The sequence below is a fragment of the Globicephala melas genome, chromosome 3, assembly GCF_963455315.2.
Source record: "Globicephala melas chromosome 3, mGloMel1.2, whole genome shotgun sequence".
In the NCBI taxonomy this organism is placed as follows: domain Eukaryota; kingdom Metazoa; phylum Chordata; class Mammalia; order Artiodactyla; family Delphinidae; genus Globicephala; species Globicephala melas.
In genome coordinates this window covers 125,899,752-126,021,330 of record NC_083316.1, presented here as the reverse complement: position 1 = coordinate 126,021,330, position 121,579 = coordinate 125,899,752, and the positions used below count along the sequence as shown (strand labels likewise).

The 121,579-nt window shown below is 54.8% G+C and overlaps 3 protein-coding genes and 1 non-coding gene across 6 annotated transcripts; 1 reads left to right on the top strand and 3 right to left on the bottom strand.

Moving 5' to 3' along the window:
- Window positions 1–6,717: 6,717 nt before the first annotated feature.
- Window positions 6,718–72,356, top strand: CAMK2A (calcium/calmodulin dependent protein kinase II alpha). 3 transcript variants are annotated; one of them, XM_030834079.2, is made up of 19 exons: window positions 6,718–7,056; window positions 23,126–23,220; window positions 31,150–31,209; window positions 37,953–38,007; window positions 38,893–38,958; window positions 39,071–39,143; window positions 42,128–42,230; window positions 43,569–43,652; window positions 43,797–43,891; window positions 44,955–45,077; window positions 45,666–45,749; window positions 47,273–47,315; window positions 49,949–49,989; window positions 54,685–54,717; window positions 55,682–55,730; window positions 62,217–62,292; window positions 64,901–64,995; window positions 68,736–68,964; window positions 69,227–72,356. In XM_030834079.2, exons 1-19 carry the CDS (start codon window positions 6,995–6,997, stop codon window positions 69,228–69,230), a joined length of 1,470 nt encoding a protein of 489 aa, XP_030689939.1. In that variant the 5' UTR covers window positions 6,718–6,994; the 3' UTR covers window positions 69,231–72,356. The 3 variants fall into 3 exon arrangements, with proteins under 3 accessions (XP_030689939.1, XP_060152424.1, XP_030689940.1); XM_030834080.2 differs by lacking the exon at window positions 54,685–54,717 and having other exon boundaries at window positions 6,723–7,056; XM_060296441.1 differs by lacking the exons at window positions 54,685–54,717; window positions 69,227–72,356 and having other exon boundaries at window positions 6,721–7,056; window positions 68,736–68,968.
- Window positions 72,357–79,124: 6,768 nt separating this feature from the next.
- On the bottom strand, window positions 79,125–100,036 carry SLC6A7 (solute carrier family 6 member 7). Its single transcript, XM_030834072.2, has 14 exons — window positions 99,801–100,036; window positions 94,946–95,129; window positions 93,123–93,254; window positions 92,753–92,987; window positions 90,941–91,079; window positions 89,259–89,393; window positions 88,248–88,351; window positions 88,001–88,125; window positions 87,198–87,310; window positions 86,743–86,874; window positions 86,153–86,252; window positions 85,861–85,961; window positions 85,146–85,313; window positions 79,125–81,402 (listed from the first exon to the last, which is right to left on the bottom strand). Exons 1-14 carry the CDS (start codon window positions 99,831–99,833, stop codon window positions 81,193–81,195), a joined length of 1,911 nt encoding a protein of 636 aa, XP_030689932.1. The 5' UTR covers window positions 99,834–100,036; the 3' UTR covers window positions 79,125–81,192.
- On the bottom strand, window positions 83,236–83,398 carry LOC115840835 (U1 spliceosomal RNA). The gene has a single exon (XR_004034594.1). It is a non-coding gene; the product is annotated as a U1 spliceosomal RNA (small nuclear RNA).
- Window positions 100,037–106,065: 6,029 nt separating the features above from the next.
- On the bottom strand, window positions 106,066–121,084 carry CDX1 (caudal type homeobox 1). The gene is made up of 3 exons (XM_030834033.2): window positions 120,652–121,084; window positions 106,821–106,966; window positions 106,066–106,272 (listed from the first exon to the last, which is right to left on the bottom strand). Exons 1-3 carry the CDS (start codon window positions 121,082–121,084, stop codon window positions 106,066–106,068), a joined length of 786 nt encoding a protein of 261 aa, XP_030689893.1.
- Window positions 121,085–121,579: the final 495 nt, after the last annotated feature.

Sequence of the window (121,579 nt, the reverse complement as noted above, 5' to 3'; positions counted from 1 at the left end):
CAACTTTGTCACCTCCTAGCGCACTTAAGGCCTTGCTCTTGAACCCTGGACCTCTGTGGTACTTCTTGGGTGAGGGACCACCTGGAGGCAGCTCCAGGCCTGGACCCCAGCCGAGGCGTGGTGATGTGGCTGCTCTCTGAAGGGACCCGGGGGTGACCTTCGTGGATCTTCATGTGGCCTGGGCTAGTCCTGGGAACAGACTCGTGGTGGGAGCAGTGGTGGTGAGCTCGTCTTCCTGGGAGGGAAGGGAAGGACTGGGCATGGCTATTAGCTCCTGCAGGATCAAGCTATGAAAAGAGCCGTGCACCCATACTCAGGACATCTGGGTTCTACTCTGACCTTCGGCCCAGTCTTTTTCCCCTGGGCCTCGATTTCCCCACCTGCAATGGGAGTGCTAGCCCTGGCTCTGCCTACCTCACAGGCCTGTAGAGGACTGGCCGAGGTAATGGTTGTGGAGGAACCCGTGAACTTGATTAAAGCGCAGTAACACGGAAGCGAGGGCTGCAGTGCGGTTGCGAGCTCATGTGGGTGTGTGCACGTGCGTCCTGGGCCAGGCGTGAGCTCACTGTTGGTCCAGGGAATGGGAGAGGAGGTGGGCGCCTTGGGCAGGGGCAGAACGTATGGGACTTGGTCCCAGAGCCACTGTGGGGCCTCGGCAAATCTCAGGCCCGCTCCGGGCCTCACTGTCCCTGTGTACAGTGGACAAGCTGAGAGCCCTCCCCCTAGGTGTTCTGGGCGCCCCTAGGTGTGTGAGTGTTGGGGGACACGGGCTGGGCGGTGGGAAGAAGAGGCATGGGGGTCTCGGGGCTCGCTGGCTGTGTAGCGGGCCTCTATCCGCACACTGCGTTCTGCATATCTCCCTTCAGCTTCCAGTCGGTGCAGCGTGTGTAGGCGAAAGCCCTGCTGTGAATTTTGAAAATAGTTATTTTTGTCTCTGGCAAAGGAGGCCTGTTAGGACTCGTCAGCATGTGGATGAGCGGGACGGGTGGGGTGGGTGCGGTGCAGTGAGGGGGCTTCGAGAATTGGTTACAGAGCTGCATCCCTCCTGCAGAGGTTGCTGAGCCCAGGAGGGAGGGGCTGGCCTGGGGCTGCGGGGTGGAGGTGACCGTCCATGTCCTGGGGCCCTTCCTCCCGGCCCTGCTCTCTTTACCTCTTATGGCCTCCCCCCAACTGGAACCCTTCTCTGTCTCCAGGATGTTGATGCCTGGGTCATGATGGGGCAGGGGCAGGACCAGCTGGGGCCTCCGGGTTCCGGCCACCCTCAGTTCTTCTGGCTGCTCTGGAGGGAAACTCTGAAGTCCCAGGTCTGGCATACCCCAGGGATGGGTTATCCATGGTCTGCGCATGACCCAGGATATTCCAGCTCTGCCGGGTCCTTGTCCCAGCTGCGTGGGCTGGCCCTTCCAGAGCGGCTTGGATTCAGGGCTCCCCTGCCGCTCCAGGCTTACACCAGTTGAGTGGAGGCCTCTCCCGTGTGTGCTGAGTTGGCCCTGCCCAAGGTGGCCCAGCCTCCAGCTCCAGCCCTGCTTCTCTTCCTGGGTCTCTGCCTTTTGGGGCCACAAGTGCAGGACCATAAAAGGCCAATTTCCGCTCTTCCCTAGGCACCAAGGCCTACCCCCTGGGGCCAATCTGGCCCCCAACATGGAGAGTCCAGCTGGGGCTGGGGGCTAGGGGCTGGTGCCTGCTCCCCATGCCCTGAGAAGGAGGCTTGATCTTGTCTTAAACCCAGCCTAGAGCTCATCTGCCTGAGTCCTGCCTAACCCAGAACCCAGCTAACAGCCCAGGAGCCCCACTCAAGCTTCAGTCTGTAACCCCGTCCACAGCCCAGCAGTCCCCAAGCCTGCCTAACTGGGGCACCGGCAGCTGTCCGGGGCCTGGGATTCGTTGCCCAGGATGAGGGGCAACTCAGGGCTCAGGGCGTGGTGACGAGAGGCTCAGCCTGCTTGCTGTGGCGTCTGCTCTGCCCAGCAATCAGCATGGCCCCCGCCCCCCTTCTTCCCACCCCCTCTGGCTCCTGCCTTCCCCCCAGCCAGGGCACCTGGGTCTGGACTCTGTGTCAGGCCCTTGAATGGCATCTCCAGGCAGATGCTTGCACCGCCTATGGTGAGGAGGGATGGAAGGAAGGGCAGGCCAGAGGCAGCTCTGGCCCCTTAGGGGAGTGGAGCCTGGAGATGCCAGACAGGCCCCCTCTTTCCCCCTTGGCTGATCTGCCAGCCAGATAGGTTAGAGCCAGGGGCGGCCCTGTCGGAGTTGGGCCCTGTCTGTGGGGCCCTGGGCAGGGATGACCAGTCCCCTAGGAGCCAGGAGAGAGCCCTAACCTGGCTGGAGGAGCAGGACTCTGGGCCCCACCCTGGGCCTTGGCACTATTTCCTCTTCTTGGTTGGTGCCTTTGGGTACCTTGGGACCTAGGCAAGTAGCCCCAAGTGCAGGAAAGAGCGGGGCAGGGAGGGGAAGGGAAGGAGCGCTGCTCGGGGAGTCAGGCATTCCGGCTTGTCATCCTGACTGCCCCGGACTTGTGCGACTGCAGGAGGGCAGCTTCCTCTCTCTGGGCCTCAGTCCCCTGTCTGTAAGGGGCCTGGGCCAAGTGGAGTCCAAGGAACACAGGGTAGGGTGCTGCAGTCAAACAAACCTTATATTGGTTAAGCCCCGCCACATCTCTGCAAAACGGGAGATGATTGTACCTCTCTCACGGACATTTGTTATGAGGTATAAATAGTGCAATATGTAAAGTGCTTAGCACAGGGCTTGGCTCTGAAGTGGAAAGAACTATTTTTCACGTCCTTGGAGTCAGTGAAGGAACATCTTGTCTTTACATTTCTCAGGAAGGAATGGAGGCCCCGCTGGGAAAAAGACCTGCCGTCTTTTTACACACTGACAGCCAATGGCAGGACTTGAACTTGGGTCCTTGAGCTGAAGATTGTGCTGTGCAGACATGGGCCCAGTAGCTGTGGTTCTCTGTCCCTTGGCTCCCTGTGTCCCTCTCCCCTGCAAGGAGTGCCACGTATGTGGGCCACCTCAGGGGACTGAGCTGCTCCCTGACCCCTGGCTCCTCTCCCTTCTGAGTGCGAGGCTGGCATGACTTACTGCAAGTAATGAACCAAATCACTCTCCACCTAGACCCTCTGCAGAATCATTTCTCTCTTGGCCCACTTTCCACCGATTCTGCCCCCATGCTCACTGCCCTTAATGGGACAGGCCTCGTGGGGACCGCGCAGATGGCACGTGTTCTGTGGTGCCTACCCAGACCCTGCAGGACCCTGAGGCACTCGGGCGTGTGTGTGTGAGCACACGTAGAGGCTGTGCAAGGTGGGATTTGAGTCGGGTGTCACCCCCTGCTGTGGCCCAGGAGCTTGGCCCTGGTCCCCGTTTGTCCCTCTCCAGCTCCATGGGGTACAGCCTGTGTTCCGGTTCCCTGTCCTAGCGTGTCAGAGCCAAGCTCAGTGCCCTCCAGGGCTCCCGCCCCTGGCCACCAGCAAGTGGCAGGCAGGCCTGCTCTTGAGTACGGCACGCAAGTTGCAGCTGGGGGCACACGTGCTGGCTCTCCTGCTGCCACATCCCTGGGAAGTGGGGAGTCTGGCAGAAACAGTCCCCCTGCTGCAATCAGCAGCTCGTGCTCTCGGCGCCACCGAGGCAGGGCTGGCTCCTTGCTGCCCGCTACCACCGGGCACAGCTGCCAGCTTCTCGGGCTCAGGGGAGGCAGTGAATTAGCGGTTGTGCCTCCTTGGCAGGGCAACAGTTACAGTCAGGTTGGGGGTGCCTGTCTGAGGCAGTGCCCACACCCCTGTGCTAGGCTCTCGAAGGTTCGGAGGGGTGTGTGTGTGTGTGTGTGTGTGTGTATAAGAGAGTTGCCAAGGAGACCTTTTCCTCTTCTCCCTTCTCTTCCTCCCTCTCCATCCTCTCCGGGCATCTCGACACCATCAGGATCCTACAGCCTGGGTCCTGCCCATCCCCCCAGGACCGTGTGCACAGGATCCAGGCCAGCACCGGAAGGGAGAGAAGGATGACTGAGATTGAGAGAAGGAGAGGAGGGGAGATAGAAACAAGAAAGGGGATGAAAAAGAATAGGAAGGATAGGGACACCTGAGAAGGAAGAGCTCAAGGGAAGGAAAGGAGGGGTGAGGAGAGGGGAGAGGATCAGGCCAGCTCCAGGCCAAGCAGAACTATCACCTCCTTTATTCAGAACATTAGATTCCCATTAATACAGCCTCAGGGCACAGTTGCCTTTTGTCTTATTTGTTAATTTCTAAAGCACCATTAGGTTGACACCTGACAAGCTGAGGCCTTGTGACCCCTGCCTTGTAGCCCCAATCCCTTGTTCTGTGGGAATTCTGCAAACCAGGCCAGGGCAAGGTGATGTTCAAACCATGAGCTCAACTCCAGTGGGGACTCAGAGAACGGTACCCGAAGTGCTGGGACTTGAAGATAGTGATGTGTACTTGCATGCTTCAGAGAGAGCAGTGTGAAGACGGAGGGACTTTTCAGTCCCTTAATAAGAATAATTTCCCATCTATTGAGCATTTACAGTGTGTCAGACACGGTGCTCATCTCATTTAATCCTGAGAACAGCCCTGGAGCTAGGGAATGTTTTACTCTATTTTGCTGATTAAGAAATTGAGACACAGGGAAGCTAGGATACCCATCCCAAATCACACAGCCTATAGGTCATGGAGTCACTCTAACCACTGCAGAACGCTGCCTCTTCTCTCCTCTGGGCAATGATGCAAGTGGTGACTGAGGACTGTTCCAGTGCTTTCGTGTGTGGTAGCCATCCCCTCCTGGCGACAGGCTAGAGGGTCTGGGACACGGAGGTGGCGGTGCAGCCCTTCCTCCAGTTGTGTGCATTCGCCTCTGGCCTCTAGCGGTATTCTGTGCCCTGCCCGCTGCCCACCGGCTGTGCGGCCCCCCGAGCAAAGGCCTCTCTTCTCTGCCTCTGAATTGCAACGTTGGCGGCAGAAGCAGGAAGCATATTGTGCGCAGAAACAAAACTGAGTGGTTTTTCCTTTTTGTGAAGGTGGTAATGGTGCAATTAGTGGCTAAGCCATTACTCCCTCCTCCCTGGCTCTCCTCCCCTCCTTCCCCTCTGCCTCCCTCCTATTTCTCTCCTGGGAAGAAATGGCTGCATCAGAGTCAACTCCATCATTCTCTCCCACTCCCAGCTCTCAGGAAGAGGGGCAGAACTGTGGGGGGGGGTGTACCCAGATTTCTCCAGGGGCTCCTGGACCTAGGGTAGTGAGTCAAGGATCTGCTGGGGTTGGGGATGACCAACAAGCAGACAATGTGTCCAGCAAGTGAGGTGACCGGTAAGGCAATTTGGAGGTTCAGAATGGGTGGGTTAGAAACCCAGAGGGTTTGGATCCTGGATCCTTTTATCCTGTGCTCATTGTGGGCAAGTGCTGGCATGAGACCTCAGCCTGGTGGGCTGTGAAGTGAGCTTGAATGGAGGAGGTGGGTGTGAGGGTCTGAGATTCTGAGTTCAAGCTAGAGCGATGGGGGTGGTCATGGTCTCACTTTAGACCTTCCTTCTCCTCTTCTAGAAACTAAAAAGAGGCCTCACAGTTACATACTCCCCAAAGGCCTCTACAGCCCTCAGCCTGTTCTATCTTCACAGCCTTCCTCTGCAGTGGCAACTTTGTTCTGTTTTGTAGCAAAGGAGCTAGAGGCTCAGAGAGGGGCTGTGACTTTCTCAGCGTCACACAGTTAATATATGTTAGGACTGGAATTGAATTCAGATCTTTAAACGCCAGTCCTTTTCCTTCTTAACCCCCCGGGCCTTGGGGTGAGATCTTGGGGCCATAGATATGGTTATTGCCCTGAAGAGCTGAAGTTGGCCAGGAAAGTGCCCACAAAATTTGGGAATGAGGATTTTAGGGCAGGTCCACGGCCACTCCCCTCCAAGCCAGGCCATGCTCCCCTCCCCACTGCCGCCTCCACCTCTTTCACCTTGACTTGAAGCACAAGCAGAAACTGGGACATGAGCCCCAGGAGATCAGATCTCCATGGCCCCTCTGGCGGCCTGGGGTAACGGAGTGGTTATGGAAGAGACCTCAGGAGGGGACCAGTTGTCATGGCTGAGAGGGGTTGGGGTGAGCAGGCAGCCAGGGATATTCCCTCCAGAATCCTGGTAGCTTCTGTGCACTTCCCCCTAGCTAGGGTCCCAGTGTGATGGACAAGGTGGCAAAGAACAGAGAGAGAAAGAGAGAGAGAGAGAGAGCAAAATAAAGACAGAGGAAGAGGCAAAAAAAAAAAAAAAATTAGAGGGGAGCAGAGAGATAGTTACAGAGGTTACGGTGATCCACTGAGAGAGAGAGATCCCAATGAATTAGCCATCGTTTCCCTGTAAACCTTAGAACCTGGCTGTTGCCAGGGCAACGTGGCAATACCTGTCTCTCCAGAGGAGATGAAGTTGCCAGGGTAACTGCATCCTGTCTTTCCGGGGGACCATCCCAGAATGTGGCACCCACCAGCCGTTACCATGGCAACTGCCTTTTTGCCCCATTTAATCCCATCTTGTCTGTTACAAGGGCCCCACAGTTGGAAGTGGGGGAGGTGGGAAGATTGAAGATTACTTGTGGACTAAGTTTGTTCTCCTTCCCCTCCTCCAACCCCTCCCTTGGTCCATCACCTCGGGGGTGCTGGGTCCGCCCACCCCCGGGTCCACACAGGCCTGCAGTACTGTGTGCAGTAGGGCCAGGGCGCCAGGGAGCAGGTTTTGAAGTGGAAGGCAGGCAGGTGTTGGGGAGGCAGTTACCGGGGCAACGGGAACAGGGCGTTTCGGAGGTGGTTGCCATGGGGACCTGAATGCTGACGAAGACTCGCGAGGCTGTGAGCAGCCACAGTGCTCTGCTCAGAAGCCCCGGGCTCGTCAGTCAAGCCGGTTCTCAGTTTGCACTTGGCAGCACGGGCAGGCGAGTGGCCCCTAGTTCCGGGAACAGAGCAGCGGCATCCCAGTCCTGGTCCTCCAGCCCCAAGCCTCGCCTGCCCACCCAGCGCCAGGATGGCCACCATCACCTGCACCCGCTTCACGGAAGAGTACCAGCTCTTCGAGGAACTGGGAAAGTGAGTTGCACCTCAGAGAGTCCTGGAGGGCTCAGGGAGTCAGTGTCACGGGTGGGGGTGTGCACCTGCAGTGCTTCCAGTGCACACACAGGGAGGAAGGCTGCATGTGTTTGGGGGCACTTGTACGTGCAGAGTGCCTAGAGCCAGGTGCGGGCATGTTTGCCAAGATGAGCCAAGGCCAGCCCGGTGAGTGTGTGCGTAGAGGTGAAGGGTTGACAGTGCATGGCAGTGTCTGTGCGTGTACACACACACACACATACACACACAAATGCACATGACCTGGGCACACACAGATTCTTAGAAACAGGATTAAAAAGGGATCTTCCCAGTCAGCTGAGTCTAAGGCTGGAATCCCCTGTTGAGTTTCTCTTGAGGTGGCCATCTCCCTCAACTTGGTTACTTCTGGTGACAGAGAGCTCACCACCTCCCAGGTAGTTCCTCCTGCCTTTAGGCACCTACAGCAGCTGTGCAGAGTGGCCAACTTCTCCCTGTAAGCACATCCCCTCCCCACCTCCCCCCTGCCAGCTCCTGCCAGGGGTGAGGGCAACGATACAGCAGGGGTTAATAACGGAGCCACTGGTGAGGCTTCCTAGGTGTTGGGAGGAGGGGAGGGGATGAGGGGAGGGACAATCAGGCGAGCAGTGGGGGGACACTGCTGTTGCAGGGGCTAGTGATGTGAGGGTGCACCAGCTCTGGTCTCTTGGCAAAGTTGTCCAGCCCCAGAGCTCGCTTCCTGCCTCTGATGACTGGTGTAGAGAGAAGGGTGGGAGGATGTGGGGGGTGGAGAGCCCTTTGGGGTAGACCGATAGATTGTGGAGTGTCAGGGAAGCGTTCCCGGATGCCGCCAGCTAAGTCTGGATCCATGGTAGGGGTACGGTGTAGAGGCAGAGTTTTCCCCGTGGGCAGAGCAGCTCCAGTGCCCTGGGTGGTCCCCACTGTAGCAGCAGGAGTGCAGGGGAGAGGGGCCTTGTGAGCAGGTATGTGCTGCTGTGAGGTCTGGATGTGCACACACAGGGGTGTGCTTTGTTGTGTGTTGCTGCGTGAGGACTGACTCTGGGGTACACTTGCATGCACTGAAAAGGTGTGCATGTGTTCACATGTGTGTGTACCGGAAGGGAGGTGCTGGTGTGTGCTTCATGTGTAAGGCCTAGAAATGCAAGTGTGCCCTGCAGGGGTGGGTGGATGCAAGTGGCACAAGCAGGTCCATTGGCTGGTTTGCAGGGGAAGGAAGGTGTGTACATGCGTCACTGTGTGTACACATGTATGGCCAGTCAGAGCTGTATGCACATCAGCTGTGCGTAAATATATGTCTGTGTAAGGATGCACACGTGGGACTGGGGCTCACTGGTGTTCCTGTGAGGTCTGGACCTGCACGTCTGTGAGGAACAGGGAGGCATGTCCACGGGAAGGTTTATGTGTGTGCGTGTGAGGCCTGGGCCCATGGGCTCGGGTGGGAGTGTGGGTGTTGAAGGCGTGTGTGAGCTCAGGCTGGTGTCTGCATATATGTGGGAGGTGGGCCTGTGGCTGTGTACAAGTAGGCTGCCCGCACACACACACACACACATGCACTCACACACACACACACTCACACAGTTGCACACCAGGCTATCCTGATACCTACAGGCACACACCAGCTCCCTCATACAGACACACACCCATGTGCTCACTCCTGTCTGCAGACTTCCTGTCTTTCTGAGTGTGTTTTTGTGCTGGGGATGTGGGGGGCTGGACAGCAGGAACGAAACGTTTGGGGCTGCTCTGGAGGACCGAGGCTGTCTGCTGCACTTGTGCAGGGACCCCTTCTCAGCTGGGTTCTGGCACCCACGGAACCAAGGATTCCCTGATCAGCTGGGAGCTGCCTTTCAGGGTGCGAGCAAGCCTCGGTTTCGGGAGGACTGCGTCACAGAGTGCAGTGAGATGGAGTTGAGACATGACTCAGGCGCTCAAAGTGAAAATAAAAGTGATGTTTTGCCCCAAGAGGAGATGGATATCATGCAGACTGGGTGCTGTGGGGGTGACTTGTCAGGGAGAGCCTGCGTGAGCCTTCTCAGCCCCGCTGTCTGCTGCGGCGCTTGGAGGGATTGGGGCAAGGGCAGAATTTCAGGGGACAGGGAGCCCTTTCGTGGCCATGGCAGGAAAACTGAGGGTGGCAGGCATGGCCAGGCCTAATCTGATCAATTTCAGACCTTTTCCTTCCACAATCATCAGCGCTCTTAACCTTTTTAAGGTCACATATTCCTCCAGGTATATGATGAAAGTCTAAGTCTACCTTCCCTAGAAAAACACACAAACTTACGAAATGGTCCAGGCAATGTCAGGACTTGCAGGACATCGGAAAGGCTAAGGATGGGCCTGAGGTTCAGGATGCTTGTATCGGAAAAAAAAAGGAGATGAGGCTCTACACCTCTAATGCCTGGATCTAAAAGGCCTGGGCGCATCACCGAGGAGACAGGGCTTTCATGCTCTGTATGCAGCTTCAGTCCAAGTGCCTAGTGGGACAGGAAGTGGCAGTGCCCACAAGGTCTGGACCTCACCACCCATAGCGCTGTGACCCTGGGCGGGCTATAGCACCTCTTTTCCCCCACCTGTAACCTGGAGATAAAAAAGCGCTGGGAGAATGAAATGAGATGGTTCTCAGAAAGACATAGTGACAAGCCTGGCACACTGGGATCATTGTTGCCCTCAGACGAACAGGCTGAAGCTGACCTGCCACGTCTTTACCTTTTGTCTGGGGTTTGCCCAGCTTGGCAGAGGGAGCTGGCCAAGCCCTGCCCCCCACCCCCACCCCCAGGCTGGCAGGGATATGCAACAGCTCCTGTTCTGGGGGGATAAGCAGCGAAGGTGCCTGCAGGGCCCATCCTTCAATTGGTGACCCAAGGTCCCTGTCAGCCGGGACACTGCTGTTACCACCCAGAAACCGAGCCCCCATTCTGGGAGCCCACGTCAGATCACTGGCACGGTGACTGCCTGAGGCAGCTGGGCTGGCCCTCCAAGGGGACGTGGGGGTCTTTGGACCTCCTTCTGAAGGGCCCTGGCTGCCCAGCTGGAGAGGAGGACACGTGCCTCTCGAGGGCTTCCTGGCACCCTGCCCAGTGAGGCCTGGCTCCTGCCTGCAGGCCTTTGAACAGCTCGTGGGAGGGCTGGCAGTCCCTCCCCCGCCTGGTGGGCAGCCAGTCGAGGGGGCGTTGGCTAGAATCAGGGCCCTGGGGCCTCTTGATGCCACTAGACGAAGGTCGCACTGCAGCATATGATTCACGTAAGCCAGGAGCTTGATTCCAGTTTCCCTAGAGGGTTGAGGTGGGGCTGTCTCTTGGGACCCGGAGACTAGCTCACTCCCTCCTCCCTTGACCCCAATCCTCCTTCCTCCCATGGGAGAGAGAAATGGAAGCCCAGACCTTAGGAGCACAGATGCCTGTTTGGAGGCAAAAGGCAGGCTGCAACGACGCCAGCTGCAGGGTCAGCGTGGGCCCGGGCAGTGGGACCAGAGCTCCCCCGCAGACCCAGCCTTCGCCAAGACCAAGATCAGGGGAAGGGGTTGGATTCCAAGAGGTGGAGAAGGAGGATGCCTCCACCAGCCTTTGACACACTCTGGGCTTTGGATCCCACTCCCAGGAGAGGTTAGTTAGAGAGGCAGAACTACCCTGCAGCCCGTGCAATCACTGGGGACCAGAGGCAGCTCCCTGCGCTGGGCGGGGGTCGGTGGGGGGAAGCCCAGGGTCCTGGGTACTTAGATTCTCTCTTGGGACACAAGCTCTAACATCTGCAAAATGTGTTTAGCAATCCCGCCCTTCCCTGGCAGAACTGTTAGGAGGATCGATGGTGTAATATTGGAGAGGGAGAAAATACATGGGCATCGATGTACTCCCCCCACCAAAGACCGGTATTGTGCTTTTATTTTGCTTCTAATAACCTCTCACCTTCACAGCATTTTGGGGCCGGTGTGACACTTCTCCACCCATTAGCTCTGAGGGAGGCAGAGAACTTACTCGCCTATCTTACAGATGAGGAGACTGAGGCTTGAGAAGGTGGAATGACCAGTTCAGCAGACTGGTGGCAGCTCTCAGGCTTGGGTTTGGGTCTCCAGCACCCTGCGTGTGGGGGGAGGGTTGATGAGAGGGGCCGCTTCTGGTGCCCTGTCTGGGGAACACTTCCAGGGAATAGGGGTGTGGCCTTGTGGGTGAGGGAACTCTGAACTGTCACTTATATATGTCCAATCATGATTCTCCTTCTAATTTGAGGCACCACCCTGGGTGGATACCTTGTCCTTGGTGTACCTCAGCTTTACCATCTGTGAAATGGGGATCAGAACACTTCTGCAGATGCTGAAATGTGCCGTTAGAGCTGCTACCCTCTTTAGCCTCCGTCTGTGGAAGGCACCCTTGAGGAATTTCGGGCTTCCAGAACACCAGAGCTGGGAGGACCATAGACACTGTCTCTCACAAGCATCAACGGTGGAGCCAACGCCCAGGGAGAGGTGGTTTGCCCAAGGCCACAGGGAGAGGCAGAAGCAGGGTCTGGTAGGGGACCAGATGGTGTGCAGGGGCCAGAGGCCAAGGATGGGAAGTTGGGGGGCAGGTGGGAAGGGGACAGCCTTTCCTCCCTCCTCCTCCGAGCCAGCAGAGCGGAAGGCACGCACATGTTCTGGTGCATGCCGCAGGCCTCCGCCTCCACACAGCCTGAGACACACTGACACTGCCGAGCTTCCCTCCCGCCTGCCTGCCTCCCTGCACAAGCGCGCGGTGACTGCTGCCAGCACCCCTGCAGTCTTGGGCCCCGGTCCTCTCAGTGGGGTGATGGCAGAGCCTTGGAATGCAGCGCCTGCATCCTGTTGCTAGTGCACGAACACACACACACACACACACACACACACACATGGGTGCATGTGGACGTGCAAGTACACAAACACACTGGCTCCAACAGGGCATCGAGCAAGAGTCTTACCTCCCAGTGCAGGGAGAGCAAGATGATGCTGGCTAGGCTTCTGGGCTGTCTGTCTGTCTCTCTCTCTCTCTCTCTCTCTCTCTCTCTCTCTCTCTCTCTTTCTCTCTCTCTCTGCCCTTGCCTCTCGTCCTTCCCTGTGTCTCTCTGGTCTCTGTTTCTTTCTCTCCCCTTCCCTCTTTTTTGTGCTGGTCCCTTGGCCACAGTCCACCCCTCCTGCATGCATGTTGCCCGTATCACGGTCTCTTCCGAGCCTCTCTCTGGCACAGTAGGAAGCCTCCCTCCCCAGGCCAGCCTGATGCAGCCCCCCGAGCATGTCACAGCCTGCTGACATCCAGCCCAGGCACTAGATCTAGGTCCTCGTGGGGCTTAGCTGCCCACCAAGGCGTCAGGTGGGCCTGTAAGGCCGGTGGGACTTTCTGTGCTGGAAAACGCTGACAGCCCTGGTGTCTTGGCATCACATAAAAGGAGGAACACTTCTGTGACTCTTGCATCCACTCAACAAGTATTTCCTGACCACAGACTCTGTTCCCAGCCCCAGGCTGAGCCCAGCAGATACCACATGCCAGACTTATGTCGTCTCTGCCCCTTTGGGGCTTATGGATTAGTGAGAATCTGACATTAATTAAATCACTTCAGATATTATTATTTAAATGCAGCTGGTTAAGGGCTCTGAGCACAAACATGGGGCTATGAGCTGCAAAGAGACCTCAACTAGTTGGAATGAGGGAGGTATCAGGGAAGGCTCCCCTGAGGAGGTGACACTGGGGAGCTGGAAGCTGAATAAGAGTCAGTCAGAGGGAAGAGGGTGGAATAGTGTTCCTCAGAGTGGGAACAGCACAGGCAAAGGCTTTGAGGTGTATATTTTGATGGAGCATGTCAGCCCCAGGGAGGTTGGTGGACCTACTCTTCTTAGGCCTGCTCAACTTGCCTCCAACTTTTGGATGCCTGGGTACTAAAAGGAATATTAAAAACCTATAGAATGTCTAGAAGAGGGGGCCTAGGCAGGGTGGCCAAGGTCTGGAAGCCAAATTAAGTGAGAGAGGACTGAGAAGCTGGGGGAATTTAGCAGGGAGAAAAGACCCCTCGGGGGTGTGTCCTCTCCCCTCATCTCTGCAGGGACATCATGTGGCCCCAGAGATGAGACAAGGCTGCTCTGTGTGGCCCTGGAGGGCAGAGCAGGACCAAATGTGTAACATTTAGAGTAACAAGGAGGTGGGTTTCAGCTCAACGTAAGGAAGAACTTTCCAATGGGCAGAACTGCCCTTCTACCGCCCAGACGGACATGGCCTTGGGAGATAGTGAGCACCCTGCTAGCAGAGATATGCATGCACTTCCACAGCCCTCTTCTCACCCCGTGCCTCCAGTTCCCTCCTGCCCTGCATCCCTGTCCTCGCCTGGTGAGATGCCGTGCTGCAAGCACGAAGTGGGCGACGGTTTCGGGGCCAGAATAGCCTCAGTTCTGCACAGAATACCAAAATGAAGAGTGCTCCCTTGTCTTAGGGACGGGGAAATAAGGCCCAGAGAGGGTCAGGGCCTTGCCTGAGGTCACACCAGCCAGTGACACATGAGGTTTGGGCACTCCAGCCTCCTTCCAGTCCAGTGCTTGGCTTTTTACCCCTTGGAACCTCTCTCTCTGAAGCTCTGAAAGTCTTTGCTGTGTACGTGTCGATGGAGCCAGGCCAGGAGGCCCTTGGAGCCTGGGGAGAAAGCAGACCCTCAGCCTTTTTCCTGCTTTGCCTGCTCTGATCCTGTCACCAAGCTCTGTGGAGATATATATATATATATATATATATATATATATATATATATATATATTTACACAGCAGGTTCTTATTAGTTATCCATTTTATACATATTAGTGTATATATGTCAATCCCAATCTCCCAATTCATCACACCACCACCTGTGGATTTTTTTTTTTCCTTTTTGTAACCCATTCAAGAAAACCCAGGCATAGCCCAAACAAGGAATATGTTGGAATTTTTGTTGGTTCAATGTTCCCTGCAGCAAAGAGACTCTTCTGGTTCCCAGGCCTTCTGTGTCCCCCACAAGACTTCTTCTGGGTTGGCACACGGCAGGCCTGGGGGGGTGTGCAGGATAGCTTGAAGACACTGTGTCCCTGCAGGATCTTTTGGAGTCTGGAAGTGGGCGGCTGCAGCGGCTTGGGGAGGGATGTGTGGTTTCAGAAAAAGGTCCTAGGATTTTCTGGCTCTCAAATGCTAGTTTGTGGAGTTTGGGGCAGAGCTGCCATGCTGAGCTGGGGAGAAGAGAGAGAAAACGAAGTGGAAGGGGTCCTGAGCTGCCAGCCCCTACCATCTCAGCTTTATTTGCCGTCTGGTGACCTGCATAGCTGTGTTTTGTTTGTTTGTTATTAAGAAATGATACTATTGGGCTTCCCTTGTGGCGCAGTGGTTGAGAGTCCGCCTGCCGATGCAGGGGACACGGGTTCGTGCCCCGGTCCGGGAGGATCTCACATGCCGCGGAGCGGCTGGGCCCGTGAGCCATGGCCGCTGAGCCTACGCATCCGGAGCCTGTGCTCCGCAATGGGAGAGGCCACACCAGTGAGAGGCTCGTGAACCCAAAAAAAAAAAAAAAAAAAAAGAAATGATACTATTGCTTCAAACGAAAAAACTAAAGAGGGCTTAAAAATGATCAACAGTTGATTTCACAGATGGGTAAACTGAGGTCCCCCCAAAAGTGAAGGGAATTGCTTAAAGTATGTAGAGGTGGGTGTTTTGGAAACCAAGATGTTCATTTCATTTCTGAACAAATCTGATCCCAGATTTTTAACTGTCTGAGGAATCTAGGAGCCCTCAGAGAATCTCATATGAGCCACAGTCACCCCTGAAAACACACACTCACTCCAACTCACAGAATGTTGTATAATATTTCCCACAGATCCCCCCACCCTAACGCCCATCTGTGGACCCCAAGTTAGGGCCCTCTGATCCGAGAGTATGGGGTATTGGAAAGAGCAAAAGGCAATGAGTCAGGAGTCCTGGGTTCAAGGTCTTGGCCTCAGTTTTTTTATCTGTAGAATGGGGAGAGAACGGACCTCAATGGCAAGATACTATTGCAGCTTCCGATGTAGCCATATGTGGCCCACGCTCTGACCCCTGCGGTGGAGCTGCTCTGGTGGCCAACCCCAGCTCTGTCCCTTCCCCCAGCCATTCAAACTCCATCTGCTCTGGGTTCCATGCCCCCAGGGCTTGCTCTTTGCCAAGTGATCAGATCAGCTAACCTGGGCTGTAAGTTACTGACCACCAAGAGGTATTGGAAGCTAATCCTCTCAGAGATAACAGGTCTGTATACATTTGAGCAGGAACGTTCCTTTTTTTTTTTTTTTGGCCACGTGATGCACCATGTGGCATTTGGGATCTTAGTTCCACAGCTAGGGATTGAACCTGTGCCCCCTGCATTAGGAGCACAGAATCTTACTACCGGACCACCAGGGAAGTCCCGAGCAGGAACTTTCTGAAATCACCCCAGCTTGTCTCAGAGAGGTAGAATGCTTAGGTATATTAACCCAGAGTGGGGAGATTTGGGGGGAGGAGAGTGGACTTTGATTAAGAGGTGCCTATCACATAGCATCCAGGCAAGATGGTGAGTAGCTAGAAATTTGGGACTAGCATTCCGAAGAGAGGAGGGGCGGTATAGAAGCAGATTTCAACCTTGGGTGATAGTCAGTGGCTTTCATCATTTTTGGGGGGGCGGGTGTCAGAGAATCCTCTGTCAAGCTAATGAAAAATATACATCCTCTGCCCAGAACAATGCACAGACATAGAATAAATTTGTTAACGTTTTAGGTGTGTTCGTGAATGCCCAGAGCCTCCCCAGAAATCCCAGCTAATGGTCCTGGGTAGAAGGGATGGAGGGGGAAGAGGTAAGAATGGGTGGAGAGCGAGCAGGGAGCAGCAATGCTGTGGGGAGGAGGAATGAAGAAGTGAAAGCACTGTCAGCAAGTGGCGGGGGCGGTCCGGGGACAGTGTGGCAGAAAGAAGAGGGAAGCTAGGTCTCAAAGCTGGGTGGTCAGTGGGGCAATCAAGGCAGATCAATCAGACCTAGTGGGGGATGCCGGGGCTGGCAGGGGGCTGGGGGGACGGGCCTGGCACAACTTTTCTTCCAGGGAGCCCGGAGGTGGGAACCAGATTGTGGTGGGTTCATGGAGTGTGGGAGGTGGGAAGAGGAGGCGGTGGATGTCGGACACTTGTTCTGGAAGTTTGGCAGCAACAAAGGGAGGAAGGAAGTGGCCCAGGTTGCTGGGTCGAGAGAAACACTCTTACTTTTTCTTCAATTTTTTAAGTTTGGGAGAAGGAAGGTTGTTTATTGTTGCAGAATGTGGGAGACCTGGGTGTGTTTGAGGAAGCAGCCAATGAAGGGAAGACCCTAGAGATTGTCAGGACTCCTGCTCATCAGACCCCCAAGGAGGGCAGAGTGGAGAGGGGGTTCGGTGACTGAAGCCCCGTAAGCAGTGTACCCGTCTGCTGACACCCGCAGGCAAATGCCGTGGGCTCTGGGAGGCTCCGGCATAAAGGAGGGGAGGGTTCCTTTAGGGGAAGTTGGCAGTAACCAGTCTTGGGTATCAGGAACCTCTTCTTATCACTACGTAGCAGACACTTCTCACAGCTGGCCCAGGAGGAAATGGGGCTGGGGCTCCTCATCTCCATTTTTCAAATGGAAGGATAAGCAAGTTGGCAGCCAAGGACCCAGGCCTCCTGAGTCCCCGTCTAATGTTCCTGGTGCCGCCTCTGCAGCCATGTAAGCATTTTGGGGTGTTTTAGGCCAGAGAGGGTGATGAGCCTGCTGTGGGTGGCAGCCAGCAGCTCCCAGGACACTCTGCTTACCAGGCAGCTGAGAAGCAATCTCCCAGGGTGAATCCTGCTTCTCACGGCCCATTAGCACGTCCACACATTCTCAGCCACACTGGACCCACTATCACGGCAACCTCCCCATCCGTCAGTCGGAGAACCAGGTGCGGCCTCCTTGCCTGCTCATACCCAGGGACAGGCTGCTGGGCCCTGGGGAGCACCCCACCCCCTCACCATGGCCTCCCCACACCTCCTGTCCTGGCTTGCTCCTTCCCTGAGCTTGGCAGACAAGGTCCAATTTGCCTCTGATGATGCTGGCTGTTCTCATCACTTCGGAGATCATGATGCCTATAAAAGGTGTTGTTTCTTGAGCATTTACTATACTCCAGGGACTGGGCTAAACCCACTGCATACCTTACTCTCTCACTGGATCCTTGAAACAGCTGCTCAGGGTGGGTACTATTCTCACTTACATTTTACAGGGGAGGAAATAGTCTTACCAAGGTTAAATAACTTGCTGGTAAGAGGCTGAACCACGATTTGAACTCTGGTTCACCTGGTTCAGGAGCGCCTGTTCTTATCCACAGAAAACCTCACTATCCAATATGGTGCTCACTAGTCACTTATAATGATTTAAATGAAATAAAATTAAAAATTCAGTCCTTCAGTCCCACTAGCCACACTTCAAATGCTCTATAGCCATATGAGGCTAGTGCCTGTCACAATGGACAACACAGAGTATTTCCATCATCACAGAAAGTTCTGTTGGACAGCTCGCTACAGAATATTGAAGGTGGAAAGGCCTGTGTACCTTTTAGCCCCACGCCCACCCCACCCCCCAAGTTGCAGATGAAGAATTTGATGCCCACGCTGGGCCGGACCCCTGCCCAAGACCTCCCAGCAGGGCTGAGAGCTGAGGTCTCGTGCCTCCAGTGTCTATCTTACACACACACCCCTCCCTGCCCACATTCTGTGACCCTCTCCTAACACGGGTACTTACCCAGGGTGACGCACGTGTGCTTTGTCACACCCAGAGCCTCTTGACATCACATACACAAGGGCACTGATGGGCTGCTGACACACACCTGTGGGCAGACACCCCCCCCCCCCCGAACACTTTGCACCCAGGAACGCTGTCACAGGCACTCCCAGTACCCCCCCATGGACATCCCCCACTCACGTAGGGCCCTCGCTTGCAGGCCTCATCCCTTCCTCTTGGGACCCCTGGTCGCTCCCTCCCACCCTGCCCTCCCCACCTTGGCCTCCTCCCCTTTTCCACCCTGTCCTGTTTCCAGGCTCCTACCCACCCACCCACTGGCCACCTGCTCAGCTCAGGGCCGTGGGAGGAGTGGGTTGGCTCTTCCTTTTGCCAAGGCTGCTGGGCTGTGGCCACTGGCTCAGGCGGGACGAGAATGCAGAAACATGCCTTTTTTAAACAAAAGATAAAAAAGAGAGGAAGTTAGGGCTGCGAGCTTGCTGCCTACACTCTCATTTTGCTGCAGATTCTCCTCTGCCCCTCCTCTCCCTGATCCCCAGCACCGGGACAGGCAGGGAGGAGCCTTTCCACTTGTGGATGGAGACCTGAGGCTGTGTGGGTAGAAAGAGGGGCTCCTTGGCCCAGACCCTTTCCTCGCCCCATTCAGGCATTTGTGTACCTGGTACTGTGCCCAGTGTTTTGCATGTGTTACCTCCCTTAACCTCCCCAACAAACCCAGGAAGGAGATATTATTATAGACCACATTTTATAGGAGGAAACAGACAGTTGAAGGGCCAAGTTCAATATCACACAGTCGGGGCTCAGTCACGATCAGATCACAGGGCTTTGTGAGCCCAGAGCCCCTGCTTTTTAGGGTCACACTCTCTTGCCTTTGGTGGAGTCAGAAGAACAAGGGCAGGTGACCTGGATTCTCTTCACAGCCTCGACAAGATTGTGCCTGCTCCCTTAAGGCTTCAGTTTCCTGATATGTGAAATAGGGGATCATAATTCCAACTTCACAGGGTTGCTGTGAGGGCCAAGGAGCTCAGTGGTGAATGTGCATTTGAAGGGAGGACATCTTCTGGGTATGTGAGAGGCTGGTGTTCTCTGGATCAGTAGCCCTGAACTGGATTTGATAAACTCCTCGCTCTGAGAATCTGCTAAAAGCTATGCATTCTTGCCCCAGAAAAAAATGCATATGCCTACGTTCAGAGACACAGTGTTCCTGCAGCTGCTCCGCCCTTGGCCTGGACCCCTAGTTAGAGCCTGGGATTTACACAAATCTTGGTGCTGTGTTTTGAGGAGGAAGTTCAGCAAGCGTGCCTTCTCTTGTTTTATAGACATGGCTCTTAGTCCTCAGCTCCTGGGGCAGAGCCCAGGGTCATAGAGCCTCTTGAGCCTCTCTGCACAGAGCCCCATGTGATGGCCCCTCAATGCTGATTTCTAGGGGGACCAGGCATTTAGCAGGACTTCCTCAGAAGGCGGGCAGGGCAGTGCCAAGCTGGCTGGGAAGCAATCACTTGGGCAGCCTGTTAACTGAAAATACTGATTTCTGGGCCTGCATCTGAAGGTTCTGATTTGGTAGGTCTGGGAGATGCCTTGGAATATGTTTTTTTGTTTGTTTTTTTGAAATTTATTTTTGGCTGCATTGGGTCTTCGTGGCTGCGTGCGGGCTTTCTCTAGTTGCCGCGAGCGGGGACTACTCTTCGTTGCGGTGCGTGGACTTCTCACTGCGGTGGCTTCTCTTGCTGCAGAGCACGGGCTCTAGGCGTGTGGGCTTCAGTAGTTGTGGCATGCGGGCTCAGTAGCTGTGGCTCGCGGCTGTAGAGCGCAGGCTCGGTAGTTGTGGCGCACGGGCTTAGTTGCTCCACGGCATGTGGGATCTTCCCGGACCAGGGCTCGAACTCGTGTCCCCTGCATTGGCAGGCGGATTCTTAACCACTGCACCACCAGGGAAGTCCGGGAATCTTTTAAAAAGAGATGGCGCATTGCTTAAGAATCCGCCTGCCAATGCAGGGGACACGAGTTCGAGCCCTGGTCCGGGAAGATCCCACATGCCGTGGAGCAACTAAGCCCGTGCGCCACAACTACCGAGCCTGCGCTCTACAGCCGCGAGCCACAGCTACTGAGCCCACGCGCAGCAACTGCTGAAGCCCGTACGCCTAGAGCCCATGCTCTGCAGCAAGAGAAGCCACCGCAATGAGAAGCCCACGCACCGCAACGAAGAGTAGCCCCCGCTCGCCGCAACTAGAGAAAGCCCGCACGCAGCCACGAAGACCCAATGTAGCAAAAAAAAAAAAGATTCCCAAGGCATTCTGAAACAGCCTGTTTGATAACCATCGATCTAATGTCTTTATCTAGAATGGAGTTTTGTTTCTCTAGTGGAGAAATTATATTTCTCCCTCCCTGCCTCACATCCTCCCTTTCTCCCTCACTCTATCCATCCATCCCTCCATCCAAGTTAATTAAACTCCAACTCTGGCCCAAGCATGAGCTAGATGCTGGTGAGTGAGACAAGCCCTCCTTCTCTGCTCCTCCTCTCCCTGGAGTTCACACAACCTTTCCCAGAAGTGACCCCTTGAAACATTCTCTCTCCTGGGGCTTCTGAGAATCATGGCCTCCCACTGGGCAGAAACCTCCCTGTTTGGGTAGGGTGGGCACCTTTGAGAGACCAGTGTGCTCACCTTCCTCAGATGCCTGTTCCTATTCCTAAAACCCCAGACTGAAATCTTCTCCCCGTCTCATTTGAGAACCTCTCACCTAAATCTGCCTCCTGTTCCTAGAGTAACATTTATGGAGGCCCTGTTGGTAGGTAGCATTGGGTACCTGTGCATGGGTGTGGAGAACATTCCAGTCCTGGCCCTCAGGAACCCTCCGTCTGGTGGACAGACAAGCTGAACGAGCAAGCACAGTCCTAGGCTAGATGGGGAGGTGTGGGGTGCTCTGGGAGCACAAACAGCGGGACATGTCGCCAGGAGGCTTCTCAGGGAGGGGCACCCGGTCTGCTGCTCTCTCCAGGTGGAGGACAGGCAGGGCTGCACACCCCACGGACGGTCTGTTGCTGTGCCCATGAATTCTGGCCTTCCTCAGCTTTCCTACGAGGTCATATTTCCTGGTCTCTAGCCCTCCTCCCAGATCTTTCTTACTTATCCTTCGCCACAGTTTCCCACCCATTCCCTTCATGCTGCATGGACACGAAGAAGCCGGTGACACAACGCCCAGGGGTGTGTGTAGGGCAAGCATCTCCGCCAGCCTGCGGGCTTTGCCGGTGCCTGCCAGCGTCCGCCCCAGCTCCCATCAGCCTCATTTTTGTGGCTTGGACCTGCCTGTGTGCTTAGGAGAGGGGATCAAAGTTTGGAGGATATGGTGGGGTGAGGCCATTTCAGGAACCTGGGCATTCAGGCCAGCAAGCGGCAGGCTCCCTGGGTGGAAGAGAAGCCAAAAACCTGGGGGAGGAAATACCTGAGTTCTAGACATGACATGGCCTGTGTGACCTTGAGCAATCAATCTACCCTGAGCTACACTGAAGCTCAAAATCTTGGGCTCCGCCTCAGACTTAAGGAATCAGAATCTGCCTTTTAAACAAGATGCCTGGGTAATTCATACGCACATTAAAACTGGGGAAGGCTGCCCAGGAGACTTGCTTCTTGACATTAGCCTGTGGTTAAGGTGGTAATGGTGGTGACCACAGGTAGTGTCTGGCCCCTAGGGGGCCTCCTCTGTGATGTGAAGGGGTTGGACCAGCTGACCTTTGTGGTGGAGAGTATAACATGGCACCTAGATGACGGATCTAGCCCTCAAACTAGTTTTGTTTGGCAAAATACTGTGTTTAAATTTTTTGGAATAAGGTACCAGTATTTAAAAATTGGGAAATGTCACGAAAATACCCAGACTTCCAGTTTTTCTCGAAAAATCAAACAATCTGGGAAATGGGCCACATTCCACATGGCAACAATGTCTTCTATGAGCAGTGAAACCAACAGCCCTTGCTCCAAGTTCTCCCAGCCACGAATACGTTGAAGATAAAAACCCAGGAGTCTCTTAAAACATGAAAAACTGCTCAGCTTCGCTCTTGATATGAAAATTCCAAATCAAATCTGCACTGAGTCACCACGTTCCACATCTCACTAGCAAAGATATGAAAGTTTGATAACACGTTGTGTTGACAAGGGTGGAGGAAAATGGTCCCCTCACATCCTAGTACGAAAGTAAGTTGGTACACCTCTAAGATGGATCATCTCTCATTATCTATCAGAATTACCACACAACACCTACCCTTTGACCAAATAATACCAGTTCTAGAATTTTAGTCGAAGACACTTGTACACATGGGAAATGTAATTGTAATGCACGCATACAAGGTTAGTCATTGCAGCACTGTTTGTAATAGCTATAGATCGGAAGTAACCTAACTGCCCATCGACAGGGGACTGGCTAGGTAAGTTATAGGACAGCCACATGATTAAATGAGGAACTCTTTTTTTAAAAAACATTTATTTATTTTTAAATTTTTATTGGAGTAGAGTTGATTTACAATAGGAACTCTTTATGTTATAATACAGAAGGAGGATCTCTAAAAAATTTCTGGGGCTTCCCTGATGGCGCAGTCGTTGAGAGTCTGCCTGCCGATGCAGGGGACACGAGTTTGTGCCCTGGTCCGGGAAGATCCCACATGCCGCGTTGCGGCTGGGCCCGTGAACAATGGCTGCTGAGCCTGCGCATCCTGCGCGTCCGGAGCCTGTGCTCCGCGGCGGGAGAGGTCACGGCAGTGAGAGGCCCGTGTACCGCCAAAAAAAAAAAAATATTTCTGAAAAAGAGGAGAATATAGAACAGCATGCAAGGTCCAGTATCCAGTATTGCGGAGAGTGTCTGTGGAAAGATGCTCTGGTAACACTGGCCATCTCTTGGGAGGGGACTTTGGAGACTAGTGTACAGGGATGGGGAGGACTCTTTTAACTATCTACACTTTTGTACCTTTTGAACTTTGAACCATGTCAATGTGTTACCTACTCAAAGAATAAAAAACTGAAAATTTCCAGGGACCTAGATTCTGTGATTCTAACACTGCATGATTCTAATGTTTTAGAATTTGGTGAACCTAACTTATTAGGACTCTACAAGTCTCATGTCTCATGAGGCCAAGCTCCTAAAGATTTACTACCAGTGGTTCGCCTGGGTCTCCGGGCCTGCTCCGTCCCTGAATCGGGCCCCAGCAGCCCCTACGAGCCCAAGCAGCACTGAGCGAGGGCTCCCTCCCAGCACGGTGCAGCTGCACGAACTGTGGTGTCTCTTGGGAACGCAGCCCTTGGGCCCTCCCTCACCCTCTTTGCCTTCTCTGTCCTAGGGGAGCCTTCTCAGTGGTGCGCAGGTGTGTGAAGGTGCTGGCTGGCCAGGAATATGCTGCCAAGATCATCAACACTAAGAAGCTCTCGGCCAGAGGTAGGCGGTGGATCCGTGCCTGGCCTGCCCTCCGGGGCTCTCCTCCCTTCAGCCCTCCCTCTACCCCTTGGGTTAGAACCAGGATCTGGGTCTGTCCGCCTGGATGTTGCTGCTGTCAGAGGTGGGGGCTCTTCTTCCTGTGGGTATGATGAGAATAGACACCTCCATATTCCTTCCTTAGAGGGTCTGGGCTGGAGGCCACAGCCTCTCCCACAAGCCAGGCTCTCTGCCCCTCATCCACCCGTGCAGGTAAAGACTAAGGTGCTCGGTAGGCCTTCCTTTCCCTGCTTTTCTGCCGCTTGCCTCCATTCTCACCGCCAGACCTCTGTACCTACCTTTCTACCTGGATGCTCTTACCTGGCTCCTTACAAGGATAGCTCTTTCTCAACCTTCAGGTCTCAGTTCAATGTCACATCCTTGGAGAGACTTCCCTGACCCCCAGACCTGAGGGGGACTTCCCCATTTTATATCTCTCATTACTGTTTCCTCTCTTTGTGGCTTTCTATCAACCTGGAGCTATCCCATTGACTGGCTTGGTGCCTTGTTTAATATCTATGTTCCCTCATGACCATGAGCACCAAGAAGGTGGAAGTGGGTCTCATTCCCTACATACGCCCAGCACCTAGGACGGCGCCCGACGCGTCTGGGGGCTCAACCAGTGTCCCGTGAACTCCAAGTGCACTCAGCTTCAACCAATCCAGTCCACCCTCTGGTCCCTATATACTCCCTTGGACGGTGGCTTCCAAGCCTGGAATCCCCTGGAGAGCTTCAAACACTCCTGATGCCTGGATCCCGCAGGTTGCGATTTAATTAGTCTGGGCTGCGACTTGGGTTTTGGAAATGATCCCCAGGTAATTCTAATTAGGAAGTGGTCCTAAACCAGTAACATCAGCAACACCAGGAGACTGTTAGGAATGCAAATTCATGATTCCAGATATAAGGAATCAGAACCGCATTTTTTTTTGTTTTGTTTTGGTTTTTGTTTGGTTTTTTTGCGGTATGCGGGCCTCTCACTGCCGCGGACCCCACCCCGCTGTGGAGCACAGGCTCCGGACGTGCAGGCCCAGCGGCCATGGCTCACGGGCACAGCCGCTCCGCGGCATGTGGGATCCTCCCGGACCGGGGCACGAACCCGTGTCCCCTGCATCGGCAGGTGGACTCCCAACCACTGCGCCACCAGGGAAGCCCCAGAATCGCATTTTAACAAGACACTGGTGATTTGTATGGATGTTAAAACTTGGAACGCCTGCACAGAAGCTTTGCTTCTTGCCCTTAGCATGTGGTTAGGGCGGTAATGGTGGTGACCATAGTCAGCACGTTGGGGAGGATTATCTACAAAGATCTCCGCGCTAGGGCTTCCCTGGTGGCGCAGTGGTTGAGGGTCCGCCTGCCGATGCAGGGGACATGGGTTCGTGCCCCGGTCCGGGAAGATCCCACATGCCGCGGAGCGGCTGGGCCCGTGAGCCATGGCCGCTGAGCCTGCGCGTCCCGAGCCTGTGCTCTGCAACGGGAGAGGCCACAACGGTGAGAGGCCCACGTACCGGAAAAAAAAGATCTCCGCTCTGAATGGTGGGTCTTTGCTGCCTTGGGGACCCCCAGTGGGTGGAGGACGTTCTGTTGGGTGAGGCGGGTACACGTGCGGTCTGTGCAGCCCATGGCTTGTGCAGTGTGGAAGACATCGTGTGAGGGATTGGTGAAGTGTCCAGGTGTTTGCCTGGCATAGTGGCAGCTGTGTCTGGGCCAGGGCCCAGCAGGTGTGGATTTCACAGAGGCTGGCACAGGATGCACACTGTCCCCCGCAGGCCTCCCAGCATGTTCCGTGTTGGACTGTGTGCTGCTGCCTTTCATCTCTCTGGCTCAGTGTTGCTGGGAGCCCAGTGCTTTCTCCTAGTTACTGAACCCCGCCCATAGGCAGACCAGTGTCCTTCAGGGAGGAGAGGCTGGGCTGGGGGTGGGGGGGGTGCTCTGAAGACCAGGGCCCGCCGTGCCACACAGTCCACATGAACGCTGGCGTGGAAGGGCGAGACCTGTGGAAGGTCGAGGGCCAGAGCCGGGGGCAGGGAGCCAGGGCTGGCAGGAAGGCCAGTAGGAGGGCTGCCTCACCCAATTGCTGGGACTTGCCTTGCCGTTGCTGTGTGACTAGTGGCTGTCTGGTGCCCTCTCTGTGCTTTACATCACTATTGATCAAGGGAGATGTCCCAATCCCTGAGATACAGAGGGGGCGGGACTAGAGCCACGGCTTGGGGTGATTGGTTGGGTTGCCCCCAAAATGAGGGAGGGTCAGAAACCAAGGTCTTGGGACTTCCCTGGTGGTCCAGTGGTTAAGGCACTCCTGCCTTCCAATGTGGGGGGTGCAGGTTCAATCCCTGGTAGGGGAGCTAAGATCCCACATGACTTGTGGCCAAAAAACCAAAATATAAAACAGAAGCAATATTGTAACAAATTCAATACAGACTTTAAAAATGGTCCACATCAAAAACACCTCAAAAAAAAAAAAGAAAGAAAGAAAGAAACCAAGGTCCTCCCTGGATTCTGGGGAATCTTGGGCCAGTTCACCACATTCTCAGAGCCACATCCACACAAGCACACGACAGAAAGAGACAGATGCATATGGGGGGCATGGAGGGAGCATTGCCTATTTTCTGGAAGGTGACTAAGCGTTCCAGGGACAGTGTAGACTCTGGGTTGTGCAGTAACTGCCCCCTCTCTGGATCTCAGGGGCCTTTGAGCTCCTGGGAGGAAGGCGCTCAGGCCTAGGTGAATGTGAAGGGTGGGAGTGGGGAGCTTCTGAGAGAACCTTCCCGAAGAAGTCTGCCAACTGCCAACGCGTTTCTCCCCAGCAGGAGATGAGGGGCAGAGCTTCTTTTAGCAGGTTTCTTTGTTTGCCGCTCACAGTGCCTGGGGTGGGGACTGGTTTGATGCTGAATATTTGCCAACACGTTCCAAGCTTCTCCTGCTGGCACTCCCCCCACCCACCCCCCCCCGTGACTTTGGCAGTTCCCAGAGGGGGGGCACGCCCCCGTGGGGTGTCGCTTCACTCCCCAGGGAGCTGTGTCTTCCCCTTCTCCACGGGGTCAGCCTCTTCTATCAAGCGTTTCCCAAACCCCGCAGAGAATTTTTGTGTCTATTTTTAAACTACTCTTTTATATAAAATGCTCATAGTATAAACAATTCGAGGAAGCCATAAAGACATGAAATGAAGGTAAAAATATTTTCCTGTCCCAGTCCCTGCCAAATCCCCCTGGGGGCCTTTTGAAAAATACAGCTGCCCCAGTTCCACCCCTGAGGGTGTGGGATTCAGGAGGGGAGGCCCAAGCTCTTGCATTTAAAAAGTCCTGTCAGCAGTGACAACAGCCAGTACAGGCTCAGCGCCAGCTCACTGCCAGGGGCTCTGGAAGCTTCCTAGCTATAGCCTCGCCAGGCAGGCACACACAGAATTCATCAACGTTTTAGGGCACGCTGGGCAAGCGGATGTGGCTGGTGCCGCCAGAGGTGAGTGGCCCTCATACAGCGACCTCCGTTAGCCCCACTGTCCACCTGAGCGCTGAGGGGTCACTTCCTCGGCTCCCCGGCCATCAGTCCCAGGACGCTGGGTGGGAAGCACGGGGTGAGATCATTCAGGCTGCCCCTGAGCTTCAGGTCCATGCAAGGGAGCCTTCGAAGAGGCAGTAAGACACGTCTTTCCGGTCTCTCTCATCTCCTTCCCCACCCCTGCCCGGCACTCCTGGCCCTCGGGATTATTTCTCCAACTTCCTAGGATCGGGAGGCTTGTTGAAGACCTGTGTGGGGAGGGGACATTTTCTGTTCCGAGACTCAGAGGTCTATTTTCTGCCCTGGTTCCTGTGCCTCTAGCCAGAATCCCGCTGCCCACCTGCCTGCTAGAACCCACCCCCTCTGCAGGCAGAGCCCTCAGGCTGCCTGACTGCACTTCCCGGGGCTCTGCTTTGCCCCGCTCTGCCCTGCTGGTACTGTTTGGCCACAGGAACCTCTCCCCAGAGTTTCCACCCACCTGCTGCCTGCCGAGCTCTGGGCAGGGCTGGCCCCCTTAACCCCAATATCTTGCCCCCAGGCCTGCCCCAAGGGACAGAGGGAGAATCTTCACAAAGCATTTATCATAATGGGCATTGGGAGCAAGTCTTCCTGGTACCCAGGCAGGAGGCTGCAGACTAGCTTCTCTCAGACCCCTCACCGTCATGGGCCTCTACTGAGCTGGATGGATTAATTTATCAATTATGAGAACGGGAGGCAATATAGTACAGTAATTATGAACATGAGTTGAAATCCCAGCTCTGCCACTTCTTGGCTATGGGAACTTGGACAAGCTGCTGTGTGGCTCTAGGCCCTGGGAACAAGGCAGAGACCCACAGACAAGGTCTTGCTCTCATTGCACCTGTTTTCTACAGGAGGGAGACTGAAAAGAACATTAAACACACAAGTAAGCTGGGTAATTTCAGGTAGCAATGAGTGTTACAAAGAAAATAAGACAGGGTAATGGGGAAGTGATGGGGCTGGAGGGACATTCAGAAAAGGCAGCCGGGGAAGCTCTCTGAGGAGGTGACATTGTGCTGGGACCTGCCTGAAAAGGAGGCAGCCATGAGAAGACCCAGGAGAAGAGTGTTCCAGGCAGAGGGCGCATCAGGTGCAAAGGCCCTGAGGTGGGAAGGGGCTTGCAGTGCCTGAGGCCGCAAAGGAGGCCAGTGTGGCTGGAGCTTCAAGGCCAAGATGAGGTCGGACCCAGCACCCAGCAGTCTTCCTGGATGTGGTGAGGAGTTTGGATTGTATTATAAGTACATTAGGAAGCTGTCGGCAAGTTTGAAGTCAGTATCTAATTTATATTTTAATAAGAGGTCTGTGGCTGCCCAGGACTGTTGGCTGGGGGTTGGGGGGAGTGTTCAGGAGTAGTTTCTCAGAGCTCTGAGTTGTAATAAGCCTTGATCACCTTGATGACCACCTTGATTTTGATAAAGAGACTGCTCCTTTAGCACTGGGCCTCAGTTTCTCCATCTGCCTAATGGAGCAAGGCCTCAGAGGTCAAGAGGAACTCAGTCCCTACGTTTCTTGAGGTTCCCTACATATTAGAAAATGAAAACATTTCAGAGTTACAAAAGTTATTGTATAAAGTACATGTTTACATTCAACAAATTAATGATTTTAGCGCTGAAATTTGCAATGCAGTGTAATTGTACTATGCACAAGATGATTACAAGATTTATAAAAAGAATTAGTTCCTAGCTTTTCCAGCAGTGAGGTCTGGTAACCAGGCACATTTTCTTTTTTTAAAAACTAAATTTATTTATTTATTTATTTTTGGCTGCGTTGGGTCTTCGTTGCTGTGCGCGGACTTTCTCTAGTTGCGGTGAGCGGGGGCCACTCTTCGATGCGGTGCGCGGGCTTCTCATTGCAGTGGCTCCTCTTGCTGCAGAGCACGGACTCTAGGCTCGTGGGCTTCAGTAGCTGTGGCTCGCGGGCTCCAGAGCACAGGCTCAGTAGTTGTGGCGCACGGACTTAGCTGCTCCACAGCATGTGGGATCTTCCCAGGCCAGGGCTCGAACCCGTGTCCCCTGTTTTGGCAGGTGGATCCTTAACCACTGAGCCACCAGGGAAGCCCCCAGGCACACATTTGAACTGTGTGACGAACGTTTTCTTCTTTCAATCCTGTCAGTGTACCTCTGCTCCCGGGTGACCTCGCGTGGAGGAAAACATCAGAATTCTGGATTTAGATCCTTTATCCCTTGAATGTGTAGCCTGGGTCAGGAGGCCCCCAGCCCCCACTGATAGGCCCCACTTTGAGCTGCCTGGTTTCTGGTTCTGCTGGGGATGGGTGGGTGGGGGGCAGGGTTTGGAGCTGGGGAGGGTCCAGCCTTCCTCAGCTCAGGGATGGACCTTGACCAGCCCTGGGTGGGGATCCCCCTCCTTTGCCTGGGAATCAGCTTTCCTTCCCCCGCCCTGGAGGATATGGAAGGATGCAGAGAGGGAAGAGGAACCGGGGGATACCCCTAAGCCTGGACCAGCCTCCCCTCCCCTAGCCTGTAGCCGCCTTTAGCTGGGGAGTGGAGCTTCCACTCTATGGAAGAAGGATTGGTCTTAATTGCTTTGCTGATGGAAAAGCCACATGTTAGTATTGATCTTGGTTTCTGCAGCCCTTGGAGGATGGCTGGTGATTCCTCTAATGGAGGGGGAAGGGGAGAGGGAAGCTGGCTGCCTGGAGACAGGGCTGGGACTTTCTCCATCCTCATCATCCTCCCTGGTGCCCACCTGCTTTGGAGGGGCCATTCAGAGACAGGGGTTCTAGTCCTGGCTCCGCTTCTGAGTGTCTGTGTGAGTTCCCTCCTCTGGGCCTCAATTTTCCCATTCGGGAATAGGGGGCAGGTGGAGGAGGTGGTGATGAGTCAGGGTGTGGAAAATGGGACAGCACCGGGTTGTTTTTTGTTGTTGTTTTGTTTTGTTTTTTGCCGTGACACACGGCTTGCGGGATCTCAGTTCTCTGACCAGGGACTGAACCTGGGCCACAGCAGTGAAGGCCCGGAATCCTAACCACCAGGCCGCCAGGGAACTCCCTGACTTAAGGTTTTAAAGCTTACGCCTGGAGCCTGACTGCCTGAGTACAAAGCGTGCGGCCACTGCTCACCACAGTGTGACCTTGGGCCAGATACTTAATCTCTCTGAACCTCTGTTCCCTCCTCTGTAAAGCCAGCACAGTGGTAGCGCCATCCTCAGAGGACTGTCATGAGGGCTTACATAGTCTACATTTGCGACTGGCTCCTTTTATATACTGTTTTGTTTTTTAAAATTAAGGCATTAAATACCAAATTGGAGAAAAGCACCAAAAAGGAAATTGCAAAATGCTTAAAATGGGGACAGTGATGCCCATAGCCCAGGGCTGTTGGGAGGACTGAGTGGGGTCATGGGTGTGCTTGCTCTCAGCAGCCTCAGTATCAGGGACCACAGGTGCAGACCCCAAGCAAGGCCTCTCTCCCAGGTGGGCAGGGAAATCCAGGGGATTTGGACAAACGTCCTGAGAAGCAGGTGGGAGATCTCTGAGTAAGCCCTGAGGCTGCCATGGCCAAGTTCTACCTGCAGATTCTTTGGGTCTCTCTGTGTCCCTGGTCCCAGCTCCTCTCACGGGAGGCGGCTTCTGTGAATTAATATGGCCCTTCTCCTGCAGAGAATTCCCACTCCCTTAGAAAGTTTCGTTCATTCAGTCGTTTGTTCTTTCATTCAGTTATTCCTTGAGCACCTACTATGGGCCAGGCATTTGGGTAGATGCCACAGGCACAACAGAGACCAAGTCCTCGTCCTCAAGGACAGCTATCTCCCTGAGACAGAATGGGACGTGCTGTCCAGGGGCCCCGAGAGCACAGAGGAGGAGCCCCTACCAGCTGGTAGTCAGGGCAGGCTGCCAGGAAAGGGCGACATCGAAGGATGGGTAGGAGTGAATGACAGCCGGTGAGGAACAGGTGGGAGGCCGAGAGGGAGCTTTCCAAGCTGAGAGAACCGCGTGTGCGAAGGCTCCAGAGTGGGAGGGCTGAGCAGCGCGTGCCTGGAGAGGTGAAGTTCAGCAGTTCAGTCCGTCTGGGGTGTAGTGTGAGGGGCAGGGCTGGAGGAGGGGCAGCTGGAGCCTGTTGTGGGAGTGGGGATGTTCCAGGCTGCCTGGAGCTTGGCTCTGATACAGGAAAGAGATGCCCCTCGTTTGAGAGCCCTGAAAGCCAAGGGAGGGGAAGGGACTTCTGCGTCACTGCAAACCCAGCCTCCCTCCCTTTCGCTGCAGCCCACTGCCTTCCTGGAGGACCCAGAAGCTCTGCCCAAAAGGCGGACGAGCTTGCCCGGGGCCCAGGTGCTGCCCTGGGAGGTGGAGGCTGTGAGGAGGGAGAGATGGGATGGGTGGAGGCTCCTCCCTCACCTGGACTCACCTGGGCATCTGTGTTTCAGACCACCAGAAGCTGGAGCGTGAAGCCCGCATCTGCCGCCTGCTGAAGCACCCCAACATTGGTGAGCATGGGGGATGGGTGAGGGGTAGAGGTGGGGCCTGGCCCAGCTCCCCTGCCTGCCCTGGTAGGTGTTTGTTGAGGGGAGCGGGTAGCTGCTCTCTTCTCGGGGACTGAGGCGATAGAGGTGGGAAAGGGTGTGTCTTGGTTTCCGCACTCCTCGGAGAGCAGCTTGGTTGGGGGGGGGGAAGGTGAAGAAGGGGCCCTTCCTTCCAGCCCACGCTGCCAGCAGCCTCCTTCAGAAAAGCTGTTTCAGGAAAACTCCCCAAGCTCTGAGAGAGACGAAAATAGGCCAAGCTTGGCCTTGACCGGTGCAGCCCACTCCCCAAACCTACCCCCACGCTGAGTCAGCCTGGCTCCGTGGCCCTGCCCACCTGCATAGACCTGCAGCGCCGGCCTCTCCGAGGCCAGCCCCAACGCAGCCCCTGCCCAGGGTGGACTGAACGCAGGCTGCATGGAGCGGCTGAGCCCAGGGCGGGCAGGATGGCGCTGAAAGAGCACATCGCTACCTGACTTCCCCTCCCCCACCCCTGCACAACTTGGGGGCTGCGTCCCAGCCTGGCAGCGTTCTGAGTCATGGAGGGGAGGGAGTGCAGAGTCTAGATATAGTTCTGTCAGGGAACAGCTGTGTGACTTTGGGTAGGAGCACTACCCTCTCTGAGCCACTTCTCCCATCTTCACAAGGAGGGGACTGTCTGGACCAGCTGGGCATCTTGTTAAAAGGTAGATTCTGGTTGAGTGGGTCTGGATGGGGCCTGAGGTTTTGCATTCCTAACACACTGCAAGGTGATGCCACGGCTGCTGGCTTACCAACCACACTTGAGGAACAAGGTCTAGGTGCTCTGTAAGGAACATTCCAGCTCTGACAGCTACCAAGCCTTCTCCCTCAGGAGGCAAGCATCTCTCTATGTCCAGGGCCCCAAGGGTTAACTTCCCTGATGAAGAGAAGCATCTCCATCTGCTATTTATACCCAGAAGGCACCTCCCCTTTCCCAGTGCCTGGGAAAAGGAGCAGAGCTATACACACAGCAGCTAGAGGTTCCAGGGCTAGAATCGGAGAAGGCGTGGCAAAGTGGCTGGCGGGGAGCAACCTTGGTTCGATCCTGGCCCCTGATCTGTTTATGACTGTGGGCAGCTCCTACCCTCTCTGGGCCTCCAGCTCCCCAACTGTACAATGGAGGGGGTCATGAGTGGTCTCTGACTATATAATCCCATGGTGCTTAGAAAGGCCATCAGTCCTGGAGGAAGGAGGTGGGGAGTGTGTGTGCGTGTGTGTGTGTGTGCGTGTGCGTGTGTGCGCGCGCGCACGCGTGCGCCACTACACAGTTGCAGCTGTCTCAGGTCAACGCTGCCTCCTCCTTCGCCCGCTCATTCCCAGCTCTAAAGGGGAGGAGTAAGTTATGGGCTCTGGGGCTGACAGACTGCAGCTCAAATCCTGGGTTTGCTGCTTAATTGCTGTGTGATCCATGACATGTTGTTTAACTGCTCTGAAGCTCAATTTTCTCATCTGGAAAATGGAAATGATACATAGCTTGTAGGATTATGATGATCACATAGAGCATAGTACAATAACAACCCCCCGTAAGTGCTTTATTATCATTAAGCTGCTCCACCTTTTCTCAGTCTATACCCTCCCACAGAGCAACCTTACCTGGAGTCTTGCCTCTTGCCTAAATCTTCATATGATTCTCATTCCTTTGAGCCATGAAGATTTTGAGTCGTCAGTTTGGGGCATTATATATAACACAGTGGTTTAGAGAATGGAGTTTGTAGTCAGGCACACCTGGATTCAAATCCCAGCTCTGCCTTTTTAAAAATTTATTTATTTATTTATTTATTTTTGGCTGCGTTGGGTCTTCGTTGCTGTGTGCGGGCTTTCTCTAGTTGTGGTGCTCTTTGTTGTGGTGCACGGGCTTCTTATTGCAGTGGCTTCTCTTGTTGCAGTGCACGGGCTCTAGGCGCACGGGCTTCAGTAGTTGCAGCACGTGGGCTCAGTAGTTGTGGCTCACGGGCTCTAGAGCACAGGCTCAGTAGTTGTGGCGCACGGACTTCGTTGCTCCGTGGCATGTGGGATCTTCCCGGACCAGGGCTCGAACCCGTGTCCCCTGCATTGGCAGGCGGATTCTTAACCACTGCACCACCAGGGAAGTCCCTCAGCTCTACCTTTTATATGGTGTTTGAATTTGGGCAGGCTATGAAGCTCTCAGACTCAGTACCCTTCTCTGTGAAATGAGGATAATCATGCTACTCACTTTCTAGAAGTGTTGTGAGGGTTAAGTGAGATATTGTAAGTCAAGCACTTAGCACAAGCCTGGCAGGTGGTAAAATCTCAGAAATGGCAGCTATCATCTTCATCATCGTCACTGAGTCATTTACTCCATTTGTTCACCTGATGTCAAGGGCATCCGAGGCCCCACCATGTGCCAAGGCCTCTGCTAGTCTCTGCGGAAGAAATGAGGATGGGGGCGATTGCCCTGGCGGTCCAGTGGTTAGGACTCCTTGCATCCACTGCAGGGGTTCCGGGTTCAATCCCTGGTCAGGGAACTAAGATCCTGCAAGCCGTGTGGTGCAGCCAAAGGGAAAAAAAAAAAAGAAATGGTGGGGAGGGGGTGGGGGTGGCTGATGGACAGGGACGTGGAGAGCAGAGCTGAGATCCAGAACAGGAAGACACTCAGAGGAACTTGAAGCTATTGTTAGGGCTGGAAGTGTCCTTGGAGGGTACCGCTTCCTGAGCCTCCAAGCAACTCAGTTCAAAGTAGATTGGAATCTGCCCAAAGAAGTGCAAAGAGGTCCAGATGTGGATGCAGAACCTGAGAAGTGGGTCCGTGCCCAGAGAAACTAGGCTGAGTCCTATTCAGGCTGCTTGGTGAGTCCAGCCAAGGTCACTGGCTGCTGCCTGTGTATGGCCACTGCCCAGCCACACACAGGGCACTAGGTCAGGGAGGTCCCTGGCTCAGCACAGGTGGGTCCAGCTGTGCTACGCATAAAGCGTTTACCTCCTAGATCCTGCTTCGGGGAGGACAATACTCTATTCTCTGTACCATTAGCACCTGCTGTTGAGGCAGACCCGCCCCTGAACCCCAAAGGCCGCCCCAGGGAGCAGGAGACAACATGAGAGTTTAGCAGGTGATTTGGGGTGGCCAAGGGAAGTGAGGTTAGTCAGTGATGAAGATGATGATGTCTTCATTTATTAAGTTCTTCCTAGTGCCAGGCACTGTGTTGAGTGCTGTACGAACATCACTGCATTAACTCCCCACACCAGTCCAGTGCAGTGGTATTAGCACTGCTGCTAGAAGAGGAGGCTCAGAGAGGTTATGTAATTTGCCCAAAGTTACACAACTTCTAAGAGGTGGAGCCGGAAGGCTAACCCAGAGAGTCTGACTGCAGAGCCCATGTTCTCAGTCCTTCTGTGACTATCAGGTGCTATCAGGAGTGTGCTGTTGGGGGGCGGGGCAGTGGCCAGGGGGTCAAATAGACCCTTCAGTTTCAAAGAAAACAATGGTAACTTGGAAATAGGACAGGAGTGTCAGAAGTTCATGAATCCAGCTACACAAATGAAAACTAGATTACAGATTTGTTCGCTCTTTGACAAGCAGTGACAGCATAAATCAATGAGCACACACATGCCAGTCTCCCCACCAGGAGATGAGACTGTCACATAGGCCATGGCCCTTGAATCCTTGCCTCTCTTGGGCTCTGGGTTGAGTTTTCCCTGAGGACAGCTTCCATCCACGGGAGGCGAGGTTTTGTGTGTGAAAACAGCACTGAAATGAGGAGTCCTGTCTCCTGAGCTCTGAGCCGTGATGCAGCCATCTCTCGGGGATTGAAGCCAACTCCAGTATCATCCCGCAGGTGGAGGCCGGAATCCAGCCCATATCCCCCTCGCCTGGCTGAGCAGAGGGCCAGCCTTTTACAATCAGCACAAAGGCACCATCTGAGCTACAGGCAGCTCTGGATACGCCCCTCGGCCCCGCATTCTGTCCATTTCCCTGAGCCCTGAGGACCTTCTCTAAAATGGGCTGAGGCTCCTGGCCAGAGGGTAGATCTGGAACCCCAGTTTTCTTGGAACTCCTCTGAAATGGCTGTTGACCCAGTTCTAAAAGCTCTTTTTGAGACGGTTCTGGATGTAGCTTGGCTTCTCAGAGCTTCTCACACTCAGGAAAGAGGAGTTAAAACACCTGAGCAGAGTAGACAGGAAGGAGTCTGCTGCCCAAGAATCCTCTTGGAGGAAAGGGTGTTTTTCAAAACTTTGCCCCAATACACTGTTAATGCAAGTTTATGGTAGATGAATGAGAAGACTAATAATTTTAGAGGTATCTCCTATAACCTCAGCATCTAGAGTTAACATTGATGATGTAGGCTTCCATGTAATATCTGATATCTGTACCTTCTCAAGTACATCTAAACATATTACCTCAGGTCAGGTTTCTTAGAAGCAGAGTCTGAGGCAGGGATTCAGGTGCATGTGGTTTACTGAGGGTGTGCTCCCAGGGGAAGCCTGTAAGGGATGGGGTGAAGCAGGATGGAGGGAGGGGAGGGAACTGAGTAGAAACGTGGCCTCAGGTCAAGTCTAACTCTGACCTGGTCCCAGGTGGAGGGTGCAGTGGGGAGGCCTCTGGAACATAAACATCTGGAGTTGTCCCTCCTTGAGGAAAGGAGACTGGCCCTTTGCACAGACTCTGCCTCCCCACATTAGTCCATCATTGGCTGAAGGCTATAGGTAACCACGTGGGCAAGGTGGCTCCGTCAGCAGTGCGCTATTCTCCAGAGAAGGAGGGCAACTGTGAGTGGTAAGCCAACCCACTGCAGCTGCAGGATGGCTGCACCATCTTACTAAAGGGGGTCTGGGCAGGGCACCAATGTACAGTTGTCAGATTCTGCACTCAGAAAATACAGGATGCTCAGTTCAAAACACATACATTTCAAAAGTCAAGCCTATCTTTGCTTTGAAATGCATTAACAAATTGAAATAGGTTAAAGGATGAAGGGATAGATAGAAATATAATAAAGTAAGTATAATAAGACATTAATGATAGAACCCAGGTGGTGGGTACTTGGGTATTCACTTGACTCTGTTTGAAATTTTTTTTTTTTTTTTCTGTACGCGGGCCTCTCACTGTTGTGACCTCTCCCGTTGCGGAGCACAGGCTCCGGACGCGCAGGCTCAGCGGCCATGGCTCACGGGCCCAGCCGCTCCGCGGCATGTGAGATCCTCCCGGACCGGGGCACGAACCCGTGTCCCCTGCATCGGCAGGCGGACTCTGAACCACTGGGCCACCAGGGAAGCCCTGTTTGAAATTTTTTATAATAAAATGTTGATAAATAATGAAAGCAGGGTTATATTATATGTCCTCTCAGGCTACCTACTTTTTAGTTTTGCTTTAAGATAGTTTAAAAACATTTTTCAGGGGCTCACTTCGGCAGCACATATACTAAAAACATCTTTCAGTCATTATTTATAAATATATATCATTTAAGATTTTTAAAAGACATTTTATTTAAATTTGTATCCCCTTCATCCTCCATCTCTGATCCTCCTCTCTGTAGACACACTCTGGGGTATTTAATGCCTGCTTCTCCAAACTTTATATGCCAATGTGAGGGCCACAAGCTCTTTAGAGGGTTCAGTATTGAGTCAGAAATACATGTACGTGGCAGGAATTCAGATGGCACTAGGGCTTACAGAGAAAAGTCACAACGACCCACAACCCCAGCTGTCCCAATTCCCCTCCTCAAGGCACCCTCAGCGCCCACATCTCTGTATCCTTCCAGAGAGACTTATGCCGTACGCAAGCTGAAATACATCCTTTCAGAAAAGGACTATGCATACTGCTTTGCTCTTTGCTTTTTCACCAAACAGCATAATTTAGAGACGATTCCACACCAGCGGATACGTAACTGCCGCATTATTTTAACAGCTGTGTAATTTTCCATTGTGCAATGTACCGTAATTCTTTGAGCCCACACCCCCCTCCACAGCCATTTTTAAGTTGTGGTGCAGGGAAGGACATGAACTTGTCCTGGGAGAGCTTGTCCTTGGCTGACAGGGTGTGGGACCCCACCACAGAGTCAGCCCCAGGTCTTGGGCCCCCCTTTTTTTTCCCAGAAGCTCAGGGGGTAATTTGGAAGCTCTGGGCTCCTGGGAGCTCTGCCTTTGTTCTTGGTAAATGAGGTATGAAGAGATGTCAGTTTCTCAGCAGCCAGAACTGAGGGACCAATGTCATTCCCCCCTCCACCAGCTCTGCTGTCACCTCAGACCCGGAAGCAGAGCAGGGCCATTAGCACAGGGCCAGCACTGAGTAAACATCGATTGTGTGCCTCGTGGAATTCTCACAAGAAGGCTGCGAGTCCAGGGGTTTCATTCTCATTGTCCAGGCAAGGAAAGAGAGGCTCAGAAAGGGATAGCAATTTGGCCAAACTCACACAGCTAGCATAGTGGCAGAGATTTGAGCCACAGGTCTTTCCATGACACTGGCCTTCCCAGCAGGGAAACTGAAGGTTGCAGTGGGAAGGGGACCAAACTTTGACCAAAGCAGGAGTCTTTAGTCTTTAAGCCCAGGCATCTTTTGGGGATGCCTGATGTCAGTGACCCTTTGTTCATATGTATTTGTCAAGGCACCTGGCAACTGGCTTGTGCTCCGTGACTTTCGGAGAAACTGAAATGTTGGCTATTTGAGGGGTGAGAGGGAGGCTGGGGGTGGGAAGCCCCGTGTCCTGCGTAACCAGCTGCCTTGGCCCCTCCTACAGTCCGGCTCCACGACAGCATCTCCGAGGAGGGACACCATTACCTGATCTTTGACCTGTGAGTCTGGCCCCATCCTGGGATGTAGAGTGGGGATGGGGACAGCCTTGGCAGGGATGACCTCACTGGGTCTCTTGGCCTGAAGAGTCCACATGCCTCCTAGGTTGGGCTGAATTACCTCTTCTGATACAGAGTTTCCCAAAACACAGGCCTGCCACCTGAGCAGTGCAGGCTGGTTTTCCTGACACACCAACAAACACTTTTAACTTCCATCATCATATATTTAGTTTCGTTTCTATTTGTGGCCAGTGATGCTGGTCTTCCATTTCTAGTGGTGATATAAAGTTTCCTTTTGGAATAAATTTAAAGTTTTTAAAGCCAGTCAATTGAATGAAAAGCAAACATGAACTGAGAGGTCTCAGTGGCTCCCGGTCTCATGGGTAAAGGACAATACTTGAGACAATGGGGGAGTCTGTGCATGTCAGGGTGGGGGGATGTGCAGCGGGGCTATAGGAAATCTCTGTACCTACTGCTCAATTTTGATGTGAACCAAAAAATTCGTTCACAAAAAATTTCACCACGTTCACCAAAAATTTAGCTACCCCCTCCCCCAAAAACTAGTCTATTAAAAAACAAAAAAGCTCCAGTCATTGGGTTTCCAAGAGCCTAATGAGTCATAATGACGTGTTCTGAGTGTCTCACCCCCAGTTCTAACCTCAGCCTGGCTCTCCCCGAGGGTGGATGGGAGAGAGGTCAGTGGAAGGGTGGGCTGGAAGTCAGGAAGGGGGTTGTAGTGGGGAGCACCCCTGTGGCTTCTGGGGCCCCTCCCTTTGGGCCAGAGGTTCTGAGGTCCCTGGGCCCCACTCTTAGCTTCCTGGAGACTTTTCCAAAAGACGTGGCACCTGGGGCCTCTGTGGGTGAGTGACTCTGTGCCTGTCTCTGCAGCGTCACTGGCGGGGAGCTGTTTGAAGACATCGTGGCCCGGGAGTATTACAGTGAGGCAGATGCCAGGTGAGTGCCAGGTGCAGCCTGGCAATGGTGCCTGGGGGCAGGGCACTCCCTCCTGCTGGCTCCCCAGGGGAGGCCCGCCCTCACGCCCTGCCCCCTTCCTCTCTCTCTTCAGTCACTGTATCCAGCAGATCCTGGAGGCCGTGCTGCACTGCCACCAGATGGGGGTGGTACACCGGGACTTGAAGGTGAGCGACCCACCTGAGGGTGCGGCTCACCGGGAGCCTGCCCCTCCATCCCCTGCCCTTCCCTCCACCTGCAGAGCCAGGGGTACTATCAGAACCCCGTTAGCTTCCCTGAATTGGGCTGGGTGGGGAATATCTCCCCCACTCTTCAGATGAGGAAAGCGGGCTCAGGGAGGTGGAGCATCTGGGCTGGGGACCCAGGTTTCCCGATTCCCAGCCTCAGGTGCTTTGTGCCAGGTGAGAGGCAGCTAGGCCACCAAGGCTGGCTCTGGTGGAGTCCAAATCCCAGCTGGGCCACTTTCTAGCTGCACTGCCTCAGCTTCCTTATGGTGGGGGTTGTCATAGCAACCTCGTTACAGGGTTGCTGAGGATGTCAAAGGAGACAGCACAGTGCCTGGTACACAGACACGTTATCAGTCTTGCCTCTGGGCCTCTGAGGGGAGTGGTGAGGTAGGAAAACAGGCTTTGGGGCCCTCCACGTCCTCCCTCTTCCCACTTGAAGGAGACGGACTGGACTAAGCAGATGTGGAGTCTAAGCTTGGCCCCAGCTTCACAGCCTTGCCCCGTCAGCACATGCTTCACGGTGCTCCTCTGCTGGGCTTCAGGGCATCAGTGTGTGGTAGCTGCATAACACCACCCTCATTTTGCAGAGCAGGAAACTAAGGCCTAAAGAATCCAGGGGATTTGCCCGAGAACAGGCAGTTCAGTTGTGCCTGAGCTAGGGCTGGAGCCCTGGGCTTCTGACCCCAGATCCCATGCTCCCGGTGGGCTGGGACCAAAACGCCACTCACTGCACCTCCTGCTTCTGCAGGTTGCCTAACCCTTCTAGGTGACTCTGCCAGGTGACCATCAAACCTCTGCTTTTTGACTTTCAGTGACTATGAACTCACTTCTTATGGGGTAGCCCCTTGAACTACTAGGAAATGCTCCTTCAATCTTTCCCACTGTGGGGCTTCACCTGTGAACCCCAGGTCTACACTTTGGGGCCACACAGAGGTCAGGCCTCCAGCTCAGAGCACCCTGGAGGCACGTGAGTGGCTTTGTAGCAGCTCCTCAGGCTTCTGTGGGCTGTTCTCCTCCATTCCCCCCTAGGATGGGATTTCCAGGCCTTCCTCATCCCGGGTACCCTCTCTGGGCATCCTGCAGTCAGTCCAGGTCCCTCTTTGGGTGCAGTGCTCTGACCAGAACCCCTGCTCACCTCTGACTGTCACGAGCCATCTGTGGCTCTGCACCTGAGCCCAGGTGAGCTCCCAGTGTCTCAGTCTAGACCCGCAGGCAAGTGTGCACGCAGAGAGTCTCTGGTCAGACTGCAGGGCAGGTTTCCCCGAGGGCCTGTTCCCATTATAACCATAGCCCCTGCACGAGAGGAGGGACAGGGAGAGGCAGCACAAATTTAGGCCATTCCGGATAGATTAATTAGTGGCGCATTCATCAAATCAGGGCAGGACAGCTACTGAGACCCAGGACGTGTTGGGAACACTGTCCCCAGAGGACCAAAGAGGCCTTAACGAGGGGCAGAAGGAGCTATACTTGTTTGCCTCCTGCCTAGTTTGGGGCAGTGAAAGGTCAGGTGTGGGACTCCTCGGAAGTCCCAGTAGGGAAGGGGGTCTGAAGAAACTAGCTGTCTCCAGGGACTCGGAGCCCCCGCTCTTCCTCCCCAAACAAAAAATATGAGTACCGATACTTATCAAGCATTTGTAGTCCACTGCGAAGTGCTTTACAGGGACTATCGTAGTTAATCCATATGCCACCCCACGAGGTAAGCATTATCCCCACTTTTTGGAGAGGAGACTCAAGCTCAGAGAGGTGAAAGAATTTGCCTAAGTTCCACAGCATAGAAGTGGCAGCACTGGGAACAGAAGCTAGGGCTTTCTAACCGAAAAGTTCCTACTTTTAATACTTCTCTGCCCTGAGGAGGGGGATTTCCTGTCTTCCAGACCCAGCAGAAGATGACAGCCTTCATGCCCCACAGGCCAGGTGGCACATAGGAGGCCCCACATCTCTCAGCCTAGAGTGGTTCAGAGCACGGCTCTGGAGCCAGACTATGCCTCGATCTGGTTCTATCGGTTACTAGCTGTGTGATCTCAGTCAAGTCACTTAACCTCTCTGAACCTCAGTTTCCTCATCTTTATACATGTGATAAATACTTAAGTGCCTGCTATGTGCCGCCCACTGTTTTAGGTGCTGGTGATACATTGGTGGACAGAACACATAAGAAACTCATATTGTACAGAGGTGACGGATAATGAACAAGCACATAGACAGATGGGAAAACACATTAGAAATTGTGATGAGATCTATGAAGGTAACAACAAGGAGCTAAGACAGAAGATACCTGGGGACTCCTCCTTTAGATAGAGTAGTCATGGAGGGCTTCTTGGAGGGGGTGACGTGAAGGTGAGAGCTGGATGATGAGAAGGAGCCAAACCTGTGACGCACGGAGGGAGAGCAAATCAGGCAGGGGGAGCAGGAAGTGCAAAGGCCCTGAGGTGGGAACAAGCGTGGCTGTTTCAGGGGATGTAAGAAGGCCACTGTGGATAATGGAGATAATAATGCTTACCCCAAAGGGTTGTTGAGATAATAAATGGAATGATGTATGCAAAACCCTGAGCCCAGGGGCTGGCACATAGTGGAAGCACAATAAATTTTGCTTCTTTTTCCTTATTGTGGTGATGGCTGTTTCCCCGCTGCCCCACCCCCACCTCAGCCCCAGAACCAAACTCTGAGGGAAGGGGAAGGAGGGGTTGGCAGGTTGAAGAAGGGTCTTCCTATTGCAGAAGGTGGAGGGCTACAGTGGGGTAGTCCCCTCTCTGGGAAGCTCAGGGTTCTGTGTTTGGGGCTGGGGGTGGGGGGTGGGCGGTGTGCCTCTGGGTCGCTCAGCTGCTCCTCCTGTAAGCCCAGAGCTGCAGAGGTGAGGTTCTGAATCTGTTCACTGTCCTCTGGCTTTTTCCTCTCCCCCTTTCCCTGTTTTCTCTGGTCCTGGGAAGCCGGAGAATCTGTTGCTTGCCTCCAAGCTCAAGGGCGCTGCAGTGAAGCTGGCGGACTTTGGCCTGGCCATAGAGGTGGAGGGGGAACAGCAGGCATGGTTTGGTGAGTAGGGGCAGGGGATGTCAGGGGTATTGGGGGCCAGCCTTGAGTTGACACGTCAGCCGCTAGGAAGCCTCTGCCCCAGCAGAGGAGGTGGCTATTGCCCCATCTGGGGCTCAGGGAGCAGAGCCCCCCTCCCTGCAGCTTCTGAGTCAGTGGGGGTCACCCACCCTAGCTCCCTGGGGGCCTGATGCAGGGACATGGTTGTCATTAAAACAGTATGTGAAAAAAAAAAACAAAAAAACAGTATGTGACTTCTTCACACGCACATCCGGCACTGTTGGCTAGGGGCTTCCGTGAGTTCCCCTAACAGCCTGGGGGCTAGATTATTATCCTGATTTTACAGATGAGGAACAGAGGCTAAGAAACTAAGAAAAGTTGTCAAGGGAGATGAAAAGGGGTAGAGCCAGGATTTAAGCTCAGACGATCCAGTGTGCTCTGAGATTTTGGCATAATTGAGTCCTTTCAGCTATCTGGGGTTACTTTTTAGTGGGCAATGTTGATCAGTGGTTAAGAGCCAGAGCTCTGGGTTCAAATCCTGACTCTGTTACTTACAAGGTATATGATTTTGGGTGAGTCATTTCACCTCCCTGAGCCTTTGTTTCTTTATCTATAAAATGGGGATAATAATAGTATGTTCCTTGGGGTGGTGTGAGGATTAAATGAGATCAGGCGTAGAAAGTTCTCAGCCCTGCTGAGCACACACACTCATTAAATAGGAATTATTCTCACAATGACTCGTTAAAGCATTTTGGGTGTCCATGATTTCAACGAATCCTCCCAACAGTGCTGGGAGGTGTTTAAGATAGGAATCCCTAATCCGTTATTCATGGATGAGGAAACTGAGGCTCAAAAGAAAAAGAGACCTACTTAAGTGACTTAGGGCAAAGCCAATGTTGGGGACAGGCCTTCTGCTATCCCAGGACCAGCTCCTGGAAGGGGTGGGGAGTGCATGAGGGTTCAGCTCAGCCTGGACCTGACAGGCAAGGACATTTCACCTCTAGAGCCACCAGCAATTGATTGGTAGTGGTTGCCAGGAGCGTTGTGCTAGACGTTTGTGACTCTGAGGCAGGACCCTGGGATGGATCAATGACTCTGCCGTGAGGCTCTCGGTGCTGGGGGTGCGTGGTGACAGGTATACTCCGTCCTCGTCCACCTTGGTCTAGAGTCGTTGGTATCTTACCAGGCCAGGGCTCCCAGCCTTTGGCCGGCTCTGGGGGCAGGGGCCATTTTCCCCATCTCCAGGGCAACCTCATCCCTCTTCCAGCAGGATCTTGTTCCGGGTTACTTACTTGCCAACCTCTCTGTGTATGTCTGCCTGTCTGTGTGTCTGGGGAGCAGGGTTCGCAGGAACACCCGGATACCTCTCCCCAGAAGTGCTGCGGAAGGACCCGTACGGGAAGCCTGTGGATCTGTGGGCCTGTGGTGAGTCCATCCAAAGGCCCCTTAGTCCTCCTGGCTGCCTGACCCTCTGGTGCCCTGTCTCTCCTTTCCCATCGTTCTCCTCCCCACCGCCCGCCCCCATCACTACTCCTCATGAGGCTGAAGGTCTACTGGTTCTCTCCTCAGGGGTCATCCTGTACATCCTGCTGGTTGGGTATCCCCCGTTCTGGGATGAGGACCAGCACCGCCTGTACCAGCAGATCAAAGCTGGCGCCTATGATGTGAGTGTTGCTCCTGTCTCCAGCCTCCCTGTCATCCCCTGGGCCCCATCCAGTGAGAGCCAATGTCCAGTGAGGCCAGAGACCCGAGGATGACCCTGTCCCAACCTCCCAGCCCATTTAGGCCTCCTGCCACTCTCTAGCTACGGGGTGGGGATGGGGTGAACAGCAGGTGGACCTGAGGGCTGACTGGGGCCAGGCCATGAGCTGGCAGTGCCTAATGACTTGGGCATCTAAGGGATGGGATTTAGTCCATGGGGCCCCAGAGAGCAGAAGCAGCACCAACGTGGTGTGAGAGGTCAGGGGGCAGGCCCCAGGAGCCAGGTTCTCTCTCTATGTATAGATAGATACATACATACATACATATATAGATATATGTACACACACATACACACATATTATATATTGTATATACAAATAGTAATAATAACTAACACATATAGCAGTCTTCTAAATGCTTTCTATATATTACTCCAGTTAATCCTCACACCAGTCATGACACAGGTACTATTGTTACCCCCATTTTACGGATAGGGAAACTGAGGCACAAAGAGGTTAAATAAATGCCCAGACCACTTAGCTAAGAAACGGTAGAGCTGGGATTTAAACCCGGGCAGTCTGGCTCTAGTGTCCATGCTTCTAACAACCCAGCTGTACTGCTTTTCTGCATGGCTGATGTCTATTGAGCTATATGCTACGTGTTCTATATCGTATTCAATCCTCACAACATCTCTCGGGGTCACATGACTTGCCCAAGCTCACACAGCCCAGGAGGCAGAGCCAGGACTTGAACCCAAACTTCTGATTTTGAAGTCTGGGCTCTAACCACTGTCTGGCTGCTTTGCACAGAAGGCACAGCTCCAGAAGGGCAGAGGGAGGCCTCCTTTCCCCGGCCGTTGTTCTGATCTGTCCTGGGGTCAGGGGACCCTGCGCCATTTCCTGGTTGTGGACGCCCGAGTAGAAGGACACTAGGACCCCTGCCTGCTCCCCTGCCAGTCAGGGGCTGGGGGATCGCAGGGGTGGCCTGGGGTAGGCTGGGCAAACCTGGCCCCTCTGCCCCTTCCAGTTCCCGTCACCAGAATGGGACACCGTCACCCCGGAAGCCAAGGATCTGATCAACAAGATGCTGACCATCAACCCATCCAAACGCATCACGGCCGCCGAGGCCCTCAAGCACCCCTGGATCTCGGTGAGCTTCCTCAGCAAGGCCCCTCCTGGGAGCCCCTCCAGACCTCAGGAATAAGGCCCCTGTGAAGGCCTGGCCCCTGCCTCTGTGCCTGAGGGCCCAGCACGGGGCCGACGGAGCTTAATCCAAGAGACACCGGCCCCACTGTTGTTCTCAGGGGCAGAATGGCAAGTGGGAGGTCTTTTGGGTTGGCACAATGACTGGGGGTGTTACTGGCTTTGAATGTCCATTGCCAGGATTTTTTTTTTTTTTTTTTTTTTTTTTTTGCGGTACGCGGGCCTCTTACTGCTGTGGCCTCTCCCGTGGCGGAGCAAAGGCTCCGGACGCGCAGGCTCAGCGGCCATGGCTCACGGGCCCAGCCGCTCCGCGGCACGTGGGACCCTCCGGGACCGGGGCACAAACCCGCGTCCCCTGCATCGGCAGGCGGACTCTCAACCACTGCGCCACCAGGGAAGCCCCGCCAGGATGTTTATACCATCCCCTAGAACAAAAAAATCATCCCCCCAAGATGGCAACCACATCCATAGGATACTCTGGAGGGGGAGGGAGGGCTTGCCTTCCGCTCACAGACCTCTCCCCCACTCCCTTCAGCACCGGTCCACCGTGGCCTCCTGCATGCACAGACAGGAGACCGTGGACTGCCTGAAGAAGTTCAACGCCAGGAGAAAACTGAAGGTAACAGCAGGTCCTCACCCTCCATGCCCCCCGGCTGTGGGAGTAGCTTGGCCTGGGTCTCTGCAGTGGCCAAGAGACCCGCTCACTAGTTCTTTCCTTTGTTGAGTCAACAAGTGTTATTGAACGCCGGCTGCCTGGGCTGGGCAGTGAGCAGCGGTGAGGACAGACGAGTGATGGAGACGTTATGGGGCAGTGGTGAGTGCTGTGACCACATGCCCTGAGGCTGTGGGAGTGCATAGCAGGGCCATGGAGCAGGCCATGGGAAGGATCCCAGAAGCCTTCCTGGGCAAGTGTCATTTCAGCTGAGATCCCGAAGGATAAGCAGGTATTAACAGTATAGAGACAGATTGGGCAGATGTTCCAGACACAGAGAAAGGCCTGTGCAGAAGTCTGGAGGCGTGAGCATGACCCCTTAGGGGGACTGCAAGTGCTTCGGCGTGGCTGGGAGAGGTTTCCGGGGGTGACATGGGACTGGGCAGGAGACCGTGGTGGGGGTGAGAGACCCAGCTGCCAGGCACTGGAGAGGAGTGGCCGAGGGACTAGACAGGGGCTGTGGCTCCAAGGAGGCCACATTGTGGCCCAGGTGGGCCCTAAGCTGCCAGCCTCTCAGCAGGTCTGTGTGTTCTCAGGGCCGTGACACCTCCTGGCCTAGACCTTGCCAGGGACCCCGTGAGCAGGTAGGAAGGGCAACCAAGAGGTCCCCAGCTGGTCGGGACAGAAAAGCCATCCACATGCTGAGTGACAGATGCTGAGGCCCTGGCTGCTTCGGAACTTCCTCACCAACTGCTCCCAGGCCTGGCGTGGTGGCTCAGGACGGGGACAGGGGCCAACGGGGTGCTGGCCAGCATGATGCCAGGAGAATTGCGTCTCACCCCCAACCCCGCAGTGAGAGCTGTCGCAGAAGAAGTCTCAAAATGTCAGAGTCAGGGAGTCTTAAAATCATGGACTGTCAGACCCAGAGAGTGTTCAAATCAGACAGCAACTAGAACCAGGAGGGCCACTGGTCCCCAGCCCCTCCATTGACAGAGTAGGGTTTTTCCTCATTAACCCAGGAGCCACAGAGGGGCGAGCTAGTACTGGAGTGAGGAGCTGAGTGCCCTAGGCAGAGGGTGGAGAGAGGGGGGGGACCAAGGGGTGCAGAGTCTACTGTCCTTGCCCTGTCAGGAAACTTCCTTGGCCTTTAGGAGCCCCACGGACAGGTGTCCCGGACACAGCCACCAGCTCTGGCCAGGCCGGTGGAATCTATTAATATCTACTCCTAGGATGGCCGTGTACCCAGAGCAGTGCCAGCTAAGGCCTAGCTCACCCCTGCCTCACCCTTCTCCAGGGAGTTGGGGGTGGTCTCGGGGCTGTGGGGTGAGAGAAACGGAGGAATGGACGGCAAGGGGCAGAAGGCTTTGGCTTTGTGTCTGAATGGAGCACCTGCCTCTCCTTCCCCACTCCCCTCCCATCTCTCTGTCTCTCCTCTCTGCCCTCACCTCCGGCCTCCTCTCCCCCAAACCCCCTCCTCTTATCTGTTGCAGGGAGCTATCCTCACCACTATGCTGGCCACCAGGAACTTCTCCGGTAGGTGCTAGGACCTCAGATTTCCAAATACATCCTGCAGGAGGTAGGGGCATTGCCGTATGGGGTATCTGGTGCCCTCAGGCCAGAGGGCCTGGGGAGAGGGGGGCTGTAGGGGACCCCGTGACTGGGGACTTAGCTCACCTGATGCAAACCTGCAGAAGTAAAGGTCAAAGGTCATCAAGCCAAGGGCCCACCAGGAAGGGTTAGAGGTTAAGTCTGGCTCCCCCACCTCACGGCAGTGCTGGGGTTCTCAGGCTGGGCCGGCCAGAGGGGAGGGCCTCACAGATGTCAGGGTCCAGGTCCAGGAGGGACTGGCCCAGGCCCAGGGAGTAGCAGTATTCCTGTTCCCCACAGTTATGAAGCAGCGCCCTGCTTTCACTCACGTGGTCTTTGTGACAAGGTGATCGCCATCCCTGTTTTCTGAGTGAGGAAACAGAGGATCAGGAAGGTACACTCTGACTTGCCCCAGGTCACACTGTTAGAGGGAGGCCTTCAGTGCAGTTGTGACCAGACCCAGAGCAAGTGCCTTACCAGGCTGGGTCACCAAGGAGTCCAGGGTAGGAGGCTTTGGCCTCGGCCTGGGCTGGTTCAGGCGGGAAATGCCCAGTGACCTGTGGCATGTGGCCCCGAAGACAGGAGGGGAGGGGATTAGCATCAGGGCTTAGCAAGAAGCTCCCCTGGGCATGTTAGAGAGTGCCACGGCCAGCGTCCGCCAGAGGCTGCTCTCTGGGGAGCCCGGGGCGGCGGATGGGGCAGTTGAGCAGATACAGCAAGGCTCACCCGAGGGACCCTCTGGTTGGGGCAGCTAGAGCTGCTGCGGCACGTGGCTGGCTCCACCGCAAGGGGTCGGCTCTGGGAAGCTACAGCCCTGGCATTGCTGAGAGGGTCCACCTGCACATTTAACCAGCTGGGAGAATGAGACCCAGGGCTGGGAAGACCCTGCAACTTCAGATTCGGGCTTTCCCTACCACACCGGACTGCCTTCCCACGCTCTCCCCAGACAAGGATCCTGCAGTTCCTTAAACTGAAAGCTGAGCCACCCAGGCAGTCAGAGTCTTTTTTTAACAACTGAAGTGCCCCTAGGGCACTCTAGAGCTCACAAAACGGAGCCCATGGCTTAGTCTCTCTCTCTCCCTCTCTCTCTCTCTCTCTCTCTCTCTCTCTGTCTCTCTCTCTGTCTCTCTCTCTGTCTCTCTCTGTCTCTCTCTGTCTCTCTGTCTGTCTGTCTCTCTCTCTCTCTCTCTCTCTCTCTCTCTCTCTCTCTCGATGTGCTTGGGGGCACCAGTGGTGTTTAACAAATTTTTTCTGGCAAGAGTTTCCAGCACTTAAAAACCAGGAGATTTCATAGCAAATCCCAGATTACTGACTTCTCTTGAAAATCAGAATATGTGGCTTCACGGGACCCACAGTCCCGTAATAGTGGGCTGGAGCTGAGAGGGGCCTCCTTGGAGGCTTGGGGGGCAAGTCCTCTCCCTGCTGCTGTGCATCCTGGTCTAGCTCACAAAGCCCACGATGATGGCTGGCCGTTCGTCTCGGCTTTGGGATCCAGAGGTACTCCCCCAACCCCACCCCTGCCTGGCTTTGCAAGAGGGAAATTTTGCAAGAGGGAAAAGTTGCATGAGAGCCTGAGAGGGGTCATGGGTGGAAATGTGAGGATGACTGGGGAGCTGGAGCAGCCGTAAGCCCCAACCCTCCAAGCCTCTGGGGCATCAATGTCCAGTACCACCCCTCCTCCCCAGCTCGCTCTCTCCAGGCCACCAGGAAAAGGACTTACAGTGGCTACCGTTTACTGAGCATCTACTGCATACCCGTCAAGTGCTGTGCTAAGCACTTTATAGATACTGTCTGCTTTAACTTAAGGCCATTTGCTTGAGGTTTGAAGCAGCCAGGTGTCAGGCTGCGCAGGGCTGGTCATCGATCCCACTTCCTGACTGATGCCCTCTCCAGGGGCTCTGACCAAGAGGTGAGAAGGAAGGGAATGGGAAATGACAGGTGGGGCCTCTCTGAGAGCTGTTGCTCTGCTTTTCCCAGCCACCAGGGACACAGCCAGCCCCAGTGTGGGGCTCTGGTGTTTGAGGGTAGGGAGGCCTCTGCAGGGGATGGGTGCTCTGGTAGGGGTGGGCCCCAGAGCGGGGGCATCTGCTTCTTATCACCAGCAAAATGCAGCTTCGCAGCTGTCCAGAGTGAGTAGGCAGGGCTGACACATGACCTCCGCGGCAGCATGGGGCTAAAATTAGAGCCGGCCGGGGCGGGGAGGGAGCGTCCAGCCCCGGGCTGGGCAGCCGGGCCTCCAGGTTGGCCACTACTAGCACGGGTGGTGACCAGGATCTGGAGGGAATCCCCAGACTGAAACAGCAATCCCACGGTCCTGGGACACATCGGGCACCTCCCTCAACCCATGGAGCCAGAGGGTCACACTTGAGACTGCTGAGAACCCAGGCCCACTCCCACCCAGCGGGCCACCGGCAGACCCAGGGCCGCCCAGGAAGGAAGAGGAGGGAGGGGAGGAGGTCTCCCCACGTCGCTGCTCCGGCTCTGTGCCCTCCGCTGCCCGTGGATGTTGCTCTTCCTCGCCCTGTGGGCCCTGGTGCCCTGCCTGGTGTTGGTAACCCTCTACTTTTTCTCCTCTGCAGGCGGGAAGAGTGGAGGAAACAAGAAGAACGATGGTGTGAAGGTAAGTCCCGGCCAGCACGGCAGGGTCTGCCTCTGACAGCGTTTCCGCCCACAGGGCCCGGCTTGCAGGGCTGGGACAAGAGGCCAGGCCTTGCCGATGGTGTTCTGGGCAGATGTGCTCACCCGTGCAGCCTGGCATCCCCAGACCCGGACCTGGGCTACGGTGCCCACCCTCCCACCAGGATTGGCGGGGGGCAGGCGGGGGAGGGGAGGGTTGAAAGAGGGTGGGAGAGGCAGGTGGCCTGGAGTTGGGGTGGGCATGAGGGCCGGTCAAAGGAGATTTCTGCGGTTCTGGAGGACTGGTGAGTGAGTGGGTGCAAAGAAGGGACAGAGATGTCATGAGGGGTGACCTCCTCCTTCCCGAGTGTAGGCTGGCTGGAATGGGCCCCTGACCCAGTGCACGCCCCAGTCCAGCCTACAAAGCCTGCAGGGGATGGACAGCCAATCCTCTCGGCTTTGACACCCAGAGGTACCCAGCCCCATCAAGGCCTGAGGTTCAGTGCTAAGAATCCCCTCCTCTGCCCGGCCCAGGCCTGCCCTGTCCCCACCCCTGACGCCCGAGCTGCTTTCCTCCACACCCCACCGACCCCTCCCTCCCTCCTCTCTCTTCTCCCTCTGCTCTCTGGGGCCTCGTCCCCTACTTTCTGCCTGGTCCCCTACTCTCTGCAGCTCCCTCCTCCCCTGCCACTGGCTCGCCTTGCGGACTCTCCTCTCTCGAGACCCTGCCTTTTTCTGGGCTCAGAGCCCTGCCTGGCCAGGGCCCCAGGGCTGGGCTCTGCCCAGGACGCTGGAAGGTGTGGGATGCTTTCCAAACACAGCCACCCAGGTGGGCTGGTGGCTTCACGGCTTGGTTTGTAGTGGCATTTAGGGTCTCAGGCCCCTGGCTTTGGTCTGCCGGTGGGGGGGTGGTATGGGAGGGGATCTGGGCTGTCTGCCTGAGGCCAGGATATGGCCCTCCTCTCTGCCCTTGGCCCTCTGGGGGCTTGAGTTTCCCCATAGGTACAGTGGGAGGGGGGAGGGCTGTGAACTCCATGATTTCCACTTTAAAAACAAACAAACAAGAAAAAATCATTTTCCCTTCTCATCTTGGGTGCTTGAGGAATATGTAATTATTTGGTTATCAGTCAAAGCCAGTGGTTTACAAATGGAACTCCTTGGAGCCCAAAGGTTCTGGGGAGGTACCTCTGGCAGCAGATGGGGAGGGATTGGAAGGGGGAGGCCAAGCAGAGAGGATTGGGGGCTTCTCACACCCACTTCAGCCTGAACAGCTCCATGGACCAGCCATCGCAGTGGTTGAGAGAGCCTGGGTGAGCTTTCAGCCCATTATTTGAATCTCCTGAGCCTGTGTTTCCTCATTCAAGCAACGGGTGAGCCGGGTTTCCCCAGGGCTGTCTGTGAGGATGAACTAAGATACTGTGCATTGAGGACTTAGCATGGTGCTGGCGTGCGATACATGCTTATGAGATGCTAGTCAGTAGTAGTATCTTTTCTGCTTTATGTGTTGGACTTTCGGGTAAGATTTCTCTTGAAGTTTGCTCGAGAAAATACTTGGAAAACACAGATCTAAAGCCAGCCCAGTTTATGCAGTTGACACACATCCATCCCCAGTGCTGTAATGGAATCCAGAATTGAGTTTTGGCTTACCTGCTGTTTTGGGTTACCCATGAGTCACCCCCCTCCCCTCCCAATTTGTAAGGGTGATGGAGGGATGTGCAACTTGCGGGGGAGGGGGGTAGGCTTGGAGCAGCTGGGGCTCAATCTGGCCCTAGTGTGTAGACACTGGGGGTACTGGGTCCCCTGGGGAGAATCATATTTGGGGGATATGGGGCAGAGGTCACAGGCGCTAGTGGGCTGGGGCCCAGGTAGGTGGAGGAGGAGGGGCTGCGGGAGGGCTGCCGCCGTCTGCTTGGCGCTCGGGTGTAGCCCTGGCAAAGCCCTGGTCAGGGCCTCCCTCAGGCTGGGTCGTGGGACGAAGCTCTTGTCTGGCTCCTCTCTGGGCAAGGCCAGGAGGCGGAGGCTGTCTGAGGGCAAGGGCATCTCGTAGCGTGGCGGGGCTCTGGCTGGTCACTGCAGGGCCTTCCAGTGGGCACAGCTGAAGAAACTGCTGCTGCTTCCTGTAGGACAGGACAGACCCTGAGTGACTTCTCAGAGTGGCCTGGGTGTGGAGGAAGAGACACTCAAAGGCTATTCCTGGCCCGACCCTTTCTCTGCAGCTCAACCTCCTCCCCTTCCTTGGGATGGAGGAGCGGGGACATCCAGCCGGAAGACGGGAGTAACCCAGGGGGATTTGCCCAGGATTTGGGGAGCCCGGCCTGCAAGAGGAGGGAGGTCCATTCATGTTTTTACTATGACTGAAACTAGACCTCAAGTCAAGAAGCCAGGGGTTTGAGCCTGGGCCCCACTGTTCCCTCCCTTGGGGACCTGGGCCATCAGTTCCGTCATCTGTGCAAGAGGAGAAGCGCTGTGTTCAGGGAGGCTGGTGAGAGGCTCCCGCCTGGGTGGGCCTGGTGGAGTCGCACCGTGATGCTCCCGTAGCCAACATGTGCTCGGCCAAAGCAGGAACTACAACTTGGTCCCTAGAGACAGACCACTGATTCCACCTGGGGCTTGACTGAAGAAGCAGTGATCGGTTCCAACGCTGGAGGAAAAACTGGCGGGTTGGAGTTCAAGATATGACACAATACTGTACCGTATGGGCTTTTAAGGGCTTTTCAAGGCTAACTTTGACCATCCTCTGTTTCTACCGTCCCTGCCCACCTTAGAACCATGCTCTTCACGTGGTTCTAAGAGATGTGACTCTCCTTTTGGTGACAGTTCACTTTCTAAATGAAACTAACACGCTGGTCGGTGTAGGGTTCTTATTAGTATCATCATCATTTTGTGATTCAGGAAAATCGAGTCTTTCTATTACCAAGAAGCGATGCCCCCGGTCCCAGCCACTCCTAGGCCTCTACTTTCATGAAGAGGGGCTGACCGCTCCCACCCCTCAACCCCACTCACTGCCCCCTGTTGGTGTCCCATCCGTGCGTCCTGACCCCTCTCCCCCATGTCCCATCCTGTCACTGTGCGTCCGAATTTGATGCAGTCTCTGCTCTGTGTTGCCTCCTCGTGTCCCGCCTGGAAACTCCTGGCCCTCACGCTGCTCCTCAGGTTTCCGCTGACAGCCGAGCTGTGTGGGCCTGTCCCCTCCAACACACACTGTGCCTGGCCCGGCTCCAGCCAGGAGTGAGGCCAACGCTAGGAGGACAGGGCAGGGAAGGAGGGGCTGGCTGCAGGCTGCTGCCTTGCCGGAGTCACACTGCCCGGGCCAGCTGGGGCAGAGGCAGGGGCTGTGAGCACTTACACTGGAAATGCCCAGTGAGCCACCTCCATGCAGAGGCCCTGGATGGAGAGGACAGGATAGGATCTAAGGCTCCTGGCGCTCAGAGGCTCCTGGATCTTGGAGTCAGAAAGCCCAGACTTAGACCTGAGGACACTTGGAGAATATCCAGTGCCTCCTACTGGCAAAGGCCTGCCCGGAGGCATCTCAGGTCTCCCCTCTGCTCCCCACACAGAGCAGCAAGGGGAGAGCCTCCTGGCCTCTCAGATGTAAGTGCTTCCAGGATAAGCCTTTGAAGAGCCGTCAGGCTGTGGGTACCTGGACAGAGGAGAGGGCCTGCACTGGGGGTTCCAGCCTCTTCTTTGCTAGTAGCTAGCTGAGCGACCTTGGGTGGATCGCTGCCCGTCTCTGGACCCCAGGTTCTTGTCTGCTCAATGCAGGTGTCGGTCTTGGCCTGTAACCTTCTATGAGTGTGAGTCTTTAAGACTCCAGGCTTAGAGCTGAAAGAAGGAGAAGACAGTCTACATGTTCCTCTCTCCTTCCCTTGGTTCCACAGTTGATTATACAGGGGAAATGACAAATCCCCCCAAAGCTAGAATAGGCTGAATGGCAAGGCCCAAAGACTCGAATTCTGGGCTCAGCTGTGCGTCTGCCTTTGCCGCAGTCTCTCTATCAGCATAAAGGAGCCGAATAGGCCAGTCACTGGGAAGCTGTGGGCACAACCAGGACTTCTGAGGCCACTTAGAGGAGTGGTTCCCACACCTGTCTCTGCTTTGGAATCACCTGGGGATAGTGTTTAAAATAAAGACGCCCAGGCCCCAGCCCAGACCTAGTTATCAGACTCCTTACAGGGGGTCTGGTTATGTATATTTTGGACAAGTTTCCTGAGTGACTGTGACACTCAACCAAACTAGGAGTGGGGTCTTTCCAGCAGAGACACAGGAGGAGTCTAGGAGGAGACATTGGGCCTCATCTCCAGACCCGAGCACCTTGTTGTCCTTCAAGAGCTTAGGATTCTGGAGGCCTTAGGCGCCGGGTATCTGAGACCCAGGATTTGCCTCCTCCATCTGAACTTGGCATAGGGCGAGCCCTGATCCAAGAGAGGCTTAGCCCGCAGCTCGATGGTTGGATTGTTGAGACCCAGGCAGCTGTGCACGAGGCCCCAGAACGCTAGGCTGAGAGAGGCCTGGCCCTGCCAGGTCAGCTGCTGCTGGTGGCCCTGACTCCTTGTCCCAATGCCATTGCCGGCAAGGGACCACAGAGGATGACCCCGAGGCCCATCCTCCTTCCACCCCTCCCCTGTCGTTCGTTCCTCTGCTCCCTGCCGTTTTCACGCTGTGTCTTTTCCTGTCCCATCTCTTCTCCTTGTTTTTCCAGAAAAGAAAGTCCAGTTCCAGCGTTCAGTTAATGGTGAGTGTCTGCCGTCTCCCAAACGCCGGTAAATCCTGGGCCTCGAACCCTCGCTCCTGCCTCGCTCCTGCAGGCTACACTGGGAACCCGGGCGGGGAGAGGGTGCTCAGGGTGTGCTTGGTACGTGTGCCTCGTGTGACAATATGTGTGTTGTGTGTGCGTGTTGTTGGCGTGTTTCTGTTGACACCTCCAACTCCATGACCCAGGCCAGCAGCCTGCTGGTAGACCTGAGAACTCCCTCAGCTGTGAAGGTTGACTTGAAGCCCATCCCACATCCAGCCCGTGGCTTCTCGCTTCGCCTTGCCCTCTGCTCTGGAGCTCAGCTCAGGACTTGGTTTGTGTCAGTTGTGGCCACTGGGGGGCTTGGTTTGGCCGAAGTAGCGGGCGCCGTAGAGGCCCTTCTTGAGCTTCTGTGAGGCTACCCAGGGCCTGCCGGTGGCAGAGGAGCCACCAGCCCTTGCCACCGTCTAGGGGTTCCTGCGGTGGCATGGTGGCCCACGTCCCTCTTCTTCTGATTCCATTGCTGTCTCCCTCAGTTGTGTGGTTTTTCTCCCCCTGGAAAGCCCAGCCTCTGTCACACTGGGCCTCCTCCCGTCTCTCTCTTCCTCTCCTGCCAGTGTGTGTACTCCTTCCCCGTCCTGTGGCCACCATGTGCCTCTCTGCCCTCCACACCCCCTCTCTGCTCCCTCAAGCAGACAGGGCTCAGGACCCCCTTCCAGAAAGGCCAGGGCTCTCCACACATCCACCCCTTCATTTACAGCCCCGTCCCCGCCACCAGCCACCAGCCACCTGATTAGTTGGGCCCGTCCCCTCCTTAGGCTTGGAAGTCTGACAGGGTTTTCAGTGCAGCATCTGGATGGCAGAGCCCATGAGGCTTACGGCAACGGGGCCGCAGCATCAGGCAGACCACACCTCTTCCCGCTTGGCAAGCGGGCCTCACCACCTCCCGTGTTCTCTTTGGCAGGAATCTTCAGAGAGCACCAACACCACCATTGAGGATGAAGACACCAAAGGTAGGAGGGGTCTTGCCTTCAGCATCTGGGCCCCCGGGCCTCCTGGCAGGCCCCCTTCACCGACAGCCTCCGGCCTGAAGGGACCGCAAGGCCAGCTTTGTGTCCTGTTCATCTACAGAGAGCCTCGCTTTGGCTCCTTATAGGCTGGGTACACAGCGGGGTGCCATTTCCCTGTGTGAGGTGCCTGGATGGACTTTCCTCATGGTAGCAGTTATGTGTTGACTTTAACACGTATTAGAAAAAATTAACATAGTCAAGTCATAAATGTATCGTAGTGGTATACGTTTTCCTTTGGCAGTGTCTTTGGATTTAAAAAAACACACAAGCTGATTTTAAAAACTTGAAGTAATTATAGTAAGGGAAGGGAAAGCAAAAATGTATCAATAGGAAATTCAACAAACTGGAATATGGGAAACACTGCCTAAGACCGACCCAAACTGCAGGGGCTACTGTAGCCAGTGGCTAATAGTCTTCACAAGCCCTCGGATGAAAGGGGGAGCAAGATCCCAGATAACGGTGATCTGATAGTAAGAGAGGAAATAATAGGACGGGAATAGGAATAATGGCTGCCTTTTATGGGGTACTTGCTGAATGCTAGACCTGTTCCAAGTGCTTGGTACTCACCTGAGCTTTACAACAAGCTAAGAAGTAGGTACTGTGATTAACCCCATCCGACAGCCCAGAAACTCAGGGGTTGAGTCAATTGGCCTAAGCTCCCAGACCTCGTAAAGGGGACAGTTAGGATATGAACCCAGGCAGTGTGGCTCCAGGGCCTGGCTCAGCTGAGGAGGCCTTGGCATGTGGAAAGATGCTTGGAGCTTGGAGGAGGGAGGATGGAGCGCTGGCTTCCGCCCAGGGGACACCAGATCCTTGGACGATTAGTGACATCCTGCTGTTCTGCCTGTACCCAGCCCTTCTTCTTTCCCCAGGACAGGGAGATCGGCAAGGGAGGGGGTTCTCACACTCCAGTGTGTGTCAGAGATGCCTGGGGAGTCTCTGAAATCTAGAAAAGCAGCATTGACCTGGAGAGATCACAGCTGTGCCAGTTGAGATATTTTCAGGAGTTTAGATGATTTGCTTCTAAAAGAATATACAATGATGGGGACAAGAGCATTTTGTTATGTAATAAATATTTTTGCACAGTTGCCGTGCAGGCTTATTTAAGGCAGATTTGACACACTAAACGCTGTTGACTGCCTCCTGACTCTGCCACGATGTTTGGAAGACCAGCCCCACCCTATGTGTGTCCCTCTCCGGTCATTCCCAGCTGGGGCAAAGCAGGGGCAGGAGATGGTCACTCCATCACCATAGCCTGGTGCTAGAGCAAATCAAGCGTCTATGAAAGCACCAGGGACAACCTTCAAAATGCATTATCTCGAAGAATTCCCTTGGGATCAGGTCAGCATTCTAAGTCCCTCAAGTATGATTTTTAACCATATTCCTGGCCCTGCTCCAGTGGAATCTGATTCCATAGGTTTATGGTGGGCCGAGATAGGTTGTTTCTGAGACATTCACCATATCTGAGGCTCATTGTAAGGTGCTGGGAGTTTTGAGGAGACTTGTTGTGGCCTCATAATCCTGGTCTCAGAGCAGACAGGGTCTGTGGAGGCAAACTGGCTCTGTGATTCTTCATTGGAGTCCATCTGCTGGGTGACCTTAGACAACTTACTGAACCTCTCTGAGCCTCAGTTTCCTTAACAGTAAAGAGATGATAATACTATCAAGCTCAGAGGATTGCTGTGCAGATGAGATGACAGGCTGTGTCTAAAGTGCCTACACAGTGTTTGGCATATGGCCACTGTTTAATAAGTCTTAATTTCTCTTCTTTCAAACTGGAGCTTATGGTTGAATGACAGGAAGCCATGTGACGTTTTCTTGGAGCGTCAGTTTTACTCAAAGATTATTTTAAGACAAATATTTATACGTTCAACAGACAGAGAAATGTTTGGAATAGAATGTAAAATTTGTGTGCGCTGTTAATGTAAAATGTGACCCGTTAAAGACATTTTCCACCTGGGGTAACGGCTCTGGGTTACATCCCTGAGGCCTGACATTTACAATCATTATCCTCTGCTTTAGAGATATCAGGATGAGAACATTTGCGAAGTCTTGAATTTTAGTTCACTTATGCCCCTTTTAAAGAGGGGAGGATGGGACTTCCATGGCGGTCCAGTGGTTAAGACTCTGCGCTTCCACTGTAGGGGGCACGGGTTTGATCCCTGGTCGGGGAACTAAGATCCCACATGCTGTGCAGCATAGCCAAAAAAAATAAAATTTAATTTAAAAATAAAATAAAGAGGGGAGGCTGAGGCCTAGTGAAGAGAAAGGGCATGTCAATGTTACTAATGGTAAAACTGGGACCCCGTTCCCTGCCTCAGTTTCCACACATGTAAAAGGCCATGTCTGATGGAAGAGTTGCTGGCTCAGCCAGGAGCTCCTCCCCCTGTTTGGCAGGAGAGAGGAACTCTGTGCCTCCCCCAGCTTCTCCAGGCCTCAGAGAAAGTTTCCAGAGAACCATTTTCTGGTGTTAATTTGTTAAGTCTTCTTACTAAGTGAGAATAGCAGCTGGTGGGGTGGATTCTGACCTAACATTAAAGTTAATTAGAAATGTCATCCTCCAGGGAACATTCTCCCCTCAGCAAAGAAAGGGACATTAATATTTCAGAGCCCCTCAGGCTTCATACACAGGCCTCTCACCCTCTGAGCTGCACGGGGTTCTGCCAGACATCCTCCCCACCGCCCTATCTCCTCCTGGTCAGCTCCTTGAAAATTCAATTTCCTCTCCAACCCAAAGAGCTGCCTTAGAATCTGGGCAGAGACATTCTAGGAACTATCAGTCAGGAATGCTGATCCCGTCTCAGCCTCCTCATCCTGTGTGGCCTTGAGAGAGTGCCTTAACCTCTCTGGAGCTTCCGCTTTCCCATCTAGAGCGGAGCCCTCCTGGTTGTCTGGGTGAACACCTGGCAGATGAGAAATGCCAGAGGGTGCCACTGAGCAGCTGCTGGATGAATCTTTCGTAGAGCAATAGGTCTGCCAAGGGCATGGGAGGGGCTCAGAACCAGAGTGAATTCCTCCAGATTTAAGGAGCACCAGACCCCCAGATCTTTGGTCCCAGAGAATGAAGCTAGGGAGAGTCCTGCCTGCTAGGCTTCAATTGTCGGCAAACTTGGTGTCCTGAGTGGCTGGAGGCCAAGTTAGGCACTGTCTCAGGCTGCATTCATAGAGGTGTAGTGTCCAGAATTGGGGAGGGGGTAGAGAGTGCTACCCTAGACCTGATATTCTGCAACATTCAAGCCACATCAGGGATAGTGTGCTCACACTCAGAGAGGCAACTAAGCAGCTTAAGTACCCTCGAAAATAGATGGCCAGCTGGAGCCAGATCCTGCGAACCACATGCGGGAGGCCTTCAGCCCTGAGAAGAAAAGACTGGTGGGGGAAGGCACCTGGAGAAGCAGGTACACACTGAAGGATCCCAGAAGGCAGACCAGAACTATAACTGGGGGCTTTTAGGGGGAGACTGCAACTTGAAAGAAGGAGGTGGATGCAAATGGCAAAAGCCGTTCAGCAGTGCGGTGGCCTGCCCGGCAGGCTGCAAGCCCCAAAGTTCCAACCGAAACTGAACCATCATATATCAGGCTGCTGGGAAGTGTCCCTGCCCGGGTTAGAGGCTAGAGACTGTCCTCAGGGAGAACTTCCAAGTCAGAGCTTTCCAGTGATGGTGATCACAGCGCTTGCTTATGGAGGGCCAGGCAGTTCTCTCAGTGCTTTACATAATGCATCATATTTACATAAGTGAGTCGATATAAAGGGCTTGGAACAGTAGCTGGTTCTGAGTGAGGACCATATGTGTGTTAGTTATTTTTATTGATATATTCTTAACTCAATCCTCAGAACCACCCTATGAGGTAAGTACTATTAGTAGCTCCATTATACATATGGGAAACTGAGGTAGGAGGAAGTATCTTGCCCAAGGGAACACAGTTACTAAGTAGCAGAGCCAGGATCCAAACTCAGGGGGTCTGGCTCCAGAATCCATGCCCTTGACCGCTTGAGTAGCCTGTCTGAGATGGTGGTGAGAAGCGGCCCACGGGAGACAGGGCATTAAGCACGGGCTCGTGGAATGTCAAGTGGGAAGGGTTCTTAAAGCATGTGGAGTCGCTCTGCATCATCACCCTGATTTCATGTGGGAGCAGCTGGAACGAGGTGTCTCCTGGTGGAGGTGGGTTTCTCCCCATCCTCAATCCCCCAGGTTCCACGAAGGAGGTCAGAGTTGACCAGGAGGCCGGGCTGTTGGGCTCCTAGGGACAGAGGCCACAAGGCAACTTGGGCAATTCCAGGGAACAGGGCAAGGCCAGCAGCCCCAGACCCTGATTTGGTCCATCTGCTCGTTCATTCATTCAAGCTGCCTCCGCCTGAGCCCGAGGCAAGACCCCAGAGTCACCCGGCTGACCTCATGGTCTAAGACAGACCCGTTCCCAGCCCTGGCGATTCTTTACAGAGCCAGGAGATAAAGAATTAGCGGCTCACTGTGGTGACTGACATTGGAGATAGTAACTTCAGTGATGTTACGTCTACTGAGCGCCCACCACGTGCTAAGAGCTGCGCTGGGCACCGGGCCCTGCCCTGAGGGGGCAGGTGCGGGGGGAGAGGGAGATGGGCTTTGGAGCTGCACAGTCTGCTCGGGGCGGTTGGTCCACTGGAGCAGACTATTTCACCTTTTGCCTCCACGGTGACGGGAGCTTGTCTCTGACCGGGAGGAGAGAACCGCATGAAATTGTGCTGGGAGGCTTCAAAGATTCGCGGCTTAAGCACTGGCGCAGTCACTCACTCCATAAGGAATGCCTGGCCAGGCCTGCTCCAGGCTCCAGGGATCAGCGAGCCTCCATGGAGCTCATATTTGAGCTGGGGAAGAGACAAGCATGTGGGCCCAACACATCACGGAACGCATTGGAGCTCCTGGGTCCTGTGGAAAAGGCCCTGGGCTGGGAGCCAAACTCTGCACCCAAAATGTTCTATGTCCTTGGGCAAGTCCCACCCCTTACCAAGCTTCTGTTTCCCCAATGTTGGATGAGCAGGCTGAGTCCCTGGTCCCCAAGCGTTCTTGCGGCCTGGGTGTCCTGCGATTCTTTATCCTCTGGGCCTGAGGTGAGCTCCTCAGTGTGAGGAGGGATGGGATGGCACCAGCAATTGGTGAGGAAAGGGGCAGGGGCAAGGCCTCCTCCAGGAGCCGTCTCCCTCCCATGCTCCCAGCCTCACCTGAGACTGCTCTAGCAGGCCAGCTCACTGACCGGCTTGGAGGTTAAGCTTGAGCCTGTGGGAGGAAGGGAAGCAGGCCTGGCCCTGGGAAACACGCCTGAGGCTTCTGGGTGCATAGCCCTGCTGGGAGCCAGAACACTTGGCTTCAAATTCCTTCATTGCTGAGGCTCGGTCTCCTCATGTGTCAGACGGGGGGAAACTGGCCTCGCCTCCCCCTACCCCCCAGGCTGTGAGGAGCAGATGCAGTAATGAGCAGATGCAGGAGGCAGCACTTGCAGTGTATACCTACTGTGTGCCAGGCTCTGGTCCAAGTGCCTCAGGCACATCATCTCATCCCATGCTCATAACAACTCCGGGACGAGGGCATTGTCATCTCCATACGAGGGACCAGAAAACAACTTCGTGCCCCACGGCTGCACAGCTTGTAAAGACCTGGGGTGGGATTTAGAAGAAGCCTGTCTGGTGCTGAAGCCTGGGTTCTTTACACAACTTGTTCAGCACTGAACGTATGAGAGGTGATGGTGTCCCCATTTTACAGATGGGAAAACTGGGGCTCAGAACATCACACACCTGATAAGAAAACTGATGTCTAATCCTCTACCAGGAAGACAGCAGCTGTTCGTGGTGTTTCAGTGGTGGACAGGGGAGGCCAGGTGTCAGCAACTGGGATTCATTCTGCCTAGAAAGTTCTGGAAGGCTCAGTGCCTGATTCCTATAGGCACCCAAATGGAACAAAAACTGACTCAGACCTAAGGGATGAGTAAGCCCTAAGCCCGCCCTTAGTGGCCCCAGTTTGGACCATGGGGGAGCCCCTGGTTTATGGTTGCTGGTGACAACCTCCACAGGTGACCTTGCTTGGATTCAGGTGGCAAAACAAGGTAATGGAGAAGCATATTTTGGACTCGAGACCTGGGTTCAAATCAGGCCTAGAGCCAGAATCATGCATGCTGTTTCGAGGCAGAGGCTGCCAACTAAGACACTGGCTCTGCCCATTGTATTTGAGGGAAATTTCACACTTTTTTCTTCACCTTTCTGGGCCTCAGTTTCTTCTTCCATGAAATGGGAGTAATGATACCCAGGGACAGTGTGAGGATAAACGAGACAATCTCTCTGAGGCCCTCAGTTGCCAGGACAGGGTCTGGCGCATGTTAGGGGCTCAGGAAGCTGTGGTTGGCGCTGCATCCCAATCACTATCGCTATTATTTCTCTGTGTTCCCTCCTGCCTTACAGTGCGGAAACAAGAAATTATAAAAGTGACAGAACAGCTGATTGAAGCCATAAGCAATGGAGATTTTGAGTCCTACACGTGAGTCGGCTGGGTCCATTCTGCATGTCCCGCCTGGATTGTTGATCAGGGGGTGCTGATGGCTACCTTTGGGGGTCCTTGTCTCTGACCCTCATTTACTCACTCTGCATGTGCTGTGAATCAGGCTGAACTCATATTTCTGGTTTGCCTTCAGACTTCACGCTTTCATTAAGCTTTCTGTTCACAATACTTGTCTATATCTCAGTCCTGCTCCTATCTTGTTCCCCAGGAGGAACTCCAACAAAACTCTTTTGCTTCCCCAAGGACAGAGTGGGTGGGTCTCCACCACAACATGGACCTCCTCAGGAGATGAGCTGGGTCCTGCCACATGGGCCTGGGGCCTCACCCTGGACCTCCTATGACCTCAGATGAGAAGAAGCAGGCAGGAACCCATAGCGTTTGTACATCCAGTGAGTAGGGGTGAGCAAAAGAACCTCCAGAAGGAATCTTACATCCTCTGGGGATAAGGCAGAGTGCACAAAAATAGCATGATATGAAACAGGTGGTATGAGACATCCTCTACACACCTGATCAGCTGTTGGAGGCGCAGCTCTGTGCAAAGGCTGGGCTGGAGCGCCCCCTGGTGGCCACCCTCAGCCTTGCTGGTCTGGCCTGGAAGCAGGCCTTCCGCTGGCCCCCAGGAGAGCCAGGATTCTGGGCTGAGGCCTCAACATCTTGGCCAGAGCTAACGAGGCCTGGGCCTGAAGACCCCACATATGCTTTTTGGTGGACGAAAGCTGCCAACTAAGGGCAGAATGACCTTTGCTTATTGGGTTCAGGTGAGATGGGAATAACTGGGCTGGGCTTTGCTCCTCGGGCAGCCTGATCTTGGTTACCACTATGTCCAGGAGCTGAAGTTTGTCTCTCAAAGGCTTGGCAGTCCAGGCACATCCTAACAGTGGGAGGGTTTCAGCAGCAGCGGGTGGCAAAGCCCCAGCCATCTACTGATTGTCTCTGGAGGAACAAGGATCTTGGAAGGTGCAGGTGTGAGACGGAGGCCGCTTGTACATGTGAGTGTGATGCAGTTGCCCACACATGCACGTTTGTGACTGCGTGCACAAGGGGTGTGCACGGGTGTGTGTGCACATGTGCCCCTGCGGGTTGCATAAAAGCATGGAAATGCGCTGTTGAACGGGTTTTGCATCCGGTCCTAGAAAGAATTAAGTCAGCGATGGGAGAGCCCGAGAGTGGCTCTGGAAGGGCACAGCCAGGGAGAAAGGGAAAGAGAGGTGGCCCCTATGGACCCCAAGCCTCCCACCTCTGTGATGTCACTTCCTCTGGCATCTGCAGCCCAGTCTAGGTTCTGACCACTTGCCATGACCTCTGGGGCCTATGGTGCCGAGTCTGGCCCTGTGTCACCCTGGATAAGCTCCTTTGTCTCACTGAGCCTCAGTTTCCCTACACATACAATGGAATTGGAGCAGAGGGTCCTTCAGAGGCAGGGACACCCAGAGACCCTCTGGAGAAGGGCTCCTCTTGGCCAGGGGCTGCTTAGTCTTCCAGACGGTCAGGGCTCAGACCCCCAGCCTTAGAGGATTCTGGATCTGGAAGGGTCCTGAGCGTCCCATATGGTCTGAGCACAACCTCCAGCTCCATCTGGAGAATGTGAGGTCCTGAGTGGAGAAGCGAGTTGTCTGGAGTCACAGAGACAGGGCAGTCAGGGCAGAGCAAGGGCAGAGTGCCCTGCTCTCCCCACGGCGTCCAGCTCAGACGATGCTGGCCCAGTGCCCTCCTCCACTGTTTTCAGTCCCTCCCCGTGTCAGGATCTTTGACTGGCCTGGGGTGCTTCCTGTCCCTGGCTTCATTGTCATCATCACAGGGGTCCATGTTGTGTTACAGAAGATCCCAGAGACCTAGGGGTGGGGGAGACAGGTTTTTCCTTCCTCCGTCTGGCTGTCAGGGTCTCCCAGAAAACAGACCTGGGTGGGAGCACCGAGCCAAAAATGCAGAGCAGTGGGCCTCCTCGGCCATGCCCTGCGCTCCTTCCTCCCAGGCATCATTTCTTGGAATGCTGTTTTCCTCATCTTACAGAAGAGGAAAGTGTGGCTCACCAGGAGGGCTGCTGCCAACAATAGGGCAACTTTGTTTAAAGTAGCAGAACGCACTCCCTCCAGGGACACACCTGCTTGGTGAACAGAAGTTGCTTCACTTTAGTGAAGGAAAATGTCTCTCCACCCAAGGAAGACCATTTAGGAAAAGCCCTCTCTGGATGGATCTGCTGCCCTGGGCGGGGGATGTAATTTGGAGAGGAGTGTACAGGCTGAATTATCCCCGCCGGAGCCTTGGGGCAGCGTACCATGCACGACATTCATGGTGCTCTTGCTTAGAGAGGTTAAGCCCCTTGCTGGGGGTCTCATAACCTGTAAGTGGCAGAGCCACGACCTGGACCCAGGCTTCCCAGTTCTCAGTGGCACTAGCCAGTCAGCGTTGCCCCACACCGTAACTGGACCAGCCCTGTCCCATCCGCCAACCTCACTGATCCTGTGAGGTGGGTGCAGTCACTTTTATTTCACAGGCTTGCCTTCCCAGGGTCCAGGCCCCTGGAATTTAGAGGGGGGCACCCGAGAGGCCACCCTAGCCCATCTTTCCTCTGACTTCCTCCCCCCAGGAAGATGTGTGACCCCGGGATGACAGCCTTCGAACCCGAGGCCCTAGGGAACCTGGTCGAGGGCCTGGACTTCCATCGATTCTATTTTGAAAACCGTGAGCAATCCCTTCCCTCTGGGCTGCCTGTTGTCTGCTCTTTTCCGTGTCCTGCCAGATGGCACAGCAGGGTGACGGGCAGGGCCCCCGGGGCAGCTCAGGAGGCAGCGAAGAGGAAGGTCCTGTGTGGACAGGGGTTGGTACCATCTTGGCTCCCTCCCCGAACCCTGGACCGTCCGACGCCAGTGGCTGCGGATGGGGACTTGGGATGAGCGTGACAAGCCCTCCCAGCCCTCGCCTGCCCATGACCCTGGTAGGGCCTGGGGAAGACCTTTCTTCCCTTTCTACAGATAAGGGAGCCTTCCCACCAGGGCACACCCCCAAGTTACAGTCACCTGAATGCCTGCAGCCACCCCAGCTGCCCAGCTGGTCGCAAGCTGGCACATGGGCTGTTGTTGTGCAGGTGCCCCCGTGGGTGGGCAGTCTGGGGAAGGAGAGGACAAAGCTCACACTGCTGTGCCCTGCCTATTTGTCTAGGTCTCTGTCCGCATGTCTGTCCTTCCCGGGCCTCTCCTTTGCAGGAGAGACCCTGGCAGCTTTGCAACCCGGGGCTGTCAGGGGGCTGAGGCTGGGCCTGACCTAGGGCGCTTTCTGCCTGTGTCTGTGTCTCACCTTGGCCAGGGGTCAGACGGGGACGAACCAAAGCACACGCAGGTTAGACTCCTGCAGCTCAGGACCCGGAGGGAGGCCCTGAGAAGTGGCAGGCACATCCAGGGTCCCCCAGAGGGAAGGCACGTACCACCAAGGCTATGCTGGGTGATTTCCGGTGCATGTGGACACCAGTTGAAAGAGCATTGGTTCACACAGTGAGAAAGTTTGTCCCTATCTAAATTCTCTTTCAGTACATCCGGCTCCGCCAAGAGGAAAGGGTCAGTTTAACGCTAGTCTGTCCCAAGCATCTAATGCTTTCTAACTCACCTCATTATCAGAAAGAGAGTGGTCTCAGGCTCAGGTCCCTTGCAGGCAAGAGCATGGAGCTAGGATTACATAACTTGGTTTTATTTTAACTGGACTTATTATTAAAATTGTATTCTATGAGACTGGTTATTCATTAATGATTGTACTAGAAAGTTTTCTTTTAAAATAAATTCATATAAATTAATAAAGTGAATCAGTTTAAGGAAATATTTTCATAAAGTAAGTACAGGTAGATGGTAAAAATAAAGGTGATACCTAAGCAACTGAAGTTGGATCTAGTCCAACTCTTCATTGTACAGAGGTCCAGAGAAGAGAATGACTTGTCCAAAGGAACCCAGAAAGTTGGCAGCAGAACCCGGTCCTGATTCTCTCCAGCGCCTCCTTCCTTCCCTGTGCTCCCCCCTCACCTGGGCATTAGTGTCCCTAGACGGACACTCCTCTCCTGCCTGCACGCAGTCTGATGGAATCTTGTACAGTATGAGGGCTTAAGGGCATCCCCAAAAAGCCGTGAAGAAGGAAGTTGCATTTTCCTTTGACACATCAAACTCTGATTTTCTAAGGCTAGCAATGGAGATAGAATGTGAGGAGAGGTGGCTGGACCCCACCGTCCCCGTCACCCTGGAGTTCCCTAGCTGATCACCATGGTCACCTCTATACTCGTCTGTCCTGGGGGGTGGGGGGCACTGGTTCCCCAGAGAATTCCACAATCCCCACAGAGCAGAGCAGAGACCAGGCTGAACCGGCTCTGAAGACTGAGGGATGGCAAAAGGGAAAAAAAACACAGACGGCTGTGCTAGCCCTTGATCTGCATCCTGACAGCGAGCCCCATCACAGCACCAGCCCGCTGGACTCTGGGCTTGGACACCTGGTCACATCAAAGGACCCACAAGACCAAGACCCAGAGTAACTGCCTGCCCTGGGGCAAGTCCCACCCTCCTGCCTGCTTTATCCTGCGGGAGGACCTGGCCCTTTCTCCCATTCTATCCATGAGGATAGAAAATGCAAGCCTAGAGTCTGTTCAGAAGATACCACATGAGGGTGGCCACTGCTCTACAAATGACCCTCAGGACCCTCGCCCTGGCAGACAACAGTAAGGCCCAGCGCCCTCAACAATACTAAGCTCTGTTTGTCCCTTTGGAGATTGTTCTGGATTGTCCTAATTTAGACCCACCTCGAGACCGACTTCTTTTAGGTTCTACTGCATTTCTTTCAGAAACTGGCCTAGCTTTGGACAAGTCCGATTGCTTCTCTGGACCTCAGTTTCCAGGTCTGCTAAATGGATGCATTGAACTAGACGGTGTTGAGTGCCTCCAGCCCCAGATGCTGTCAAGGCTGCTTATGGAGGCCTCCTTGCATTTTGTGGGAGGGCCATGGGGTGACCTCTGACCTCTGACCTTGAGGTCACCCCCAAGCCTATATAACACAAAAGCTCTGCACTCTCTCTGTCCAAGGTCCCAGAACTGTAAAAGTCTCTTAGTCTACATATGTAAGACTTAGTGATTTTGAGTCATTTATCCAAAGCCTGGGTATAGTGTGATTGGAATATTTAGGGGTGGATACTATTGGATGCTTTCTGAAGTCCTGGAAAAAAAAAATTTTTTTTAACATTTTTCAGGAAATCAGTGGCTCACAAACCTGTCTGGGCATCAGAATCAGAGGATGGGGGAGGGAGCGGGGAGAGGGAGCTTTTTAATATTATAGATTCCTGAACTGGCATCTTGAAGGGTGGGGCTGGGTAGTCTATATTTTAAATCAGCTCTCCATGGATTCGGATACGTTTGGGCTGCACTAAGAAAAGGCATGAGGGTTCCTCTGAAGCCAAGATCCTGGTGATCCCTGTCCAGCCCCTCCCTAGGTCATCGTCTTTCTGTGCTTTTGTTTTCTATCTTGCTGAAAACATTGAGAGTTCCTAGAACCAAGATGATGATGATAGTGGTGATGATGATAATAATAATAGTAATATTTCACATAGAGAGAGCCGGTTTCTGGTACTTTTGTCAGTTCTGCCATGATTACAAGAGCTATGCATTGCCCTCTAACGCTGAAAAGTTCCACGACTTCACCCCATCACCACCAACACCATCCTTATAATTCCAAGATTCTAAGATTATACAATTTTAATATTCTTCAAGTTTCCATCCTTCTACATGTTGAGAATAGAGGTGGCAAATGAGGGACCCACAAGCCATAGCTGGACTACACATGTTTCATGGGGTCTGTATGATGTTTTAAATTTGAATTTGATGCCAATAATTAAAAATGAGGCATTCGACATAAAAATCCAGATTTCTAGATTCTCTTGAAAAATCAGGTGTGGCAACACGGGTCCCACTTACATAGCAAACACCAGGGAAGCTGTGTGCAGGGCACCTCCATAGAAGGGACACGGTGTCCTATTCACCACCACTCCCTATTGTCCCCCTGGCCCAGAGACGAAGGGTCCGTTGTCATTTAGCATCTTATATCCAGTTCAGCCTCCTTGTTAATGTACTCTCCTGGCCTCTACAGGGATCTGGGTTGAGGCTCTGGTGTAAGCTCACCTGGTTCCCCATTCACCTGCGTGTCTGAGACACTATGATTTGAAAATTCCATTCCCCTGCATTTGAAGAATTCAGCTTGTTTTGAAGTCCACTGTATCTCAGCTGGGATATGAGCTTGACTCCCAGGGAGCTGAGCCCTGTCACAGAGCCCCACTCTTCGGGAAGCGAGGCAGGCAGAGGTGCCTCTTGCCGAGAGGGTTGCTGAGAATTGGGGAAGTGAAGGAAGCGAGGCAGGAGGCCCCCAGGTGCGACCCCTCTGCCCCCTCCCATCCCCGCCTGCAGTGTGGTCCCGGAACAGCAAGCCTGTGCACACCACCATCCTGAATCCCCACATTCACCTGATGGGTGACGAGGCGGCCTGCATCGCCTACATCCGCATCACGCAGTACCTGGATGCCGGCGGCATCCCCCGCACGGCCCAGTCGGAAGAGACCCGCGTCTGGCACCGCCGGGATGGCAAATGGCAGATCATCCACTTCCACAGATCTGGGGCGCCCTCCGTCCTGCCCCAGTAAGAGCCCCTCCTTCCTGCCATCTGTTATTCAGGATAATCTAAAGGAACGGGGTGGTGCCTGTCTGGAGACGGTACACGTTGGGGAACCCGGCGGCTGGGAAGACCACAGGGAGGAGATCAGGCCTGGAGGCCCCAGGGGGTGAGGGGGAAGAGCTGGGGGGACCCACAGGAGGCAGCTTGAACTCCATCCAAGGAGGTGGGCAGGCTGGGTGCCCTCGGAAGCACCCACGTTACGCACCACACATACCATGTCTTACAGCTGAAGGACCAGGCTGGGGGCACTGTACCGCAGAGATCCACCGTTCGTCCGTGGAATGTGGCTGCTGGTTCTCCCACTTGGATTTAGCTGGAATTCCCCCAATCACATCATCCCATCACCACCACCATCACCATCACCTTCATACCTGTGTCAAGAAAACCTGCCTGTTCGCAAAAGCCATCATGACTTCAGAGCAAATGGCGACATCTCCCCGTCACCACCCGTCCCCTGCCAGGGCAGGGCTTCCTCAGGCCCACGTGCCCTGGGTGCTGGACCTGAGGACCCCCCCCCTCCCCTCAGCTGTCATTGGCCTGGTCTTGCCTTGGCCAGAAGCCACAGTGCCCAGCTGTGTATTCATCCAGGGGCTGGGGAGGAGGGGCGGAGCTGGGAGGAGTGTGGCAACTTCCAGATCCTCTCCCTGATCTCGCCTCTCCCGGGCTCCTCTAGGGAAGGGCAGAAGAACGCCCAGTCCCCCGAGCCAACCTCCCCCGGGGGAGAGGGGGAGAGAGGAGCAGATGCCAGGAGCCTCCCGCCTCAAACTGCCTTCCTAACTCTTCTCCCATCCTGTCCTGCTCTCCTGCTCTCCAGCCGACCCTCCTCCCTCAGTGTGGGGAGCGCAATCCTCTCAGGGTGCCCCCACTTCTTTCCTTCCTCCTCCTGCTGACATTTACTTCCAACACTAACGGCGCATTCCACCCTTCCATCAGGCCCGGAGAATTCCAGCTTCATCACATCCAAGGGAGAGAATCTGATTGCTTTTGGGGGGCGAAAGAAAACAGCATTTAGGTATCACTTCTACTTGGACCGCATGCCTTTTTATAGCCAAACTTCTGTGTTTCGTAAATGGATTTTGCGTTAATGGATATTTATGTAATAACTAGACCTCTCAAATTGGTGAGAAGGTCTGGGTTGGGAAGGGAGGTGGGAAGAGGGCTGAGGGGTATTTTTTTCTGTTCTTGGTCTTTTTTTTTTTTTTTTTTGGTCATCGCTGAGATGGACTTTGTCACTTGTGGTTATCTGGGGCTGAGATGGACTCAGCCCCCGGGGGAAGGATCTCTCTGACATTTCAGTCCCCAGCTTCCCTTGCGGACTGGAGAAGCATCAGGTGTTAGAAACAGCAAATCAGGGCAGAGAGAGTGGGGGAAGCTGTCAGGGTGGCAGTACCTGGACTTTACCTTGCTTGCCTCCCAAACTGGGGTCCTTACTACCGTGCTTCCCAGGATTTCATCCCCCACATCTGCACACCCCCCCTCAGCGCCCCCCACCCAGCTCTGGGGGGTTCACGAGCATGTGTCTTCATGCGGGTCCAAAAAGAGCGCTGGGATTTCTCCTCTTCGCACCTCCTCCTGCAGCTGTGGGTTTGCATCTCTTTCTTCCTTTCTCTTTCCCTCTTCCCTTGGGATTGACTCTGATGTGGAATGCCTTGGTACCTCCACCAGGATCTACTGTCTGCACTGTTTTTCTTTGCATGACTTTATATGCAGTAAGTATGTTGAAAAAAAAAAAGAAAAGAAGAAAAAACACTCAGCAAAACCAACCTACATGTTTTGGACAAAAAAAAAAATAGAGGTTGTATTCTCAGTGTCCGACTCGGAATTATGTTGCTGCCTCTCTGTGCTTTTGGCCTCTGTGTGGCCGTGTTTTGCCAGGATGAGATACTTTCCCCTCTGGAGGATTTTAGGGGAGGAAGAGCCACATCCCCAAAGATTTGGAGGAGTCTCTGATTCCCCCAAACCTCTGGGGAATCCTGGGTGTTGAGTGGAGCCGGACTGGTGGGGATGTGACCCAGGACTTTCTGAGTTTTCCCCTATCATGAGCTGTCTGCTGGGCCCATTCTCAAGAGTTCCTGCCCGCGGGACAGGTGAGGCAGGCTGGGTGGGGGCCGTAGGCCAGGAGAGAGGCTGCCCAGCCCTCCTGGTCTCCAAACTGGTCGATCACTGGACTCTATCCTTGGCAGAGACCCTGCTGCCAAGGCCCGGGCGGGCATTTGGCCTGCCCCAGGTCCAGAAGGCTTCCCAGTAAGGCCCAATGAGCCCAGCGCTCCAGCAGCCAAACCGCCTGCCTCCCTTGCTGTCTGCCAGCTCCCACAGCCATCCCCAAGCCAAAGGTGAGCGGTTGCTGCCATTACCAAGGCAAAGTCTGGTCCTTCCTTCAGCCTCAGTTTCCCCCTCTGTTAAAGGGGTTAAATATTCCCGCCCAGCCTATGTGGCAGGGCTGATGCGGGATCAAACAGGATGGTGAGGTGAAGCCCAATACGCCCATGAGAATTGACAGTGTGAGTCACTGGCTGGACTCCTGTTCTTTTCTGGGCCTGACCAGTCCCCCCTCCCTCCCCCGCCTGCCCCTCATCCCCCTCTTTGGTGCCTGTCCTCTACTAATCAGCAGGGGACTGCGGGGGAAAGAGCCACAGTTTGGGGGTGATTAGAATTCCATTCCCAGCTCTGACCAGACTTGCTGTGTGACCTTGGGAAAGTCTTTTCCCCGCTCTGCCCTCGGTTCCCCACCAGAGGGAGCTGAGCTGGAGGACACCAACGTCCTGCCTTTCATCTGCTGACGCACCTCCTGTCCACTGTGCCCCTCTCTGGGTGCCAGAGAAGTGGAGGCCGGTCCCTACCCCAGGCCAAGATGGCCCCACTGCGAAGGCCAAGCCTGTGGGTGCGCAGCCAGCCGGTGTGGACCACAGGGCACCGGTGTGATCCCAAAGCAGCAGGCAGGGGAGACTGGCAGACAAAGCGCGGCCCAGAGCCCAACCCCACCGGACAGTCAAACGTCCTGCAGATGCAAAAAATCCACACCGAAGACAAGTCCTAGGCTCCAGCATGCAAACACGTTAACGGGAAAGCATTCTCCCGGGCGTGCGCCCAGCAAGCGCTGATCCTGACCCCTGGCCTCCTGTCTCCCGTCAAAGGGAGACCCTTTTGGGGATGTATTTGCCAGACTCCCTGTGCTGGTTTCTTTGTTACTATTTGTTTGGGGTTTTGTTTCCGTTCTTCCTTTTTTAAAATATGTGGCTGTGAACTTGAATGACCACTGCTCAAACTTTCTGCTATTGTGGGGTTGGGGGGAAGAAGGGGTGTCTGTTTTATTCTTGGTGTTTTCAGTGCAATAAATAGCTACAAACTTCTGTGCACTGGCTGTCTCTCTGTCTTGGTCAAGCAGGGCACTGGGAGAGTTTGTCAGTTTCCTGTTCTAGTTCTTGGCATTTGCACAATGAAGGCCCAGGTCTTCATTCTGATTGGACTAACGTGGTCACGTGCTTAAGTCTGAGCCAATCACTGTGGGATTATGCCTGGACCACGTGCCCCAGCCTTAGAGGCTGGGATGGGGTTGGCTCCGTCTCAGGCACGTGGAGTGCCCTTAACAAGAGCAATGGGTAGGCGTGAGTTGCCTCCAGTGGCCAACAGCAGAGTCTCCCTCGGGGAGCCTGGGGCCAGGCTCTTCTCCTCTGGGCCTTGGTTTCCTTGTATAATGAGGAGGTTGTTCCAGAAGAAGTCCCTCCCCACCCATTCCTTTTCCTCCCGCCCAACCTCACAGGCAAGCCCCCAGGCCTCAGAGCCCCTGGAGAGGGGTTTGGAGAATGTCAGAGGGGGAGGAAGGGTCTCTTTACCCACAAACTATCTGTGAAACTAGTGTCGGGGGCAGTTTCACCTGTGCTGGGGCTGTTGCGAGGGGTGGTGGGCTGGCTTTACTGGAAGAAGGGAGGCCACTGCTGCATTAGAGGCCAGTGTGGTTCCCTGAGCCCAAGCTGCTCAGGCTGGGCCAGGGTGGTGATGCAGAGGCTTTGGCCCCCTCAGGCCATGAGAGGGTGACCAACCATCCCGTTTGCTGACATGGAATTTTCAGTGCGAAACCCGAAGTCCCAGGCAAAACAGATGAGTTGCTCACTGTAAGCCATGCCCCCCCTACCTAAGAGGCCTGATTCCACAAGATTGGGGGGTTGTGACTTTTGGAGCCTATGGTCCTCTCCAGACCACGCTACGGGTGTCTGGGCTCCAGAATACCCACGCCAGCTGCTTTCTGGGTCTGTCCTGCCTGCTGGCCTGTGAGGCGGCCAGGGGGGCGTGTCTATGGGGCATGTGCCCCTCACACACGTGAGGACCTTGGCAGTAAGGCTGAAAAGCACAAGGAAGCGGGCCGCAGGGGGGCCTAAGGCTTTCATTTGCACTCTTGCCCTGGAGCCTGGCACGGCAGCGCCAGGACTGCTTGGACCTGAGCCTTCAGGCGCCTTGGATCTCCCGCCTGGGCAGCAGGAAGGACTTGAGAGCTTGGGCTGCCATTGCAGGCACTTGCCGGCAGGTGGCAGCCTAGGAGCAGGTTACAGGAGGTCCGGGGTTCTGTGTGCCTGCGAAGCTCTGGGAGCTTCCGGTAGACCTCAGGAAGTATCCTTTACCTCGCAAAGTACCAGCTCCACTTAAAGCACTATTATTATCTACAGAGGCATGATCCTTTACAGTTCACAAAGTGATTTCACACCTCTTGTCCCAGTTACAACAGCCCTATTTTGAAGATGAAGAAAATGAGGCTCAGAGGCAAAGAGGCTTCTTGCAAGACAGAGAGCCGGGACTCAAACACGCAGAGCTCTGTTCTCTCCAGGCCCCTGGTCTGTGTTTCTCCATCTGTGGATGGCCAGCAAACGGTGGCTGGGATTCTCAGGAACCCCATCTCTTTGACCCCTATCCCTTCCACCTGCTGCCTCATCTCTTAGTGGTCTACACCTGTAGTCTCCACCTGTTCACTGCCCATTTACGCCAGAACTCACTGTAGAGGGCTGGTTTCCCTCTTTTTCCTTGCTCGGTGCATAGCAATGCCTCCGCACCCTTCAGGACACAGCTGCGGTACCTTCTCCGGGAAGGCCCCGCCTCCTTCCCAGCATGCACTGTGTTAGGTCCCTCCATGAGCTCCGCGACCTCCTCTACCCACCTCGCCAGAGCGTGCTGGTTTGAAGTCACCTGAGCAAGTGTCTACATAACGTGTGCTCCTTGAAGGCGGTCAGCGCTTGGTCCACGCTCAGGATGCACGCAGCAGGTATCATCATCCTTGCCCCGGGGTAGACCCCTGACAACTGTGTGCTGCTGGAATGTGTGCACACCTGACCTCCTTTATGTGTGCTCTCACAACCCTCAGTTCACCCCCCTGCTGGGCACTACTATTCTCTTCATTCCACGAACAAGGGGACGCGGTGGTGCAGAAAGTGAAGGCAGCACTGGCCCAAAATGGCCCAGGGAGGGAGGGAGGTGAGACTCGGAATAGGAACCACTCCGAACAACTGCTAGGGCATGCGGCAGACGGGCTGGGCTCTGAGGGGGACCCAGAGATGAGCTAGCTTGTCTCCTGTCCCCAGGAATCCCTGATGCCACCCCAGAAAGCGAGAACCGGCATTCAGGGTGGGCTGGGATGAGGGCTGGCCCTGGTGTGAAGGTTGTGGGAGCTCTAGAAGAAAGAGTAGGAGGGGCGTGGCAGTGACTGGGGGTTCTGGAGGGGATTTGAGGGGATGATCGGCAGATTGAGATGTGGCGGAAGAATGCAGGCAAGAGCCAGGCTGAGAGCCCAGAACAGTGGGTCACGTAGCGGGGAGAAGGGGGTCAGAGGTGTCAGAAGGCCGAGAGGGCCCCGAACCTACCGTGCTGGAGGTGTGCCTTTCCAGGGCATGGGTGGGTCCCCAGCAATGGAAATGGCCTTTCCCAGACCAGGACCATAGTATACCTTCTAGGGAACATCTCCCAGCAGGTGCTGGGAGTGTTTGCAGAGGGCAAGGTGGGGCAGGTCCAGTCCTGTGGAAATGGACGCCCTCCTTGTCCTTCCTCCTGGGATGAGCCCCACCCTCCCTTCTCCACCTGGGCCCGCAAAGGTCTCAGAGGCCACTTCCCTCTGGGCGGCCATCCCTTCCAGGGCCTTGGGCCACAGCAGATGGTGAATGGAGTTATCTAGAAGTGGACTATCTCGTCCCGCAAGAAAAAGGAGGGGATTATCATCATTCTCTCCTGGTGTGACCTTGGGCGTGTTACTTTCCCTCTCTGGACCTCAGTTTCCTCATCATTACAGCAACAGAGGTGAACCCGTGGGCCCCAAATATATATGGGAACTCGGCTGGCTGCTCAGAATCACCCGGGAAGTTTGCTAAAAATACAGGCTCCACCCGCAGGGATTAGGAAACGCTGGACTGGGCAGGGCTCCAGGCGGCTGTAGTCTTAGCAAGAACCCAGTTTGGGAATTCTGTGTTGAGCACCCCCTTCCCCGGTTCCCACAGTCACACTGGCAGCTGGAAGATCCAGTTATCGGCAGGCCCCACCCCAGCCTTCCCGCTTCCCCATCCTGCTCCCCTGACTCAGCTAGATCAATATTGACCGTCGGTCCCTCCCCTGGCTCTGACTCCCGTCACCCCAAGCCCCCAAACTCTCTGAGACCCTGAACCCGCTCAGCAGAATCAAGGTCCAAGCAAGGCTTTTGGCCCGGAGGATTTTATTCCTGTCCCACTGCCCCCAGCCCCACACCACATCCTCCACCTCTGACTGGGTTGGCAGGCAGGGCATCCTAGCTCACTGCAGAAACCATCAGGGCTCCTACTCACAACTCCATCCTGCAAGAGGGGACAAGCCCTGAATCTGGCTCCAGAGAGGTGGTGCTCCCCCTGTATCTCTCCACGGCATGGTCACTGGCAAAAGCCTGAATTGGGCAGGCAGGGGCACTGAGCTCCCCTCTGCCCAGAGCTCTCCCTCCAGCCACCTCTGTGGGGCACAACACGGTTCCTGTCCAACCCATTCATCTTACTGATGGGGACGCTGGTCTAGCCTCCAAGGCACTTGCCATGGAGCTGGAAGGTGCAAGCCATGGGCTCCGTCTTGGCCTGTCTCTGGCTCCAAGCACACCACCCCCGCCCTCCTTCCCCCAGGTTGGTTGGTTGAAGGAGCGAGCTAGGCCTGTTCCTTTATTTGTGCAAGGGAGAGCAGGCTCTTGAGAACCATGACACCTGGAGAGAATTTCTACATGCCACGTTTTAGGTTAAGCATTCTGATCTTTTTTTTTTTTTAATAGGCATCAAGCAGCTATATTACCTCATTTAATCCCCTGCCAGGGGAAAGTTATTCTCCCCATTTGACATCTGAGGACACCTGGGTTCAGAGAAGGGCAGTAGATTCAGCTGGTCACACAGCCGGTGAGCAATGGAGTCGAGATTGGGCTCTGACCAGCGGATGTCCGAGTCCTCCTGGGCTGCTACCCACTCCAATAGTCGAAGGGACACAGCTCACAGATGCTGTGGGCTTTAGTGGGAAAATTCCCCCAAATGAAAAGTGATCCTGGATGGGGGTGCCGGGAGGAGGCCTCCATGTGGCCAGAGGGGGCGGGCTGCTGCTCAGTCCTGGGGGAGAAGGTCAGGCAGCAGGAAGTCAGGCAGACGTGCTGTAGGGGTGCTGACCAAGGCTCCGCGGGTGGGAGGCGGCTCTGGATGCCCTTCCAGGGCAAGACCAGCGTCAGCGAGGCCTCAGGCCCCAGAGGGAGTGGTCTGGAGCTCAAGGAGCCAAACTTTCCATGAGCCATTAGCAAAAAATGAGTCTGGAGAACGGTGTCCACCGCAGACCCGGAGGCTCTGCAACCCCGGGTCACGTGGAATTCGGAGGGGCTGGGACTGTCTTAACTCTTCGCTCGCTGTCCCCAGAGCCACCAAGAAACTGCTTTTAGATTGATGCTGCATCCATCGTGCAAAGCTGTGCACTGGCACTGTGGGTCCCCAAGGCCACACAGCCAGGAGGGGCAGAGCAGGGAACGACCCCAGGTCTGTGTGGCTAAGTAGCACACCCGCCCCCCCCGATGGTGCCCTACTGCTGCCCCAAGTACTCTGGGGTCCAAAGAGCGTGATGTAAGGGTCTTAACTGCACGGAAATTAATGGGCTGTCTCAGAACACCGTGAGTGCTCTGTGCAGGCTAGGCTGGGCAGGGCTCACCAGATGTAGGGCTGAGCCAGCCCCCCTGAAGACCCCAGGAGTCCATACCTGGGGGTGATAAAGACTGTATGGAGGTGGGACCTGAGAGGATGGACAGGATTCCAATGGGTAGATGGAGAAGGCACTGGGTCAGGGAACCTGGGCCTATTCAGGGAACCATGCAGAGATGAACTTGGCGGGGGTGGTGGAAGGGGCAGGGCCTACTGAGGACCAAACAGCAAGATAACCAGCGGACCCACGGTGTTATCTGTTGACCCTAACTTAACCTTGAGAATATGGCTGCCCTAATGGTGTGGCCTCTCTCTCCTCTGCCCCACCCCCACCCTCATTTGCTCTCACAGATCATAGGCTGGAAGTCACGGCAGATGGTCCACGGCCCCATCTCAGTGCCTCTCGGTCTCTGATGACTCCCAGAACAGGAATGGAGGGCCCCAGGTCACCCCTCCACCACACCCCAGCCAGGCACATCCACTGCCTCCCAGGGCCCCCCATCAGCCTCCCAGGGTCAGGGGTCCATGGACACAGAGATTAGCGAAGACAGGAAGCAGAGCACTGAGCAGGGGTGGGGAGCCCTGGGCCTGGCTTCAGCTCTAGGCCACTCTCACCATGGATCCCCAGGCAAGCCCTGCCTCTCCGACTGCTAAGGCCCTAATTCTGCTGAGCTGTCGGCGTGCACTGAGAGGCTGACAGGAGGCCCTAACTGAGCCATGCTCTTTTACACGTTCTGAATCAGTTTCCCACATTTAAAAATGGGAAATGTCTCGTGAAAATCCAGATTTCCCTCTTCTCTTAAAAAGCCAGGCTATCTGGAGACCTGGGCCCACACTTCTGAGGTAGCTCCCCCTTAAGAGAGGCATCATACCTTCTTCTCCAGTTCATCACAGTCCCCACCAGGCCCTCTTGTCTCTCCAATAGTCACTAAGGGTCAGATGCCACTTACTCTCCCACTTACACCCACAGCTCTGCTCGCCGGGGTTCCCTGCCTGGCCCTGTAGGCACTTGGGTTTGGCACCTGCTAGGACATTCTAGGATTCCAGGCTGGGCTTCTACTCCAGACAGGGCTGATGTCTCCTGTCCGATGCGTACTGTGCTGTCAGGGATGCCTCCAGCTGTGGGTCCCTGGTCCTTAATCAGCTCCCACTGCGATCGGGGCCTGGCTGGCATCTGGTATGAGGCAGGGAGATCTGAAGTCAATATGGAGATCAGGACGGGAGCAGTAAGGAGATGGCATGGGCAGCAGAGGAAGCAGAAGCCTGGGGCAGCTGGAAAGGCTGTCGGAGCAGCGGAAATGGGAAAAGCAGGACAGACTGGAAGACTGGGCCAGGGAGGACAGTCCAGGAACCGCAGCGGCAGGGCGGTGGCCAGGAAGAGCGGAGGCAGGAGGAAAGCAGGGCAAGGGAGGTGAGGCTGGAGGAGCTGAGGCTGGTGGAGTTCGTAGATGCCTCGAATCCTCCAACTGCAGACTCGGGAATCTGGGAAAAGAAAAGCCTAGACTCCTAGGATCCTCCGCTCCTGACTTCCAAGATGCAGGGCTACAGCCAAGGGGCTGCGTTGCGTGAGGAGTACTCACGAGCCATGCTCAGTCCTAGAGCTCAGGCTCCATCCTGGAGCAAGCCCGGAGAGCGCCTCCTTCCGGGCCAGAGGTGGCTGTGGGGGTGCTGAGAGGGCCGGGCGCCAGGGGCTTTGTGAGCAAGGCTGGAGCCCGCCCCCAGGGTGTGGGAAGAAGCATTGTGAACTGTGAAGGCCATTCCTGCATCCTCTGCAAATTAGCAAACCCATCTCTCTTCCCCCACCCAGAGCCCCAAACAAAGAGGGGGCAGGAGGGGGCCCTGGCCCTTTGTTAGGGGAAATTTATTAATATCCGAAGTATGCAGCAGCCCTTCCTCTCCACCCGCATTCAAAGCCTTTGCAAACACCTGGGCCTCGCATTTGAAAGGCACTGGGGCCCTTTTATATTGGCAAGGTCCTGCCAGGTGGGGGTGGGTAGAACCAGGAAATTCTTCCGGCCTGGGAAAGTCATGGCTCCTCCCAATTCTACTCTTGGAGCTCCAGCTGCAACTGCAGGTAAGGCTGGGAAAGAGCTGGGGAGGGAAGGAGGGCAGCTGGCCAGGGAAAGGAGATGGCTGACAGGCCCTGGTTTGTCCCCAGCTCTGCCTGTCTCTGCTGGGTAACCTTGAGCAGGTCTCTTCCCCTCTGTGGACCTCGGTTTGTCCGTATGTATAATGGGAGACTAGGCGGTCTTTAAGGGCCTTCCTCATCTTCATCATCCTTCCTAAGCCCCACCCACCGACCACTGCCAAGGAGAAATGGCAAAGCTAGGGTCAGAAGCCAGGTGGGCCAGGAAAGGAGGCAGCTGAGCCTCAGTTCCCTTTATCTGTCTGATGGGAACCAGAAAGTTCTGTGCTGTCCCCCTCGTGGCTCTCAGCAGTAAGGAGACAGGGTAAGGAAGATGACTTCATTGGTGTTTATTAACAGAACACAGATGGGTTGGGGAAACACCAGCAGAGAGGGCACAGGGGTTGGCACAGATGCACCAGGCCACCCTGCCCCACTGGAGGATGCCATGTGCAAGGGACCTGATCAGGCGTTTTCTCACCCCACCCTCATCTCTCAGGGAAGGAGGGACCCCAGGGCAGCCCCTCCCAAGCCTGGGGATTGAAGATGCCAAGGTCTCTGGCTACAGGCCTGGGGTGCCGCCCGCCCTCTGCTCTCTGCCTCCACTCGGGTGTCCGTGCCCAGGGACCCGTGTGCTGAGGCAGAGTCGGCAGCACTGGGACCAGACAGCCATATGTGTGGACCACCTCCCAAGGCTCTTAGTGGCCTGGTCGTCCACAGCCAAGGCCCATTCCCCAGCAGTGCCTGGAGCTAGAGGAAACAGTGAGGGCCGCCAGGACAAGGGAGAAGGGAAGAGAGGGACCCCTCGTTCCCACCTCCACAGTGCAGGTCGGGCACCTCCCTCCCTTCCCCAGTTCTAATCATGCCCAGGGCTCCCCACACTAGAGGGCATAGGGTCCAGAGAGGGAAGCTCTGGGGTCCTCCTTCTTTCCCTCCCTCCACCCTCCTAATACCCAAGCTCAGGCACTAGCCCCTCTGGTCTCTCCTCCGCAGGCTTCCCGCCTCTACCCCATCCCCTCTATTCCACCTTGCACGCTGAGCCAGAAGGATATTCTATCTAAAGCACATGATCCTGCAAATCCCCTGCCCGCCCGCGTCCCTGGCTCACCCTCTCCAACGATCTGCATTCCCACTTGAATCCTGTTGTAAGCTGGTAACTTCTCCCACCACTCTCCCGCTCTCCTCACTCACTCACCCTTGGTCTCTCCCTAGGCTACCTCCTGGCCCCAGGGGAGGAGAAGGGGGCTATATTCTGACCCCCACACCTTGGCTGGATCAACGCCTTGGCCAGAGGCCCTCCCCACCCTGCCGTCCTCTTCCTCTCTCTCTCTCCAAACTTGCCCATCCTCCAGGGCCCTCAGGTCCCACCTCCTTCAGGAAACCTGGCCTGCACACGTGAACCCACAGGGATCTTTCTCCCACTTGACTTGATAACCCTTGATGCCCGGGGCCTCGTGGGCCTCGAGACAACCTGAGTGTCCTTGCCCAGCTCAAGATTCTGATTCGTTGAAGTGTATGGGGCAGGCTCCCCAAGAGAAGAGAAGGAACTGGGCCCTGAACAGAGATGAGAGGGTGGTCCCAGCTGCCACATGAGAAAGGGAGCTGGCCGGTCAGGAGGCCTGGGGTCCAGTCCCTTCTGTCGTGTGACCTTGGGCCTCAGTCTGTCCATCTGTGAAGTAAGGGCTGAGCTGGCTCATTTTCAGCTTTGAGTGTGTGCGTGTGCGGTTGCGTGTGCGTGTGTGTTGGGAGTAGACAGAGGTTTTAGGAGAGGCAGAGGCCACAAAAAGGGACTTGCTCTGGGGACCGGCATCACCATGGCAACCTCCCGCAGCCTCAGGCCTCTCAGAACCCCAGAGGGTGTGTGGCAACCCTTGGGAGCTGGCAGGGCCTCCTGTCTGCCTGCTTCCCATCTCACATCATGGATTCCTCCTCCTCTGCAATCTCTCGGTCCACCTCGATGGCTGTGTTCTCGAAGCTGGTGATGCCCCCGTACTTGCGCATGTGCACCATCAGTGGCTTGGGGGACTGGCTCCCGGCCAGCGTGGCCACGTACATGCCTGTCCGGTTCTCCTCCAGTGACGGGCCCCAATCTAGGGCTGGCCGGCTGGCCTGCTGGAGCCGCTGCAGCAGAGCAACCACAGGGCTGAGAACCAGGGCTCAGGGACTGCTTCCAGGGTCACCGGCAAAACACTTACCGCGTCACCTGGATTAGTCTGTGCAACAACCCGGGGAAAGGGCGGGGGCACTGTCACTTCCCCAAGGGAGTGAGTCACATGCCTGGGGAGAATTCTGCCCTGCCACTCACAAGTTGGGTGTCCTTTGGGCATGGAATTTAAGCTCTGCTTCCAGCATCTGTAACTTGGGAATCGTGATGCCTTCAAAGGGTGGTTAGGAAGGCACTGCTGAGCAGGGTGCTGGGAACAGAGTAAGGCCCAGTAAATGGTGGCTGTTGTTATGGTTACATGGCAGGCAGTCCAGGAGTCCACTCTGGGTCCCTCCCCTAAATGCTGAGTCCTGAAGAGCTGGGAGCTTTGGGGAGAGAGCCATGCACTGGGAAGATGGAGACAGAGTGGCCATGGTCAGTCTGACTCAGATGTCTGACCTTTCCCTCTCCAAGCTCCAGTTTCCATGGAAGGAGGGAGCTAAGGTGATGACTAAGCCTGGACATTCTAGGGTTCTGTCTTCCTCAGACCAAATTCCCAAAGCCCTCTGCCTGCCCTGCCGGGGAGAAGAGCCCCAGACCCTTCAATGAAGGGAGACAACCAACATTAAGTGGAGCCTCCTGGGTGTAGATTCCAAGGGAGATAATGTGTGCCATGCTCTTAGCGTGGGGCCTAGCACAGCTCTATACTCAAAGCACAGTGATGCCCATTAAAATGCATTGACAGTAATGTTACGCCACCACTCAGGAACCTGCCAAAGGCTTGTCATCTCACTTGGAATGAAATCCAAAGTGCTCTCATGGCCGCCACGTCCTGACCCCTGTCTACCTTCGTGATCTTGGTTCCCGCCACTCTCTCTCCACCTCCTCTGATCCAGTCTCGCTGACTTCAAACGTGCCGGCCCCTCCTGCCTCAGGGCCTTTGCACTGACTGTCCTTCTGCCTGGAATGCTCTCCCCTTAGACATCTAAACCAATCACCTTGGCGATTTCGTCAGGTCTCTGTCACCTCCTCAGAGAGGTCTCCCCTGGTCACCCTGGCCAGAACACCGTCCTCCATCACTCTCTATTCCTGTACTCTGGCTTTGTTAGGTTTGGTTTTGTTTTTAAGTATTGCACTTACCACTGCCTTCATGTGTTTGTTTGTTTATTGTCCGTCTCCCGCATTAAAATACAAGCTCCCTGAGTTTAAGGACTTAGATTTGTTTCCAGCTGCACACTAGTGCCTAAACCAAGGTTTCTCCACCTGAGAGCACCACTGACATTGTGGCCTAGGAGGTGTTCTGCACATTGAACCCTGTGTAGCAGGATCCCTGACCTCTAGATGCCAGTAGCATTCCCCCTCCAATCCCACCCTCTCAGGACAATCAAAAATGTCTCCAGACATTGCCAAGGGTCCCCTGAGGGCAAAATCACCCCTGATTTTGAGGTGAGAACCCCCCAGCTTAGAACTGAGCACTCAGCGGGTCCCAGCTCTGTACTGAGTATGGGCTTATTTAATCCTTACACTATCCCTATGAGAGGAGTATTATTATTACCTCCACCCCCCCGCCCCCCCACAGATACTGTCTGAAAGTACGGTTCAGAGACATTAGTTAAGTTGGCCAAGGTCACACCGGTGGGAAGCGGTGGTGTGGCATTTGAACCCAGGCAGTCTTGACCCCAACCTGAACTTTAAAAATACCCTGCTTTTCTGCCTGTCACAGTACTGACTTCATTGATGAGCTTTTTTTCTTCTCACAGCAACCGTATGGGCAGTTATCACTATACTCATTTTTTTTTTTTTTTTTTTTTTAGGGGAAAGCACAAACGCAGTCCCCCACTGCTACAAATTCTGCAGTCGAGTTTCCCACGTTTGGGGAAATCGCAGGGATCAGCACATCCGGAGTGCAATGGATGAGCCATGCACTGGAGAACCACCTTTGTGATCACGGTATCTCCCCTGACAGGTAAGGATCACTGTCCTAATTTTAAGGACTGAGAAAGCAAGGTTCAGAGAGGTGCGTTCACTTGCTTAGGGTCACAAAGCTGGCAAGGGGCAGACCCAGGATTCCGATCCTAGTGGGTCAGTGCTGGGAAGCTTGGTCTCTGAAGGTGGCACCCCTGAGCGGGGCAATGACTTCTCTGTGGGGCTCTCCGATCCCCCAACAACCTGTCCCCTCCGCCTGGCTGTGGGCAGCGGTGGCAGCAGGACAGGAGGGAGGCAAAGCAAGGCTTGGGAACCATGAGCTTCCTGGGAGCTGGAGCCCTCCTCCTTCCCTTCGCAGACACCCTGGCTCTCAACAAGGAGACAATTTTCCTTTAGCAGCACAGGTGGGGCTCCTGACGTTCAGAAAAGGAAAGGGGTTTGCCTCAAAGTCATACAGCAGTTGGAGGCAGAGCAGTGGCTGGACTCCAGGACTCCCCTGTGATCTGCGCAGTGTGACCGCAGCCCACTTCTGCCAGGGAAGGGCTCTGAGCCTCCCTCCAGAAGCTGGAAGATGGGGCAAGGGACAGCCAAGGAACAGTGGAGGTATATGAGGTAGGGGGGTGGGCAGTAGTGAGCTGGTTAGCAGGCTGGGGAGGGGTGGAGGGGCACAGGAGCCCTGATTTGTAGCCAATCTCACTGTTGTAATTATCCCCACACTCGTCAATTTCAAGCTCTCAATGGTTTAACAACTGGGTCAGCGTATTCCTGAATATTTAACAATTAGCTCTCATGAAGCAGTACTAGTGGCTCCAGCACACCTCTGATGGTGTGTGTGTGTGTCCCAAGGCCGTCTCTGGGCCCTGGCAGGCTCACTCAGCTCCACTCACTATGACAGCCTCTTGCCACCAGAGGACTCCACACCCACGGCCTCAGAAGCGGAGGGCTCAGACACGGATGTAGAGAACAAATGTATGGGCACCACGGAGGGAAAGTGAGGGGCGGGGGGTGGTGGTAGTGGGATGAATTGGGAGATTGGGATTGACGTATATACGCGAATAGGTATAAAATAGATAACTAATAAGAACCTGCTCTATAAAAAATAAATAAAATTAGATTAAAAAATTTTAAAAAAAAGAAGTGGAGGGCTCAGTGTGCAGAGGGCACTTGAGGCTCAGAGAGGGGTGGGATCTCCAGCAGCTGCACAGCATCCCAGCATGTCCACTGGCCCACAAAGGGTCCCTATTCCCCTCTTCCGAGCCTGCAGAATCCCATACCAAACAGCTTGCACTCTGTATGCTTTCTGGGTCTCTCCACAAAGCCCTGGCCATGGGCAGGGCTCCCCGTCACCGGAGGAGGGTGACAGCCCACCCCTGGGGTCCTTCAATGTTGCCTCTGACTCTGAGTTCCACAGGGAAGCTAGCAACCTGAGTTCAAGTCCTGACCCCTGCCCAACTCACCATGGACCTTGGATAAGACCCTTGTCCTTTCAGGTTCCCCCAAGACACGTGGGCAGTGGCCAGTATCCGTGGTCTGTGCCCCTCCCTTGCCAGGGGCCCCAGGTGGTGGGAGGGACCACAGGATAGGACTCTGGCCCCAGAGCCTGCCACAGACCAAGCAGATCTGAGCTGATTCATAGCCCAGGCTACTGGTTAGAAAAAAATGCTCTTCCCGGTTAAAGGAATCCTGCAGGCTCTGGAAAAGGTGTTGGAGCAGACGTTTTCTCTTCTGGAGGTTGGGCCCAGGGCAGGGCCACAGGTCAGGGGGCTGGGAGCAGGCAGGGGTGGGGCAGACTCACCTCCCAGAGCGAGCCCTCCTCTCGAAGCACAGCCACCAGCATGCCGGCTGGGATCATGAGGCAGGACAGCAGGCCCATCAGGATGCCCAGCAGCTCCGCCCAGGCTGGGAGGCGGTAGCTACCATATTCTGAGGGCTGGTACTTGGCGATGCTATACACCAGCAGGGCCTGCAGGCGGGGGGCTCCCAGCATCAACGTGGGCCTCGGGCATGGCCCAGGGCTTGGGATAGCCCAGGTCTGAGCTACCTTAAAGCCTGAGATAGCTCAGCCCAGAACCACCCAGTTTCTGAGACAGCCCAGTCCTAAGCTATACCAGAACCTAGATGGTCCATCTCTGGAGCCTTTGCAAGTCCTCAGACAGCCCTGCCCCAAGCTGACCCAACGCCAAGACCTGAGACAGCCCAGCTCTGAGGCGCCCTAATTCCTGAGACGGCCTACCCCTGAGCTGCTCTGACCCCAGCCTTAAGGCTCCGAGGCCTGAGAAAGCCCCGCTCATTTTGCCAACCAAACGCAGGACCAGCCTCAGCACAGCTACAAAAGCTGGGGGCATCAAGGGGGAGGGGAGTAGACCAGGATCCCGGTGCCCGCCCCACCTCTCAGCCCTGACAGAGGTCCACTATGGGCCAGGGCAGTCCTACCAGACTGAACGCCCAGAGGGGCCCTGCTCTCAGCCCTGAGTCCCCAGCCAGCAGCCCTCCCTCCCACCCCCGGTTACCAGGAGCGTGGCCGGGGACAGGAACAGCCAGCAGGCCCTGAAGTAGAGGCCCGGCTTGAAGCCCAGCATCATGTGGATATCCCGGCAGAACCTCTGGATGCCTGCACAGGGGAGGGAGGAGCATGGTCCCACCCGCAGCCCCACAAGCGCCAGCAGCCCCTCCTCCACTCCAGCTGCCCCCACCGGAAACCCTGGCCCTCGGGACCAGGAACCCAGTGCAGGGGGGCTCCAGGGTAGACTCCCGCTCTCCCACGGTGGGGAGCCTGACTCCACCTCCCATGGCCCCTCTCACCATACACCCGGGTGACAGCGAGGCACGTGGTGATCACCGCCACCATTAGCCCGAAGCTGGCGCTGTAGTCGTCCAGAAGGACCAGCCAGTACATGCCCCCCTGGAACACAAGTTGCAGCTCTGGGGTCCCTTATCCCAGCCTCTCTCCCTGATGCCACCCCTTCCTCAGGCAGGAAGTGAGCAGGAAGCAGCCAGACCGGCGGGGAGGGCAAGACGATGACAGCGTGATTGCTGTCTGCCTCCCGAGCCCTTTATACACATCATCTGATTTGAGTCTCACAGCAAGCCTAGATGTAGACCCCATTTTATCAGTGGGAAAACAGCCTCAGGGGGGTGAAACCACTTGTCCTGAGGTCGCTTAGCAAATGCAGGAGCGAGGCTTGAACCCAGGTCTTTCAGACTCCAAAGTCAGGACTCTGGGTCACAGGCCAAGCTGCCCCTGGGAGAGAGGGCCTGGGGTGGACCAGGTTCCTCCCAAGGAGGAAGAAGCAGGTAGTTCAGGGAGTGCTTGGCCTGGCCGCAGACAGTGCCGCAGGTGTCTGCCCCAGCCTTGCCCACCAGCTGCCCGCCCACCCCGCAGCGCCACTCACATCCGTGGTGAGGACCAGCCCCATCAGGTACATGGCCACACAGATGAGCCCTGAGAACACAGCCTTCTTGGGCCGCAGGTAATACGGGAACTCATCTGTAACAGCTGTCACAATGGTCTCCAGGAAGGCAAACTGGGGGGGGAGAATGGGGGGGGGTCAGAGTTCTTTCCCCCCCACACACATACAAACACACACAGATACACATCTCACAGGCACAGATACACACACGCCACACATACACACACAGGTACACACATAGATATACACAGACACATCACACAGATCCACGTCACACACATGCCATACACACAGACACAATACATGAAGACATACACAGTCATGCATCTCACACACGCACAGACACACATAGAGATACACACATCACACACACATACACACGCACAGAGACACAGACACACACCACAAGGTGCACCCACTGGCGTGGAGCAGCTCACCTGGCTGTCCAAGCCAAGAGTCAGCAGCATGAAGAAGAAGAGGAAGGACCAGAAAGGCGATAGAGGCAGCATGGTCATGGCCTGTGGATAGACGACAAAGGCCAGGCCAGGGCCTGGGCCAAGGGCACACGGCGTCAGCAGTCTGGGGAACGCGGGGGTCCCACATACGTACTCAGACGCACATGGTCGCTCACACCCACTTGGACACACTCGGTTCAGCCAGACCCAGAGACGTACACTCACTGCACACTTCCAACACTTTCTTAATTTTTAGGATACAGGCCAGCACACTGTCGGTGCTCCATAAACACAGGTTGATAAAATAAATGAATTAATAATGAGTACACGAGAAAACACAAGACCAAATAGAAAACCTCATTTGAATACACTTGTGTACACAATCATTTGCACAAACAGTTCCATGAACACACATACTCAGACACTCCCATTGGCACAAGACACTGATTCACATCATTCAAACCCTCAATTAACTTGCACAGCCATCGGCACACAGGTTGTGACTCATCTGGACAAGCAAGGCAAGTTCCTAAGATGCGGCAAAACAAGACAATCTCCTACAGAAAGTCACTTATCTCCAGACACAGGTTGACACATACTCATTTGTACATTCATCCCTTTGCTCTAGGACACCCAGAGAGCAGCTAAGACACATTCATTCGTGTGCACGCACACGCACACAACATACCCATCCACAACCTTGCTGGGCCACATGTATGTTAACTTGCCCAGCCCAGCTGTCCCCGACACACCCTCCACCCACCAGGGCTGGGCAGCCTGCTCACCTGCTTTGGCTACTTGGTCCACAGGCACACCCAGCTCCTGAGACATGTAGCCCAGCACGGAGAATATGGCAAAGCCAGCCAGGATGCTGGTGATGGCGTTGCCCAGGGTGACGATGAAGGTGTCTCTGCCGGGAGAAGTCCAGGTACAGGCCAGGGTGAGCGGGCCACGCCTTCGCCCACGAGGCCCTCCCCAGCCAGCCACTCTCCTCCCCACTCCAGCCCCTGGGATCTGGGAGGCAGCCCTGACCTATAGATGTTCTGGTGAAACGTGTTGTAGGACGCAAAGGTGAGGAGCCCCCCGAAGCCCACACCCAGGGAGTAGAAGATCTGAAGAGCAGCTTCGATCCACACCTGTGGCAGGAAAGGATGCAGATGGAGGGCAGAGAGAAGGGGCTGGCACACCATGGTGTCCAGAGGAGGAAGGAGGCGGGGCAAGAGCCAGTCGACAGGTCCAGGGATGCTGTGGTGAAGAGCCTGGCTCACGAGTGACACCGGCAGAAAGCGAGCCCTGCTCCAACACTTACACTGCAGGACCTGGGCAAATCCCTTCCCCTCTCTGGGCCTCAGTTTCCCCATCCAGGATTTAGGAGATACTCTCTAAGCTTGGTCCGGTTTTGAAGGAAGTAGTGCCTCGTGTAAATTTTCAGTAGATGCCTACTGACAATAAGCCCCTGGAACCCCTTTACTTCCTCCCTAGAGTTGGAGGGACCTGAATTGGAATCCCAGCTCTACCATTTTTTATCTGTGTAACCTGGCCAGGCCACATCACCTCTCCAGGCCTCAGGACCCTCGTCTGTACTGAGGGGATAGGAACAGGACCTCCCTCGTAGGGTGGTGGTAAGGATTCTGTAACTACATACATGCAAAGTGCTAGAGCAGGGCCAGGCACAGTCATCCACCAACAATAAGAAACGTTAGGTGTCAGGACCATTGCTGTTTCTATTATTATCACAATGCCCTCCTTGGGGTTTGGAGTCAGATCAGGGTGGAATTCCCAGCTCTGCCACCCCCTAGTCGTGTGACCTTAAGCGTATCACCAACACTTTTGCGCCTCAGCTTCTTCATCTGTAAAATGAGAGAATAATGCCTACTGCATAGGATTGTGAATAATAATCAAGGAAAGTGCCAAGCACAGCGCCTGGTACACGGGGCTCCCCATGTGGAAGGTTCTTCCCCCCACCCGCTCTTTTCCCAGGGAGCCCTCTTTCCTCTCCCCAGCCTGACTCTTCCCTCTGCACGCAGGCTTTGAGGGCCTCACCTTGGAAGACAACAGGTGGTGGAACTGAGGGGTGAGATAGAACTGGATGCCCTTCCAGGCCCCTGGGAGGGTGACTCCACGGACCAGCAGCATGAGCAGGATGAGGTAGGGGAACGTGGCCGTGAAATACACCACCTGAGAGACAGTAAGGGGGTTGACCTTCTCTCTCCTTTGCTCCTCTCAGAAATCCCCATCTGGGCTTCCCTGGTGGCGCAGTGGTTGAGAGTCCGCCTGCCGAGGCAGGGGACATGGGTTCGTGCCCCGGTCCGGGAAGATCCCACATGCCGCGGAGCGGCTGGGCCCGTGAGCCATGGCCGCTGAGCCTGCGCGTCCGGAGCCTGTGCTCCGCAATGGGAGAGGCCACAGCAGTGAGAGGCCCGCGTACCGCAAAAAAAAAAAAAAGAAATCCCCACCTTACTAACTCACCTATGCAGCCTAAGCTGGGAGCAGTCCCTCACTCCCTCCACACATCACTGCTTTCCAAGGCTGTTCCCAACCATCGACTCTCTCTAGCTCCACTGCACCCTGGTCCAGGCCCCCTGCAAACCCAGCCTGCGTGGTCCTCAGACGCTGGATATGCCCAAACTCCCCTCTGCCCGGTCTGTGCCTGTTCCCAAACCTCCAGCCCTGCCCTCAGCAAACACCATCAAGTCTCAAGCCCCTCGCTGCCAGCCCCTGCTCTCTGCCCTCCATCTGCATCCTTTCCTGCCACGATGACCTCTCCTGGCTTTCTAATGGTCTCTACACTGTCTTTCTAATCTTTCTTTTAGTGGTTCTCTTCCTCGTGGACAACGTCTCCCAGCCCTTTGCAGAGGGACAAGTTCTAATTTATAAATGATTAAACCACTCAGAAGGTTTCCAAGTCCTTCTGCAACAGCTTTATGGCCCTTCCTTCCCTTCATAACCTAAAACGGGGGTCTGTGGCTTTGTCTTCCCAGCATCTAGCTGGCCTTCTTCAGATAACAGTCGCCTGACTTTCCCACCTGGCGCTGACTCCATTCCCAGCCCCAGCCAAGCTGAGCACTCCACCCTCCTGCCCACGGTGACTGGTTCAGGGATGGGTATCAGACCTATGTATCCAGTGAGACTCAATTCTAGGATTTTTGAAACTTGGGACAAGGGAGAATACTAAGCAGGTAAGATGTAAGCCTAGAGCTGCTAGGGGCAACCTCATGAAAAACGTAGCCTGAGAAGGAAGCCAATCTGGAGGAAAGTACTGCTGAGACACCAAGAGAATGACATTCCTGATAACTCCAACTGAACCTCTAGATCCAGCCATGCCTGAAGCAGACCCTCTAGACTTTCCAATTGAGTGTGACAACTGGGTGTTCTAGTGCTTGCATTTCAAAGAGCCGTCACTCATACCCACCCTCCAAGCACTCAATGAACACTTGCTGAGGTTCTTCAAAGCGCCAAGCACTAGGTTAGGAAAGAAGCTTGAATAACAGATAGGTCCCGCTCTCGGCGTGTTTCTAGTCTAGCGAGCCAGCCTAGCCACCATCCAGGCTCACCCCCACATCTTCCTTCAGGCAGTGCCTCCCTACCCCAGTCTCAATGCACTCTCCCTCCCCCTCTTCCCAGTTGAAGTCCATCCATCCTCTCAGGCTCAGTCCACACCCTGCCTCCTCAGGAAGACCTCACCCTTCCCAGGCTCTCAAGCCTCCGGGGCCTCCCAGCTTCACCTTGCCCGAGGACTTCACACCCTTGAGGATACAGAGGAACACGATGACCCAGGCAAGCAGCAGGCAAAGGCAGAGGTTCCAGCGGATCTGCCCAGGACTTCCGATGCCCCGGCTGCCTTGGATGTGGAGGACGTAGCGGCTGTGGGAGACAAGGTCTGAATGTCCTCTGGTGACCCTGCCACGTTCCACAGACATGGAGTAAAGCTGTGGCCGGCCTGCGAGACTATCCTGGCTTTTTTCTATTTGATTCCTCTCCATCCTTCTCTGACCAGCTCAGCAGCCACGAGGTGGGCCTCTACCGACCCCATCACGCAGGCTGCTTTCCTCTTCAATTTCCATCTGGGTCTGGCTAATGGGAGGCAACAGCAGGAGACTGGATGATGGGTTGGGGTATTTGCACACACATGTGTACACACGTACATGCATACATGCACACACACCATCAGAGGATCTGGCTGTGACTGCCTTCTTCTATAGCACAGCTTTTGTTGGGCAGCCCTTCCTCCAAGGCTTCAAATTTTCCCTGGTTCCGGTAACACTGCCTCCTTGCCTCAGGAGTGGTATGGCTGTCCCTCTTGCTGGTGCCTCACCTTTCCATGTGGATCCCCTCTGTAAAGTCCCTCCACTCACTCAGCTCCCTTCAGCCCTGTGAGAGTGCCAATCGGCTTCCTGCCTGCTCCCCCCAACTGATGCAGTGGGCCATGGCGTTGCCATGGAGACCCCTGGCCGCTGCCAGTGACCATGTCATGTTCTTTGGCTTTTAGCTGCAGACCCAAGCCCTTCCCCACTGGTCAGACATACTCCTCAGCAGGTGCAGACACTTTGGATGGACTTTAAATGGATAAACGGATGGACCATGTAATATGTGTGGGTTAGAGATTAAAACATTTCAAGACATGCGGCTCATTTGGGGGAAGATTCCTAAGAGTAGCCTTTTGCTGCTAGGTAAAGGGTTGGAGGTATCTGGTCTGTGTCCTCTGGTTAACCAATGGTCCCTACCTAGGAACAAGGCTACTCTGGAATGTTCCAGAACAAGATCAGGAATCAGGAGGCCTTGGTTCCAGTACTGCCTCTGCCAGTAAGTACTGAGCAAGCCTCTGGGCCTTGTTTTCTCAGCTATAAAGTGGGACTTTGGGACAGGCCAATGGGCAGCGATGCCCTTTTGATACCCACCATTCACAGGGGCTTGCAATGTGCCTGGCACTGTGTTAAGGGTTTTACCTGCATTACCTACATAATTCGCATAGCAACCCCTTACTCTCTCCTACAGTCTTCTTTCTCCTGTTAGACTAACCTGAGATGGTCCTGTAGGATCATGGCCTCTGCTAAGTGCCTTACCCACTAGTACAGTCGGTACTCAATAAATACAGACTGAAAGAACGAATGAGTGAGTGACTGACGGATACCATCCTATGAAGCAGGGACTCTTATTACCCCCTTGAGCAGAGGAGGAAACTGAGGCTCCAAAAGCTGACGATTACTGTTACCATCGGCATCATTGCCATCAGCTAGCTCTTACTGGGCACTCACAGTCCACCAGGCTGGGCAGCACAATTTATAAGCTTTCTTTCCTTGAATCCTCACAGTAACCTTCCAATACTATTAGCACACCCACTTCCAAGATAAAGCAAAAGAAATTGTTCACGGTCACACAGCTGGCCAGGTGAAGAGCTGGGATTAGAACCCAGAGTCCACCTAACACGAGCACCTGAGCTTGGCCTTTGAGGTGCATATGCTGAGCCCCTTGGGGACACGGGCACACTGATGCCTTCTGTCCCTCCCTGACCGTTGCTGGGTCGGCGGGGGCCTGACCTCCAGTACTCCTCGCTGGGGCTGACGGTGCTGGTGAGGTTGAGGGGCAGGGCCCCGTTGCCGTCCTTGGAGCCTCTGTGCTCGAGGCAGAGGTCCGTGTTCCACCAGTTGCCGCAGTGCTCCCAGGGCAGGTTGCTGGTGAGGGAGGCGAAGAGGTAGAAGAGGACGTAGGCGATGATCATGTTGTAGTAGATGGCCACCAGGCCCACGATGAGCAGCATGGCCGCGCCGGCACCTGGGCGGGGGAGCGGGCGGCCTTCAGGCCAGGGAAGCCATCCCCTTTCTGGGTTTCACCTCCCTCTCTGCCTACAGGTTGTGGCGGGAACCTCCCCGCCTCCCTCAGGCTCAGAGCACCCCACTGAAGCCTCACCTTTGAAGAGGGGGCTGATTTTCCAGACAGCCAGGGGTCCCAGGCTGGAGAACTGGCCCAGAGAGAGCTCGAGGAAGAAGAGGGGGATGCCGCAGATGGCCAGCATGAGGAAGTAGGGCACAAGGAAGGCGCCTGCGAGGAGGAGAAGGGAGGGCGGGGAGGGTCTGGGGCTGGGCTCGCCCTAAAGCCCAGCTCGAGCCCCGCCCCACCCCTCCCCTGACTGGCAGACACCACCACTTCTCACGTGGATTAGGGCTGGGCACTACAAGACTGTCTTCTCTTATGCTAGGTGATCACTGAGGGCCAAGGGGTCGGGGGGGGGGGCGGGGGGGGCGGGATTTACTCACCTCTGTAGCCCCAGCGCCCAGGCCAGGACTGGGCTCAGAGCAGACATTGAGTGAATGAATGAACAAATGAGTGAATGAATAAGTGCATTCCCCGCCAGAGGAAGTACAAACCCCTCAGTACAGAAATCGATGCCCTGCAGAACATGGCTCCAGTCTACTGCCCCTCCCCTCTCCCCAGCGCCACCTCCGAGGCTTGTGGCTGCCTCCTGCGGTCCCGTGTGCCCAGCATCCCTTCCCCTTTTCTTCTCATGTCAGCAGCCAGCTCCTTTACAGGACTGCCCACCACCATATGGCTCTGGAAGTGCTGCCAGTTACACCAGCCAACCCCTGCCCACCCCTTCCTGGGCACATATCCCAAGGCAGGCCAATTAGATACCTTCCCTGCAATTCTATATAGATTCATTCAGAGAGAGCAGTGCTGGGAAGGAAGTCATTCCAGAGCTGTCTGTGGCCACCCCCGACCCACCTGTAAGGAGGAAGCCTGGTCCAGGGAAAAAGGAGGTCAGCACACAGAGAGGGAAGAAGCATCAGAACCAGGGAGAGGGAGGACAGAGACAACTATGGACATCCCTGAGTTCCTGGAGCTTTGGAGGTCGGCACTCGTCCCACACTTCCCAGTCATCCCAATTCATCTCGTCCTTGCTTCATCTAGTTCTACTTGGATTTATGTCGCTCTGCCAATATGCGCTTCTTTAAGGAGTTTGGTAGAGTTGGGAGGAGACACAGTGCTGGTGGGAGCACATTGGCTCTGGAGACGATAGCCCTGGGGTGGAATGTTGGATCCCCATCGTGTGACCTTGGGCAAGGAACTTGGCCTCTCCAAGCACCGCGGCCTCATCAAGACGGTGCCCACCCAGGTGGTTGTCATCAGGGTTAAATGAGACAGGCCTGGAGAGCACTGAGCCTGGGGCCTGGCGGAGGGTGAGTGCTAACCCCAGCTATTGTTAATGAGACTTAGAACAGCCACTTGATGGAGAGGCAGGGACAGAGAATTTGTTTAAGATGAAAGAGATGCTGGGTTTGCAGCGTGAATGGAAGGAACAAGAGAGGAGGCTAGATCGAAGATTCAAGAGCAGGAATGACTGATCGAAGGAGCGAGGTTCCGGAGGAGGTGAGGTGGGAGAGGAGTGTCGAGGAGAAGACAGAGCACAGTGATCACTGACAGGCACACACAGCCCTTCCTCACCAAGTAGAGGCAGCCCCCTCTGCCCATCACTCACGGCCCAGGAAGCGCCAGGGCTTGTCAAGAGAACCGAGTGTGTATCCATGCTGGGGATGAGACAGGAAGGAGGGGACTGGGAGAGGAAAAGGGACACGGCAGGGTGAGCTCCCCCTTCCAGCCCCAGGTCACCGCTTTCAACTAATTCAGCCCAAGGTCACGTAGGAGACAGTGGCCAAGGCCACTTAACACCTCACTCCACCCTGAGCCTTGGCCCATTGGACTAGATGCCCCTCATGCAGGCATCAGGCCCATACCTCCTCCGTTGGTGTAGGCTCGGTAGGGGAAACGCCAGACGTTTCCCAGGCCTACACAGTAGCCGATGCAGGACAGCAGGAAGTCCAGCTTGCCTGTCCAGTTCCCCCGGTCTGCGGCAAAGTCCACGTCCAGGTCTACATTGCCCTGGTCACTGGGGGTCATCAGCAGGTCTGGGGTGATGGGCTGCCAGTAAGAGAGACCAAAGGGGTGAGGGAGAAGGTGAGGCTAGGTTGAACTGGAACCCCCAAAATAAGAATATGGAATCAAACAGGACTAAGTGCCAAGAACTCTATTGGTTCAGATAATCAACGGGTCTCACCTGGGCTGACAGGTTAATAGGCAGGAGCTCCCTGGGGTTTCAGGGGACTACAAACTTCTGAGACTAGCAGGGTGGCTCAGGCACTAAGAAAGCCACCTTGACCTTAGTTTGGCTAACACAGGGGTCCAATGAAGGGATGGTCCTATTTTGATGACGACGACGATGACGATCTTAATAACAGTCACCATGTGCGAGCACTTACCACGCACTCGCTGCACTAAACATTTTACTCACATTACCTGATTTCATTCCCAGAACAACTCTATGAGCTAAGTACTCATCTGAGGGAAACTGAGGCTCAAAGAGGCATGATGACACACCCACAGTTTTCGCAAGGCTGGCTAGCGGGAGAACTAGGTTTCCGGCCCAGAGCTTCCTGATGCTGGAGCCCAGGTCTTCAACCACCCAGTGCTGGGGTTCTGCTACTCCATTCTGGGCACCATATTTTAAGAAAGACAGTGGCAGTTTGGAGCATGTGCAGCTGACTAGATTGGAGTGTATTCAGGAAAGGCAGTTACAGGAGGACAAGAGGAAGAATTGGGGCCCCTTAGCATAGAAAGGACGGGGCATGGAGAGAATGTGGGCTCCCCTGGGCTTAGATTTATGCTGTGTGGCTCAAGAAGGCCTACTGAGGACTGTGAATTTTAGCTCACAAGCAGGAAGAAGCTACTGAAGCCCCAGTCTGCCTCAGAAAGTTGTAATCTTCCTGTCTCTGGAGGAAAGATGCATGCACAGAGGGGAATGGCAACCAGCTGTCCCTAAAGTCCCCTCCTGTGATTTAAGGAGGGCAGGGAAGCCCACTGGGCATTCTCCCTTCAGGCTGGGGCTGGGCAATGGAGGCCTTCCTCCAGGTGCTTGGAACCCTGGCCCGAGAGATGAGTTAGTGTGTCCATGAGCTGTCCAGGCTTAGGGCCAGGAAGGAAGCCCAAAGTTACCAGGATGACTATCTAAAATTCAGACAGCAGTTCCCAGAAGTGACTCCAGGAATGGGGCAGGAGAAAGGGGCAGCTACACCTTTTCTGCTTGCCTCTGAAAGCCATGCCCCATGGCAGAGGAGGACGGAGCTGCAAAGAAGGCCCATTATCAAATAATGTTCATGGTTTTCAGAGAGGAGAAAGGACGCTCCTGCTTCCTGCTGAGGAACAGCGGGGAAACAGTGATTCCACTGGACTGGGCGTCAGGAGACCACGATTCTCATCCCAGGTCTGTGCCAATTCACTGTGCAACTTTAGGAAAAACTCTTTTGAGCCTTGGTTTCCCCATATGGACACTGAGGGGATTGGATAGATCACTAATTCCAAAAACACATCACTTGAAATGTTTGTAGATGTTGGGTGGAACAAAGGATTCTTGAATTTAAAAGTTTGGGGAAAGCTGGGTTATCACAAGGTAAAACAGGTTGCTTTGCTGCAGGACTTGTCAGATCCTTTAATGGACCAATATGCACTGTGACTCTCCAAGTAGAGACTAGAACAGACAGTATTCTCCAATTCTACTTAAGAAAAGGGTCTCAAGGAGCTAGCATGTCAGGATATACTTGGCAGAAATGCAAGTCTAGATAATCTTTAGCTAATAGTCTTCTGGCTCTGATGATCTGTGAGGCAAGATTCATCAAGGAGACTTCACCACAGTGGTCGAGGACCAGATCAGATCCCAGCACAGGGACTCAGCAAATAGCTACTACCCAATTTGCTTTATCCCCTAAAATTGCCCTTCCTGGCACCAGCTCAAGTAGGTGTCTACACACAAATCAGGTGACAGAGGAAACCTTGCTGGGATGAGGATGGTGAAAGGAGAGTCCGAGTGTCACGGGACTGGAGGTGCCTGGCTGCAATGACACGGTTAGGGCAACGGGCTCAGGTGGCAGAAATGTGGTAACAGCATTGGGCTCTCAGTGATAGTGACAACCATGGTGGTGATCCCGCCTGAGGCTGGCTATTGGCCAGAGGGGCAGTGGTGATGGAGGCAGCCTGGCATGATTATGGGTGATGCTGACAATGATGAAAAGCATGAAAAAGCTGCTTTTCAAGTAACTGGGCTCCAGGGGTTGAAACAAATATGTTGCTGGTGGTTCTTTAGCTGTGATCTCAGACATGCTGGGGTGAGGATAGCAGCAGCTCCTAGATCTGTATGAAACCCACCCCTTCCCTCAGGTGCCCCTTTCCCCAAGTCTTCCTCTCCAGCTGCGTGAGCATCAGCCCTCTGGAACCACTCCCTCCCAGGTGAACTCCAAGAGGGATGGGGTAGCAGCCAGTTGACACTGGCCCCTAGTATTGGGTGAGGAGGCAGACCTGTCACCCTGTGACCCCCCCACCTCAGGCCAGCTGGCAGGAGGCCCTGATAATGAGGCTCCTCTGATCCCTCCTGAGAAGTTGCTGCCCTTTCTACGTTCACAGAGCAGTCCAGGCTCTCTGTTTCCATGGTGACAAGAGTTCCAAGAGCAGGATGCTGCCAGCTCTTCCGTCCCCTCCTCCCCCAATCAGAGAGAAGCCTGCTCCTGCTCCAGGAACAGGGGATGGGGTCCTCCAAAGCTGAGCCAGTCCAAAGCCCACGTGGAGCCTCCAACCCCACCACGCGGTAAATCCCAGGAGGCTGGCACAGAGAGGACAGAACTGAGAGGCCGAGAAAAGCAACAAGATCAGCGGGGTAGGGCTGGGAGCTGGATGAGTTGCTTCACACTTCTGCCTGGGTGTGAGGCTCCCACCCCTGATCCCCCCACTCTCCACCCAGAGTCACACAGGCACACACATCTGAGTTTGCCAGACCACACCCCCTCTTTTAGGGGCCAACAGAGGTAGGTCACCAGCAGTGTCGGGGCTGAGAGAGGTATGATTTCCCAAGCCAAGGCTTTCATACCTCCTTCAGGATGAGAGAGACAGTAGGAATCTGGAGTCTGACTTCATTATTGTGCAGATCAGGAAAGTGAGTTTCAGAGGAGAAGGGGCGAGCCCAAGGTCAAACAGCAAGTTAAGGGCAGAGCAAAGCCAGGACTCAGACCCCTGACCCTCAGTCCCGTGCTCATCTCTGAATAACGCTGCCATAGCTGGCACTCCCTCACTCCCTGACCCCCTTCTCCTGGAGACCAAGGGAGGGGACACTGAGGCCAGGGGTCCCACCCCTACCCTGCTGGCCCTAGGTGGCTCAGCCCACCTTCAGGAAAGCAGTAACCTGCACCCCTCAGTTTCCTTGTCTATAAATTGGGGATAATAAGACTTAGGGCCCAGGATTGTTGGAGGATTACTTGAGATCAGGCTTCATACAACATGGCTATTTACATAATGAGTAGCCCTGTGCCGGTGAGGGGCGGGGGCTCTTGTGAGAAGAGAGAGGAAGGAGGAGAGAGTAGGATGGAAAAGAACAGGGGCTGGACTCAAGAAGACCCAAAAGACCCACAAATGACCCCAGCAAGTCACTTATGTCAGGAAACAAAAAGGACCCACTTATCGCAGTGGTTCCACGCTCAGCTGCCCAAGGGCAGAGAGCTTGAACGAGTGTATGGTGGCGGTGGGTCTTGCGGGAGAGGGGACCGTCCACCACACCAGCAGCTGGGAGTTCGCAGTATCCACCCCCCAGGACTGTGGGGCCTGCTTTGGTGCCGCACGCTGGGGATGGACCAGTGATGGTCCAGGCTAGAACACAGACTTGCCCCAAGTTACAGGGTAAGCGGCATCTGTAGAAACAGTACCCAGGCGTTCTGACTCCTTGGCTAAGACTGGTACTCTCAAGCCAAAAGCTAGAAAACTTCCCCCGAGACTCTCCCTCCCCACATACATGTGACTTGGCTGGCAGGTCCAATCCCACAGGACAAGGTGGGGCGGGGCTGAGGTCTGGGCCCAGGGCTCCAGGAACACATAGACTTGGCTTTCTCTCTCATGCCAGCTTCCACCCCACCTCCACAGCCCTTGGGTCTCCCATTTCCTCCCTGCTTGTCTTTGCCTCCCTCTTGCCCTGCTGAGGGGCAGCCTGGGGTCTTATCAGGGAAGCCAAAGCTGCCAGGAGAATGAAGGGGGTGGGGAGGAAGCAGGAGGTGGGCACTGCAGGGCAGGAGCACTGGTAGGAAACCAGGGCGCAGCTGCTGGCTCACGGAGGCTGCTTCAGCGCAGAGTGCACAGGTGAGGACCTGCTCCAAGCCCCCACCCCCGACCAGTCCTGCTCAAGGCTGTCTCAGCTATTCTAACATCTCCCACCCCCCCAAATCAGCCCCTGGGGGAAATGGACCCGGGTACTGGGGAGGGGCCGGTGCCTGGCCCCAGCACCCCCTACCTCGTGCCTCCTGTGGCTTGAGACACCTGTTCGCAGAACCTGGCCCAGTGAATCCCAGGCCCCATCACACTGCATCCGGATCCCCAGAAGGGGAAGGCCACTCTCCACCCCGTGCAGGCTGTGACCCCTCCCCTCCCTGCAATCCAGCTCTGCCGGCCTCCTCCGGAGCCCTGAGCCGGTTGCAGGTGCCCTCTCCCACCCTCCCAGGGGGCTCGAGAGGGGGCGGGCCTCCGCACCCCTCCCTCAGGTGCGCCCCTGCCCTCGTGCCCTACCTTGCTGAGGTGAGCTCCCTGGAGCTTCTTCATCTTGGAGGGCGGGTCTCTGGGGCTTCCCGGCTGGGCTTTTCCTGAGCGCAGAGAGCGAGCGAGGGAGCAAGAGATCTCGCCGCCGGCCGGCTGCCGCGCCCTGTCCTCCGCGACTCCCGCGCACCGGCTGGGGAGCCGCGGGCGCAGGCGCTGCCGTCCGTGGGCTGCCGGGCGCTGCCTCTCCCTGCGCAGCGCCCTAGGCTGGGGAGGGTGCACCGCTGCGTCCGCGTAGACAGACGGGCTGACTGACTGACAGCAGGGGGATGCGCGCCCCCGCACGCAGAGCTGCCGATTGGAGGGGCCCGAGCGCGTGGGGATGGGGGTCCGCAAAGGAAACCCTCAGAGGTCTCCAGGCCTCCGCCACCGTCCCCTGCGTGACCTTGGGCAAGTAACCTGCCCTCTCTGGGCCTCCCTTTCCCTAGCTGGGCAATGAGGGAGGCAGGCCATGCACATGGACAGTAACAGCCCTGCCTTGGGTTCCAGCATCTCTGTACCTCCTCTTTGTTCTGTGACCCTGCCCATGTTACTTAAACTCCCTGTGCTGCCATTCTCTGTCTAGAAAGTGGGGACAAGAATCTTACCTCCCTTATAAGGATGTGAGGAATCCAGGAAGATTGTGCATAGAAAACATTTAGCACAGAGCCTGGCACATCATAGGAGCTCAGTTAACATTTATGGACCCACTGTGTGTTGTCCACTCTTGCCAACAAATGAACAGCCGATAGTCAGATATTTATTAAATCACCCAATCTACCAATACTTACTAAGCACCTAAAGTGTGCCGGATCCTGGGCTAGGTCTTATTTTTCTCAACACAGTGACCTGGAGAAGATGTTATTATCCCTGTTTTACAGAAGAGGAAACCAAAGCACAGAGAGGTTGAGTCACTCACTCAAGGTCACAGAGCTAGCGAGTGACACTAGTGACAGAGTCAGGCTCATGGAGCTTCCGGGCCAGCAGTGGTGCCGAACAGGCCTGTTTCCTTGGGATGAAAGTGAAACAGGGAATTTGGGGTGAGGAGGAGGGACAGGGCAAGTACCACTGTATGGTTGTGATGGTTTGTGACTTAGATCCTGTCCACCCGCAGTATGACCTTGGGAATGTTAACGGTTTCCTGTCTGTAAAGTGGGCCATCCGCCAATTGGGGCCTGGCTAACCTCTCAGAGTGTTGTAAGGGTACAGTGAGCCCGCATCTAGGATGGGAAATTATTAGCTAGAGTGATCATATGCATTGGTTTGTGGAACTGAACGAGTATTTGCTAGTGGGCCCAGCATATACATTACAAATCATGCTCCTTTCACTCTCAGAAGTGTCCCAGTTCAGACACTCATAGCATTGCCCTACCAGCAGCCAACATGGGGAGGCCTTTGGGGAGAATGTGATCGAGTGTCTGCTGCCCCTCCCATCCCTGGAGCAGGAGGCAGGAAGGCTCTAAATCAGAGCACAGGCTTGGATAAAGGGCCTGGCTGGGTCCCAGGCCCACCTCTCCTCCCCAGGTCCCACCTAGCTGCTCCTTCCTTTAAGCCTGGCCTCACAGGGCAGGCAGGGACCCTCCAGACCCAGGAGGAAGGAGCCCCTTGGCCATGAATGTAAACGGAAGGGGCGTTCATTGAGCCCTACTGTGTGCATTAGATGAGCTCATACCCAGTATCTAAGTTTTAGCTCTTTCCAGCAGCCTGGAAAGACGAGTTTGTGCATCCCCATTTTGTACCTAAGGAAACTGTCTTGAAGGAGTGAAGTTGTGTGCCCAAGGTCACAAATCACTGAATCTCTGAACTTTGGAGATAAAGTGAGGAGGGCCTCAGGGCCGTGCCTGGGGAGAGGCAAAAACTAAGAGGCCCAGGCAGGACCCACCTCTCCTCTCCCCGAGGGCGTGTCACCACACTTCTTACAGGCAGCTGTGCTGAACCACTCCCTCTCGTTGGCTTGTGGGTTTCATTAGATGCTAAGGAAGGAAGAGAGAACCATGAGAACAGGGAGTAGAGGTGAGGCATTGGCTCAGGAGCCCTGGAAGACTAGCCTCCTTGTGGCCTCTTCCCAGCAGCACCTGCTCCCCCAGATCCAGCCCTGGAGGGAGCCAACCCTAGGCAAAGGGAAGGGAGCAGGGCTGGGACTTTAGCCTTTCTCAGACACGTCATGGGGTGACCACTGAACATCAGCAGCAGTCACTGGGGCTCTGAATACAAATGGGTCTAGGTCCATGCCTTTCAGAAGGGGAAACTGAGGCCCAGAGGAGGGAGGACTTGGAAAATCACCCTGTGAAGTAGAGGCAGGGTGACGCCTGGAATCTAGGAGTCTGACCCCACCTAGGCCCTGCCCTCCATATCACACCTTCTGCCATCCCCTCCCCCATCCCCACAGCACTTGTTGGAAAACTCTATACTTCATACAATAAACAACCCCCCACCATTTTTTAGAAGACATTGTCCACATGAGTCAGTCTACCCTCTGAAACCCCAGTTTTATGATCATACAACTGGCCGTGAGTTCAGCTGCTGAGCACATCTGACAATTGCTCTCAATACCACCCCGTCTCCCCCATCCCAGAGGAAGTTTGGGTACCACTTGGCAAAATAACTAGTTAGGAATTCAAACCTAGTAAGTCATCGATTTCCCTTTCCCTCTCCCCTCCCTCTCTATTTCTCTTGGTCTCACAACAAACCAGAAGAATGGGGATGAGTGCTGATTTAAAGAAAATGTGAGATGAAAATGTACTTCCTTTTATTATATAGGGAGATATTTTTAAATGCATATAAATAAACATTTTTAATTTGCTTAAACGTCCCGACTTTATCGCTGAAGAGCATGTGTTTTGTTACACCAGCGTGGCGACTGTGAAAGATGAGGATCCAGACCGCTAATCCATCTGGTGAGAAAGCGGTTCTGGAGCAGCCGTGCGGGGACAGGCTTGCCCTCCCAAGCCGCCCTGTCCTACACCTGCTCTGCTCCCAGCTTCTGTGTCCCACTGGCTGGGCATCTCATCCACCCTGGGCCAGGCTGGTTTCCTTGCTAGAGACCTCCTCTGTGAGGCCACTCTACTCCCAACCCTGACGCCTTCCCTAGTCTTGAGCTGTGGCCCTCTCCACTCAGCCCACACCAGTCTCTTGGCGGTCCGTGTTGGGAGTCTTATCCACAAAACTCAGATTCTCAATATGGTGTCAGGGGTCTATAGAAACGTAGCGCTGACGCACACGTTTCTGATTTGCTAGAGGTCACGACCAGGCCCTGGGCCTTCACAGCCAGGCCAGGCCAGATATTTTTGCCTGGATGCCCCCCTCCCACCTTCCATCCCCCATCTCTAGCATCAGCTCAGGGCCTGCCACCCAGCAGGGGGGAAGCATAAAATCACTATATGCAAAGCAGAAGCAGCATCGGCCATTCCTGATAGGGAAGCTGGAACACCTCTTAGCACTGGGGTGGCCGCCGGGTCTGACAGGACGTAACGGGTCCTTTTCCCTGAGCCATTACAACACCCCTGCCTCTGGTGGAACTCTCTGGGTGGCAGGGAATGCATTACTTCACACCGCAGCTCAAGACACTGCTTGGAAGTTGTCTTAGATAAAAGTTTCCTTTTCCACGGAGCTCAAACACCAGTTGACAGGTGATGGCCAGTCCAACCTGTGGGGCCCACCCAAGGCCCTGACCGCCCACGTAGACAGCAACTGCAGCTCACCCAGCCTGCTTGGCCTGGCGACTGACCTCCAACCAGGCAGAGGTCTCCCTGTGGCTGGGGGCGGCCTTGTCCTGCCTCAGATCTTCCCAGCCACCATCTGTCCTCAGCACTGGGGGTGGGGGTAGTTAGAACATCAGTCAGGCCTGCCAGCATCACACTGGGATGCAGCAGCCCAGGGAGCAGGTGGCTAAAACCCAGAACTTACTGTGTGCCGGGCCCTGTGCGAAACATAATTCTGAGATAGCTTAGATAGCTTAGAGTATTTTATTTCCATTTGACAAATGGGGAGGCTGAGGCTCAGAGAAGCTAAGTAACTTGCCTGAAGTCTCACAGCTTGGAAGTAGTCAAGCTGGAATCCAGGCCATGTGACAACAAAATCTGCTACTAAACACTGACCGAGTCACAGCTGAAGTGTGGCCCTCCAGCCCACAGCGTTCCCACACTCCAGAGCGGTGTTCACTGGGGTGCTGGTAGGTGCTGGTAGCGGGCTCCTGGGTAGTGAAGCATGGGGAATGCTGGATAAAAGAAAATTCAAGGGTCTTCTTTGCTGTGGGACTTGTCAGAGCCTTTGATGTGTTAAGGCACCAGTGTGACTCTCCCAGAAGGGTTGAGTCTGCAGGACTTCTCAAACTGATTTGACCAGAGTCATTTCTTCTTGGTAAACAAGCTCCCCAGTCTTACAGATGGGGAAATGAGGCTCAGAGGGGTGAAGCAATTACCCCAGGGTCACACAGCAAACGCTTTTGACGATCAGAAACCTATATTCACTCACCGCTAGCCACCCTGCCACCAACCCTCTTCCTCTGCTCCTGCAACCCTGGTCCTCTCCCCTGGTACCACCTGGTTCCCATGCCTTAGATGTCCACCATCCTCAGTGAAGCCATGATGTCTCCCAGGCCAACAGCAGGAGGAGGAGAGAGAAGCGCCTCTGCTCTTCAGGGGCTCACGTGGGGACTGGATCCACCTCGTGCATTGTGGTCATGTGCCCCAGGAGCAAAGGGCAGGCAGGCAGGCTGCATACACTTTTTATGGCTAGGCCACCTCCCAGAACAGTAAACAGAGGGGCAGGCAGCTGGCACCAGAGCCCTCTAGGGAGTGAAGGCCCCAGGGCGCAGACTCCTGCCCACCTCTGGAAGGGAGTTCAAAATAGCAGCTTTTCTCAGGAGTTTTTAAAAAGTGTACTTCAAGTTCATATTCCTCTTAATCTTTTTTTTACTATTCCTCCTTCTTGGCCTGACAGCACCTACTAGTCCTTTAGGTAGGCCTCAGTTTAAAATCACCTCCTCCAGGAAGCCTTCCAGACCCTCCAGGATAAGCTGGGAGCTCGCTCTGGACTCCCTGGATGCTCTGCTACCCTGATACCTAGAGCATAGATCAGACTGGGAACTTCTGGGTGGCAAGGACTGTACATTCCCTGGGCCCAGCCATGCCTGGCATACGGGGTGCCCAACGAATGTCATCTGTTGAAAGAAAACCCTGAGTTGAAAGTATTTGAAAAATTCAAAAGACTGAAATATTGAATCTGATGATTCTGCTTACAAAATGGACTTAAAATTTAACAGTCTCATAGCCTTACTCTAATGAGGTCCTGTTTTGATCTTTCAGAAGTATTTTGAAGGTGACCTTGTGGTAGGCCTACAGAGACTAGGAGGGACTATGCAGTTGCTGAGAAGGGCAAGGATGATTTACACTCCTTTAACATCTTCCTTTCATGCTATGTATAATGATTTTCATACATTTTTAAAAAAGAAAAAAAATTTTATTCTTGAAGCTGCATTCAAGAGATTCCACTCTCTGGGCAGCCCCTTGCCCAGCTGTGAGTCTGCTTGGTCCAGAGAAAGTTCTCTGGGGGCTCCCTGGGGCCTGGGCCCTGAGGGACAGCCCGGTGGGGTGGTAGAGACTTGGTAGGATGGACTCTGCCCCTCTGTCCCCGTTCAGAGGCCTTCCCCACAACCTGGAATCTCCACTGAGAATCTGAGTGAGGGAATATGGCTCTGTAGCCCAGAGCCTCTTGCTCAGGCCCAATCCTGTGGGCTTTGCGCTTTGCATCCAGCCTGGAGAGGGTTTGGTGCATGTTACGCCGGGGCGGGGGGTGGGGGGGGCAGGTAGAGGTGAGGCTGCAGGAAAAGGCAGGTGTGAGCTGACACCCTCCCCCCTCCCCCCCTCAGGTCACGGTCTGCAAGCCTTCCATCTTCTCTCGGTTCCATCTCCTTTCTCCAGGAGTCTAGTCCCTACAGCAGCCTCCCACCTTTGAGCCTCTGGAGGAGGAGCTGGGTGGCCCCCTCACCTAGCCCCCTGGGGATTAAGACCTCCCACCCCAGGCTCCCTTGTCCGCCTGAGGCCTAGATCACCAGAGCTGGAAAAGGTCCTCATCCAGCAGGCTCACTGCACAGATGGGCCCAGGGGACGCAGGGGCTGCGTGGGTGGTTGGTCCAAGGTTACTCAGCAGGTCAGTGGCAGGGCTTGGGACTCAGACTAGGCCTCCTGGGCCCCCACAGGAGCCACATTCCTAGCCCCTGAGTCCTCAAGGCCCCCAGCCCACAAGGCTGGTCGGGGGGCTACGGTAGGTACTCCTCCTTGACAGGCATTGGGGAGGAGGTGCCCAGGAGGCTGGCGGAGCTGGGGCACAGGCCCCCCAGAGGTGGCCCAGCTGGAGTGGCGGTGACATCGTGGGCGGGCGGGGGTGGCTGTGAAGGCTGCTGCTGTTGCTTCTTCTTGTTCACTTTGCGCTCCTTTGCCCGCCGGTTTTGGAACCAGATCTTTACCTGTGGGGTCAGAGAAGAGAGATGGGGTGGGCGGTGGGGAGACCGAATGTCAGAACAAGAGGAAGGGCAGTGGAGCTCTTGTTTTTCGATGTGGTGCTTGGGGCTTCCCACTTGCTCCGGCTACCCCAACTGTTCATGGACCCTGAACACGTTCTCCCCCTCTGGAACTTGCTCCCCTACTCTTAAGACAACTTCCTCTGTAACCCTCTTCCTCTCCATCTTCCAAAGCCATGCTCTAACACCCCTCCTCCAGGAAGCCTTCCCTGTTCTCCCTGTGACCGCTCCCTCCTCTGGATTTAAACAGCACTGATCAAAGCCCGCTGTAGCCTATAGCTAATCAGGCCCCCATGCTCCTTTTGGTGGTCAGGGATATTGGGTTTAATTGGCCAGGGGATTGGCAGTAGCTCAGTTTCTATTGTGTTGTATGACCATGGCTGGGAGACAACCTCTCTGTTCTCCTCCCTCGACTGAGCTCCATAATCTGCCTGGCAGCCTGGAGGCCAGACTCCCGGGACTGCTCCTGTGGCTGAGGTGGGAGCCCCACACACCTGACGTTCAGTGAGTCCCAGATTGGCGGCCAGCTCTGACTTCCGCCGTATGGTGATGTAACGGCTGTAGTGGAATTCCTTCTCCAGCTCCAGGCGCTGGTGGTCGGTGTAGACCACGCGGTATTTGTCCTTGGTCCGTGTCTTACCTAAGAAGCAGAGGTGCCAGGAGGAGAGGTGAGTGGGGAGGGGAGCTTGCAAAAGGCCAAGGCAGGGCTCCCAGGGGGAAGAGCAATCCAGGGCCCCTGAAGAAGGACCTTGAGGGAGTAACAGTCATTCTCCCAGGCTCAGGCTTCGAGATTCTTGACCTAGGAGGCAAGCACTGTTCTCATGCCCATCTGGGGGGCCCTAAGGCTCAGAGAGGGGAAGCAACTTGCCCAGGGTTACCCAGCAAGCAGCGGGTGGAGTTGGGGGTTTCAGCCCAAGTCTCCTGACCCAGAGCCCTACTCTGATTGCCAGGCCCACCCGCTTTCGTGCAACAGTTCCCAGGTGTGGCTGCAGAACAGACATGCGGGGAGCTTGTGAAAAACACAGCTTCCAGCCTGTCACCGAGAACGTGAAGTAGAAAGCCTTGGCGTGGAGTCTCCATTTTCACAAGCTCCCAGGTGGTTCCAATTTGGGGCTCCTCAGACCGCAGGTCTGAGCACTAGAGACTTGGAGGAAGGAACACCTGGCAGCAAGGGTAGCTTGAGATAACGAGACGTCAGCTGCTCCTCTCTCCTGTGCGCAAGGAGAGCAGGAAGGGCCGTCACAGCCGGAGGCTGAAGCAGGAGGCTTGCAGGAACCGCCCTGGGGTATATGCTCCTCAATTCCTGTCAAATGCCTGGTGGTTGGTGGCCGCACAATCAAACAGAAAGGACTGGGGCTGCCGGTGGCTCCCCAGGACCTGTCAGGCTCCTCAGAAGGCCCTGGTTCTAGGTGCCAAGCCCTGAGCTGGGGCTGCACCAGGGGCTGGGGACCGCTCTGCCCGGAGCCATCTACACTCCAGCCTGTGCCCAGGCACAGAGCAGGAGTACTCAGATCAGCCCACAAATATTTACTGAGTTCCTGCTGTGGCCAAGTGCTGGGTGCAGCAGTGAGCAAAACAAAAAGTCCCTGCCCTCGTGAAGCTTAGGTTCTAGTGGAGGGAGATGGGCAAAAATAAAATAAATATGGAAATTAGTTGATATGTTGATTGATGATAAGTATTTCAGAGACAAAAAAGGACTGGGAATTGAGGGAGGAGTGAGGCTGTGATTTTTTTTTTTTTTTTTTTTTGAGGCTGTGATTTTAAATACAGTGGTCCATGAAGGCCTTACCTTGAAGGGGAACTTAAGCAAAGATCTAAAGGAGGTGAGGGAAAGAGCAATGCAGCTGTCTGGGGAAGAGGTTCCCAGGCGGAGGGAACAGTAGGTGCAAAGGCCCTGATGGAGGGCATGCCTGCCGCATGAAGAGTAAGGAACAGTGAGGAGGCTGGTGCGCCCGGGGTGCCGTGAGCCAAGGGAGCGGACAGGTCGAGCTGGGCCTACGAGCCCCGGGAGGGACTCTGGGTTTTAGTGCGTCTGGGACAGGAGCCATTGCAGGCTTCTGAGCAGAGGAGACAAGAGGTCTGATGGAGGATTTAAGATTACTCTGGCTGCTGCATGGAGAACAGATTGGTGAGAAGGGGGACGTGTGGGGAGACCTGCCATAACCCAGGCAGGGCTGGCTTGACTTCCACACGAGGCTCAGCCTGGGGCCCGGAAGTGGATTTGAGGACCGACTGGGTTAATGTCAGGGATCTCTTTCGGGCTGGGATCAGAGGTCCGTCTGGAGAGAATATTAAGAGTCACGCTTGGCCTGGGCTGCTGTGGGGGCCGGACTCAACACCAGTTTCCTTGTAAGAAGCTGAGCCTGCGGCTATAAACAGGAGGCAGGCGCAAGCACTTTTCAGACCCACCCATGTGTCCCGCCAGGGCATGGCAGGTCTGCATAACCATCGAACCCATCCCACTTCAGCCAAGGGCCCCGCAGTAACCTGGCCTTCACCTCCCTGGCCCCAGCTCTGGGCCTGCCCGCTCCTCGGCACCCCTGCGCTAACCACCCCCCCCCCCCCACCAGCGCCGGTCCGGCCCACACAGCTTGGCAGGCTAGTGCTGGGCTCCTCAGAGCCAAAGGGCTTGTGGAGAACAGGAGACAGCACATGTTTCTCGGCTCTTTTCCCTGGGCTTCCTGCCAGAGCAGCAGAACCACACTGGACTCTTCCACAACCACTGACCTCAGCCCACTGCCCGACGCAGCACAGGACAGCCTCGGCCCTTGGCCAGGCCTAGCCCAGGAAAGGGACAAGGGGGTGGCTGCCGAGGCCTTGGCTCCAGATGGGGCCCCTCCTTGACCTAGAAAATTCAACGCCGGCTCAAAAACTGTTCTGCCTAATGCACCACCACTGAAACCCAGCAGAGCTCTGAACCCACAGCCCCACTGGGTTCACTGGGCTGAAGCCAGAAGGGGTCATGGGAGTTTAGTCTCCTCCCACTTTATAGATGAAGAGACTGACGTTCAGGATGGTTATACAGCGTCCAGAGGTCCAAATAAGAGAGGCCTTGTGAGTCCTTCTGGTCCAACCTCCCCGTACAGTCAGGGTCATTGAAGCCCCAGGGTGCTGTGGACTTGCCCAAGGCCATTTCACCAGGCCTGCAGGTCTCCCTCCTGCTCTAGTGCACAGCTCCTCACCCCACCAGATTCAGGGTCCACAGAGACTGCTATAGGGCCCTCTAAGCATTGGCAGCAGAAGCTCAAACAACAGACCACCCATCTACTTGTATTTCTGGGAAGAGTGGGTCCAGGCCATGGTGAGGGCAGATTTCTGAAAGCCCTGGGCTGGGGCTGGATGGCCCACAGGTTGAAAATGCCTAGAAGATTCACAGCCTGAGGTAGGGGGCGGAGGCTCCCTGCCCACCCAAACCTCAGCCTGAGAGATTATAAAGACACCCCCCCTTCCCTCAGGCACCCAACCCTCGGTCCCATCCTTCCTGACGAGCAAATGGGGATCCACTGCGCCCGTTTCATAGTTGGGAGAAATTGAGGCTCAGAAAAGGGCATTTGTGGAGGGCCATCCTTTCTGGTGGTGGTATAAACCTGGGCTCAGGCTTCCTGACCTCCAGCCAGGCTCTTTTGGGTCGGGGGACGGAGGGAATTAGATGAGAGATGGGACTCCAGCTGCATAGTTACTCCTCTCTGCATAGTTGCAGACTCTAGCAAGGCTGCCAGTGAAGACCCAGCCTACAGGCCCTGTCACCCCCTCCCTGGACCCAAGAGAAGGGCTGGTGGGCTCAGGAACACATCGGCCACTTCCATCTGGTGGAGTTGCTCAAAGCACACAATGTTATTGCTAACAAAATGGCTCTGCCCAAAACCAAAATGTTTGATATCGCACTGTGTGGTCCAGGAACCAGGGAGTCCCACCTGCCGTCCAGAAGGTGATAATGGGAACATCCTCCTTGGGGCCCAACTTGGTGATCTCAGCCTCATTTAACATGCACATGCCCTTTGACTCATTAATCCCACTTCTAGGGATCAATCCCACAGAAAAATGCCCAAAGAGGTAGCTGTTTCAAATAGCACAGAACTAAGGACAATGTACATGTCTATGAGTCAGGACTGGTTAATAAGATAAGAGATGGTACATCCATGGAGAGGAGCACTACACAGTCACTAAAAAGAAATTCTAAAGCTCCGTAGGTGCCAATATGGAGCAATTTCTAAAAATATATTGTTAAGTTTAAAAAAAGGCAAAATGTTGTAAATAGTATGTTGCTATTTTTGTATAAAAATGGAATACACACACACACACATACACACACACACACACACACATTCAAACATGTTTGTGGCCCAAGTTCTTTCTGAAAGAATACACAAGAAACCAGTAATGGGGGTTGGCGTGCCTTGGAGAGGGGACTAGAGGCTGGGGAGCCATAGGTAGGAGGCAGTCTTTGGGATGTTTAAATTTTTACCATGTGCAGATGTGAATTTGTATTTTTAATGACAGTCAGGAGCCCTGGGCTCCAGTCCCAGCTCTGGGCCAGAACTCCCCACTGCCATGAGCAAACCTCCTTTCCCCTCCTGTGAACACCTGTGCCACCCTGGGGGCCCAGGAGAGAGGGGGCAGGGAGGTGCGTGACAGTGGTGGGGCAGGGAGAGCGCCCAGGATGAATGATTTACAGGCCCTTGGGACACTGGGCCTAAGAGGGAAGTCCGGGCTCCTGTAACAGGTGTCTGATGGGAGCCAGGCCACTCCCAGCCACCTAATGAATAACCCTCTGGGCCAGATGCCAGTGCGAGTAGGTGGGAGGGAGGGTGGGAGCCCCCCTAGCAGCTCTTAGGGGTGAAGCATGGGGAGAGAAGAGCCTTGGATAACTGTGCAGATGAGAGGCTTTCTCTCCGCTCTGGCTGTGGGTTGTGAGGAATGGCCCGTCCATATGCTCAGGCTGCCATGGAGGTAGCAAGCTTCCCGTCCCTAAAGCACGCACGGCAGAGGTCCTGGGAAGCACCAGGCTGATGGTTCTAAATACCTGACCAGCAGCCTCAGAATTGCCTGGGGAGCTTTTTAAAAGCACAGATTCTGGCCCGGAAGTTCAGACTCAATGGGACTGAAGTGGGCCTCTGGGATTTGATACTTGAATAGCTCTCCAGGTGACCCTGACATGTGGTTGTTTGGGCAAGTAGACCTCCAGGGCTGCGCCATGCAGCTTCTCAATGGCTGGGTGATCTAGGACACCTCACCTCTCTGAGCCTAAAATTCTGTATCTATAAAATGGGGATAATTATTATTCTAATAATGGTCAATATGTCCATGTGTCAGGCACTTTGCATCCATCTCTCAACAACCTACGAAGCTGTGCGACTGTTATCCCTAGTTTACAGATGAGAAAACTGACTTTCAGCAAGGTCTGCACATCTGGAAGGTGGGATTTAGCCCAGGTCTGTCTAGACTCAGAAACAGCATTAGAACCTATGGCCCAGTGTAAGGTCTCCCATAATGATCTCCAACCCTCGGGTGTACAGGGGATCACTTGAGATGGATGGATGAATGATGCCTGGCACAGTACCTGGCACACAGTAGGTACACAGGGCAAGGTAGATCTTATTCATTTCCATGGTGGGATAACCACATGACAGGGATCCTGGGAAACGGATCTGAGCAATGGGCTATGTGTTGGATGAGACTGTTTATTTATAAGGTCCCTTCCAACTTGGAAACATGAAGCTACCAATGTTTGTTGATGCTCTGATTATATTTGTTATTATTGCTGAAAGAAGTCTAAGACTGATTTCCCTGTCTGAGAGTCTAGAAACTGGGCCTGCCCAGCTGGAGGATAGAGGGCAGGAGCCTGGCGGTCTGCAGTGGGGCCTCCCCATCTATCCTGGACCAGAGTTCAGCCTCTGCCCCCAGGGCGGGTTAGGTGGCTCCAGGAAAATTGAGTGGCCTCTGGGTCAGCATTTCCTTTGACCTCTTCCTGCTGGGTTTGTGGCCCTGAGGGATGACACTGCCAGCTCTGGCCCTAGGGCTTGGGACACAGATCCATGACCCCTCTCTGTGTGGTCCAGCCCCACTGGCTGTAAATCAAAATCCCCACAACCTCGACCGACACACATACACACACACACACACAAAGGAATGCACATATGCATGCACGGATGCTTGTTAAAAATACATATTCCCAAGCTCTCAGATCTATTGCATCCTGGTCTCCCTGCCATCTTTAACAAGCCTACCAGAGGGGATTCTGAACCACCAGCCTCCAGTTCTGTGCCATCTGTGTGGCCTTAAATAAGTCCCTTCTCCTCTCTGGGCCTCAGTTTCTCCTGTGCATCAGAAGAAGGTTTGGTGTCAGCTCCGAGGGCCCTGTAGATTCTGAACTTCTGTGTAGCTCTGAGTCCTCCCGTAAGGACCTGGGCCCAGGTCTGCATCCTTAGCTAAAGGACTTGACAAGGGATTGAATTTCTCTGGGCTTTCCTTCCCTCAGGGAACAGAATGGGTGTGAAAGCAGTTTGCAAAGGGCAAAGAGCTATGGACACGACAAGGAAAACTGAGCTATTTGCACAAGTGCCTGTGGGAGGGATCCCTTGGGAGAGGTAGGAATGCTGCCTGATGGGGAGCCGCAGGGCAAAGAACATAGGCCTAGGGGTGGGGAGGTCTGGCCAGGCCACCAGCCGGACATGTGATGTTCAGCTTGGACCCATTTCCTCAACTGTACTACCAGTGGGTGGGACTTCTGCTGCAGCAGCCCTGACCCACCCAGTTCAATGGTGGACGGATATCCTCCCTGGGCAATGAGGCTCTCTACTGGGCCCATGACTGGTCCTTGTTCTGGCTGGTTTGCCAGTCCCAGGCTGTTCTAGCACAGTTCCTCATTCACCCCTGCTCATTCCTGGAGCAGGGGCGAGGCTGGCATGGGGGCAGGGGTGCGATGAGAGGAGGATAGGCAGGCCAGCCACACTCAGGGGCCCTGTAGCCTTAGGCAAGTTTCTCCACCCCACTGTCACCCTCCTTCCTAGTCACAGCACTCAGTCAGCACCGCCCCCTCCTCCTCCCAGGCCTCTACCCCTCTCCTGTCTTCTCAAGGAGGTCCACAACCTGACTTGGCTACGAGAAGCAGTGAAGAGGACAGAAACTTCAGAGTCAGATAGACGCAGTGGTTCTAACCCAGTCAGGCCAGGTGCCAGCAGTGGGAACCCAGGCAAGTCACTGAACCTCTCTGAATCCCAGTTTACTCATCTGTCAAATGAGGACACGAATGCCTCCTTTAGACATGGTAGCTGTGGAGATGAGATGTGATCATTTCTTTAACAAGGTAGTTAGTAATAAAAGCTATCTGTGACAATGATGAAGAAAAAGGAAGAGGAGGAGGAAGAAGAAGGAGAAGATGATGACTGCAGAGACAAAAGAGGCAAGAGAGATTCCTCAGTGGAGAATAAGGAGCCCATCTGGAATGGATTACATTCTAGAAAGTCTCGAGAGGGATTTTCCTGCACTGTGCTGTATGACAGCTACTAGCCACGTGTGGCTATTTAAATTAAAATTAATTAAATGGAATTAAAAATTCAGCTCTTTAGTCACACTAACCATATAGCAAGGGCTCAATAGACACATGTAGCTCGTGGCTAGCACACTGAACAGCATAGATATAGAGCTATAGAGAGTTCTATTGGACAACACAGCTGGACCAAACTCCCAGCCAGGGCCAGATGCTCACACCCGCATAGCATATGTAACCAGACTGCCTGGACTATCTACAAAGCAGCCTGTTCTTGCATCCGTCACCCATCTATATTCTTCCCAGGATTTTCCACAAGGGGCACCAGAAATAAGGGGCACCCTTGGCCTAGAACAGCCCTTCTAAGAGTTGCAAGCAGCAACTGTATCCCTTCACATCTTCTTCCGGGCTGAACAACTTGAGGCCACCAGCTGTTTCCTGGTGGAGTCTCCAGGCCTCTGCCCTACCCTGGCCATCCTCCTCTGGTCTGGAGTTGAAGTTCCTGACTAATCATCCACAGGCGTGGGACGTGAAGAGTCACATTTGGGGCGGAGGTGCAGGTTGGGGCTCGGGACTCCAGCCTTTCTCTAGCTCATTGAGGAACCTTGGCAAATCCCCTCCCCTTGGTTCCTGGCTCCCTGAATGCTCTGCGAGGGGAGAGACCATGCCACCTTGCTCATTTGGTTCCACAACAGTGCCAGACACACACAGCGAGTACTTGATGAATCCTTGTTAAACCTAACACAGACCTACCGCTTCCTGGTCTTCTCCTCGCAGTAAATGGCCCCCATCCTCAGGCCACTCAGGCCAAAAGCCTAGGTGGCCCTTCCCCCGCTTCCCACATCCAATCCATCAGCTGGTGGCTCAACCTCTAAAGGACATCCTTCTGTCCAGCTCCACTGCTCCCACAGCCTTAGTCAACGTCACTAATCTAATGGAGAAATGTGCTGTTCTGGGGTCGAAAATACCTGCACTTGAAAAAATAGCGAGTACTCAATAGATGCTAGTTCATTTTATTATTACTGTGGGACGTGCTCGGTACTTATTTGTTAAACAGTTCATTCCTGTTTTTCAGGGGTGGGGGGGTAGATTAAAAACAAACAAATGAAATAATTACGAACTGTGATTAGTGTGAAGGAAAGCAACGGAGCTGAGAGCTAGATTAAGTGGTGGGAGGCAGTGGGGGAGGGAACCTACTTTATTTAGCTTGGGGCAGCTAAATGTCACCTCCTGGAGGAGGTGACATTTAAGCCAAGATATGATGGTTGAGCAGGAGGTTTCCATGTCACCAATGGGGAAGAATATCCCAGGAAGACAGAACAGCATGTGCAAATGCCCTGAGGCAGAGAGCAGCAACAGAGGACCAGCTCTGTGAGGGACCCTGTCTGCTTGTTCTGGCAGGAATCTCTAGCACCTAGCAGAATGTTTGGCACAGAAGAGAGACTCAGAGACTATTACCGCCTGCCTGCCTACGCGACTGAATGAAAGAGGCATGTGATGAGCCTGGAGAGGCTAGCAGGGGTGAGGGGTTTGGATTTGACTTCAAGAGAAATGGGAAGACATCAGAGGGGGTTGAGCCTGGAGTGTCAGTCTCGGCTTTCACCAACGCCTGCTCCCTCTCTCTGGTAATGCTGAGGGATCTATGTGACACATCCCTATAAGGTTGATGGGCAAGTATGGCAGGGGGAGGGCTTAGCATGTTAACAGGGTGCCGGACCTGACTCCAGATGTAAATGTGTCCAAATCCCAAGAGCTCCAGGACAGAAACTTGAGGGGTCATCTCATTAAGATAATTCCTCATTGACAAGCCAGGCTTGCTGCTAACAAAGCTGTTCTGGACCTTCAGAACAGCTCCCCAAGCTCTCCGCAGCAGTATGTGCCTAAGTGTGCGTGTGGGGGACACCCAACCGCAAAAAGCCTTCTGCCACCTTCTAACTGGGTCACTCCCCGCTTCCCAGGTACATCTGAGAGATGAGGTGTCAAATGGAGTTTCTGCCTTGAGAACCAGTTTTAAACAGCCCGGCACCTGCTGTGCCCATCCTCCCCCTCCAGCCTCTTATAGCTCATCTCTGACTGGCCTCCTTTTCCCCACCTAGACGGGAATGCACATGGGGAGGGGTCTTGGGCTCCCATTCTGAGTGTGTTGCTTTATTTGATAGATGCTCATTAGGCCGTAGAGTCTAGGTTTGAACCCTGTGCAGCAGCATCCCGGCTGTGTGAGCTTGGGCAAGCCACCTCACCCTCTCTGAGCTTCATTAACTTTATCTGTAAAATGAAGCTAATAATAGCTCCTCACACCTCTTAGAGTTGTTATGAGACGTAACAGATCATCCATGCAAACTTCTTGGCACAGTGCCTGGCACATGGTAAAGACTCAGCTGATGCCACAGTTATTAGCTTTATCGTGAGCTCCTACAATGTGCTATGGTGAGAAGGACAGGACTGATTAGCACTGCTCCTTGAGGGGATAACAGATGGTAGATGGCAGGGATCAACAAGACAGTCAGTGATAAATGTTGTTCAAAACAAGGGCCTGGTACACTGTGTGTAGGGGAGGGAACCAAGGAGGGCTTCCTAGAGGAGGTGGCCTTGGAGAAGAAGCAGCATTTGACCTGGTAAACAGGTAGGAGAGGGAAGGGAGGGCAGTTCAGGTCAAGGGACCCATAATAGAGAGGCAGGGAGTGTGAGGTGTGTGCTCGCGTGCACCTGCTAAGGACTGGTAGAGATGGTCCCAGGCGCCAGTGCACTGGGCGCCTACTGTGTGCCAGGGTCAGGGCTGTGCTCTACTGGCACCATTGCTTCAAGGTGTAATCTTATTAATGTTACAGTGGAAGAAGCTGAGACTCAGAGAAATGATCCAAATTAACTCGCCTGTGGCTAATGCAGCTTCTGACAGAAATGCAATCCCAGGCCTGAGGCTCCCAAGCCGGACTCTTAACTGTCCCAGGTAAGCATTTCTGTATCTCGGCAAACTAACGGGAGAGTGGCTTCAAGAGTGGGTTGGGGCCAGTTCTCAAGAGGGCTCTGAAATGGAGCTGGATTTTACAGCAATGAAACGGCATAAAATGAAGTGGCAATTCCATGGCAGTGGGAAGCCATGGTTTAGAGGGCGGCTAGGGCATCGGAGAGAGGCTGAAGGTGAGAGGCCAGGTTGGTGACTGTGGCAATGGGCCAAGGGAGAGGGTCTAGGATGTGGTGGAGAGAGGAGGGTTCATCCCCTCCACGGGCCTCAGTTTCTCTATCTGAAGGCTGATGGGGATGGACCAAGATCTAAACCCTGCTGCAAGAGTCTCATCATCTGAGCGGACATCTCCCGACTTGTATGAGACCTCAGCCACCCCAATGGGCCATTAACCTGTGAAAAACTATTCACAAGGAATTGGAGGCTGAGCCTTCAGCAGAAGGATAATTTAGAACCTTCCTAAGGAAAATGCTGATATTTATAGATGCAAACGGGGAAGACAGAAAAAAAAAAAAATAGAGCCCCTTGTAGTCATTTCCTATCCTGGCCTCAGTCAAGTGAAAGTCATCACTCAGAACTGGTTAATGGACAACATAACAGCCTCTCCCACATCTTCCCCATCTTTCCTGCCCCCTCCTTAGGGAAAGCTGGCATCTTAGTCCCAGCCTCAGCAACGCCAATTCCCCAGGTGAGGATGGAGTACTGTCCCATCCATGGAGTAGGGAGAAGGGGGCAACCAGGTTTCCACCACTGGCATGAGCTGCTCGGCTGGACAGTCATGGGTCCCATCTCCAGGTTGAGATCTCATCTCTCCCCTCTTCTCCCAGAGCTGTCTTACTGTTCCTCACACTTGCCCTGTTCATTCATTCAACAAAACGTATTGAGCACCTACTAAATGCCACACACTGAGCTGGGTGCCTGGAATGTAGCCATGGGTCAAACAGACATGGTTCTGGACTTCATAGGAGTTTACCTTGTCAGTGGGTGCGGGAATAGACAACACACAAACTCACAAATAAGTAAGTTAGTGCTCTGAAGGAAACATGGCAAAGATGATCAATGGGTATTGGTGGGGGTTGCCTACTTTGGAACATCATGGAGGACCTCTCTGAGGAGGTGGCCATTAAGCTAAGACCTGAATGGTGAGAAAGAGCCTGCAAAGAGTCTGGGGAAAGAGTTTTCCAGGGAGAGGGAACAGTATGTGTACAAGACCTGCCTGCAGTAGCACATACAGCTTTGTAGACCTCAGGAAGGAGTGTAGATTTTGCCCTAAATATAATGGGAAGCCACTGGAAAATTTTAAACTGACTCATCCAACATATATCCCAGCCCTGCCTCCACTTGTGTGAACCTGGAACATGCCTTAAAACCTCCAGGCTTCAGTTTCCCATCTGTATGTCTGTTCTCTAACTGTCCAGTTCAGATATTCTAGAATGCTAGAGGCACAGAAGAGGGAAGAAGGGGCAAGAAGGGTACAATAAGAACAGGTGACCAGCAACATCTGGGGAGATGGCATGCACTGACCTTCCCTCTGCTGTCCCAGACAACAGCCTTACCCGGGAAACACCACCAGAGACCCTGTATCTTCATTGCCCAGAAGGAGAAACTGAGGCCAAAGAGGAGAGGGGCTTGGCCTCTCTCTCACGGAGGGTCTGTAACCCCACCCCAATTCTGACCCCACCTCAAAAGTCAGAGTCAGATGCTGCCTGAGTGGACAGGTAGCAGCTTCTACCTTCGAAAAGGCAGAACGGCTCTCACCTGGCTCCTGGGGTGGCCACTTTCCTCCGGAGCTCCCAAACTTCCCTTGGCCCTTCATTTTAGTTTCTGGGAGTGAAGGTGGAAGGGACTTTTGCCTTTGGGCAGAGTTACTCCTAGGCCCCCTATGTGCCCAGGGACAAGTGTTTCCAAATGACTTCCGAGACCAGAGGTGAACTGAGTTCGGCAGCTCCAGTGCCCAGAGGGACGTGACTTGCCTGACATCACACAGCCTGGAAGCTCCCCAGGGTTCCTGCCAGTCCTCTGACCCCCACCCACTGACCCACTCTCTCCCCCTCACATAGTGCTGGCCTCTCTCCAAGTCCCCGCCCCTGGGGAACCTCCCCATCCATCTCCAAAGTCACCTGATCAGCAGGAAGTAACAACCAGAATAAAGGAGCAGGAAAAGTGGGCTTCCTTCTTCAGGGAACAGACACAGAACTGCAGGACCCTGAGGGTCAGTGGCCCCAGACACTTCCTCTCATATAATCTAATGAAAATTCTCAACCGAGGTTTATGGGTAAAGCTTCTGGGGGCCTTTAGAACCCCTGAAATTGTTTGCCCGATTAGGAAACACTTTGTTTTTCTAGGGAGAACATTTATACTTCCCATCAGATTTCACAAAGGGGTCCTTTTGTAACTCAAACAAAGGTACAAGACCCTTCCCTCTCATGGGATGGTGAAACTGACACTCAGAAAAGATGGCTGGTTTAAGAGACGCTGTTCAGAGGAGTAGAGCACAGGCTTGGTCATATCCCAGCCCCACCATTTACTGCTCATGTAGGTATAACTATACTTGCGCAACTCTGTAACCTCTCTATGCCATAGTTTCTTCCTCTTGAAGACGGGGGTGATAATAGCACCTATGATAAAGTTATAAGAATTAAAAGATATCAGGTCAGTGCTCGCTCCGTTAGTAAGTGTTCCATAAACATTAGCTGTTATTATTTAGCCAAGTCCAGAGACAAGTGGCACAGCTGGGACAGAAACCCCAGTCCTCTGAGGCCTCCGGAGGCAGACAGGAGGTTCTGTGTCCCTGGGACTCCCAAGGAGGTGGTACAAATACAGCCAAACCCGTAGCTGCTGATCAGCCCTCCCCAGCATCTGCTGGGAGTGTGTGGGGACATGGAGGTGAAGAGAGAGAGGAGGTGGGGGATGTCCTAGGCTCGCTCCCAGCTGGGGGAAAGGGAGGAGGGGCTGGACATCAAAGGGTGGGCAGGCCAACTTCCCGCCCCTAAGGCCAGGTGGCCTTTGTCAGGACAGGCCGGACGCAGTCGGGACAATGGGTATCATGTTCACTTTCTGGCCGACAGGAGTCACTACCGAGCCAAGGCCCAGCCTGTTACATGACAAAGGGGGGACCTATGAAGGAGGTCAGGCCGCCCCTCATTAAAGCTGAGCCTTTGTCCTGCCCCCTCCCCTGCCTTTGAAGAGGGTGGATCCAAGAGGCCTGCCTGGGGGCAGAAGGTTCACAGGCTCAGGAGCCAAACAGTAGCCACCTTCCCAACTGCTCCTACTTTCCCCTCCCCCAGGGTCAAGAGTTCAGGGCGAGCCCTGGGATGGTAAGGTAGGGACCCTTCACCACCACCAATCTAACCAAAGAGGGCTCTTTTTTAGTCCAAATGGTATGACCCACCGATCTCTTCGTTGTATGGATGGGGGACTGAGACCTGGAAAGGAAAGTGACTTACGGGTGTTCACATAATCGGTGCATGTCCTTTGGGGGTTTGCAGCCCCTCTTTGGGGCTGGGATAGGGGTGCATGAAACGGATGACCACCAGGGCCAGTGTTGCTAAAAGTTTACCCTGGGATAAAGGTCTGGGGACCTGTGTCTAGTTCCGGCCTTGCCACGCAACCACAAGGCATCGTTCTTCATGGCTGGGGTCTCAGTCTCCCTGTCTACAGGGAAAGACAGCGTGTGCTTCCCAAGGCTCCAGGATTCAGAAGGGGGAAGCTGAGAGAACAGCCCGCAGGGACAGAGTCGGGGGTGGCGGGCACACTCTGGAACCCAAGCAGGGCCGGGGCAGAGGTCAGACAGGGGGCGGCCGGGGCCTCGCTCTAGCACCTGCCGGCGCCCAGGGGAACCGTCCAGAGGCGCAGGGTGAGGGAGGGTGCTTACCGCTGCCACCGCCGCCTCCGGCCGCCACGCTGCGCCGCATCCACTCGTAGGGCGTCCGCCTTTGCGCTCCGGGCGAGGATGGTGCGCCTGGGCCGCTGAGGGGCTGCGCCAGGAGACCCGGCCCAGGCCCCGGGGGCGCGGGCACCGCGCTAAAGTCCGGAGGGGGCCCGAATGCCAGCGGGGCCGGGCTGGCGGTGGAGGCCGCGGGGCCCGGACTGTAGGCGGCGGCCCATTCGTCCTTGGGCGCAGAGAAGGGCGTGCTCCAGGCCGCAGGGGGCACGGGGCCCGGCTCCACGTGAGAGTAGCCGGTGAAGTCGGGGTACTGCGGAGGCGGCGGGGGACCGTAGGCTTGCGGGCCCAGGCCGAGACTGGCGGGCCTGGCGGGGCCGGGGTACACGGGGGATTCCTTGTCCAGCACATAGCCCACGTACATGGTGGCCGCGGGGCCCCCCGCGCATGCTGGGCCCTGGAGCCGCCGCAGCCGGCCGCCCCGACGAGCAACTGCTCACCTGAACTCCCAGCCCTGCCGCCGCCGCCCCACCCAGGCCTTTTATAGCCCGGGCCGCCACGGCCCCAGCCGAGGCGGGTTTGCATTTCAAAGCGGGGGGAGCCTCCAGGCCGCGAATCAAAGGGGGAAACCCGTCGGGGGCGGGGGGTTCAAAAGGAGACAAATTGCCGCCCCAAGCGGGAGGTGGACGCCGGGGCCAAGGGGGGTGGGGGGCGCGGAGGGCGCATCCTGAGCGAGCATCGAGGCATCGCTAGGTGTGGGAGTCTCCTGCGAGGCCCCAGCCTAACCGCCCGAACACCTCGACCGCCCCGCAACCCCCTTTTACAGGTGGAGAGAAGGGATCCGTGGGGTTCAGGGCGCCAGGCCAGCGTCACGCAGCCACACCGGGCCTGTGGCGCAGTCCGCAGGGACCAGTTGGAG

Coding starts and splice junctions, on each gene's coding strand:
- CAMK2A (XM_030834079.2), top strand. CDS start 6,995: ATGGCCACCATCACCTGCACCCGCTTCACGGAAGAGTACCAGCTCTTC. Junction 23,221..31,149: donor TAAGAAGCTCTCGGCCAGAG/GTAGGCGGTGGA, acceptor TCTGTGTTTCAG/ACCACCAGAAGCTGGAGCGT. Junction 45,750..47,272: donor ACGCCAGGAGAAAACTGAAG/GTAACAGCAGGT, acceptor TATCTGTTGCAG/GGAGCTATCCTCACCACTAT.
- SLC6A7 (XM_030834072.2), bottom strand. CDS start 99,833: ATGAAGAAGCTCCAGGGAGCTCACCTCAGCAAG. Junction 91,080..92,752: donor CCCAGCGAGGAGTACTGGAG/GTCAGGCCCCCG, acceptor TGTCTCCCACAG/CCGCTACGTCCTCCACATCC. Junction 87,311..88,000: donor GGACCAAGTAGCCAAAGCAG/GTGAGCAGGCTG, acceptor CCCTTGGCCCAG/GCCCTGGCCTGGCCTTTGTC.
- CDX1 (XM_030834033.2), bottom strand. CDS start 121,084: ATGTACGTGGGCTATGTGCTGGACAAGGAATCCCCCGTGTACCCCGGC. Junction 106,967..120,651: donor CGGAGGCGGCGGTGGCAGCG/GTAAGCACCCTC, acceptor TCTGCTTCTTAG/GTAAGACACGGACCAAGGAC. Junction 106,273..106,820: donor TGGGACTCACTGAACGTCAG/GTGTGTGGGGCT, acceptor CTGACCCCACAG/GTAAAGATCTGGTTCCAAAA.